This window comes from Strix uralensis, chromosome 8, assembly GCF_047716275.1.
Source record: "Strix uralensis isolate ZFMK-TIS-50842 chromosome 8, bStrUra1, whole genome shotgun sequence".
Lineage (NCBI taxonomy): Eukaryota > Metazoa > Chordata > Aves > Strigiformes > Strigidae > Strix > Strix uralensis.
In genome coordinates, this window is record NC_133979.1 from 25,774,904 (window position 1) to 25,898,982 (window position 124,079).

At 38.7% G+C, this 124,079-nt stretch overlaps 1 protein-coding gene across 4 annotated transcripts; it reads right to left on the bottom strand.

Annotated features, from left to right (window-relative positions):
- Window positions 1-613: 613 nt before the first annotated feature.
- Window positions 614-107,798, bottom strand: CRB1 (crumbs cell polarity complex component 1). 4 transcript variants are annotated; one of them, XM_074876753.1, is made up of 12 exons: window positions 107,571-107,798; window positions 76,618-77,202; window positions 70,472-70,667; window positions 66,897-67,036; window positions 65,466-65,648; window positions 40,650-41,603; window positions 36,595-37,145; window positions 36,024-36,189; window positions 32,404-33,310; window positions 30,652-30,780; window positions 27,525-27,651; window positions 614-1,922 (listed from the first exon to the last, which is right to left on the bottom strand). In XM_074876753.1, the coding sequence occupies exons 1-12, from the start codon at window positions 107,644-107,646 to the stop codon at window positions 1,836-1,838; spliced, it is 4,101 nt and encodes a 1,366-aa protein (XP_074732854.1). In that variant the 5' UTR covers window positions 107,647-107,798; the 3' UTR covers window positions 614-1,835. The 4 variants fall into 4 exon arrangements, 3 of the variants coding, with proteins under 3 accessions (XP_074732854.1, XP_074732851.1, XP_074732853.1); XM_074876750.1 differs by having other exon boundaries at window positions 614-2,004; XM_074876752.1 differs by lacking the exon at window positions 107,571-107,798 and adding an exon at window positions 98,489-98,569 and having other exon boundaries at window positions 614-2,004.
- Window positions 107,799-124,079: the final 16,281 nt, after the last annotated feature.

Sequence of the window (124,079 nt, forward strand, 5' to 3'; positions counted from 1 at the left end):
CCAAAGCTTCTGAAATTGGGCTAGAATAAAATCTGTTGTGCATTTTTGCTGTGACTACATTCTCCTCTTTTAACTCGGCTTGAATCTTACCATCCACTCACATTTTCTGCAGTGCCTTGTTTTGAAAGATATCAGTGAGGACTGAAAAAAAATCTAGAATGTGCTTATTTATCATAGTTACTGCTAATCATCTAATACAAAAATAAATGTGAGTGACATTGATCTTCTGTAATCCCTGAAGGGGTTCATTCAAAATGAATTAAGAATTGATCATTAATTAAAAAGATGAGTTAAACTCTTGTATACTGAGTGTCCATACTCTATTATGCAACTCCTGGAATAACCATCTGGGGTTTGATGCATATATCTGGGATGTTTCACAACACTGGGCATATATAAACTGAACTGCAGGAAGAAAGAAATGCCAGCATGGACTTTCCACTCTGTTGCCTCTTTATTGTGGGTTCAGTTTGTGTGGGAGTAATGTTTATGCTTTAATTCCTTGACTACATGTCTTCTAAAATTTTCCCCTATGTTTCAAAAACCCCCTTTGACCTGGGTGTATTTTTGGCACATCCTATTCTGCTACAAGAATGATCATTAAATCTCTTGAAGATTTTCAAATGTTTATTTCATGACAAGATTTCTTACAAACTTCTCCTGTTATTCCAGTACATTTTATGCGCTTGTTTCTTTTTCAACAAACAGTTGTGATTGTTTTGCTGCTGAGGTTTACAAGGTAGTTAAATAGGATTATCCCTGTTTTAAAAGAGGAAAATTAAGGCATAAAAATTTATTTGCCCATGATCATATGAGAAGTCTGAGCTCCAGGAGAAGCAACAAATCTGTCGTAATTATTTCCAAGCCAGTGCTTTACCTGTAGGCCACTTCTGCCTCTTTCCTGCTGTTTTCCATGAGCTCTGGGAGATGTTTTTTAGCATGCTTTTTGGCAGCCAATATATGTTGGCAATGTGAGAAACAATAGTTTTCTAAAATGGACCATCAGGTAATACTGTAATAAGAAAATGGCAGTAGTGTGGATGCACAGAATTTGTTTAGGATGTTTAGATTCCATATCTCCTAAGAGGCCAGATTGTGCCTGCCTGATATTTTAGGACACAGTCTTTTATACTCAGAGAAATATGTGTTATTGTGGAAACTGAAATTCTTTTCAGTGGAAGGTGGAGGGGCAGCAGGTAAAATGAGAGAACTGGAGGAAAGAACACCAATTAAATTTGAAGCACTTATTTTGGAGAGTTTTCACACAGCTTCCTTTTAATCCCTGATTAACAGATGAAAGTAGATATGCTGAGACACAGCTCTTGCACTAAACCCTTTGATAACAGAATTACAATGTCTTTATTGTACAGGCTTATTTGATTTGTCTGCATCATCTTCTGCAGCAGTGATTGGTAGGCAGTCTAAGGAAAGCACAAACGGGAAGCTCTTCCTTGTGTTGCATCTGAGACAGGCACTTACATGTATCCCAGGAGCCATTACTGTCTGTAACGCCTACTGCTGATTATCAAGGCTGGAGTTTCCAGTGCAAATAAAAATTGTCCTTGGACGAGTTGGTCCAAAACAATGATAAATGGCATTGGTTCACCTAAATGCTAAGAGAATTTTAATGTTATTGAACTTAAAAGGAAAATACTGAAAATATTGAAAGCCCAAAGTCATTGTAATATTTATAATGAGTATTCCTGGTATCAGAATGAAAATTAATATATCTAACATATGTACACTGTCCACTTTCAGCCATCTTCCAGCACAGAGGAGCGTTTTCTTCTAAATCAGTCTTTCCATTGGTGGTGGCTGCACCATGTTCCACATCTCTACCCGGGATCCCTCCTTCTCCTGCCGGCTGGGGCTGTAGGTCCCTTGAGTCGCCCGTTTATTGGCAGCGATGACTGAAACCACAACTGCCAAGAAGAGGATCAATAACAAGGCCAGTGTTACTGAGCCAATGGAGGTGAATATGTTCGAGATCAAGTCAGCTGTCAACTGGAAGGATTGAAATAATCGCAATATAATTTACATCAACAGAATACTGAGACACACTTGAGCTACCATGGAAGGAAAACAAAAACCATTCTATGAATAGGGCTTTGCAAGGACTAGCTACTGCAGAAGCACCGTTTATTGGTAGAGAAAGACATTAGCCCCTCCAGATTTTGTTCTTTGGACTCTTCAGAAAAGTACACACACAGTGCTGGATATTTAATATAGAAGGCAGAACTGGATGAATTTCATGTAATGACCCATTTCATGTGATGGCTTCCTTTCTGCTTGAAAATAACCTGTGAGTTAATATGTCTGCAGAGTGTAGTAGTAATTCAGCAATTATTTGTTTAATAACTTTAATAATAATTAATTATCCCTAGTTTAGTTGTGAACACATTATTTCTAGTCTTTGCTACTGCAAGTTAAACATGAGCTATTTTGACTGGATATATATTCAGTCACATTTTTGTTTCTCTTGCTGGAGGAGTCAAGTTTGTGTGAATACTTGTACTTATATATAGAAAATGTGCTTACTGTAAATATTTTTGTAAATGTACTATTTCTACAAGCATTCTTGCCAGTAAACTTTTCTACCAGCATGTTTGCATGAAGTAAGTGTATAGAGGCTGCACCAGAGTGCAATTAAAATCTATTCAGTGAGAAATTAATCAGAATATTTTCACAAATATGTTTTAAAATATTCATCCAGCTCTTCTTCTACATACAGGCTTTGTAGCTTCATCTACAGAAACACAAGCAGTACAGTACAGGATGAACGTATGGATGCTCTGATTTTTTTTTCTGTTTTCATGTGGCAGTGGAAAATGTGATAATGTCAGAAGGCACAGTGCGCATAAACAAATCTGCCAGTTGAAAAGCTTTAGACCAGAGAAATTTTATAGTTGTTAGATGAATGCTTTATACACATCTATGTGCTTTTGTGTGTAAAAATTGCTTATGGTGAGGTAAACCAATGAAGTGATGTAGTTAGTGTGGAAAAGTGGTCACTACGGACAGAATGACCCTAGCAGGAATTGAACTTCTGGGCAGATTCTGCCATCCATCATCTTTTGATTTGTATTACGAATGACAGTTGAACTGCCATAGATGAATGTGTGCTTGAGGCTGAACTTTCAAATCCCAAAATATTTAGAAACAGAAAACAGCAGGTCAAAGCCCATTTGCCAGTTAGATACTGCATGTTACAGAATATTTTAGTGACCTGCTTACTCGTCATTTCTAAGGAAGTGCAATTACAGTCCTGAGAATGATGATGATTTTGCATTCAGCGGTGGATGTACTGTAAATGGATGCTATTGCTGTGCATACATTGCTTGGACTCATGCCTTTGCAGGAGAACAACAATGCCAGAGGGAAAATGTTAAAACAATCCTTCCTCTTTTTTCTCTCTCCACTTCCACGCTGATGTAAAAGGTCCTACTATAATAATAAAAACAAGTTTGGCTCAGGGATTCTCTCTAGGGGGGTGCATGACTGGCTAGGATATTTTCTTCTGTCCTTGATGGCTACATATATGATTTTAAAAACATTTTTTTCCCATAGAAATAATCTAGTACAGGTAACAGACCACATGACTCTAACCCTAAAATAAGGTGGCATGAAACAGATTGGTCTATTAAATGGTATTGGATTGGGAAGGTCATTTCATCTTTAGATGGTGTTACAGATATATTTGAGACCTTAGGTTTTTTTCTGTATTGTGTTAGACTATATGACCCTTGTTCCTGTTGTCTCAGAGAGGCTGCAAATTTTTAATGGGATTTTTATTCTCAGAAGCCATCTTTTATTTTCATTGTCTGCTCTGGGAAACTGAGGACCAAGATAGTCTAAGTTAACTCTTATCCTAGGGTTGAACAGGACATTTGTGAAAGAAATTCACTACCATAGGTAAATGGGTGCTGTTGTGTGGTCTCTGGTATGTGAAATTTCTGAACTTATTCTCCTATTTTCCAGTCTATATTCTTTCCATTCCTATTGTAAGTATGTCTATATCTAGGGAGACATTTTCATCCTTCAAATTAATTTTATTTCCTAAAGAAAATTTTTATGCAAATGAATTGGGGAGAAAAAACCCCTTTAACTTGTTAAAATGCAGTTAATTTGTAAAATCAATTGGCTGATCTGGAAAAAAAAATTTGAAAAGTTCTTTCCCCCATGATCTCAGTCTGTTCATTGCAGTATTTAGGCATGATGACAGACTGAAATAATTGTAATTGGTGATCCTGAAAAGAAAAAGGACTGAGCAGCATTTTTAGAAACATAGTGCTGCTGAGACAGAGGAAAAAGTTTTTCTGTTACTGGCCCCTCTGTGTATTTTGCATAATAGTAGGGAGTGGGCTTTAAAAAAGCAGTTTGAACATAAAGGTCCTGTATCACTGCTTCAGGTTCTTCTGGTAGGTCCTTTTCTGTTGCTTCCACCATAGATGGATCTAGGCTATGAACCTCTCCTATGTTTCAAAGAGCAGAGCCCCTCTGACCGCTGTGGGACTGCTCATGCATGTAGCTGTTTATCTGGGTGTTCACAGCCGCATAGCAGCTCACCTGTGGCTGCGAGTCTGTGAGCATCCTAAGGCGCTGCGTGGTGAGCAATGCACACCTGACGTCTCCTTGATTAGACCACCACAAGACATCACTTTTCAGCTTCCTATCACACAGGCTGCTATTCACTTCCCCATGTTAGCTTGTTAAGATCTGGTTATGGAATTGACTGCTTTGGAGATGGTCACTTGCTATGAATATACAATTTTTTGGTGTGTTTATCATAGAGCCATGGCAGAGTCCCGAGCAAGAGGTATTCTGTGACCTAGAGCTTCAAAAGCAGAAGGCGGAAGCTCTGGAAAGGAAAGGGTAAAGTGAGGTAAATTTAATTTTGTCTCAGCACAAACAAAAAAACCACAAGACACCTGGAAATTTATGAAGAGAAACAAGGTACTGAATCTTATTGCCAAAGACCTTTGTTGTCAGAGAAGCCTATGAGACCCCCATATACTGTGATAGCCATTCAGAAATAATTTTTGCTAATAAATACCACATGCTATAATAAATATCACAAGCTGTTTCTGAATGTAACTTCAGCACTGCTTATGAATAACTAAATATATGTAGGGCATCTGAAGGAGGGTTAATTTACTCACTGGGCAATACCTTAGAGATTCTCATTACGCTTTGAGCAGGAGGTTGGACTGGGAGACCTCCTGAGGGCTCTTCCAACCTGAATTATCTTATGAGCCTGTTTAAAAGGTAGTCACTGACAGAATAGCTGTGAGAGTTCCCCTGCCCCTAATATACAGTAGCTGTCAGTAAAAGCTGTACCCTTAATGGTAATGGATGCTGATGGCAAGATGAAGTCTGCTGACATTAGAAGGCCAATTTTCTTGCTAAGATATTTTACGTAGCATCTTCTCTTTATATGTCTTTGGATGTCAACTAAAGCAAGATGAATTTATTTTGGCAAAATTAAAAAACAAAGGAAGAAAAAAATATTCTTGAATTTAGTTTTCATGTAGTGAATAGCTTCATCTGCAAAGACAGGAGGAAATGCAGGAAAAAAACTTCTTTTGCCTTTTTAAAAACAGAGTCTTTTGGTTTTTCACAAGTGATTTAATTTCAGAGCTGATTAATATATTTTTTAGGTTTTTTAAATTATTAAATAAAAATTATTTAAAATGTTTATATTAGATAAAATAAATCATTGGATAGAGCGAAACTTCATTGTAGGGCTGGGTTTTGCTTTTCATTTGGTTATTGGTATAGATTGATTGTTCTGCTTTGGTTCCTCAATTTGCTTTATAGATGAACAGTTTGGATAAGAAGGGCCCAGTTCCCAAGTCAAAGCTTAGTAGCATTTATCAATCCAGTAAATGTATGCTTATCTTTAAACAAGCCATCTTCCAGACTGTTATTTTATACGAGGGGAACATTAGGGATTTGCTATATACGCACATTTTCATGTGTGCCAAATGTCAAAGGCAAGTAGAATAGCACAAGGGAGCCAGCAAAATACACTGGGCCTCTTCCTCTTGTGTGTTTTACATCAGCATGATTTAGCTGATCTAATCCTGCTTTATGTCAATACAGGGCATGAGAATTATGGCCACAGACACCAAGGTCTGAGCCAGATCAGGGAGAGAGAAGAGCCAGCTGTGATGCCAGCAGAGAAATCACTGTAGGTGTGAGAGAAGTAGCATGAGGTTCCTCAGGGCACTGCTACCCGGGCACGAGCTTTGCGTGGAAAAGCGTGGCTTGGACCAAGGGTATGTGTCTTTGGTATGTGAAAGGCAGAACGCGCTCTGAAAGTAGAAGCATGCCTCTGTCACTGGGCATTAAGAATCAGTCAGCCTCCATTTCAGCACTCACATAGAAATGTGCCTGATTCTGGACGCTTGGCAAGACAGAGAAGTCAACACAAGCTTTAAAACACAGGAATTGCCAAACCCAGAGAATTCCCTTCTCTGCCACATGTGGGGCTTTCTGGGAATTCTGCAGCTGCTCATGTGTACTGGAGCTTTCACCAGTGAAGTCTCTGGATCCTGAGTCCTGACACGGCTCACAAGGTTATCACTTCATTTATGGTAAGAACATCTGATCCACGCCATCCAGATTTACTGCCCCCAAATCAAAACCATTTGCGATAGTAATGGGGGACGATTGGCTTGAGTGGTCCTAATCCATGTCAGAATTACTTTGAAAGGTTTGGGGGCATATAGGGACAAAACTGAGCAGCCAAGGAAAAGCCATTAACTTGATTAAAAAGCCCATAGATACACTGAGTTTATTTCACTGGGGATTTACAACCATCTTATCAGAATTTTTTTCTGTTAAAGGCTGAATTCAAATAAGAATCCCAGTACTTCAAGAAGAAATCCAGTCAGTCATACACAAATCTGTTATAGTGAGATACATTGATAACCCCAGCTTGTGGGACTACAGTTTATTTTCAACAGCAGTAAAGTGGCCATAAATCTATAGACTGAGTTTGTTCCAATAAAAGTATTTTAAATGTGTGGCACACAGAGTCCCTTTTTCTGTGATTTTTTTTTTTTTTTCACCTTCACAAGCAAGGACCTAGTGCTCTCGCTCACATCATCTGTAAAACGTAGCTGCTCTGCTTGTGCTAAACACCAGCCACCAGCTCCCAAGAGTTGTGTTGACCTAGATGTTGGGCTGCTGAGTTGAACCAATAGTCCATTTTGGACTCATTTAAAGAGAGCAGACTGATGTCCAGCTGAGCCAAACACTGCACAGGCCACCGGAAATGGGAAACTATTTTTAAGATTCTATATGCATCACCTATTTTCTTTAACTGCTTTATCCTCTTTATGCTTTATCCTGGTTTCCTACTTCATGCTGTTGTCCATGTGGGTACTCCTCTATGTTGAGTGTGCCTATACACAGTTATAATTCAGGTACTTGAATAATTTATTCCTTTCTACTTTGGTACCTGTGGCAACAAAGGAGGCAGCCCTTAGTGTCTGCACTGCACCTTAGCTGATTTTCCACTGTTTAGCACCAGTGAGGTCACCAATTCCTTTTCCTTCTGGACACCTTACAAATCTTCAGTTTATCTTGTGGGCTTCAAAAGTGCATTTTCTATGGCAGTCACATTGCATAGCCATTCTTCTTGTCTCTGTGTGTGAAGGAAGTCATTCCAGAAAGGCACTATATTTGCGGTACTTTAAACGTAATGAAAAAGTGTTTGAATTCTTTGAAATTGAGAAGCAGAAAGCAAGAGAACAAAACAGGCCTAGAAAGATTGCTGCAGGGTTTCTCTCTAGTTTTTCTTCCTTAATGAGTAAGACCAGTTTGTAGGAGGACCAGATTCAGACTTGGAGCCTTCAATACCTGATTAAGATCTCCATGGGCTGAAGATGTGATGGCTTCCCCCCGCAATCATCTAGCCTGTAGCTCCAGTTCAGGGCAGCCTGTGGTTGCCACATACTGGCTCTGGTGCCGGTCACAGGTAGCTTTCCCTCCTGTATACCAGGTAAGCATGACTACTTTTCTCTCCACATCTTGGGAACTTCTCTAGCTGACACCATGTCCACTGGGAGGAGGCTATTCTGTTGTCCCTCACTTGTCTCTGTAGTCCTCTGAAAATTTATCTATAGCACATATAGAGTTGTAGATAGTCTTGAATTTTCAGCATTGCTATTGTTGTTTCTGCCATCAGCCTCCGAGTTGTTTTCCTGGTATCTGCAGGAAAAGACAATCCCATTGCTGGAGAGCCTGAATGAAACCCCAAGTCCTTTACATACCTCTATGGACATTGCTGAAGACAAAACTTAGGTGATTACTTCTGATGTATGCAGAAGATCCGCAGTATAATATATACAAGCAGCTCACCTTGAAGAAGAATGTAAGTAATCTTTTTTTATTATTTTTTTATTTCTCTATTTTCTGGTGGGTATTGTTGTCTGATATTATTATGATTGTTCGTGGATAGTATTTCTTAAAATGTCTCTGAAGAAATTACATTCACTACTACCTCTATCTAGTATACCTTTTTTTCATAAAATGTAGTTTGAATAGTTTGTCTTAGTTGAAATGTGACAGTTTAAATAAATTCCTCTCTGGAAATTGTCAACTTTTAGTTGTCTAACAGTTCTTGAAATCAAAGCACAAATGTAGAGAGAATTAGTGCTAGCAGCCTCAATGATAAATTGATCATCTGGCAGACCAGTTATAGATCAGAAAAATGTAATCTTTACTATCAAGAAAGAATTACATCTCTGGTGTCCTGTGAGAAAATGATGGAGATGGTTGAAGTCTAGGATTTAGCTGGGCTTGCAAGGAAAGTGCCTCATTAAGAAATTCTGACAGCCTCCCTCCTGACACATGAAGTCACACTGTTGTGACACTAAAGAAGTTAACGAGAAAGTTTTTTCTAATTATAGTGGAGCAAGACATTGGAGATCGGAGATAGAACTCTCTAAAGTGTTGCAACTAAATTGTAAAGCAGACTTTGGTTAAACAAGGGTGTTATGCTCATTAGTCTTGATCTTCCAGTCAGATTGGCATACACAGACCTCCTCCCCACATTAAGCTGCAGGAGCGTTCCTGGATCACTTGGAAACAGTGCTGTGTTTAAATCAAAACAACTTCCTCCCTCTCAATGTTAGTACTTGCAGTGATGTTCAGCTCAGCTGGTCTTCTATTTACAATATTAGCCTTTTGGCCAAGTAGCTTGTCAAACTTGGAAGCTCACTTTTAGGAATTAATCTTTAAAGAACAGGCTACCTACAGTAACTATATTTTCTTTAACTACTTGCAGTATTGATGTCTGACTTTTATTAACTCTTTAATGGAAGTGGTCCAGCCATGAAAACAGTGGTGTTTAGTATGTCTGGGATAGTCTGTCTTAGGCAGAATAAATAATATTTCTGGTTTTGGCCACTGTATTTTATGTGAGCTCAGAGATGGACCCAAAAAGCCAGAAGTACATAAGTAGTGCCTTAAAATCTCCATCAGATATTTTCCTGGATCAGTATCTTATAGGACAGAGTATTAAATGCCTTTTCTGTTAGACAGCAGAGAGTTGGTTATACATAGAGAAGTGATTTGGCTGGCAGTTTGGGAGGTAAGCTCTCATTAAACTGTGGGCTTTGGGAAGACTCCTTGATAGCATTTCTGCAGCAACTGCCAGTGCTAATTTTGTAAGTTTATTCCAGGTCTTTTTAAGATCATCTTGGTGGTGCAGCACAGATTAAATGTGCAACTCCAATGTGCTGTTATGAGATGCCTTTTAAAATTCTATCGACAGCCTCTGGTGTAGGAACTTCACCATCTGCTGCAGTCTGAAAGGATAAGAGGGAAAATCTATAGCTGGTGCAAATCCAGGCAAACCATGCCGAGGAGGAATTTGTCCCATAGCTGCTAAATCACAGACTAGACAAATGTTTTAGTAAAGGTGTCAGTCTCTGGAGTGTAACATCCTTTTCCAGTTTGGGAAATGCTTTGGGGTATCATATAGAATTATTTTTGTACATGGACAACAGTGCAGTATATTAGGTGGTGTTTCTCCATAGGGGACAACTGCATTACAGCTTTGAGACAGCAGATTCTCTATGAATAAAACTTGGTGGTGGATAAAAGCCTTATCATTCAAGCATCTTGCAGGAAGGAATGGATGATATTCAAAACAAAAAGACTATGGCTGAAAATAATAACTTTCTGTCACTGCCCTGCATATAAGCTGGGTTCAGTTTATTGCATCCCTATAGTTGCCCCAGTAGAAATGACTCCTGAAGAGAAATTCAGAAGAACACACAGTTGTGGCTTTTTGAGGAAGTCCGCTCCTGTTGTTGTGGGAGAGTGAAGTGGGTGGGAGGGGGTCAGTAGGTTAAACCCAAAAGCAGGTAAATAGGAAAAGATGCTACAGTGCTGAAGATGAGGGCAGGACAGTTCCCAAGGAAAAGAGTTCAAGAGGGATTCAGTAGACAGAGTGAAATAGTTAAAATGATGAGAAAAAAGAGTTAATTTCAAAACTGCTTTCTTCATTGATTGCATAGGTGTTGAGCAGTCCAGCATGTGAAGGATGATAATGTTCAAGATGGGGCTGATGGGAACGACAGCATTTGGGCAAGAGAATGGGGCAGGAAATGATAATATAACCTATCAACAGCTATGTTAAGGGTGAAACTAAACCATTTCTAATGCAAACTTTTGATTTTCTGAATTTTGCACACATTTTATCTATCTGTCTCTCATTCTAGATTCCATTTTTTTGTGTATTAGGGGAAAAAAAAAAAAGATAAATTTTGCTGAGGTATTTACAATCTGGAAGCACAAATTCCATCTAAGTGAACACCTGCACATTCTTTCTCATCACTAATATGTTTGCATGTGCATTGTTTTCACCGGCATGATTCATCTGTCTTCTGCATTATCAGTTTCAATTAACTTTAATGAAGTTGCACAATCTGAATTGTGGGCACAGAACTGGTTGCTCAAAACTCCACTTTCTAGCACAGAACAGTTGAGGTTAAAGATCTCTTCCTTAATTATTGATGCTAGTGGTAGATGTTCTTTTATTTCTGTAATCAGGTCTTTGAGAACAGCACTAAGTACCCATCAAAGACTAGCATCACATACAGATGCAACCACTTTCTGTGGGCTCTGGTCCCTGACTGTGACAATGTGAAGCAGGATCATCTATGTGCCCCAGGTCCTGGTTCTCCATAAGAACTGGTACAACCTGTGCTGAAGCTGTCAGTCTTACCTCTTCCCGCTTTCTGTGGGAATAACAAACTGCTCTGTCCACTGGTGCATAATAGGTGGGCCAGCAGTGTACGGTATAGCAGAGAAAGAGTTATGATACCTGCTTTATTTTGTAATTGCCAGACATTTTCCAACCCTAGTTCTCTGCTAATAAGCTAAGCCTACAATCTCAAATCTGTTCCATGAAATTATTCTCCCTATTTGGGGCTAAGCTCCTGCAAAACAGCCATGTGTTGCTACCTAGCATTAATATTATGCTGTCAAGTGGTGATGAAGAAAGTAGCTATTTGACTGTCTCACACTGTCAGACAACAAGGTATCAAGTCAACAGCTAGCCTTTGCTGGGTGCAGCACTTCGATTGCAGCCATCTTGTGCTTCCAACTGTAAATATTAATGATATAAGATAGACCTTTATTGGCTACATAATACTTGCCTTAGTACACTACATGACACTGTTGCGTTACTTAGCTAATTACGCTACTTGATAAAAATTTTGAGTATGTTATTATCCTACTGGCTTTTTTTCTAGTAGAAAGTTGATTAGAGGAAGCAAACATCATTACATTTTAGCTTCAGGAAAGGCTTTGGAAGAGATACATACATGAGAAGAGTAAATGGAAAAAAAAATCTATAAACATCCATGTCAATAATTACTTCTTGAAACCCTGTTTTATTCTTGATTTAGACCTTTAATTTGTTGGTGGAGTTATTTTTTCTTGTGACTTTTTTTTTAATGTACTTCCATCTTGTTGATAGGAACATATGAGTGTGTCTCTACCTGTGAACCTTACCTCTGTCCTCAGGGATTCTTGGATCAAGTACTGCATACCTAATATCCAGTCATTGTATTAATATTGCTGGCATTCAACAGGTTTGCATCTGTATGTCATCTGAACTAAGCCAACTCTAATAATTGCTTTTTGGATATCTGCTGAAGACGCAAGTGGTTTATGAAGTCCCTTTCTATGTTATAGCCAGTACACTACATGAGAAAAAGGTCTCTAAAAATGCGTTAGAGATTTCTCTTAACTTTCTACTCCATGCTTTTACCTTACTGCCACCTAAAGATAACTATCAGAAAGTACATTGTATTTCAGATTAGAGATTTACTCTAACATGCCAGGAAGTAATGACAGCCTTGTCAGTGTCTTTCTTTTAAGAAGATTTCCTACACTTTCAGAAGATTTTCTTGAAGATCATACTTCTTAGAGATAGCAAAAAAATATGCTGGCTCAGCTCAGTGAATTTATCTCTGGTCCTCCAAGGCAAGGTTTATTGACTATGATTGCAACTCAACCCTGTTTCTAGACAGACGATTGATTTAGATCTGGAGGCTCCTCAATGCAGGCTGAAAATAACATTTTCTACAGTGCATGAAATCAGGTCAAAATCCACCTTTATCTGCAGGTGTAAGCTGTTTCTGATACAACCTCCCTTTTGATTCCACCTTTTTCAGATACCAGACTTTTCCTCTGTTGAACAGTCAGCCTAAGAGGTTCTTCCTTCTCAGCTCTATCCTTGATGCCTTATTTCTTCAATGGTAGCTTTCAGTTTGGACATCCCCTTTAAAGCAGGCCAACTGAATCATGAAATAGAGACACAATTAGTTTATCATCAGTTAGGCAACCCAGGGTGGAAACGGTAATTGAATTTAATCTCTTCATACTGCCTAAACACTGCCTGCACCAGTACCTGCGATCAGTCCCCAGTAGCCATATCAGGACAGTGCAGCCCTGCCCAGGCTCTAACACTCCCATTGAGAATGAGAACTAGCAAGGTCTAGTTTAGGATTTACCTGACAGTCTTCATCTCTGGCAGTCTGTCACTTGCTTGGTGTTTGTACAGTAGCTAATACACTGGGGCATGAAGCCCTGAGCAAGAAAACTTGAGTCTGATGGGTAGTCTTTTATGGAGCTGTTGCAATCAGGCATTTCTGCTGTACGAGATTTCCTTTCTGGAGTGAGGTATAGCATTCTCTTTTGTTTAAACTGCAAGAATATTGCACTTACACTGGTAATAAATTATTGATATGTACTTATTACAGGTTTACAGCCTGAACTTAGTCTAAACTTGCATTTCCACATGAACTGACCTGTTATCTATTGTCTGAGCACCAGCAGATGTTCTTCCCAGGCTGGCTGGTCTGTCACTTCTCTCAGGCAAATACCCTTGAGTGCAGTCTTCACTCCACTGTGCTGGTGCCTAAGGGCTCACTTCCATGCCCTGTGGGACTATCACCAATTAAAGACTGTTGAAGGGTCTTGCTTTGATTTTAAATAGTCTCAGATACTGAAAGGATTTGTCTCCATCACTCTCATTACCTGTAACTGCCTCGAACCAATGATGACCCATTTTGTTAAGCACCTGGCTGTGGTTGTGTTGCAATGTTTGGAGATAGTTCATCCTCTGCCAAAATCCCATTCTGAAGTCTCACAAACCTGACACTTTGCTTGTTTGCTGTCTTTACTTTTTATACCACAAATAAGCTATTTAATTCGGCCAATAAGTTAGTCAGTGATTTTCAAGATGCTTCTTTATGGGTCCAAGTAACTTTTCTGATTGATACTTCATAGAATCACAGAATCATTCAGGTTGGAAAAGACCCTTGGGATCATCGAGTCCAACCATCAGCCCTACTCTACAAGTTCTCCCCTACACCATATCCCCCAACATCTCATCTAAACAACCCTTAAACACATCCAGGGATGGTGACTCCACCACCTCCCTGGGCAGCCTATTCCACTGTCTGACCGCTCTTTCTGTGAAAAATGTTTTCCTAATATCCAGTCTAAACCTCCCCTGTTGCCGTTTAAAGACGTTCCTTCTTGTTCTGTCACTAATTACCTGTGAGAAGAGACCAGGACCAACCTCTCTACAATGTCCTTTCAGGTAGCTGTAGAGAGTGATGAGGTCTCCCCTCAGCCTTCTCCTCCTCAAACTGAACAGTCCCAGCTCCTTCAATCGCTCCTCATAGGATCTGTTCTCCAGGCCCTTCACCAGCTTCGTTGCCCTCCTCTGCACTCGCTCCAGCACCTCAATATCTCTCTTGTATTGAGGTGCCCAAAACTGGACACAATACTCCAGGTGTGGCCTCACCAGTGCAGAGCACAGGGGGACTATCACCTCCCTACTTCTGCTGTTCACACTATTTCTAATACAAGCCAGGATGCTGTTGGCTTTCTTGGCCACCCGGGCACACTGCTGGCTCATGTTCAGCTGCTTGTCAATTAGAACCCCCAGATCCTTTTCTTCCAGACAGCTCTCCAGCCACACCTCCCCAAGCCTATAGCCATGCATGGGGTTGTTGTGGCCCAAGTGCAGGACCTGGCACTTGGCCTTGTTGAAGCTCATCCCGCTAACGTTGGCCACCGATCCAACCTATCCAAGTCTCTCTGTAGAGCCACCCTATCCTCATGCAGATTTACACTCCCGCTTAACTTGGTGTCATCTGCGAATTTACTGATAATACACTTGCATGCTTCCTTAAAATATTCCCAATCTCATGCTTATTTCAACATCGGTAAGGTAACCACGAAATCAGGCAAGTTATATATAATTTTGGCACAAGTGTTATACATTAACGTTTTCTTCTGGAAGAATACTTCTGTTTCCTCTTTCATCTGTGGTTTTAGGAGAGGATGAAAATAGTGATCACGAGGTAGGAATTTTCTACTCCTTGAGGTGAAATATGTTGTTTTGGGGTTCTGGTGCCAAGCCAGTTACACTCCGACCAGCCTGTGCATCAAGCCTGAGTGCTTCTCCAGGGAGAGGGGGCAGCTGAGTACTGAAGGGAAATATCACTTCTATGCGAACACCATCTAGAGAACTTCACTGTTCTGGAGACTGTTGCTTATGAGCAGGTTATACCAATAATGCTTTATCTTTTTTAAGTGTCATGGTTAAAATATCCTGGGGTAGATTGTGCTCTCTCTCTCTCTGTTCAGTTCCTAGTAAAGGACAAGATGATAAAACTTCTGTACCTTACAGATGTTCCACAAGCATTCACTTAAAAGTCATTCTTACTGAGCTAAGATACAGCCCAGGTGTTCACGACTGTCCCTACCTGTATGATTTTTACAAATCCATTTTACTCACAATTTTCCTACTTGTGACGTTTTATTCCCCTCAGTATCACTTTGTGTCTCCAGCACCTCCTCCAAAACCACATTCTGATGGCTTCCAGGAATGATAGGCAATTTGAAAGGGTTTTTTTGGGACCCATCTCTGCTCTGGCTTCTCCAGAGAGATCCTCAGCAATCACTGAGTTTCCCTGACAATATCACATACAGAAAGGATGAGGAAAAGTTTATATGGGGATAATAACTTCCAAACTGTAGAAAGTGACAGAAGACAGCACCTTTTACTAGTGGATTTAGGTCTACCATGAAGGATGTATTGCATTTTAATATGTGTAGAAATCAAGCATTTCCTTTTGGCCTGAATGAGTTTTGTATTTGACTAATGGAAACAGCAAAATAAGAAAGGACCAAATGGAATTTTCCATGAGTCAGCACAGTGTGTTACGTGACTCTTGTGTGCAATATGCTGCATCAGTTCACAAAATAGTATGCTTTGGGATAAAAATGACAACAGTTACATAACGATATAAATTCTGTGGAGGAGATCTATGCCTACACTGCCATTTCACTGAGGGATTTGAGTCAGCCCAGGTAAAGGACCAAACATTAGACTTTAGCATTTGTGAATACAAACTGAAATTAGCCATGCAGAAGATGTGATGTTGCCAGGCCCTCCCAATGCCTACTTTCTGTTTCCTCATTGATCGTAATTGTGAACAGGTCTCTCTTTTTTTTTTTTTTTTTGGGGGGGGGGGGGGGGGGGGTGTTTTTTGGGTTTTTTGGGGTTTTTTTGTTCCAGGATTAGCAGCTCCTAGGTGTCAGCCAGGTTTACTGTGTTCAGACCACACATCCTTTTTCTGGATAACTGGCACAAAGCCAACGGGGAAGAAAGTCTTGTCTCTTCAGGAAAGCAGCTACACCTTTAATTTCACCCACAAACGATTACTGCTTGGAGAAGAGGGAACAGAGGGTCCTGTCCCTTGGGAGATAAGAGTGCAGCATATGAGTGTTACCAGTGCTGCTCTAGACAGGAACAGAAATATTTCCATTTATTTCAGTAACGGATAAATTAGACCCCAAACTATTTATGTGCTTGAGAATCTTCAAAATCCCTACCCTAGAATTTCACAGGGTCCACCAACAACAACAGTTGTCTGCTGTGGTGCAAAATCTGCTCACGGTAAATAATTACAAAGGTTTGTAAAGCTGCTGATTCTCCTGTCCTTTCCACTGAATCACAGTAGTATCACTTTTTTTTTTTTTTTTTTTTTAATTTCAGTGCTCTTAATCTTCTTGAAAAGTGAATAATTTGTTCTACCAAATACTATTTGAATAAATTTAAGGGCTGTTGTATTTGCTGGACAGTTATTTTGGTACAAAGCTCAGATATTTGTGTAACAAGATTTGCCTCTCATTTAAGTGGCTTTCTGTAACAAAACAGGTAAGTGTTCCCAATTTTTTTGAATCAAAATATTTTTTAGATCCTCAGGAACAGGAACTCTTTTTATTGCTTTTTAGTGGAAAAATATTCTATAAGACTAATAAAGTGTGCAATTTTTTTCAGATGTTATTAGGAATGGAATTTCACAACAAGAACTGAAAAATACACTGCACAAGAATGTACTTTGCAAGCAGAGTTCATCAAGACATACATAGGCAGATTAACATGCCAGCCTTTCATCTGGAAACATGATTTCATAGACCTTTGATAGTAACCTTGAGCATATGGTTAGTTTCCAAGGCATTAACACTAGCCTACAGGATGCATTTGTTATGCTGAGCTAATATGTCAATACTATTAAAGAGCTACAGCACTATCACAGTCCAAATAAAGTAGTGGTTGTAATTAAGGACCATTGTTCCCATCCAGGCACCTTAATAAATGTGGGTAGATTTTTCTGAAGTGCTTAATCTGTAGTACCTGGGGAATCTCCATATTTACCCTTTATCTGGCATACTTAATATATAAATATATCTAAGGTGTGGGTAACTTTTGGTCTTTCTAATTGTAATGGTGGTGAATGAGCTTCTTTTGAAGACACCTTGGTCCTAATTTGTCAATAAATTCCATGTAAAACCTCACACCCATGTTTCAGTTCTGTCAGTGTTAGTGAAGACAAACATTGAATCCCAGGAGACTGCTGCCACCATGCACTCAGTAGAATGAGTAAGTTATCATTCCCATCATAACTCTACAACTTCTACTCAGTTCCTTTTTCTTTTCATAAGTACTCAGGTGCAAGCCCAGACTACATTTTTCAGCTTGAAAGTGAGGTTGGAATTTTCTTTTCTTTAGAAGCTTCTGGTTAATTAAGCTATTTGGGATTTATGGAATTAAAACAGTTTTACAGTTTCATTTCAGTCCATGTTTGGCCAAGTTGCCCACCAAATAAAAAAGCATCTTACTGTGTAAAAGTGGAAACTTATAAGTGACTAATGCCAGCTGTTGGGGTATCACTGCTGCTTCGCTATTTTCTAGAAAAATACCCATATTTAAAAAAAAAAAAAATTGAAAAATTTACCACTGAACATAGCTTAATTTTCATTTTTGGTGGAAACAGACACCAAAAAGCAAACAAAAGACTTCTCAATACTTGCAGCAAAATAATTTTTTCATCAATTGCATTTTAAGAAGCAAAATAAATGGAAACATGCGAAGTTTCGGCATTAATCATAGCAATATCCAGAAATACAAGAATTACCAAAATGTTCATTCGTGTTTGGGTAGTGCTCACAATGAGACCAGAGTTACACTTTTTATCTACAGTGATAACTAGAAGACAGCAGTATTTTCTGCTATCTGCTATAAAAGAAGAGTAATATTCTTATATTTATGACTTAATTGTGCTAAAGGAACTTTCAGAATACCTTTCCTCAGTGCTAAGCCTGCTGTATTGTTTGAAGATAGGAAAAATAGATAAAAGAGAAAAGAACAAGAAAAAAGATGTAAAATTTAGTATCTGAACAATGCAGGCATGGAGTGCATGAATGTGTTAGAAAGTGAGCAATGACTGAAGTAAATGCCCATGTGATATGAATGTGAGTCTACAGGGAAAACATTGGAAGGTGAGAAAAAGGAAAACAATGCTATTGCAACATAAAGGATGGTGTACAGACAAAATGTGTTAGTCTGAATACTAAATGTGTTATGTGAATACCATACTTGAGCTGATTCCTATACTGCAGAGTGTTATGCTGTCATATGTCATCTGGGCTCCCTTTTCTGCTTATATTTACCATGCACATTAAATATTCAACTGCTTTTCACTGATGCGTGCAGTAATGCTGGCCTGTGAGGAGCCTTCTTGTCTCTCCCAGCTAAGACACATCGGATAACCTTATTGTCTTTGCACCCCAATGTTTTTGTACCTTATGTTATGACACATATTAAATGTGTTTCTTGCAATATTCTTTTAGAAGTTTTAGTTAAATCCTGTGTTTTGAATACAGACTAATAGAAAATAGCAAAGGATATTAAGGGGCTCTGAAAAACAACTGTAAAAATGGCATTGTGACATTTCCAATGACTTCCAGAGCAGAGCTGCTCATTTTACAAATCTAAAGATGTTTCTTCTTACCCCACATTTGACCTGGCACAGGAATAAAGCTGGGGTCTCTCTGGCTCCTACCATCAATGCTAACAATTCTGCCATGATCGCTGATCTACAACCATGCGAATGATGTGAAAACAAATAAATTCCAGCTTTTCCCCACTCAGTTATGCTGACTCTGCTAGGCTAATAAAAATAGTAAAAACTTACTTCCATTGATGAAATAATATTCTTTCAATAATTTATCGTCAGACTGTAGTAAGTTTACCTGTGCTGTACAGTCCTTTTCTCCAAATTGTTGACACGATGAGGGTTTTCTCAAAGTAGGGTACTACTGAGAATAAATCAGAAGTACCATGGAATACTCTTTATGTTTCCAGCAGCAGCCTTACAGAATGTAGATTATATAGACCGGACTGCTTATTTCCTTCCCACAGTCTGCTTCCTGCACAGATCTGAGGAGCATCAGGAAAACTGATAGGTGAGAGTCAGCTTCTCCCAGCTAAGACACATCAGATAACCTTATTGTCTTTGCATCCTAATGTTTTTGTACCTTATGTTATGACACATATTAAATGTGTTTATTGCAATATCCTTTCAGAAGTTTTAGTTAAATCCTGTGTTTTGAATACAGACTAATAGAAAATAGCAAAGGATATTAAGGGGCTCCTGTTGATAGGTCTGCTAACCCACAGCTTACTCCCTGCTTGGGAAAGCAAGCCAGCAGGAATGTGTCATGGGCTGGCTACGCTGGCCACGGTTGCTGGAGGATGAGTGCATTGGTTTTGAACAGCAGTTCAGTCCTCTCCTTTGGTCCTCAAGTAACGCTGGCTTCAGTATGATTGCAGAGCATGTAAATGAGTGGTTTTAAATATCTGTGATTTCATGAGGTTATATTATTGCAAGGCAAGGGCCTCAAACAGAGTGGAGTTAGCTACACAGGACAGGGAATTTCAGAAAAATGGTTTAATTTTGAAAATACTCTACTGTACATATTAGTCTTTCTCAACAGTATGCAAGAGCACTGGAGAAGACAAAAGTCATAGTAGATACAAACGTGCTCACTTACTAAGACATCAGTCTGATGCTCCCCAAGGGCTTGACCTGATCTTGCTGCCTGGAGCAACGGGCTGTTCAGCCACACCATACGAGGCGAACCTGGAGCTGACCTCCATGTATGGTGAGACCCTCTGCTCTGTCTCTGCAGGTTACAACAGCTGAGATAAGATTTTCAGTGACCCGGGGCACCCACAGCTCCTCAGTTGGTGCTGTGGAGGAGCAGTAGGTGAGTGGCTTGTCTGAAAATCAGCGTGGTAGCACTTCTCAGTTTCAGTTGACTTCCCCAGATTTACTTCTTCATTTTATCACAGTCCTGAGGCTGGAAGCTGAATATTATTGTCTTAGTGTTGTCAACATTGAACATTTAAACTTAAGCTAAGAAGAAGAATTATTACATTGCTTTAAAATAACTATATTTGAATATGAAAAACGTTTTTAAAAAATTCTGTCTTGTATTTTTGCCCTTCTATGTCTCTTACAGTCTTCTCCATGCTTGGGAGGGCCAGCAACTTATCTGCTTTCATGGAGGCTGGAATCTGTGCGTTGAAGCATAAATACCAGTCATCTAGGGCAGAATCGTTTGTTTAGATTGAAGGTGTTGACAATATTGCTATCCTAGATTCACAAATGAACAAACTCTGAGGTATAGAGGTGTCCTAACCATCTGCAGTAGGAAAGACTGTAAATTCAGGACAAGAACAAATCTATACTGATGACAAACAGACCAAAGTTCTTTCACTAAATACTCTCCCTTACAAGTATGTAAATCTTTACTTTGGGATTTTTTGTTCCTGTTTTTTGCATTTGAAGAAGCAGAATGCTAATGCTGCTTTTGCACTCCACCTCCTAATATTTGAGAAGTTTTCTGATGGAAAGAGGTGGTGAAACATTGGTTTTTTTCTTTTCAAATAATATCCTAAAACTCTTCTAAATTGTTTTGCGATCTCAAGACATAAACTGATGAGAGCAGTGGCTCAGAGCTAGTGCAGTGTAAAAACTAACCTGCATGGCTGTATTTGCCATGATATATTGTTCTAGGTCTTGAAAATAAAATATTGTTTATATTTCTGTGTATAATGGCAAGATAGAAGTATACAAGATGAAGACAAACAGGTAAAGCCACAATGAGATGGGGGGAAAATGATGTAGTTATTACATTCCTGATGTCCACATCTTTTAGTCAAATGGTAATTATCCATTAATATCCTCATAAGTATAAATATGTAAATAGCTATGGAATGCATTATTCATGAATCACCAGGCATTAATTATTGTAATTAAGTATCATTTGTTATGTTCATATTACTAACCCTAGCAGTTAATGAATACATTAACTAATCACTGTAGAGCAGAGTCAATCAAAATTCTGTGTGTCTGTGCTATGGAAGCCTGAGAGAGTTTTATTGAACTTAGATTCAATATTGAACATATCTTACATGTCTATCAGTGTATTTTTAATGATATTAAATGCGAATCATAACCTCCAGTGCATGATGCTTGTCCTTGCGCCCAGGAGGATGGAATGGTACCAACTGGAAGAGGATATGAAAGAAGTGGTGGTGCACATCAGAGCACATAGCAGTAGCTACCTTAAGCAGAACTTTAATTCTGGGACATGAAATTCACCACCACTTTCAAGTTTCATGTATATTCACATGTACAATAGGAGAGGGTGTGCTTTGTGAGGAAGTGATGTCCCAAAGGTGCAGCTGATAATAGTGTTCAAGAAACAATTTCAAAGTACAGACTGAGCTGTTCGCCAGTTGGTGCAGGGACACGGCTGCCTTGTGCCATCACAAACAGAACACAGCACCAGCAGGATGTGCTCCTGAGTCTAATGGGGCCTCAGGGCACTCCTGAAACGCAAAGTAAAATGAACAACCAAACTCTGCTATTTTTTTACTCTCTGGATATCTATTTTGGGTAATACTAATCTAAATAAGACAGAATGAAGATTTGCTGGAGTCTTTTTTGTTGCTTTTTTAGACTATAGTTCTTAGAACCAGGCTTTGTGGTTCTTGAAGTAGAAATTTTGAAGGATTTTTTATTGCAAACAAAATTTTCTTTATTTTTAGGGAGAATCACTAACTTGAGATACAAAAATTTAGTACTTGAACTTACAAGTAAATGGATTCACAGAATCATCTAGGTTGGAAAAGACCTTGAAGATCATCTAGTCCAACCATCAACCTAACATTGACAGTTCCCAACTACACCATATCACTAAGCGCTATGTCAACCTGACTCTTAAACACCTCCAGGGATGGGGACTCCACCACCTCCCTGGGCAGCCCATTCCAACGCCTAACAACCTGTTCGGTAAAGAAATGCTTCCTAATATCCAGTCTAAACCTTCCCTGGCACAACTTGAGGCCGTTCCCTCTTGTCCTATCACTTGTTACTTGGTTAAAGAGGCTCATCCCCAGCTCTCTGCAACCTCCTTTCAGGTAGCTGTAGAGGGCGATGAGGTCTCCCCTCAGCCTCCTCTTCTCCAGACCAAACACTCCCAGTTCCCTCAGCCGCTCCTCATACGACATGTGCTCCAGACCCTTCACCAGCTTCGTTGCCCTTCTTTGGACACGCTCAAGTAATTTAATGCCCTTTTTGTAGTGAGGGGCAATAGAAGTGCCCTCTCAACTGAACTTTTGGCTGTCAGGCCAGGAAAAATATTTGCAATGAAAGACGAAACCTAAATTCATCACTTCCAAACTGAAGCAGTTTTTTTTCTATTTTTAGTTTCACCAACATACTGTAGTTACATGCACCAAGTAAATCAAGTATTGGATCTAGTTTCTTAAAAATTAAATGTATTGGGAATAAGAGAATCCAAATAAGCATGCAACATCAAAGATATTTTCAAATTCACAAGTACATGGCTCTCTGTAGTTAAAATTGTGATAGGATACTGCTGGCAGAGTCCAGTTTGTATTAGAGAACCTGCAGAAGAGGGTCAGTCAGAGCCTGTGTTTTAAGGGTCAGAAGTAGGAACTATGGTCAACAAAGCAAATCCATCATTCCCTGTGTATACTTCCTCGGTGAAATACCTCTCATGTATTTTCCAAACACATTAAAAAAACACTTTCATTCATCCCACAGCTGATGCAAATCCCTTTACTCTGCCTTCCAGTACCCCCATAACTGCTGTCTTTTCCCTCTTTTCAGAAATCTTAATTCTGTCTTAAGCCCTAACACTGTTACTTCTCATTACCCATATTTCTGAATGACAGTCACTGGCATCTGAAAAACAATTTGAATCTCAGTATCAAAATATAGAGTGATCTATTACAGATAATATCAGTATTCAGCATCACAAGCCATACCTCCAGAAATCATGACCTTGCTTGTTTGCTTTCTTTCATTTGCATGTCTGGTATTCCTCCTCTAATTCTGAGCATATTGAGATGATGGTTTTTCAAGTTCTTTTCAACAACCAAAGTGGTATGATGCTTTTTTCTTGACTTCTTTTTTTTTTTTTTTTTAATGAATACTGAGATTTTCACAAAAGCATGAACTTGTCTGGGAGTTTGTGTTCTAAATAAAAAATCAAATATCAAAAAATTTGCAATAAAATTGTAACACTGGAGGTGTATGAAGATCTTGCTGTTTCACCTTAATCTTAAAGCCTTTTCAACCCCTTGAATTCTAAAAAATCTTAGCAGTTGGATCTATTTACATAATGCTTAGTGTCAGTATTCATCCAGCTGTTCAGCTGTTTTTTCATGTTTGCTTCTGTAGCTGTTTCCCTTTAAATGTCTTACATCTGCATTTCTTTTAAAAAACATATATTCAAGGAAGTTATTTTAATTAATCTGGCATTTGTTTATTTTTTTTAACCTTTTAAACTAGAAATATCTCTTAAACTAGAAATGTCTGTTCTTCACTGGGTGTGTTGGAAGACCTGTGTGTGGGATACATCCAGCCTATGGGCTATGATAGCTCAATGGAAAGGGATGACCCATCAAAATGTCAACAGAGACCTTGTAACGCTCAACAATTTTCTAGGTATTGACAGTACGTAAGGAGGAACCAAGTAATAAGAGTCACTTTAAGCCATACAGATAAAATCCCTTCCTCTCTGAATTGCTGGTCTGGGGGCTTGTTTATTTGTTGTGCTCTTAAGGTACCAAGGGCTGCCCGGCAGAAGCAGTCACCCTTGGTGGGTAACACAGTATTGTGGCTGAGGTGGTGGGAGTGGTTGAACTGCTTCGTTGGCAAGCACCCGCCTGGCCCTGCGCTGCCAGCGCTCCTGGAGAGCGTTTGTGGGGTGTACCTGTAAAGTGCAAATGTTCAGAAAACGTGGCACACTTAAAGCAAATGAATAGTCATTAGCAGAAAATGAGGAGCAGACATAAAGAGACAAAGGCAGAAGGTTTATTTTGTGTATAAAGGTAGGAAAGTTATGTACACGTGCACAATGTAGTTGAGAATACAGAAGTACAAAGAGGAAAGGAGCAGCATTTCGGAAGTCAGGGGATGTTTCATGATGACAAGGCATTAGCGGAAGGAGAGAATTCAATTACAGGTGTGTATTCAGTAAAAGAAAGAATGAACTCATGCTCTGCTAATATATTCTAGATGAGTAACTTACTGCTGTAAATCCATATAAAACCTCTATTTAATATTGTATGCACACTCATATCAAGTTTCTAGTATTGAAGAGAAAGTTTTGGAATCTCTATACAGATATATTCTTTGTTTCCATATTATGCATATAGATATAGTATGTCGGACATGCTGTTTTTACATATATTGCTTTCTAGCTTTCTTCAACATTAATACCAGGATGAAATTTTTGCTTATTGTAGTGTATCCTGTAGTCTATATTCTATAATGTACATAACAGTACAATTTACTTACGTGGGAGCTGAACTAAACCCAGTATGAAAAAGAACCCCAAACTTCATTGTGATTTTTTAAACTTTAAAAGAAACAAACTTAGTTTTAACAGCTTTGGTTAGTAGCATTAGTTTTTTCATTTGAATTTTCAAAATTTCTTATTTCTTTGCTTTTAGTTAACATTCTGAAATTATATGATAGTTTTCATTTCAAGTTATTTGTATTCAAATTTTTCATTTTTCATTTCAATAATATTGAACCAAGTAACATTTTTAGCTATGATTAAATGAAAGATACAGTTTGGAATAAAATTTCCAACATAATATGTTGTTTATTATTTTAAACTTCTTCCTATGAAAGAAAATTGACATTTTAACTCAAAACAAGGTGAATGTTTTAATTTTACTTTGTCTTTGATATTTTAAACCAAAATGCAAACCTTTCACATAGAAATATTGATTTCATTAAAAAAAAAACCCTCTTTTTCTCTGACATTGTAGGTTTGATCATTTTATCTGGAGTAAAAAACAGTTTTCCAAAACTATATTTTCATTGAAAAAAAATCCAAAATGGTTTTGGTTTGTTGTCTTTGCCTGTGTTATATAATTCACAATACTACATGTGATTCCCAGGAAGTAAGATAACTAAGCCCTACCTCTGACAGAATACATAGTTTTGTTTCTGACACTGCTACATTAATTTCAACCCCAGTGCTGGAACATGCATTCCCACCTTGTGTTTACTGATTGTTTGCAAAGAGGAAAGGATGTTTTATCTGAATGATTTTTTTTTTTTAAAAAAAGTAAAATAAGACATTAACAAGAAAATTACCCAAATCTCTTTTCTAGTATGATAAAGACAGCAAAGAATTTATCCTTGTGTACTATAATTATTATAAGTAAATACGTTGTGCTTAAGTTTTCATACTAAGGCAGGTGCTTGAGACAGGAATATGTGGCATATCACAGACATGAATCATGGGTTTTTTTCCACAAATGTGCAAAAAGTGTGGGATTTTTTGTGTTTGTTTTTTTTTTTTTCCCCTGAAAATAGGAGTAGACTTTTTAATAACATGAGTGTTGCTGCAATTATGCATAAAAATAACAGACTTTTGGACATTCATGAAAGGTGGGAAATAAAAAATAGAGGCTTGATCTTCAGGCAATTATTTCTGCTATATCCTGCCATGGCAAAACAGTAACCTTAACATCTCACTTATACACATTTTAAGGTGTCTTAATGCAGCCGTAGAATTAAAGGTGGGATTTGCTCTTCATGAACACTCCAAGTCCAATCCACAGCAGTTTGGATAGGACTGAAGAAACAGAGTCAGGTTTGAAGTGGGGGAAACTAATATCAGTGAGCTCAAGGACTTCTGCAATAGATCAGCTGTTCTCTCTGGAGTCATAAAACCTTATTGTATAGTGTTAGTCTTTTCTATAACTCTGCTACATGCCATATCACTTAATAATAAAACACCACCTTATACACACTTATTCTTTTGAATCATCACTCAAGGACACTATTTAAATGACTAAGAGGAGTACAGAATCTATACAGGTATGATCATGAATGCCCAGAGAAATGGGTGCACCTTTCACAAATGGTTTTTGCCTTAAAGAATTGTTCAGAAAAACAAAAACCTACTTTTCACTACTGTTTTGTATTTAACAATGTATTTCAGTTGTGTCTACACTCTCAAAGGCAGCTACACAGGTATTTTGCTATAGTATTTTTTGCTAAACCTCCTGGTATTCATAATTTTCAGGCCCCTTATTTTCATTCTTTAAAGAATCCATGGACAACCAACCTTGATTGTTTCCTAAGAAGGAAAATTCCCATATTTCTGTCTGATGACACTCGTATCTATTGATGAATAAATAACATAGATTTACTTAAAGTTGTAGAAATCTTTGAATAAACAACAAATCTATGATTTTAAAGTCTGATGGACTTAATGGGCCTTTCTTGAAAGAATAATCATGATGAAGATTAAGACGGCTGTATTTTATCTCCATATAATATATTGGAGGTGTACAGGCTACCAGAGCAGAGATACAGGAATAGTGATATCAGTGCAGGACTGCCACTAACTCAAATGGATGTGAGTGTCCTCAGTACATTGCCAATTGTTAATCCAAACCATTACCTAATCATTAAAAAATATCCTACATGATTTCACACATGTGAGACCTAACTGCCAAAGAAACAGCAATGAACATGGTATGTGATGCAAAGATAGTGACCATCTGTAAGATTTAATGGTAAAATTAACCTTTTTGAAGGCAGTGGGTCTTTGTTACTCATTGCAGTAGGGTTTGAATGCCACCATCAATAAATCTTATAGTTCTTGTTAATATGTATTGCCTGTTGGTGTGTCCCCCTGTTGCCCACTGGCCGAGTGTATGCAGTGAAACTCTTAGGTGGAGGTGGGATGAAACACCTTTTAAGACCTGCTAGCATTTGTTCTAAAATCAAGCGAAAGAACTAAACCAGATCCAAAGTGAGTCATAGAAAATTGTTCAAAGAATTATAAAACAAGTTTTAAAACTCTGATGTTTATATTGCTTTGCTAAGCTGTTTGGTCAAGGCATCTTTTGCTGCATTAAAATACAAAGATTTAAAGACTTCTTAATAGTCTTCCTGTTCACCCCACTCCACTGCTGGATCATCATCCATCCGTAGAATAAGATAGGAGAGAAGCTGAAAGAGATTCTGCCACAACAGTAAAGAGACAAAAAAGGAGAGGTCGCTTACATCTATTTCACAGCGGTCTCCAGCATAGTTCACGTCACAGAGGCAGTGGAACTTGTTGAGTAGGTTCTGGCAGAGGCCCCCATTCAGACACGGGTCAGAGCTGCACTCGTCGATGTCCTTTTCACACCTAGGGGAAAGACTGCAGATAGTGAGCATCTGAAATCACAAATCAAATGCATCGAACAGGCACATTTTTAATTCAGAAACTTTAGGAGAAGGGAGAAGAGGAGGCTATATTTGAAATCTGTGGTATATTTCTACACGTGTTTATGATTTTATTAACTACCTGATTAGTCACACTCAAATCCTGAACTTCCTGTATTATTTTCAAACACAGATAGTTAAGCTGGAAATTTCATCTCTGTAAAGCATTTCATAGTTAATGGTGCTTAGCAATGTGAAATTAAAGTTTTTGTATGATTTTAGAACTAGACTGTTGCAAGTCCTGCTGACAGCTTGCTTATCCATTTTCATTGTTCCAGGGAGCTGAGGGCACATTTTCCTTCTCAGTAGTCTGGATGTAAGTCAAATGCGTGTTTTTCCCAGCTGACTGCTCCTGGGAATATTCACCTGCTTTTTTATTTTTCCCCTCAATTTGAAATGCCAATAGATCCTAGCAGAATGTCCTATCCATTCTCTTGACATGGGCCCTGAGAATGGTAAGAATGATGCAGAACAGGGCTTTACAAGCCTAAATATGTATTGTTAAATGTTTTTGAGTTAATTCTGATGATAAAGAAAATTTGAGTTCTCATAATTTCTCAAGGTAACCAGACGAACATTAATGAGGAATGTGTGAGATTGTCAGAAAACTAGTCATTATTTGGTGATTTTTCTGCTCTGACAATGTTCCCTTTTAATTCCCTCCTCCTTTATTTCAAATAACGCTTACAGTTAATCCTAATTTTTCTAGATAAAAAAACAGGTTTATTCTTGAAGAAGAATGTAAGAAACTTCCTCTGAATTATAAGGAATTGCTTTATTGAATCATATTCATAACCATGCAATAAATTGTTCATGTTACATTAGAGAAGAGCAGTTCTTTATATTAAACACTTCTATCTGATTTTCTTTATTAATCTCTAAAAATGTTTCAGCAGTTTCCCTCAGTGGTAAATTATAGTTATATACTTTAAAAAGCTAAATGAAAGTATTTATCCAATGTGTAAAGATTGTATAGATATGAATTTATCTATGAAAATAAAAAAAAACCACCCCCCCAAATCTTCCAGGCAATTAGGCACTGGAATCCAACTGAGTTTCAGGAACACTTAAAAACCTAACTCCCTTAGGTAATTTTGAAAATCCTAGCCTGAACTGAATAAAAATTTGTTTTCAAGAGACAGCTATATGTTCTTTTATGAAGAACAATCTTTTCACATTTCCCTTTCCACCTATTATTAAGTTCATTGGGCTTTTTTTGTGATCCCAGGTCAATTGATTGACATGGAAAGATACTATTTTCTCTATACTGTGCTCCAATGGCTTTCTGAGGGATGAAATATTGTCTTAAAGGAAAATGCCTGCTTTATCAATCTAATGCATAAATACACAGAAGGTTTTGGGTTTAATTTTCTTATTAACTGATATATTTGAATTTGTTCTGAAAAAAAGGAGTGAAATTTTCTCATTTGGTATATTAAGATCTACAAGCATGGAAGTACTACTGGTTTATGGTTTGAGAGCCTGGAGGAAAAGAGGACAAATAGTCAATTTTAGATATTGGAGAGGAATGCCTTGCTGTGATAGTCAGTTAAAGCGCAGCATGCTTGGTACAAGGCTGCTGTTCAATACGAGAATCATGGGAACCATAAAATAGAGATTACTGCCAGCCAGTGGGATGGATGTAAGGAAGGCTCATTCCCAAAGCTGTAGTTAGCAAGTTGCCTGGCAGGAGAAGAAAGAAGGAAAAAGTACTTTCCTTCTACCTTGAAGTCCCAAGAAATATACACACCAAAGAAGTGTCTAAGAATACGTTTTTACTTTTTTATATTTTATTTTATTTTTTCACCTTTTTTTTTAATATTGTGAGGTCCGGCTGAGTTAAACAGTACAATGCAAACATGTCTGCCAACTATACTGTGCATTGAGTGGGTGGAAATTTTCATTTCATCTATCTTTTATAGCTTACTGTACTATTTCCACAAAATCAAGGGGTTAATAAGTTTTTTGAAAGAATTAAAACCTTTTGTTGAAAACTTGGTGTTTGCAGAGCCAGCATGTTCATCTTTTGGGTATTGTACTCTGATGTAATGCTAATTTCACTAAGAGCACATATGGTATTTCCTTTCTCACTACCCAGAAAGATGCTCTTACCTGTTCAGATTATATTATGGCTGGGACAATGTCTTCCTACATTTCTACAACACCTAATACCCTGAGGCTGTCAGGCCTCCCCTGCTCCAGAGCTGTTTGTAGAACATTATCAAATGGTAAGTGTGAATTGCTACATAACAATAACAATATGCTACAAGATACAAATTTCACTGTGAGGAAGGCCACTCTGTTTCAGACTAAACTATAACATGTAAAAAGTATTTCTTAACTTCTTTTTAAAATAATAATTCTGTTTTCATACTTCAACATTTAGTAAGAAAGTAACAAGCTGCAATACCACCAGGTATTTCATCTCATACCATCCCTGTGAAAGAATAGATTGCATAATCTCAACACATACATGTGAAAATTAAACAGCTTTGCATATTCATGTGTCCATGTATTGTAGCTGATTTTCATATATATGAGCAGGATATATGTGTTTATGTGTCCCCACCAATGGAAAGATAACATTCTAGCTTGTCACATATAAAATTGGCATGCAAGCCAAAAAACAGGCACATAGAAGCAAGTGTACAATGTTGTCTAAGAAATAATATCTTGCACTGGAGTTAGTGGTGCTATATTGGATTGAATCTTGCTGCATTAATTTGTCAATTTTGTCTAAGTAAAACTGCTATACTTTCAGAACCTCAGAGTCACTCAAGCAAGGAACTGCTGAACTTAAACAGCTGCTTTGTCTGTATTTTTGCAGGAGGCCAAAACCCTTGTGGCTGTTACCCTCTGGACCCTTCTGGAACACTTTTTGGAAGAATTGTTCCACAAAGATCTGCTGGGCAAAGCATCTCACCGTTCTCCAGCAAAGCCCGGCAGGCAAACACATGTCAACTCGCCGTTGAGATTGGTACAGTTGCCATAGTTGAAACATGTGAGGTTTCTCTCTTCATTCCCACAAACTGTATGTGGTAATCTTCTGTACCTAGGTAAGTAAGAAGGCAATGGCAGTTATTCTCACTTTCCTTGTTTCTGGATGTCTCATGCTCTCTCAGCTTTTCGTTTGACTCTAGTTCACTGCTTTATTGGAAAATAGATCTACCTTGCAAATTTGTTATTTGAATCAGAATCTAGTACTGTTAGTCTCCAAATAGAGGGAGCAGTGCTCCTGCTCACAAATACTATTCAATACCAATGGGAAAGGCATTACATTTTACCTGAAAATGAACACACAGTTTCAGGGGCTGCACATACTTAGTGTCTCCTTGGTTTCCTCTTTGGAAGGGAAACCCCACATCTGTGTGCATTGACATGCCTGGTGCCTGGGATACTCGGGGTGCTCAGGGTAAGTGGTAGGCAGCAACTGAACTGGGGGGGCAATGCTGTTACTGGCTAGGGTATCATCCAAAGGAAAGACAGCAGCAACTGTCAGACTCACAAAACATGTTTTGCTTAACTTTTTTAATTTGCTGAATTTGGTTTTCCTTTTCCAAATATTTACTGGCAAGTTAATGATTCATTTCTTAGGAAAAAAACAAAAAAAAACAAAAAAACCCCCAAAAAACCCAAACAAAACAACACTGTACCTACATTATTGACATGGCTCTATTTGATACCAGCTTGGTAGAAGAGTTCAAAAAAGTGACTTACCATACATGATAGACCATATTGGGCCAATATAAGGAATCTTCAAACCTCAAGATGTCCTCACTACTCAGAAAAAGTCAACAGAAATTGACAGTTGTGTAATTATAGCCTAAAAGACTGTGGTCGGGCAGCATGAAGATGATTGTCTATTTGCATCCTTCGGGATGCAGCAGACTGAGTTTGCTGGAGTCCTCTAGAAGAAGGAGAAGGATTTTGCCTTCTCTGAAAGCAACAGGACATGCTCAGAAGGGAGAAGTTTATGGTGTGCAGAGAAGGGCAATTAAAGGAGGGGAGGAGCCTGCAGCCTTTACAGGGGAGTGTCTGAGAAGAGTAGGAAAGAGGCATGTGAGGAGTCTCAGAAGTGATGGGAAGAGTGGGCTGTGTGGTGTCTGCAGCCACCAGGACTGCTGGGCTGAGAGAACAAGCCTGGAGGAAAAGATTGACCTAGCAAATATGATATCGTGGGGAGAAAAACTTCTTTATAAGCCCTTACAAGCCCTCCTGTTGTTATTTTCTCTTACCCACCAACTCTGAATTTCTGTACTTATAGTTCTAGAGGTCTATTACTCTAATAAAATATAGTTTTAGATATTCAAAACCTTTAAAATAATTTTTTCTGAAAAAGAATGTAACTTATCTATCTCTGAGCTCTGGCAGACTTGCAATCCTCTCATCAGAGAGTTCATAGGACCCAGGCTGGCAGCAGAGAGGGTAGCAGAGCTGTGCCTTGTTCCCTGTCTCCTTTCCTCATCAGTCTTTGCCTGAGCTACCAGCTCTACACTGCCTCGGTCCACATCTAATTGGTCTGTGCAGCTTTCTGTACTGCAGACTCTTTATACATTAATTCTACAGCCATGATTGATATATAGATAGATGCATAACATCTGTGTTTAAAATGGAGAAAAGAGTGATGTAAGAAGACACCTGACAAAATCATATGGATCTGCCTTGTTTATAGTACCTGCAAAATTTTCCTGTGAAGTTACCAGCACACAGGCAAGAATATCCATTAATACCATCAACGCAAGTGGCCCCATTTGCACACTGGTGGCCACGGCAGTTGTCTATGTCCTCTTCACAATTTACCCCTGTATAACCAGGTTCACAACTGCACTCATAAGAGGTGATCCCATCAGTGCAGTTTCCATGAATGCAGGGGTTTGAAGAGCATTCATCGATGTTGACTTCGCAATGGGTGCCAGTCCATCCTTTGGGACATATGCAATGGTAGGAAGTATAGGAGTCTTCACATATCCCCTCATGCAAACAGGGATCTGAGCTGCAGACATCTACCTGCAAACAGCCAGTACGAGCAGGGTTTGCGGATATTTTGAGAAATTGCTCCTCTTGAGGTTTTTTAGTAGGAATGTCAGCATTTTCAAAGTATGAGAGATAAATGCCACTGATTTCTATGGTGCTCATACATCCTCGCAGGCCATCCAGACTGTCAAAAGCCTTGTCAGCCACATAGATGTCTGTCTCTTCTCTTAAAAAGTTGAGGCTTCCTGCGGCAGTTGTGCTAGTTGCAATGTCTTTCTTGTTATCTATATCAATGTGCCATCTAGAGAATGTGGAGAGGGGCTCTACCATAGAGACCGTCACTTGATGCCATTTCCCATCGCTCACAGGCAGTGAACTAGCAAGGGTCAGTTTATAAAAGCTGTTGCCACTTTGTAACTGAAAGAGTAATTTGGAGTTGTGAATACTGATGGTAACAAACTCTGGCTCCTTCTCAGCGTACAGCAGTATCACGTCAGTGTCCCTAGTTCGAAAGCCAAATACGATATTGGTGAGGTCTCTGCTGATTTTTCCATTGCTTCTGTAAAATATCGCACTGCTTCGTCCACTAAACGCTGCGTTAGCAAGACCTGTGCAAAGATAATAATTGAGAAACCAGGGCAACTTTAAACCGATACATGTGGAAAAATATCTCTTTGGTGCCCCATGCTCCCTGTCATGTAAATCCTTTTGAGTTTGCTGAAAAACAGTCAAATTCCACCAGTGTTTCAGTTATCCTTGCCTGCCCCTTATGGATACAGAAATTGAAGGGCAGTGCCAGCACCAGCTATACTGACATCAAAAGTGTGTTGCTTTGTATCATCTCAAGTTATTGTTCTAAAGATACAGTTCTACATTAGTCTTATCTCTCTTTATCTTCTTTAGACAAAGAGAAGGAGGTGGTCGTAATTATATACAACTCAAACCTGAGGCTGAGAGGGTACTTCAAAAGAAGATATATATACAATTTTATGCTCATTCCTTAAGTATGGGCAGCTAGTTATTCCCCATGACAGGTCCGGATGGACTGAACCTTTGTTCTCAATTTCTCTTTTCTTGGGTACAGCACTAAAGAAGTTTTAGAACGTATTTGATTGGACCCTAATTTACTTTCACTGATGCAAAAAGGATGAAATTAATTGAAGTCAGTTGGCAAAACTGCCCCTTCAAAATCAATGTGAGGAGAGTTGTGCCTGTCACGTTTAAAGCCAGCTTCTCCTGCTGTGTATGCCCTGCCACAGCCCTACTGACAGCACTGAGCCTGTGCTTGTAGGACTGGGAGAGCAGCAGAGTACTCAGTTTGCACTGCTGTGAGTGAAAATTGATGGGCAACATTGTGGCAGTTTTATGGACATCTTCACAAAGGTATTTGACATCTTTCATTAGCATGATTTCTACTAAAATGCACTCACTTGCTGGGCTGTAAATTTGCACGTTCTGAGATTTATGAGGATTATAGACAGGAAGGAGGGAGAGGAAGGAATGTCTTCTGTCTGTACTTCAGACAAATTTAGCTTTGCAAGATCCTAGCACTGAGATAAAGTAGGTTTCTGAACTATCTCTGGGCTCAGTAAATCTTGATAAAAAGAACCCCTGGGAGTCCCAGTATGAAATTATTGACTGTATATCCTGATACGAAGGCAGCAGAGGTGTAACAACGTTGCCTGGCACATCAAATGTGGTGTCTTTCTCACAGGAAAAGTTTCCTCAGAGGAAACCATACTAAAAATGAAAGTCAGAGCTTTTCAAAATTATTTGTGATTTTTTTAAATGTCTCATAAAACTGAGTTTTTTAAGCTCATAAAGCTAAAATACTCCTGTAGAACTCTTACTAAGTCCTGAGCACAGCAAACCATCTGGATGTGCTTTCATTCTCATCTGTGACACTGCGCATACAGTTTTGCTGTTACTTGATGTTCCCCACATCAGTGTCCTATATTGGCTTTTTCTCTTATTTTGGAGAGCATGTTTTACTAAAGGGCTTGCTAATCATAGCCATCTAGGTGGAACTATAGCCACAGCCCCTGGCAAACAGCTCTTTTTCTGCCTTGGCTTAAAATGGTACCCAGAGCGTAAGACCAGGTTGGCAGAGAACTCCCTGGCCAGTAAAACTCGTATTTCTCATTACCATGTGTTGAACAATAAGAAGTCTATGCTGTAGCTAAGAAAACAACTAGTTAAAAATACAGTTCTGTTGTGCAGGAATTTTTGAATATCCTTTAAGGAAACTCCCTACTATTGCCACATAAACAAGCACAGAAATCTAACAGTGTAAATGACCTTGAGTTTAACAAAAGGAAACAGTTCAGATACTTTTTACTTCTCTGTCTGTGTGTGTTTATATTCTACCATAATATGCAATAGTAAAGTTTATGAGAGAAAGTATTTTGATGTTATCATTAAAGATGTCTATTAGAGAAAGTGCAATTATTTTAATTTCAGTTATAAATTTTAACAAGCGCTGCAATGCTGATTCTAACAATCTCAACAAAAATAGCACCATATTTGTCTGTCAGCAAATTGTCTATGATAGAAATCTTTTGTTGACCAACCTTCTCATTCCTAAGAGTCAGCCATTCTAACAGCTTCCATCAGACTCTGTGTGTATTTATCTTCCTTCACAGCATTGTTAGGGCTTTCTTTAATAGCAAACATAAAAAATATTGCTTAAAAATCCTTACTTGTTTTTTTAAATTCCACTCCAGGGTGGGAAGGAGAAGGAAAGAGATATGCAGGGTGGCTAATGTTCTTAAGATGGCTAATGATCATCAGTTTTCAAATAGACTGATTGGCATGCAGGTGCTTGTTATGAAGATACTAGTTGAATAACTGTACTGCTGGTATTAAGGTGACTTTCTTAAAAGATATTTAACATTTAAGAAAATCAAATGATGCAATGTATGTCATGTATCTTGTCTTTTCAAGAGGATGGAGAACATCCTAAGGTTAATCCAACACTGGATATCCTCTTATCTCTTTGCAGTAGAGTATGAAGGGTACACTCACACTCTGTCAATGTACTATTCTGTTGTACAACCTCAACAAGTTGTGTTGAATAAGTCAAAAGCAAAGGTCCTGTAAACGTCGGTGTCTGTGTCAAGGGCTCTGCTTAAAAATTTCCGGGTTTGGTAGGGCAGACTCTTCCTGTTAATGTTACTTACAATTGACATAATTATTTTAATACAGAAATAACATTAGAATGAACTTTAAAGGCAGTGAATATTGAGTTTTAAGGAAATGCTGATGAAATTTTCTATTTTTTCTAATATCCAGAGATGATAGGAATAACTGAAATGTACCTACATTCAAATCCTTGGTGCACCAGCTGGCATTGTGCTTCATGAGGACAGGGCCCAAGTTCACACCACTTAACTTCCTCACATGCCTTCCCTGCTGTGTTAGGGGGGCACGTGCAAGTGAAGTCATCCCAGATTGAATAGCACACACCACTGTTGTGACAAGGGTTGGACTGTGGGGAAAGAGAAGAGACAACCTAAGTATGAATAAAAGCTGGTGGACTCCCAACTCTAAGGATAGGGGACTGTTTGGCAAAAAAGCTTTCTGTTTATTTCAGATGGAAAGTTATAAAGACCAGTACTATGACATCACAGCATGTTCAATAATTGGTGAAAAACAGTATTTCAACCTTAAAATATTTTAATTCTCCCTGATGCAAATACATTTTGCAGCTGATATTCATCATATAGAGCATAACTCAACAAAATCTGCTCTTTCTAGCATTTTTACATGTTTTCCTAAGATGTCATTATCATCAAATAATGTATGGGAACATATGAAAAATTAAAAAGAATTAAATTAAAAGAAATTTCCCATTATAAACATGTGAAAGTCCTCTGAAAAATGTCATTCTTACCTTGCAGAGGTTGTCACCAGTGCAGCCTTGGGTGACATTGATCAGAGTTCGGTTGATAAGTGAATTCAGTGGATTGGTGATGGGGAAGAATTCCAGTGGCTGGTTATTCAGTCTTACATCTTGGATGCAGCCTTTGAAATACCTGCCATTTCTATCAGTTTCTTTGTTATCTGGTAAGCCTCCGATGTAAAGAATATCCTTACTTTGGATGGTTAGTACTGGAGTAGAAATAAAGCCCAGGTATTGAGAGGACTGGAACAATTCCATCTTATTTGGTTCTATTTTTACTGTTATTAAGTAAAAGTTTCCATCATTCATGGAGTGTTTCCCTAATAACTTCATGGAATTTAGAACTAACATTTTGAGTTTCCCACCTTCCAAGTAGACTCTTACATAGAGGTAAGTACTGTTTCTCAAAGCCAGTAACAAACCAGAAGATTTGCGTGTTCGGACAAACATTGATATGTTCAAATTTTCATTCTGAGTGGCATCAACAGGAAAAGCAGCATAGCCTGGGGAGTCCTCAGATCCAAACCGGCCTGGAATGTACTCTTGAGGTTAGCAATATGGGAAAAGATAAAAAAGAAAGAGAAGGGAGAAAGATAAAATAGTTAGGGCTAAATGACAGGGGAACCAATGTAATGATCAAATAGCTACTTCTGGTAATATTTACGTATGGTAGTAAGATGTGCTGGTATTTATGGATGAATAAAGACTTGATCCAGCTGTAAATATCTTCTATTTCAAAATTCCTGTTGGCTTCCATGGCTGTAGCATTAAACTCTGGTACAGGACCAGATGTTATATTATTGGGCATATTTTTCCCCTTTATCATGCTCTGTGTAATGCTGTGTTTTCAAATGGTTAAACAAGGACAGATTTCTACAGTTTCCTGGATTGGTCCTCAGAAAGATCATTTTGAAAAGAACCTAGGTGCTTTGATCCTCTGATGACCATGGAAGTTACTGTAATTCTGGGACTTTGTGATATTTTTTGTACTGATTCCAATCCTAGAAATAGACGAAAGCTGCTCAGCAAACCCCTCGTGTAAAACCTCCATTTGATGGTGCATGGCCTCCCCAGTTCTCTGACAGACTTTCTGTTGCTGGGGCTCAATACATGCTCATATGCATCAACTTGTATCCAGTTATGAATCTTGCTCAGTCCTGTGAGTGCCCATAATGCTATGGTGTCATGGGGGAAAAATGATTCAGGATTGAGTAAGACTTTTTCTTTTTTTTTTTTTTTTTTGTGCTTATCAATTAAAATGATTAAACCAAAACCATCTGTCTCTCTCCCTTACTCTTTATTTTCAGTAATGATTTTCAGACTTGTAAGGATACCAAATATGTAGCCCAAACCGTATTTTATTCTGATGAATCATCTCGTTAAAGCACAACAAAGTGTTTCTATTTTTACACTTTTAAGTTTCGTGATCTTGTCCTCAATATTATAGACTTCCTGCCTAAACACTTTCAAGAGCTATTTTTAATATATTAGATTCATAGAAAGAATAAACCAACTTTTTAAAAAATGCTCACATAGCTAAAGAGACATTCCTCTTTTGTGCAGTAAAACTCCTAGAGCAAGACCTCATAGGCCAAGTTTCTGCCTGCAGCACTACTTTTTTTTATGACTACATTAAAAAACCCAATGAAAATAGGGACTGACTGTGAAGCCCCAATAGACCCTTAATAACCACACTGCACTACTATGTGGCATGGTAATATTGTTTAGCAACAGGAATAAATCCCTTACTTATTCCTAAACAGACAATTTCAGAAATAAAGTATATTTGAAATATTTTAATTCTATTAATAATATTACCTATATATCTACATCTGCTTCTTAAAACTATGGTATGTAGAGATAAATACTTGTTGAAATGGGTGTTTTGAGGCATTAAATCTCTTTAAGTTATATCTTCTCTGTAAGTTGGTACTAGAGAATGAGACATTTTTTCATGAGGGTAAAAAAATTTCTGCTGGAATGAGGATTACACATTTGCAGTATTAGAAGGAAGCAATCTTCAAAAAGGTATTTAATGTTTACAACTACTTTGTTACATTTCTCTATTTATAAATATACATATATATATATCATCTATCTGATCTTCTGTTTGATGAGATGACTAGCATCACCTTGGTCAATATTAACCTCCTGAGTCACAACATCTGGATGTTGATCAAAATGAGTCAACATCTGTTTGTTATTTTGTATATGTAGAGAAAATATTGCCTCTTGTCAATTAAATACTTGGCAGCAACTTTTCTTCAAAAAGACACTAGCTTTTCTTAAGTTATCCTTTACCGCAAGTCTCCCCCACTCTGCCTTTTAAGAAACCTGCCACAGTCTTTTAAATATGGCATATATCTAGAACCTATGTATCAAAATGGCATGGTGCCATGATTTGCAGGGAATATTGTGGTCAGCAGGAAAAAAAAAAAGCATGCTTTCTAATCATTCTCAACGGTTCTAATGCCAGTATAAGCCTCTCCTGGCCCTGACTGGTTTTAATTTTGCTTCATATAAGGAGGCAAACATATTTACCAGATGTTGTCCTATACTCCAAAGTTGCTTTCCAAATCTTTGGATAAATTACAGCGAGACTTCAAAGAAGTCTGTTACAATTACCTCTCAGACTTTGTCATTTTGCAATAAAACCAAAAAGAAAAACTATTGAAAAGTATTGATAACTATTAAGTAAAGCATACAAAATGAAATTGTATTTAAACATTTTGAAATGCATTTCAAGCTACAGCTTTCTGCAGCAATGCATTCATCAAAACCCCTGGGGCCAGTTGTTCAGCTGATGTAAATCAATGTAGCTTCACTGGCAGCAGTGCAACCATGCCAGTTTACACCAGTTTAGGATCTGTCCATTCCAATCTGACCATGGCTCTGCTGTTGCACTTCATTTTTTCCAGTCTACTTGGCAAATACATATACATAAATGTATGTATGTATATGTGTGTATGTATGTATTTCTTTCTCCCTAAATATTACTATGATTGAGTGTGTGTGAATAGTTAGTAAGGGAGCAGAGAGGGAAGCAGGGGCAAGGGCACTACATGGAAGACTCAGTCCTGTAAAATTTTCTTAAACAAAACTGCTTGTTTGAAATCCCTAAAACTTTTGCTGAGAAAGGATGGCAGAGTCCACCCCAAAATGTTCCTGAGTGTTGCTCCATTTACAGCTCCAGAGGGTTTCACACACCGGATGGTATAGCATTGAGCTGGGCAAGGACCTCCCATTCTCCTACTTTGCCTCAGCCTGCTCATGGAAAGATCATTTGTAGCAGGGAAAGTGCTACGAGCATCTGCAGCTTTTGCATGCCTGCTCGTCACTGCCAAAGAGGCTGTTTGCTGAGATGTGCTCTTTTGTTTGCTGAAATATGGACAAGTTTCCCTCTGGTCACCAACCAGCTCTCTGGTAATGCAGTGGTTCTCCAGAGCTGCCCTGGGACCAGCAGAGAGATGAATGGGCCCTGTTTCGAGCCTCTGAAGCCCTGCCTTCCCCCTTGGGCTAATCAGATTAAGTTAATAGTATAATCTTGTTCATTTTTTAAAATTGGAATCTGTCTTTTTTTAACTTGCAGTACTTTTGCTTGCCTTTCATTGCCTTAAATGAGTTCCGTTATAAAAGCCTAGAGAGCTTGAGGATAAACCTTTCAAAGAACGCTTTGAAAGTAAGACTTAAACTCCAAGTGACTTGGTTGCTTTCTAAATTCTACTTAGGGTGCATAACCTTCAGTGAACTACAGTTTTCCAGATTTTATGGTGTGCTAAGAGCACTAAGAAGATTTTAAAACTGGATGAGTGGAATTCACCAGTTTAGCCTGACTTTTTTTGTCAGGCTGAAAAGTAGCCTTCCTGAGAAAGTAACTAGAAAATAAAACGTGTGCTATTACTAACCTCTTGCACTTTCTTACCAGATGACATTAAGCTCCAGAGATCCTAAGGGTCATGCCATTTCATCACCAGGTAAACAAGATTGTTTATGATCTTGTTTTCTTCAACCACTTATAAACATGAATGCCAACAGCATTCCCTTACCTGTTGTGCAGCTTGGTCCTGTGTATGGCCGGTAGCAATCGCAGTGGTAGCTCAGCCACAGGTTGGTACAGCGTCCCCTGTTCTGACAAGGGTGGGTTTCACACCAGTCCTCTTTAGTACATCCTGTCCTGACATTTAAAGATGATTCAGGTGACACATTCTCTGGAGTAATAACATTCAAGTCTATTTCAATGTCCCGAAGACAGCCTACAAATGAAGGTGCAGAATGTATATTATAGACGTTAAGTAGAGAGTTGCTGTTAATGTTCCCCACTGGTAAGCCGCCCAAAAACGTGCTCTGAAATGCAAGCATCACGTGATCGTTATCCATCATAACAGACGTTTTATTGAGACATGATTCTACACAAGAGCTGTCAAGCAAATTAAGAGTAACAGCTCTTCCCAAGGTTACCTCCACTGAATGCCATTCTCCATCACTGACATTATGTGAAATATGCAAAAGAGCCTGTGGCTGGTTATTGACTTGCATGGATAAGTGTAAGTAGCCATTCAGTAACTCCAGCTTCGCAAATGTATTTTTCTCCCCTCGGTAAAACAGCAAAGCTGTAGGTTGCACAGTTTGAAACTTCAGGTTTATATTATAGAAAAATTCCTTTTTAGGGGTCAGGTGATTCTTCAACAGAAGGAAACTGTTTCCTTGAAAAGAAAACGTGGTTATGGTTTCACAGTGTATTCCAGTATACCCAGGTGAACATATGCATCTGAATCCATGTTGGCCATTTTTTAAATGTGGGATACATATTCCATTGTTTTGGCATTGTTGATCAGTACAGCCACGGAGAACTTCTGTACAGTTCCAGCCACCGTAATAAATCCCTTCTTTGTCTGCAGGTGGGCAATGGCAAGTGTAATTCCCAGGAAAATTCTCACAGATTCCACCATTTTGGCAAGGGTTTGTGTAACATTCATTGATGTCTTCATCACAGTGAGTACCTGAAGAATAAACAAAGAATGAGACATTCTTTATTGGATAACTGGAGTCCAAAATGACATTTTTAATAACATGTGTTTCATTAAATTATCTTTAATTAGAGGGGAATGTCTTCATAAATAGATGATTGACTCACAAGTCTAAAATACGTTAAATATAAAAATACCATTCACATGCTATGATTATTCTTGTGCAAAGTATTATATAAACACCTCAGCACTAATCACATTTTGGACAAATGAACCAAACAAATTGACAGTTTTGATGTGGATAATGTGATGAAATTGAGATAAACATCACCTCCAAAACATGTGATCAAGTTATTGTTTCCCACCTATTCTGTGGTAGAAATCTAGAATGTTTTGCGAGGAACTCATTTATCACATATAAAAAGCCAAGAATTGTTGCTTAATTCATATTCATAATACAGCATGTTCATGAGCTGGAGTACGGTCTGCTGGTCTTTCCTCTCTTTCACATTCAAACAGTAGAAGAATTACAGACTAGTATTCCTGTTCCCATATGAAACATCTTGGAGCAACAATCTTCAAGTCAGAGCCACAGGACTTATAAGTACTATACAATATAGTGAGACAGACTGACAAGTAGGTGAACATCCCTGCAAAATGTATGTACAACGAGCTGGCTTATCTGAAGAATAAAATTCATAGAGTGAGCAGGGAGCTGCACAGTGTGACAGTAAGAAATCCAAAGAATACATTAAACCTGCATCCTACTGGTGGTCTGGGCAAGATGCAGTGAGATGCACCCCGTCTGTAACAAGTGGGCAGTTGCCACATTTCAGGGTTAGGTGCGTACTGGAGTTATTCACAGATAAACTATGGATCTCAGTTCTTCCAAAAACAAGGCAGCAGTGACTTGTGGTCCATCAGCTATGGTCATATGGTGAGGAGAGTTCACTTGGGATGTGAGGATCTGAGAGAAGCTGTTGGAGGGATTTGAACCTGGATGTCCCAGTAGAATATTCCTGGTACCATGTATCTACAGTGGATCTTTCTTTATGTCTCCTATATATAATATATAAAGCAAGAAAAGATGAAAGGAATATTTTCTCAAACATCTCAAAGCGTGGTGTTGAGAGCACTTCCATAGAAGATGGGCAATACAGACTCATATTTACTCTTCTTCCATATAATGCTTGGCTTCTGGTATATTGGGTAAAAGAAGAGCTCCTCATCTCAATTTCACTGTGATCTGATAGATGTGAACTAACTACGTCTACTGGATCAGACTTCACAATGAAAAACAAATCTGTTCCTCTTGTAAAACTAATCTGTTTATCCCTCTGCACTGTTGTTCATCTATAAAGTGATAATTATAGTAACTTCTCCCTTGAGCAATAAAGTGACTGATACGTATGCAATGGATCAGGGAAAATTTGTTTCTTATGTCCCTTGGAAGCAGTCAAAATATCCAAATACATTTTTGAAAAGTCAGGCTAAGTGCAAGTCCTAATATTTCCACTTCATAGTTATTCTAGAGAAAAATACTTTGCAGTTAGTTTTCAAACTAGTATCATCAGCACAAAGTGGTTAGAGATATTTATGCCTGTCCCCACAGCAAAACTGGTGCCTGTAAATTAGATAATGAGGTATGCTGAGACTCACAGAGTTGCAGCTAGGTACCAGGCACTACACATAGCTTTACATACAAATTCACACCGAGCTTTGTTTTTACAGCAAAATGCAGCCATTTTTCATGGAAAATTACAGAGCAGCATTCAGCCACAATGAATTGGTTCAAATAGCAGCAGATAAATGTAGCAACTCAGGCTAATTCCTTGCCTGTCCACTTTATTCAATCACAGTTGTAACTAGATGCATCTCAGAGAGCGGTAAATTACAGGAGAGCCAGAAGGGAACTGAGAATTGGTTGAGATTTGTTTGAAAGAGTAGCCAGAGTGAAGTGGTCATAGAATGTATATAAAAAGCTCTCTCTGCAGTGATCCTCCTCACTCATCAGTCTTCAATTATAGCATATAGTTTTCACTTGAAGCTTCAGATTATCAAACACAGCTAGTGTTATCTCCCTGGTCTGGCAGTGTGATTTTACAGCAGCAGCCTCTCTCTGTTTCCCAGCCAGGCTCATATTTATTCCAGTGTGAGATGTCTATGTATACCTTAATGTGTAGTGGCATCTGGCAGAAATATGACTCATTGGGAGTGACTTTCTCAAAGTGAAGTGTACCTCCCAAACCATTACTGACTGGGGGCCAGAACAATGTCTGCTTTGCCCAGTTTGTGGCAATTTCTGTGTTAGCCACTTGTCCTGCTTTCGCTATTCTAGTATATGAAAAGTGAAGTTACCGTGAGCTGTTTCCTCTTTTGGTCAATGTTTTAGTACATCTCCTGCCTGATATTGCTCCCTTCCCTGCTTTGACATTGAGAACAATGTGTCCGCATGTCTTGTATATAACTCAGTCTTAATGTGACAGCTGTAGAAATGCAGGTCTCTCTGGGTTTTTGTGTCAGAGATAAAAATTAGTGCAGCCTAGAAGCAGTAGGATCAGGAATGTACTTAGCTTTGTCATAGGGCTTCAGAGCGGTCAGAGCATGCTTAAGGATTTATAGACTGGAAGCCCCTATAAAACCTTTCGTAGAAAAAAATCAGCACAGTGAATGGCTAGATACTTAGTTGCTGCATTTTCAGTATTGTGTGATGACTCTGTGTATATTAGTTTATTATCCCACAGCACCTGTGAGGCCTTTGCCATGTAGCTTGTGCTCTGAGTCACACCTAGAAATAGTGACTTGTCTCTGGAAAGGATGAAACAGATGCAAAAACTGAACCCACCTTTACAATAATGTTCTCTACATCATCAAATTAATGAAATGATTTCATGAGAATGCTAAACTACTTTGGAAACCATGTATGTTTCTACCTTTAAATTTAGATAACACATTTAATAACAAAACCATCAATGGTTAACAAAGAAATAAAATTAGTTTTATGAGGAGCTACACATATTATTGTTAGAGTATTTCTTGCCTATATAAAATTAACGTCAGTTATTAAATGCAAAGTGACTATCATAGAGCCACTTAAATACATGTAATTTCATAAGCATTTCAGTGTCTGAACACAATGCTTATTCAATGCTTATTTTTTAAGTAATGATGTTAATATGTTGCAAAATAATTATATTGCAGAATTGTGTATATATATATACATACACGTATATGCTTACATCTCTATGCCTACTATTTCATAATAAGATTAGTGCAAACATAAATATAGGGCACACCAAATGACAAATAATAAGCCATTTTATAAAAAATAAATAAACCAGTTGTTCTTACAAGCATTGTGGATATTGGCTGTTATCTGCCAATTGCTATACAAGCAGCAACCACTGTCACTCAAGATAAAAGCACTCTAGATAAAAGGATTAGTCAATATTTATAGAACTGTATAAGCAGTTCAAATAGCTCAGATTGGAGGAGAAGTTTAACATGTAATAAAAAGGTATTCTTAAAAAATGTAAGACCATACCAAAAGAAAGTGCAGGGGGAACTATTATTTTCTTTTCAGTGGTTACATGCATTAGCTCAGCTAAACATTTTTGTTGTTTTAGCATAAAAAGTAAAGTAAAATCATTCAGCATTTTCTCTTCTAAATATATTACACACCTTCCTAAAATTTCAGATAATGCAAATATTTTTATTATATTTCTGTAGATAATTACTTTTTCCTCCTGTGAAGTTTTACTCAAAACAGAGATGAAACAGCGCCTTTGACTCAGTTTGATAACACTACTCATATCTGTCTCCTTCGTTCACTTACACATTATTACTATAGGGTAGCTATTTTCTAACCATAAACCTCCTAATAAAACTATCTGTTTCAAATTTAGCAGCAAAGGTTTTCTGCAGAAGCAGGATGACAAAAGCAATTATTCAAGCGTAATTCTGCTGAATGCCACTAATTTTAATTTTGATTAAACAGTTATAAAAGTTTTATCCAAGTTACACTTTTGATACACACCTTTGGTTAGAAATCTGTTTACAGTCTTCTGCATTTCCTTGACACTATATAAATATCAAGCAAGCAGTCTGGGTAGTTATTACATGTTCAATACAGTCTAAGTGCACATACAATTTCACAAAAAGAAAATATTTACCTGTAAACATTGTCATTAAAATGATGTAAACCTGTATCCTAGTTGCAACCATCTTTTTCCTTTGGAAAAAGATCGTTTAGCACTTAAGCAGTCCACAAAGTAAGTTTCTGTAAAATTCAAACCAGTTCTTAGTATAAAGGCTTCCTTTCCAGGATTAGCATGCTCCACTTCTGTACCTGATGATATAGTCTGATGGTGTATTTTGCCCAAGCCAGATCAACAAGGCTTAAAGTAAGACTCATTAAACTGCTTACGCAGTAGATACGTATTCTACTTAAATTCTTTTTCAGCACATTCTGTCCAAGTGTGTTCACACCAAATTTATGTTTCACAGAAAGACATATTTTTAGGATCCGTTCAAAATTTATTTGTCACTTTTTGTTGTTTTACAAGATGTTGTTTTTTAAGACTTCATTTTCTTTCATTTTCACAATGTTTGTTAATGCAGATCAACTCTTTCATGGTCACTGTCATTCAGAGAAACTGTACATCTCAATAAGCAGATAGAAAAGACATAAAATCGTATCTCATTTCTTTATTTTATAAAGTATTTTTGTTCCATTTGCCCTCATTGTAGTAAGTACTGGAAATGTATGTCTGTAGATTTTTGAGTGTAATAAAAGACAGGAAAAATTTGCTAAAATATTTCTTTCTTCAGCTCTTGAACAAGACCTTTTGATTTGGACCTAATTTAATGGGAGGAAAACAGACTTGAGGAGATTGAACTACTTATTTCTGTAATAATTTAAGCAGCAGACTTTTTTATTTTATTATACATTATTTACATGATGAATTGCTTAAAATATTGCTAGAGCAATATCTATTTGTGTAATTAGTGAAATAATTATAAAGCAAGAGAGTCTTTCCCCAGGTTGGTATTTATAACATCCAGCCGGCATATGGCAAAGTGTGGATTCAGATTTTTGTTTTGGCAGTTTCCCATTTTAAAACTTCAACAATGCATCCTGAAGTCTGTCTCAGCATGTACCCAAGAAAATGTTGATTTTTGGCAAATGTGTTTTTCCATTCCTTCTTCTCTCTCAATGCACTTATTTATTAATTAGAAAATTCCTGACCTTGTGTCAAATTCTTTTCTAGGTTCACCAAAAGACTTGTATGCAGGATCCAATTCTGGATTCATTTAATCTACAGTTCACAATTTTTTTACGGTGATGCTCAGAAAACTGCTTCTTCTTCCAGCCTCTGATACAGGCATTGAGTGATTTTTCCTATAATAAATTCAAATACCATGGGATAAGAACGTCATCCAGACTCTTTGAAAGGTAAGTAAATAAGCTTTAAACAAAATAAAGTTCTTGTTGATGTTAGTATGCATGTACTTTAATAGTAGTGTTTATCAGATGTCTCGTGCTACATCTTGAAGTTTAATATACATTTTAATTTTGAAAATAACAAGAAAAAGTTGGAGGTACTTGATAATTGTCAGTCCTCTTGCACTATGATCCTGTTAAATGTTCTGAAGTAAGATTATGAATATATACACCGTCAATGAGTTGGGATAGGCATACGCTATTACAGTTCAGTGAAAACATGGAGCTGATGACGCTCTGCGACAGAGGAACTTCATACCAGGATATTTAGCAAACTTCCTGAAGCTGTGTCAGAACCACTAGTGAGTGTTTTGAACAAACCTGTCAAGAACAAGTGGGTTACTGAAGGTGGTAGCTACCCTAATTACATTAAGGGTTTGATAATGTCTTTCATAACATTTTCGTATATAAACCAAGGATAAAAATCTACATGAAACCACCATAAAGTGGGTATAAAACTTGTGTAATCCTGTCCAGAAAGTAATTTGTCAGATGTTCCCTGTCACACTGGGAGGCTCTATTGATTATGGTTTGGGATTGTCCTGGGTTTGCTATGGTTGGTGTTTTCATAACAGATGTGGATGATGGTATAGAAAGTTTGCTTATTAAGTTGTCTGATAAAGCAGGGTTAAGTGAAACTTTTGAGTGTAATTTTACATTTATAGGTAAACATAAGAAATTGGAGAAATGGTCTGGAAAATATTAGATTCAATTCTGGAAGGACTTATTCAGTCTCTATAGTTTCAGGCCAGAATAACCAGCAATCAGGTGGAACAATAGTTCCAGTTTACAAAACCTTGGTCATGCCTTAGCAGGAATACTGAGTCTCCTTTTAGTTCTGCACTGCAAGAAAGATTTGGATCAATTGGGAAGAATTCAGAGGAGAGCAGTGAGAATAATCACAGGTCTAGAAGGAGTGAGGAAAGACTAAAAAAGTAGGGCTGTTTAGTTGAAAGACAAGGAGAGGAAATGAGACGTGACAACAGTCTTTTAGTACAAAAAAGAATGCACACTGTTCCCTGAGACCATAGTAAACAAATGAAGAAGTCATGGGTTTGACCTGCACCAAGAAAGATCCAAGCCACACTTCAGAAAAATATTTCTAAAGATAATAAGGCATAAGATTCCCACTGGGTGCCATAAGGTCTGCTTTGGGTCCTTAAAAATAGGTTAGAGACAAAAGTGCAGCATGACACCAGTCAGCTGATCCTATCTTAGACGCATAGATAGCCCAAAAGATACCTGCACGTCTGTCCCTTCCAATTTTATTTTTTCTGTGTTTCTGGGACTTCCTTTAATAAAATAATTCCCAGCAACTGAGCTGTAGATGTGTCAAACTATACATGCACATATATGTATCCATACACATATAGGTATAAAATGCAAGTGGGAGTAAACCTTGGAGAAACTCAAATTGTAGCATACCCTTTAGAATACGCTTTATGGAAGACAAAGACAAAGAGTTTGCAATAATGCTTCCTCTACCTGTACTTTACAGTTTTGGAAATGTCTCTTACAAAATCCTACCTCAGGCAGAAACAACTTTTTTCAAGGGACTCATTAATCCTGAGGCCAGCGGAAAGATCTGGCAGAGCATATATTCTTCGGGGCTCCAGGTTTTAGCAGACAATCATGAAAATTCTAACTTTGCCACATCTGTGCTGATAATTGCAAAGAGATAATTACTCTTTGCTGGAAGGAGGAAATGCACGTTCATGAGTGAGTAAGCGCAAGGAAATAAATTGACCATCTCTATGTCATCGTAATTAAAACTCATGCTTCTGGGCATAAATCAGTTGTCATGGAGGTCAGGAAGGAGGTTTTACTCTTATGTACATCAGTGTAGAGCAAGTGAGGAGTATTTAAATGGATTTTTTTTTTCTCCTATTTTTCTTCAGTAACAAAATGGCTTATATTGGATACTGAAATTAATGTGACCAGTGATCTGATCTAATATGGCAATTTTTATTGAATTCTTAGCAGGAAAAGCTCATGTAAAATGAAGGCAGAATACAGGGCAGAGGTGGAGCACATGGAAAATTGGATACTTTAAAATAGTAGGATAATAAGCATTTGCTAACACTGGGCTAATTTGCACGATACCTTTCACAAAGAACTCTAATTTTGTAAAGTTGTAAGACCTTGCTAGTTATTCCTTTATTGCAGATGAATTCACTATTCTGTTATTTTTCCTCTTGCTATTTGAAATGTACTTATAAAGTTAATACTGGCTAGGGAAAAAAAAAATTAAAATAGAAATACAGTTGAGTGACTTGGCTTAATCATTAAATATGTCACTCTAGCTGAGGGATATGGAATTCATAATGTGCTACATTCAGAATGGCATGCTGTAACTCAATCTTTTTAAATGTTGCTGGCCTGAAGCTTCATAGACTAGTTTGAATTTTCAGTAAAAATTGATTTTTTTAAAGTAGTAAAACCCCCAGTCCCTTAATCTCTTCAATCATTAAATGTTTTCTGAGAGCAAAAATACTTGGAAATGTTTTTTCCACTTGTTTCACATGTTTTGTCACACCTAAAATAGTTTTCATTTGAAAAAAAAAAAAAAAAAAAAGAAAATCATGTACATGCTGTAGGTGATTAGTTGTTTAGTGAGATCTGGTGTGTTTATTTTATTTTATAAATATTGGAAACAGCTGACTGAGTTAAGCATTGGCTTCAGCTTCCGGATAGATCAGCCAGCCTTTTTCATGAGCCTGCTCTGCAGACTGTGAGTGCTCCTTAGGCAAAGTTGTGTGAGCAGCGCAGCCAGAGGTCAGACCCATATAGCCTGAAAATGGCAAAGGGCCATGTCCTAGAAGGGCAGCATGGCAAAACTGTTGCTTGTAGCCTACACCTTCATCCCATATTTCGATTAACACAGCCAGCCATGTGGATCCAATTGTAGGATTAGGGTCTGAATCTGGAGTAAAGAAAAACTTGGTGAAGAAATATGTCCCTGCATGGCACTCATTTTCCTTTCATTTCCCTACTTCTACAGTCAGCTTTATATATAGGTAAAAGAGGCAGCTGCTGTTGCATTTGACCGATGGAGGTAAGAAAGAAAATCAAATAGTGGCAGCCCAATTTTCCGAGGCAGCATCCTTCTTGAGTGGGTTTTCTGGCTGCATGAACTTGTCTGTAGCTATGGCCACATCGCTGATATGAGCTAGGAAGTGTTGATGAGAGGAGGGAGAGCAAAATTACAGATTGTGACAGGTTAAAGTGGAGAAGGGTGATTTATGAAGGATAACATTAACAAAGAAGTGAAAATAGCAGGTAAGATTTTGGAGATTAAACAGATGAAAAAGCAGAGAAAAATGTGAATGGGAAAAAGAAAATGGAAATACAGGAATCAACAGTATGCCCAAAGATACTTGTGTTGGCATTTGAGAGAGCGTTCTTGTCAGACACACAGGCATTTATGGGTAGTAAGACGAGTGAGTGTGTACGTGTATGACCATTAATCTATATAGGAAACATGAGGGATGCTTAGAAAGACTTCAGGCTAGACATAAGGTCTACACAAAGGTCTGAGCTAAAATTGAGAGCGGAGGAAGGAGACCACAGGAGCAATATCAAAGTCAAAAGACTGAAAAAAAGATAGAAAAAAAAGTCATAGATATTTTGTAGTTAAACAAAGATAGTCATGTGCACTGGAGCAGAGAAATCAATTCAGAAATTCTAGAGAATTAAGATAGAATAATAGAAAAATTTAGATTGAAAGGGACCTTTGAAGGTTATCATCTGGTCCAATGCTCCACTCAGAGGGTCAGGACATCATCCAGAGACTAAATTGGAATAGTAGGTTTCAGAGAATTTGATTAGTTTATACGTGATTATGGACCAGATGTTTGGAAATCAAAGGAAGATATTTGGTGCTCTCCTTCCAGTGTGTTTTTTGTGTGTACTTTAAGTTGTAAAAAGATTATATATAATTCAGGAATTTTTCATGTTTTACCTTTTAGAAAACTGTGGTAAAACTGTCAAATTCAAAGCACTAATGATCTGATTTGCATTTTTTGTAGATTTATGAGCTTGTACATACAGATGATGTGTGTGCATTTGAACTGAAGCATATCCAGAGGGATCTTAAAACAACCAATACCTTTGAGTTGTTTAATTAGATCATACAAGGTCATGTTTCATTGACTTGAAAATCTGTTTGGAGCATATGATTCACTTTGGAATTGGAAAACAAATTAATTTTCAGTCCTACGAACACTTAAGGGCTTTAAAAGAGTGCTTGCTGTTGATGAACACATCCATTGAGAAATGTATGCTATGTCTAGTCTCCCCTAAAAGGGATTTTCTACCTTGTCTCTTGTTGGCTGCTTCCTATTTGTTGTAACTGAGGTAGGCAAGCACAGCCACTGTGCTGTCTAGTGTGAAACGCCTTCTGCCCTGAAAACGGTGCTTCGAAAAATTTCAGTCATTTGCAAGATTTTCTCATTTTGTTAAAACCAACGTGAATCTCCACAACATACAAAAGTGGCTGTATTTACTTAACTTCATTGTCAGTCCATCTTGAAACAAACTGAAAAAGCCAGTAGATTAGAAAATCATAGTTTTAATAGGGCCTACAGAGCTTAACTGAGAATGGAGACCTGAGAATAGAAAAATATAAAATGTGAATGTGTGAACATACATGTTTATGCTGTGTGTATTTTGAGCTGTGCATAGCATAGCTGTATGAATAGCATGAAATATGATCTGTATTTATGCTGTGTGTAATTACACTTCTCTATTCCTACAGTACATATTTCTACCTAAATTACTATCACTTAAAATCCAGAAAACCAAGTCTTTTACCCTGAACTATCCACTTCTATAATTTTTTTGTAAGGCAGTTACTCTACCTGATGTATGTTTTCTTTCCTGTGTAAATAGCTGTGACTTGCCATAGAGCAAGTAGAGAAGACCTTAGACTTTGGACTGGGATCTTTCAGTCCAGTTCCGTGTCCATGGGAATGGCAGAAGATCATACCTCTTTTCACTTCAGCAGCAGTGTTCATTTCTCTCATTCCCTGCAATGTTAGCTCTTTTGCAGTGTGAAAAGTCATCTAAGTGATGGCTTTGTTCATCTAAAGTTTCATATGTTTAATGCATCTTTGAAGCTGGGAAGCATGAGACCCAAACTGGCTTCACTTTTGCTAGGTCACCCAACAATCCCAACAGCAATGGGATAGCATGGACTTCAGCTGAGATTGTGCATGCTTGCCACGGTCCGTTGGTGTCTTCTTGGGGGATTTCCTGGGTCATACTACGTTATGTGATTTAGCTAGACTAAATCTAGTTTTTGTATGTCTTTATGTGCTACAGTTAACTTCTGTAGCTGAGTAGACACGTTCACAGTACAGCATTTAAATAGTTTTCTTATTTGTTACTATAGGTAGTGATTTACCATGACATTCTGGCCTCACAAACAGGCCTAATAACAGATTCTGAACTCTCTTTCTTAAGAAAAAATAGTGCTCATAGGACAGTGACTACAGCCATAATTGTATTGATCATTATGATTCTCTGTAATAGTGTCATGTTGTTAACACAGCCAGACATGAAGAATTAGAGTGGTGGGAGAGCAATCTGTATCATATTCACCAAATCTATTTCTAGCAGTTAATTATCAGCAAAAATTATCTGTCTATACTAGGCTTTTTTTTTTTTTTCTTCTCTTTGAGGCTGTTTATTGAAAGTGCAAATTTCATTGTCAGCCAGAGAAAGACTGTGCTTTCCTTAATCTGATTCTTCCTACACAATCAGCAGAAGTTTTTTTCTAAATTAACTCAGATATTTTTTTTAAAAGGCATCAGCACCCAGGTGATCAGTCAAAGGCTAGCTTAACTTCTTTGAAATTCTCCTTGTACCTGAAAAAATCAGTCCGGGTGCCTACACAGAAACAGGTTGTGCCTTACTATAGTCACCTCAGAGTTTATTTCAAACAGTGCAAATGAGCTGACATAAAAATACTAGGCTTTATCTATCACTTGTTCCTCCTATTAGCAAACACTGAATAATTAAGAGCTAGATGCTACAGGGAACAATTAATGTAAGAGCTTTTATGTAGTATATCACATAAAATTAATTTTGGTGCTCACTCTACCAGCTTATTTTTATTACTCAGTGTCCAAACATAGTCTTCATGTCCTTGAGAAGACCTTAGACCTAGGACTCATCAGTGATAAATAATTGCCAGCAAACTATACAACTCTTGAGTCCAATCCAATGAAAGCATTAAAGTGATTTTTATATTTATTAACACTTTAAACTGAAATTGTATATATGTGTACATGCATGTATACAAAATTGGGAAGAGTTCTGAGTTCTTTATACCCCAGAATGTTGTGGTGCCATTCAGAAGGACCTCAACAGGCTGGAGAAATAGGCGATCTTCAGGAACCTCATGAAGTTCTACAAGAGGATTTGCAAAGCCCTACACCTGGGGACAAATAACCCCATGCACCAGTTCATGCTGGGGGCCAGCCAGCTGGAAAGCCACTTTGCCGTGCTGGTGAATGACTTGGAAATGAGCCTGCAGTGTGCCCTTGCAGCAAAGAGGGCCAACAGCCTCCTGGGCTGTATTAGGAAGCATGTTGCCAGCAGGTCAAGGAAGGTGACTCTTCACCTCTACTCAGCACTGATGAGGCCACATCTTCATGGATGGCCCCAGTCCAGGTCTGGGCTCCCCAGGTATGAAAAAGAAGCAGACATATGGGAGCAGGTCCAGCAAAGGGCCGTGAAGATGATTAAGGGATTGGAAAATCTATTGTGAGGAGAGGCTGACAGAGCTGGGGCTGCTCAGAAGTTGAAATGAATGTAAATTTTAAAGGCAGGAGACAACATTTCAAAGAAAAAAACCACATTTAAACTCCCCAATTCAACTGTTCCTTTGCCTTGAAGAACTATATATTGCCTGATCTTATGAACATGATGGCTCTCATGAATGCAATTCTTCATGAGACCTGATCACATAAGTGTGAGTCTCAGCTATATAGATATCCTGCTTTGAAATTTAAAATGCTGTATGTTGTTAAATAATCCTTTATAAGAAATACAGGTGGGAAATCTGAGACATACTTGTACTGTAAAAGTTAAGAATATTTGATTCTTTACTCCATTCCCCCTGTATATAGGCTTGGCAGCGTTAATTCAGGAAGGTTTAGAAGATTATGTGTACATGACAGCCCTGAGGATTTCCATCGTTGTGATTTTCCTTCCAACTCTTTTTTTTTTTTTTTTTGAAGAACATAATGACCTATGACAACTAAGCTTTATCCTTTGTGGAGTCTGACATTGCTTCTGTTTAATGGATCAGACAGTTTGTGGTACATCAGTACAAGACACTTTCTTCCCCACATCAACCTAGGGTACCTCTTCAATATTTCCCATCAGTGCTGACCTGTGTGATCAAGAGGTCATGTCCTGAAGTCAAACCCAGAATTGAAACACTCACTTCTACCACGGGCCAGACTATTAATGTAACCCATTTAATTTACATCAAGTTAGAACTTGACATTCAATTTCTCAGTCCAGAAGCAATTATTTTTAAAGGAACATGCCAACAATATTGCTTGGCTTAGAATAGCGAAAGTTCAAAAGGGTAAGAAATATTTCACACCATAAATAAAGAATTGATTATACTTTAAAACAAAGTTTGTAATTACTACTGACATTTCTGAGCCTAGATGAGGTGCCTTTTATGTTTTAAAAACTGATGTCATTTATGCCAGTGGCATTATGGGAACCTTATGTAAGGGTCTGAAATAATCCTTTGCTGGTATTTTAAGGATCAAGAGGAAAACATGAATATGTTGCACAATTCTTGGGTCAAACACATATTTTTTGTCAAACGAGGGTGCAAAATTCATTGTGGGTGCTTAGCCTTTAGCAGGACTCTGCCTCCTTTCACCCCAATAGCTCCATCAGCAGTATCACTGGCATAATCAGTAAAACCCAATACTTCGGGATGGAAAATTATGTTGTTATTCTTGTGTGAAAGCCAAGTCTCCAAGGTGCTAACAGATTTTAACTAGGAATAGCCCTGATCTGGGTCATCAAATTACTCTTCTGTACTTGAAACCATAGTTCTTGTTTTTACCATAGCTCTTAAAGCCCTGAGTGGACTTTGCATGACTGGCCGAAAACCAGTTTTCCTGAACTCCATGTGGAAGATTCTGCTAATCAAACTGTGTGGTGCAAAAACTAAAAATTGATGTTAATAATCTGGAGGAGAAAACAGTGTCCATCACAAAGTCTTTGAGAAATAGCACCTTCCAGATGGGGTTCTAAAGACTGCATTGAAATATCAGCTAAAACTAGATTTCGTTAATGTGCTGCAGATGCCACACATAAACAGTATTTCATGCTCCCTCTACTGGCTAACACGTACAGAAGGAGTACAGAGAACAGTTCTCTAAGAGCTCTTAGATATCTCAGAGCTCTGCTGGTACCAAAATGCTGATGCTAGTTCAAACAAGTTGCATATTTTCACAAATTAGGGCAGCTTATACTTTTTTTGGGGGGTAATATAAATAGCAGTTTACCAAGTAAAGCCCTTTACCAAGGGTGAACAAGAATGCCATCCCACTGCTGTGGGTTATTTGGGGATGTTTATATGTGAGAAATGGTATTTCAAAGGCATGTAAAAGTCTGTGAGCATGAAAACAGAGTAGCTAAGCTACATAAAAACCATAACCTCTACAAGAATGAAGTGATGAATGGCATTATACCATTTATATTTGATAGCAAAATAACAGCAGCCTGCATACTTTAATCTTAAATAAGTTTACTCATGCATCTTGACTTTATATCTGATTACAGGCCAATATTAATTTCAAAACAAATATATACAGGTTTGGCATGCAAACATCACACATTTCCCACTGTCAGAAGCCATGCAATTAAAATAATCAACTAGTAATGAAGCCCAACATAAACTCTGCTTATTAACAAGCATATGCATGGCATGCTGCAAATCTTGCAGAAAGGAGTGAAGACAAATCATAGAATGGTTTGGGTTGGAAGGGACCTTAAAGATCATCTAGTTCCAACGCCCCTGCCATGGTGGTGGGGCGGTAGGAATCTATCATTCTTACCACAAAACAATCCAGCCAGAAAACTGCACTTAAAAATAGAAATGTTGAAAGTTGTGGACCTTTTTAATTAGTGGTCAAAGAAAGACTTTCGATAAGCAGAGCAATAAAGTACTCTGAAGCAGCTATTATGTATATGTTTACATATATATGTATATATATGTGTATTAGCGCATGTGTGTGTGTACACACACATTTATAAATACATCCATATGGTTCAGAATTACTTGTCCCCATGCTATTTCTGACTGAACTCCTTCAGCTTTTCCAATGTCATTCCTGAGTTCCTCCATTATGGGGGGAAAAGAGAAGTAATGCCGCTTAAATGTTTGGTTGTATAATTTACTGTATTTCCAATAAACTGGATTTTAATGGGGTTCACAATAGTGAGATTATTAAGGCCGTTTTCAAAATCATCCGTTGAGTAAAACATTGAACTATTAAATTGGGTCATTTTGTTTATCACTTGACATTTGACCTTAAATGTTCCATAAATTAGAATGTATTGAGGAAGTAAAGTATATTAGTCCCATAATACAGGTCTTCTCTTTACTGTCTACTTGTTAAACACTTTCTCCAGATTAGTGAAAACTGTGTGATGTGTAGATTTAAAGAAAGTTCATTTCTGTTTGGGAAAAAGTTGTACATCTGCTTGACTTTGCAATTTGACTGTAATTCAACCAGAACAATGCAGGCTTATACAATACAATGCTAAAAAGCCTATGCTGTAAAGTAGCTCCTGACATGGACAATCATATTCTTAAGAAGATGAGCAAAGTTCTGCTGTGCAATACCTTTGATTTGACCAGGGTTTGTGCATGGTTATCACTTAGACCACACTTTATTTTTGTTAATGGTTGTCTTTGTCATTGGATGTATGTGTATATGCAAGAAATGCATCTCTTTAGGAAACGTACAGGATTATCTGTAATGCCAGGGTGTGCTAGACACACAGAACTAGCACTGCGATGTGAATCAGGAGATACACAGCAGTTTCTGTTCATATTATGGAAATGAAGATTACTGGTTTTTCAACAACAGGAAGAGTTGGGGAAAATGAGTCCCAAATCTGATTCCAGGCTGCATTGCATGTTGCTGGGAGGGGGCAAAGCAAGTAAGTAATGAAAAGGCCAGAGAGATTGTTCAATAGGGAAAGATGGAACTGAGCGGGTTCATAAACTCAGCCAAGAGCTGGCAAAACTGGATTGCAGGAGACTATAAATATCCGAGATATGCCAATTAAAAAGGCTAGGAAAGTTTATTCACAGTATTAAGAAAGAAATCAAAAAGGTAAGTAGGCATAGCCTGAAGAAGGGCCCAGAAGGAAAACTCTTATTGGATATTTAGCCTATTTTTAACAAGTAGTCAATCATATGACGGAATGACCCACCAGGAATGAGTGTCAGAAAAATAACAGGTGCTTGAAAAGCATTATTCCTGCTGCCAAATAATATACAACTGCCTTTTTTCCCCATTTTTTTTCCTTTTATTTTTTTAAAGAACTTTCTGCCAGGTACCTGACACACAGATTCCTTAAATCTAAGGACATTCTTTGTCCATGTGTTGCAAGATCTGGGAGCTTATGGATTAAAAACCATTCATCCCCTCCTCCTTCGCTTCAAGGAAAAATCTTTTAATGCTAAAAAGTGTTTATGTGCAACACTGTTTAACACAGAGAGATGTGCCAGATTCAAAATATCCACTGCTTGCAGGCTCTGTCAATCACGTCGGACTACATTATACAACTTAACATATCAGTGTAACTAGAGAAAATAGATCACAGTAATGATGGGTCAGCTGTCAAATTTTAAAGCATAAAACTCTATACATGTTCTGAAAATAATATTGGTAGATGCTTCCTAGTGTTTTATATTTCATATATTTCTAACTCAAAAAGCCCCCCAAAACGTCTTGACATTTGCGCATTCTTTTGGTGCTGAATAATGCAGAAGTGATGTTTGTGATCTCTTTGCATTTCCAGTGCAACAAGAGGAGAGGTATTTCTCATGTAATACGTATTTCTCATGAAAAAATATACATAGGTATATCAGGGCCCTAAATATCATTCTCAGAGTGCAAACAAATTGTCAGGTCCGGGGGCTAATTCTGTAAAGTGTTGTCATGAAAAGCTTAAGGCTTCTTTCCTAATGATCATGGTTGAGCTTTTACAAAATTTTAACATAGATTGTCATTGGCAACAAAAATACTCTTCTGTCAAAAGGTTCCATTGTACAATAGGAATAATAGGGACAAGCTAAAGTTTTCAATAAAGGTGGATTTTATTCCATTAAAAGGAGTGCTCTGCATAGTTAGCACCCATGCTAGGTTCATATTTTGTACCTAGGATCTGAAACCATTTCAGTTCTTTACTTGGAGCACATTAAATATGATAACTGGGTCTTATAATGATGTACAAATCCATGGGCTGTTGTGAGACTCCACTGTTCATAAGGTAATGTCATACCTTATGATCATATTGGACCTTAGTCTTTTTTTCTGTTTTTCTGAAGTGGGGATAATACTTATGTACTTCACAGTAACGATATATGAATGAATTTGTTTGTATTCATGAAATGCTCAGATTTTAGTGAGGCAAAACCCAAGCTGCAGAATATTGTTGTAAATACAGAAAGATTATCTTAGAGATACATGCTGCTGTTTTCTGAAGTGTCTCTCACTAAATCAGAATTCTTTAACCAGTGATAAACACTAGGTAACCATTACAACTAGAGCTGGTGCATTTAAACAGTCACTCTCACAGTCCACTGCCATGCAGGGAGGCAAGGTAAGTCATAAGAAGATTAATTCTTGCAAATAATGCTATTAGGCTTTCACAAAGTATCTCAAGGTATAGTCTGTTAAGGAAAGAGCTGTCATGAATAACACAAGTCAGTCTTAGCTGCTGTGGTAATTTATATGGATGAAGAATGTAAAACTTACACTTGCAGTAAATGGTATCTCTTACAGTTGTTGAAGAGGAGCACTATGTGCAGTAGAATTGAAATAGAAATGTCCCATGAGTTCTGTAATGGAAACTGATAAAGAAATAGCAAATTCCTAAATTCCTCCAGATAGAGCCTAATTTCAGTGCTGCCATGAATGTTCTGAGGTATGCTCCCTTCGTATGGCCATTATGGCCCAGAGTGTGTGAATTGTGAGTTCAACCTCAGCTTTCCTTCTGGGGGACTATCCAGAGAAAGACTGACCTAACAATGAGTTTGGTGTGGGAGCTAAACATGTGAGAAATGATTAGTGCTTACTGTGAAGAAAACAGTTTGAACAATAGTGAATAAAGAGAAAAGTAAGAAACTAGTGAGCATGCTGTATTCTCAGAGTCTGAAACCATTTGAAAAGCTGTCTGCCTCCTTCCCTGGAGTAGTCCGCGGGCCAGGGAAAACGGTTATACTCTGTCATTCAAAGAGAATATCCTGACCAGTTCCAAAAATCAAGAAAAAAGAGGAGAAGTAAGAACTCTGTGACAAAATTAGAGGAGGAAGGGAAAACTGAGAAGGAACCAATTCTGATGACTATTGGAACATCTCCTTACCAGGATGCTACCGACTGAAGAAATGTTAAATATTATTAGTGGATAGAGTTATTAAACGTGTGTCCAAATGTTCTTTCAAGATCAGAGGTTTTAGTAGAGATGGAAAAAATACTTTAAAGTGCTAATTTCTTTTTTTGTGTGTCGGATTTTTACAGGCAGCAAGTGCCTGAGGGCATCCTGTGCTGGTACAGCCCTTGCCTACATTGGTCTTGTAATGCTGGAGCTGCTAGAGACTGGCAGGGAGCAGTGAGAGAAGGTCCTCCTCTTCCTTTTTCCCCCCTGTACTTTTGAACACAGGAATATATGGAGATCACAGAGTCTGAAATGGAGATAGGGCAGCACTGTAGAAATATCTCTAGAAAAGCAGTAACTTCTTTCCCATGCTTAGAATATAGCAACACTTTTTTGGTTTGCTGCAAAAGTGCCCAGCATCACAAAGTTGATTTTGTAAGGGAAACTTCCACAGCAGTCTAACAGTGTAAAAGGCATCCTGTACTGATCATGAATAGAATTTAGGCAGAAAAGATGTATGTCTGCATCCCCATTACAGCCCTTCTACAATTCCAGAGTGGTAAGAAGCCTATATATACATCAAGCCCTAATTCTGTTTTTCAGCAATTCACATGTGTAGTATTTGTATATGTATTTGGAATTTCTCCTTAAACCAGCTAACTTTGAATGGGTCCTTGATAGTAGCAGCATTTTCCTTCTTGAACCTTTGCTTGTAAGGGAATAATAATTAGCTAATGGTACCTCCAGACCTTTCCATTTTGAACTTGAGTGCCTGCCTTGCCTATGGGAGAAGCCTGAGTCCCACTGAAAAGATGAGCAGTGCCCTTGAAACCTCCTTAAATTAAAAGTTGTCTTTTTTCTCTGTATCTCCTCTTTTTTTATGCTCATTCTTTCCTTGAACAGTCTTGTCTTCTTCTAAGGTCTCAGAATCAAGAGAAAATGACCTTTTAAACTGTGATGACAGGCCATGAAATAAAGTGGATTAACTTCATGTAATGGAGGAGTCATGGACTACTGTGATGTGAACAGCTGAAGGACAGACAAGGAAATAAAGCAGAAATTAAAATTTGGAGTTTGGGGACAAGATGAGAACTCTGCTATTCATCTGCTTGATTTCATTTTTGTAAGACTCACATCACTTTAGATATCTAAGAAAGATGGCAGCTCTGTGATCATTGTACTGATGGTTAAGAAGGGGATTTGAAAAATGAAGAAACCAAAAATATATATATATATGTCTTTTTAGCTTCCCAAGTTAGTGATAATGTGCCTACTATCCTACCTATTACTCATAAATAATATTTATGTCTGTATAATACTGTCACAGGCCAGGAGGGTGCAGTATGGCAGGCTAAGACATAGTCTATCCTGTCATCTGCTAGGTGGTCTACCTATAGCAGCATGTAAAGATGTTTAGGGAAATAGAAGTGTGATGCCCTGTGTGCTTTCACCCTGGCTTAAGTGCAGAATAAGAGTCCAGATGATTCAGTTTTTAAGCACCGGCCTCATGATATTTACAGTTCAGTATCTGGGTTGAGGTTTTCCTTAGTTTGTTGAATGTTCAGTACTCTCCCACATTGGCCATTTATCTGCCTCATCTTCTGGCTCCAGGAGACAGTTTCTTTCCCCCATGCATTTGCCAGGAATTCGATATGCATATGACACCAGTCTGATCATATCATTTTCTCTTCCAGCAGTCCAACAGACTGGGAAAAGGGCCAAGGAAATTTAAAACAGAAAAACAGAAAACAAGACAAATAAACGAAAAGGCCAAAAACCACTTAGGAATTCATGATGCCAAAGCAAGCAGTGGTGCTGGTGGCACAGCTGGCACAGAGCGGATAACAAGACACCAGAAGTGGTAATGTTGTCAGCAGCCAGCGCTCGTCTGCATGTCAGCAGGCAGCAGACACCCTGCCTACAAATGGGTCAGTGGGCTCTGCTCCTCTTACACTCATCCTGCTGAAGCAGCAAAATGGATGGTCTTCATCCCTGCTCGCAGCACTGTCCCACCCACCTGGGGACCAGGGGCAGCATGGTGTTCAAGGCTTGCGGAGCAGGACCCACCTGCCTTGCACACTCACTGCTCCTTGGGCTCAGTTCAACACTGGAATGTGTCACTTGATAGACCTTGCAAGTTCAGAAGCTCTTTAATTTTGACGTGGTGTTAAGTTTATTACAACCTGGTGAAATGAGTCACTACCAAATCCATAGCTCTGCCCTCCTCCTTTTCCATATGTTTTCATGAGCAAAGTGAAAAGTTTAACCTTTCAAATAACAGTCTTTTTAAAAAATGTGCAGGGCTAGAGCATACAATATATCCACGGTATGAAAGGACACAGCTCTAGGGTAACTATTCCCTCTAGCTAGAAGTAACAAATCACAAGCCCTTTAAACGAAAGCCCAATCTATTAAAAGTACTGTTGTGCTAGGGGGCCAGCAGACCAAGGTAATATAAAAAATCTAGGGTTTGCTACTGCAGGAAATCTGAGCATCTCTGAACCCTTTGATTTAAAAGGGAGCTGGAGAAGTTTAACCCTTCGTAGAACCTGCGCAGAAATTTTCCATCTTGAATCTGGGATAAGGCATATATCCAATGGCCTCAAAGAGTTTCTAGCTGGGATAAAGTCTCCAGACTGGGATTTTTATGTCTTATTTTTAAGAATCAAATTGTGAAATAATTTTGTTTGCAGATTTGTTCCAAGAATTTTAGTAGGACTACTGACTATTTTCAAGTCACCTAACAATCACTATCTATAACAAGATCCTGCCAGATAATATTTATTACTTTCTCCCAGCTGGGTAGGGAAATACTTTATCCTGACATAGGCATGTGTTTAGGCTCCATTATCTCCTGCCCTTGGGGCTAAAATTGTAGTCCAAAAGGTAGGTATTCTCAGTTTTTCAGTTGAATTACAGTATTTTGTTTGCAATCTTATCCACTAAGTTCAAAGACACCATTTTCTGCTTGTTACAAAATTGACAACCATCCTCAATTTAATGACATCTTTCCATTGATTTCAATGGCTTTTGGATCAGGCCCTCCCAATGCAGGGTATGCAGATTATTATTTCTTCATATTAGTCTGAACAGTGAAGTGTGATTATAATGTTCTGTGAGTGCTTTACTGAGGAAAGAGCCATAATAAAATACTGAATGTGATTTATTAAAGAAAATCTTTGTCCTCTTTCAATAGGAATCTGGGGTTTTATATCTAAAGAACACACAATTATTCAAGCGTTAAGGCTGGAAGAACTCCTGACCCACAGCCACAGAAATGTAGGACTTTGGCTGTCAGTGAAATGTACTGATACCCAGATGAGAGGATCTGACCTCTTGTCCAGTTGACTGTTAGTTCATATACATTAGATAAGCACCCATATACTAGAGTGATCCTGATCAGCAATTCGTCTGCTACCTTGAATCATACTACTGCTATCAACTCTAATCCTAAATCTTCTTTAATTCCTAGTAAAACACATGATTTATTTATTATGAATTTGGCTATAATTGGAGAAACTACTTATCATCATCAGAAGTGAATGTTTCCACTCTACCCTATAGGCTTTTCTCTCAACACTTCTGACATACAAGGAGGCTGAGGTTCATTTTGAACACTTTCTACTTCCAGATTACCTGGGGGAAGGAGAAGGGCCAGAGAGACCTGCACAGTGCTACTGGGGGGACTGGGGAGGTTAGCTGCATTGTACCTAAGGGCTGTTAGAACAAAGCCTGGGAACCTAGGGTGCTAGGTGCCAGTTAGAGCAATCCTGCTGTTTTCTCGATAAATATGTAAATTGCTCGGCAATGTTGTATCTCACACAGGCCAGTAAAATAAAAAAAGAGTTTAAAATTTAAGCCCTGCTGAAAAACACAGGCAGGGAAGGATGTGACAAGAGTAGCAAGATTAATCTTGTTTTGCCACTATTTTGCAGCATGTTACTGAATGACATTTCACATGCAGCTTTTACAACCATCCCTTGTTAAAGATTATGTTCTTCTTGCCTCCAGATGTCTGGGTACACTGTTTGGTAAGGATAACTATTTTGGGTTTTTTTTCTAATGAAAGTTAGATATAGTACCCAACAGGTACATGGATAACTAAACTTACATAAGATTTAAAAAAAAGAAATGTAATTTGCATATGAAGTCAGTAGAAATTTCAGGGTCTCCAAGACTTCTCTCAGTCATGCTTTGGAGAGTTCTACATTGTGAATGAGTAGTTTATCTATTGAAAAAAAATGAATTAATAGATTTAAATAGATTCTGACACTTTTTTTTTCAGACCAGTTAAGAGTCTACCTGTACTCCCTGGGAAGTAGGGAGTGAAACCAGCAGAATCATGACCCAGATCAGGCAAACAAGCCAGGTGAAGGCAATTGATAAGGAAATGAGAGGATAAAGGATGATGATTAAACAAGGAAACGCCTTCTGCATTGCCTCACAGAGCATAGAAGTTTTTTAATTAGAGTGGGGAGGAAAAGAAACTTGAGAGCTGGACATCACTGGAAGGAAGCAAAGAGAAAGAAGTGGTATGTGAAGAGGTAAGGGTGTTTAGGACAGCCTGAGGGATATCAAAAGCCTTAGTAGAAGCCTCATAATATACTCTCTTTGGCAGAACAAAAGAACAACAGCAACACTTAGTGACAGGATGGGGAAGGACAGTTAAGGGGAAGGGAAGGAACAAAAGCAAACACATCTCAATGCCACTTTGAAGAAAATACATGGGGAATTCAGAGTGAAAGTTGTGCTCTCTATATACTTTTGTACCTGCCTTGTTGGAGACAGCAGTCATGCAACTCACTGGGAGGCATAAGAAAGTCTGTAAAATGCTTAGGACATAAATGGAATGAGGGATTGAAAACTGGTTAACTTAATACAGCTATTGATTATTCTTTCCTTCAGAAGAAACAAGAGAATGGAGTTGACAGAAAAATACTGTAGACCCATAAGTGTACAATCCAAACCCAACTTGTTTGTGGCTGTGCTAAATTGTGCAGGCTGTGTTAAATGCAAATCTTAACACATCTTTTATAGGATTATGGTTACCTGTAATTTTGATAAGGGTTTTTTTTTCCTTAAGGACACAGCTATGCACACAACTTGGTTATTTTTCATTCAAGCTGTAGAATATCACCAACACACTACACTGCCAAATCTATACAAAACCTTGCCTTGTGCTCAGATGAAGAAGTGTTCCTGCCAGTCCCCAGTGCCGCTATGTAGAATTATGCAAGGAGTGTACAGACAGAAACAGCGAAAGCTTGGGAGTGTTGTTTCATGGTTGTTTTATGAACACACTCTCTCATTTTTTATTCATAGTTTTCATTCGTGTACTATATTACCTGTGCACAGTGAATTTCAACCTCATGATACAACACCCGCTAACTGAAGCTTAGGGCCTAGTTCGAGCGAGTGCGGCTCTGGACGGTGAAGCTTTGCAGACAAGGCAGTGGAGGAGACGGCGTTGCTGCTGCTGCCTGGGCTGCCTTAGGGGCCTCCACACCTGGACCCCGCTGCTCTCTTCCTATAAATTGTTCAGGCTCACAACTCGTGCAACCACCTCCCTTCATTCCATACCAATCCCTACAGAAACACGAGTGTGGTGACCGCCAGAGGGACCCTTTGCACTATGGCACCTTCAAACGTGTAACTTAATTTAAACATTTATTTACAGCCAGGCCTAAACATCAGAATACTTCAGTGCATCATTTCCTAGGCTTTCACCAAGGGAATCTTACCGGTAAAGCCAGGCTTACAGCTACAGATATAGCCCTCAGCTGAGTCGTAGCGGAAGGCCGGCGGCAGGCCTGGGACGCTCCCGTAGCGGCTGGCCCAGGAGCGCTCGACACAGACCCCCCCGGAGAGGCAGGGGCTGCTGCTGCACTCCTCGATGTCCTCCTCGCAGCGGGAGCCCGCATAGCCTGCAGAGAGCCCAGAGGAGAAGGCATTTAACTGATGTGCATTCCTTCATTCCAGACCCGAAAATACTATTATGAATATATACTGTGACTACTAGATGCACTTGGCTTCAGACTCTGTCATGTGCTAAAAGATTCCCTCTGTTTCTCGAAGGTGTGAACGTTTCCTTGCAGCTCTATGTCAGGGCTCAGCAGCAGGATATTGCTGTGGCTGTTCTGCATTAGCTAGCTGAGATTTGCTGGGCTGTACAGACTTTGGGGTTTTTTAGGAAGTAATGTGGAGATCCGTGTGGATAACAAGGCACGCCGCCTTGTGTTGTAGATATGCTCTCAGGCTGTGTGAAGTTTTCCATCTCTTTTACACCACCTCCCTATGACGGAGGAGGGCAGGGAGTGTAAATTATTTTGTGTTTGTGAAGTGCTTTATCTGGAATTTGAAGTGCCACAAAACTCCCCAATTTCTGGATAATGCTAAGGGTTCTGCCTAATTTTTTGATTTCTAATGCACCAAGAACCATGTAGTCCAACAACACTGTGGCATTTACTCCTCACAGTGCTCCTGCAACCTCAGTAAGGACACAGACATTAAACTTTCTAGAGAGACTTCTTGTAGTTAGTCCATGTGCTGAAAGATTCACCGTGTCTCTCAAGAACACAGGGTCTGTATCCCCAGTGGGAGTGTGGGAGCCTTTTTACAAATGGCTGGATATGCAAGCATTGGTGGTGGAGAACACAGCCCAGTGTGTTCCACCCTACGCTGCCAGTCAGAAGAACTTGCACTAGCAACGTGAAGGAGACCAGTTTCCTGATGTAACACCTAGTTTAATTTTTATTCATAAACAGACAAATATTTTGCATTGAAAAGTAAGTTTTTAGGTGGTTTAAAGGTCATGTTAATGAAGGGTCAGCTGCAGCAGTGATTCATTTATTACAAGGGTTGAAGGATTAAGCAACTGGGAGTTGGAAGCTGGATCCCAACTTTGACTTATCTCCTGTCTTGACATCATAACACTGGAACTTTTGGTTTTGCCCACCTTGGCTGTGCAGGGAAATCAGTCCTTAGCTGGGAAAGGAGAGCAACTCACCCATAAGGCTCTGACTCATGGTGAGTGAAGCCTGTCTAAACACAAGCCTATAGAGTATTTTTAAGGTTCAACCTGTAGCTTCAGCCTGTTATTGTATCAGCAAAAAAATGAGGACACCTCTACTACACAAGGAAAGAGAGTGCTTATAGGAGAACTTAGAACTTACCTGGCCAACAGTGGCATATGTAATTGTCAGCATTGTCCTCACAAGTGCCGTTATTGTAGCATGGTTGTGACCAACATAAGGGAGCTAGGGTCTCACAGTGTAGGCCCATAAATCCAGTACCAGTACAGTTGCAGCTGTACCTGTAACACAGAATGCAATGCTCACTCTAGCTGGAAGTCAGGAGATCTGGGCTTTGCTCCCAAACCTGAGCAGGCTTCTTGTGTAGCCTTGGCTAGTAGCTTGCACAGTTGAGTCCAGGCTTAAGACCACCATCTGGTGCTCCAGGAGAAACCGCAGAAATTGGGAACCAACAATGAGATTTTTCCTGAAATATGTGGGGTTTGTCTGGGGAAAAAACCTGCTTGTGAATTTAAAATGGTTTTGACAGATCATTTCTTCTAAGAATTATTAAACTCTTTTTATTATTATTTTATTTTTGGGAAAGAAGTTTCTGTCATTTCCAATGCAATTTTTGTAGGCTTAACATTATTCACAAAATGAAAAGGGAAGAGGCACTAAGTGTGTTAGTATCCCTTTCTCTTGAAATGGTAGAAATTGAATTGGAAAAAAGTAAGGCAATTTCTGTTCCTCAACTAAGTGATATTTTCTCTTTGATGAAAAACAGTATTTTATTTTCAGGTTAGAACAAAAATGTCAATTGTTTTAATAGTTCCAATAATAATAGTAATACAGGTTTCCTTTTGACAGCAATGTTACTATTATGGGTTTAGAAGTAAACAAATTAGTATGTATAAATGAACAGTGTGCAGGTAATCAGTAACATCTGGGGTTTTTTCTTTATGTTTTTTTTTTTTCAGGTGAGCTAATTATTATAAGATACATAACTGTTAAGCTTAGGTCATAAGGTATAAGGTCAACTTGTACATGTCATAAATACAGACAGGTCTTTATAAGATAACTATGTTAAATGTGCATACTTGAATGATCTTTGTCTAATAATTATCAGAAACAAAAATTTATTCTTATATTGCTTCACTATATTAAAATGATATGCTGCTTATTGTACAATTGAAATCATGGGGAATCTTGATGAATAAGACATAAGTATACATATTTGATAATTTCTGTGCTTAATATCTAAGTCTTAGACTTGGAGTAAATATATGGAGAGAAAGTGAAATTGTTGAACGTAGGGGAACATCAGAGAAAAACTGGCTCCTGCAGTCTAACAGACCAAAAAGCGTAAACTTTTTACTACACTATTTAAGTGTTCATAAGCAGAAACTTCTGGCAGACCAGTTTATTACTAGTGTATGGATTATTCTTAAATCAAAATCAGAGGTGACTTAGACCAGGTGGCATTTGAATTTAGGATATAAAAAGTAATGAGGAAGATGTGAATTAGAAAAATAATTTTCATTCTGAGGTATGTTTTCAAAACAGAAGTCTCTTTCTTCTGCTGTATTTTTTGCACATTTCCTCCAAGTCCCTTCAGTTTGGTGCTGTTCAGCTTTGTGGTAAGAGATTTTTTTCTGCTTTAGTCCATCCTCTTTTTACCCTTTGGTCCAGAATCATGGAGCAGTGAGGAATATTCACAACTCACTGCTTAATGTGAAGCCCTACCTCTGTGTCTTTTTTTCTCGGATACCTTTAAGTGTTTGGCATTGCTGTTGACCTTCAGAGATTCTGGAGGATGCCCTGCTTGTGGGCAGTCTATGACTAAGCTGGCAGATGGCTTTTTCTATTAAGAGTGATACTCTTAGATACTCTACCTAACATTATTTTGGGGCTTCTTGTTTGATGGTCTCCCAATATGCAAAAAGCAATATGTGCAGATGTTCTTTCCTATGCAATCAGAAGAGCATTGGAGGTCCTGGGAATATTTCCTATGGAAAAAAGGCTTGGAGCATGCAGAGGTATCCTCTGTGCCTGCACACAGCAGGTTTTGCAGGTCCTACTAAGGAACCTCTGTAAATTGTTGAGTTTAAATAAGAAATGTTTGATAATGTGAAACTTTTTTTTTTAAGACATCAAGTTCTACTTTGTTGCATTCATGAAACATCACTGGAAGATCAGTCTGAAATTTGGGCAAGAATTTGGTTTGGTGTTTGTATTTACGGCTTTTAATGCTAAATCTGTCATCTTGCACATTGCTGTGAGAGCTGGTGACACACACAAAAGCCTCAGCTATACTGTAGCATTAGTCAGAAACAGAAAACTACTTTTTAAAGACTACAATTCTTCATTTAACCCCAAAAATACACAAAAGAGAGGAAATTGCTAGACACCCTTCTGTTTTGAATTGCTTTGTTGTCCAACCCTTTTCATCATGTAACAAATGTGGTAAGAGCTCCAATCGGTCTCCAGATATCCTGCTGTATTACAAGCCAATTAAAATTGCTCTTACATGTACCTCAGCTTTAAAAGCTAGAAGAAAAATGAGTAGGATTAAGTCTGGCCTGAATGAGCATCCCAGTTTCTCACCTCATGCATGTATCCTGAAAAGGCTTGCAGGTTACTAAGTGGGTCTGCTGTGAACTAGTCAGGTGCAAGGTGACCTCCCTCTCCCTGCTGTCATGCTTTAGCTACACTGGAAAATAGTAAATTGCTTTGTCCTATTCAGAGTCATTTGGCACTGCTGAAAAGGAGCTCCACAAGGTAGGTGCCATGTCACCACCTGTACAAAAGCTCATTCCCAGAACATGATCTCTTCCTCCTCTCATTCAAGGCAAGCATGCCTTTCACTGACGTGACTTTTGGACTGATTTTTGGGCACTAAAATCTTCAAAACTGCTTTATAAAAACTGGAAAATATACAATAGAGGACAAATCTTATATTGGCGAGAGGAGCGTCTACATGAATACACTTATGAACTTTCAGACTGAGCTTATGCACATGTATTTTCAGTTTGGGAATCTCATGCTGAGTGTGCAAAGCCAGTGTCAGTGAATGAATGTCAGAGCTCTGGCTGCCTGGGATGAACCTCTGCGTAGGGCTATTAACAGCAGGTGGAGAAGCTCACTTTTCTGTTGCTTTGTATACTCTTTATTTTTTAATTATTGCCCATGGACTGCAGGCTGTTTTGAATAAGGAGCTGTTATCCTATATGCCTGTAAAGTTTCTGACACATTTCCTAATGATATCTATTACTATGGTTACTATTATTACAGTTTTCCTCTGCCTCTTCTAATTCTGTCTGTTGGTGTGGGCAGCCACTGCTGGCAAATTCAATTTTATACACTCTCACATCTCTCTTGGAAACTGAAGTCTGATGAGTGTTAGAAACAGAATTCATCTCTAAATGACAATCCTCAGGGCCAGACAAACAACATGTTGTAAACATTTAAAGTAAAACTGTGAAAAATGTGAAAAATGTACTTCTTGGTCAGTCTTTGCCATAAATATTTTGTTGTCCTATTGGCTCTGACACCAGACTTGCTTTCTTTAATCCTTTTCAAATTTAAACTGAAATCAGTGCAGGATCAAGAAGTGATGTCCACAATTGGAAATTAAATCAGCTACCTGGCAGTGCAGGCTCTCGTCGAATTCCCTTTTGCAAACAGAGGAGCTACTAGCACCTTCCATTAGCGTTACCTAGCTGTACAAGACCTACCCGTTGTCACTGTCTGTGCACTGTCCCCTGTTGAGGCACGGCCGGCTGGCACACTCGTCGATGTTGGTTTCGCAGAGGTGGCCAAGGAAGCCGGGTGTGCAGGAGCAGGTGAAGCTCCCCAGGGAGTCACGGCAGGTCGCCCCATTCAGGCACGGCTGTGACCAGCACTCATCTATTTCCAGCTCACAGTTTGTACCTTCAAAAGCAAAGAAAACAAGCAAATCCCAAACTTAGGAGATAGTTTTGGACATCTCAGCCAGGACTGTTTTAAGTACAATATTCGCATGATTGGTTGTTTTTATTTAAACAATTGCCTATTTTTAAAAGTCATTTCCTCCTCAATGTGCATTGCAAGACTAGTTTTTTCAAGGCTTGGGAGAACTTACAAAAGAACAAACCAGCTGTTATTCACAAGAATAGGTAGAATAGCAACTTTTTATGTTAGCTTGAACATAGAAACAGAATGAACTAATTTTCAGATTATTCAAACCATGCTACTATCCTATTTATATAATACAGAAGTGACTAGTAATTTAATGACCTCAGAAGAGTCCATTTAAAGCGGCACAGTTAATTGAATTCATTGGGAAACTGTCTGTTTGCCTATGTTTTATTGCTTTTTTTTTTAAGATTTAGCAATGTGTAAATAAATCCATGATGCCATGTTTGCACAGGTCAGAATCTTGGAGCTGCTCTTCAGAGTTAACTGATGGAACTAAATGAGTTCTAATATTAGTTTACAGCTATTTATGATAGTTGGCAGGTTAAATATACACTCCTTTTTCTTATCTCTAGCACAGTCCAGGAAACACTAAGAAGATTTCATAATTAATGCCTTACAGCTCCTGCTTTGATTATTTCAGCGGTTTGTATGCTTATGCACTTATTTAGTATTTTGAGTAATAGAGTGATATTTTTTTAAACAATTTTCACCCGCCAAGTCAATTTGTTTTAACAGCTACAGTATCAGCCACAAAACAGATGCAAAATGGCAAATTATAATGAAGAAGCTGCTTTTAAGTGGACTTCCCTATCTCTTATTTGGCTTACCAAAGTAGCAGTAGTATTGTAAATAGTTTTCAGGGGAATTTCCTACTTGAAAGAGAATGTGAAGCCCTGAGAATGGGTTCCATTTCGTTGGAGAGGTGAAGTTTTCAGTACAAGATGATGGGGCGGGCTTTCAAAAGATGGGAACAGACATGTTTTGATGATGGGTATTATCTTAGCAATTTATTTAGGAGCTCACCTATAATTCTTTCTTTGTGCTGTTTTTGCCAGCTCTGTCCTGCTATGGAATTTGTATGTTTAACTCAGAACACCTTTCTCAAAACATTGAGATTACTAATATTTAGCACTGTTATTTGATTATTAATTTACTTTGACCCTTTTGAATGTAGCATCTTTGTTTAAAAAAAAAAATCCATTTTATGGATAAATACCTGGAAATATCTTAAAATGCCAAAACAAAATTTGAGGGTGTTAGCTCATAACTATTTTAAATTGTATTTAAACATTAAAGTGCAAGTTCATCTTTCCAGTAGTTAAGAAATATTACTGCTGTAATTTGAGAGAATATATTTTTATAGTTCCTTGAGACCACATATAGAACATTGGATGGGTGAAGTTGCCGGTCCCGTGCTCCCAGTTTAAGATTCACTGCTCAGCTAGCCACTACTTTCAGCAGGAGCCTGTCGCGAGACCCTAGCACAGGAACGCTCTCTTATGGCTTTATGGTAATGTACATTACATCCAGATATAGTGAGCAATCCCTCTGTGGTCATTGCCCTGTGAATTCACTGTAATTGTAAACAATGTGTTTGCAGAAGTATGTCTAGTGACCGTAAATCTGCCAGAGCTTGTTAACAGCTTACTGCGAACACTAAAAATCATGTGACAAAACAAGCCCTGTGCAACTGATCCTCAGTTCAGCCAAATTTAAAACTACAGGCCTGAGAACAGCCTGACGATTAACATGAGAACATAGCGTTGTTGTTTTGGTTCATGTCTTTAATCTATCAAGCCCAGTAACCTGCCTTCGGCAATGTTGCCTCAGAAGAAAACTTCTCTCTGTATAATGCATCCAGCCAATGCGATATGCCATGCAAACGGGGGGAATTCCTTCCCAGCCTCTACTGAATCTGCTGTCAGGCTTTCTTATATGTGAAGAAGAGAGATGAAAAGATTAGATCTGCATTTGCACCTCAGTCTAACATTCTGTCATAAATATGCTGTATGCCAAATATCATATGCCAGAAAGGAAAAAGAACACCAACAAGCCTTGCTGCAGTTATTGCATGGGGCTACACCATCAAAAGCAAAGGCATCCCATCCTAGAGCAGGCAGGGTATTGCAGCAGATACCAAACCGCACAAGTGGTTTGAATTGAGAGACTGGGAAGGTTGATATAAGTGATATTTATAACTTTTGCAGTTTCTTTGAAGAACTAAGATTATTTCTTACACTGCTTGCTTTTCAAATGAGTCCTACTGTGCACTTCTTTGTACAGCCCCAGTCAATAAAAAGCAAATGCAGGCAAGGATGAAAGAAATACAGCAAACATCTTCAAACTTGCCTGCCTACAGGTATATTGTAAAATCACCTTCTGGTCAAAGATACTAGGGGTTTGCAGGCTCAGTGTAGTTCCAGGAGGACCTGCAAGTTCTTAGTACAGCTGGAAATTGGTATCCAGGTCACCCCTTCCATTCTGTGCTGTAGTGCTGTGCTCGGGCACGGCAGGTACAAAGGACTGTTCCCAAATTCCTCCATCTGTGTATAGTAATCTTAAGTGCTGTTATCTGGATGGATAGTGTCAGACAGCTATTTTCTAGGCACCAGCTTTGAAGGGACAGAAAGAGTGTTCATCAAAAATTAGGCAGAGGGAAGAGTTCAGTTTCTTGGAGTGAGGCTTGTCCTTTTTTGCTCACAGGTCTGTGCTAACCACCAGTTACCTGGATGTGTGCACAGATGTAAGTTGTTATAGGTCTTGCAACACTGCACTACGCAGACACAATTGGAGGAGAATAGCAGGGCTAAATCCAATCAAAGGTTTCAGCGCCATGAAGTTATGAACTGCGACAAGCACACTTTGGATGTATGTGCCCTCTGCTAATCTTTGTTTTGAAAACCCTTTGACAGGTGACCAGTACTGCTGGGCTCCTCTCACATCAGTCTTGTGCTTAGAAATCTCAGCAGAGCTGAGAACCTGGGCTGAATCTTCTGCTCAGGCTGGCTAGGCCGCAAGGTTGGAAGTGCTGGTTTGCAACTTGAAAGCTGAGGAAGGAAACAGGCTTTCCACTTTGGTAATTGCTGTTGGATGGACAGTGTTTTTTGCTATTGATATCCACAATGATACTGCCATGAGCTTGTTGGGACGTGAGATCCGTACTTGAGGTGCTTCATCCCATGGTAGAGGCTGCTGTGCCTCTGCTTGCTTTTAAGTGCCTAACTTATGATCCTCTAAATACTCTAAATATTTCCATGGTGTATACGTTATTGATAAGAATACAGCATGAGAACTTAAAGATCTGTCAGGAATCATTTCTTCATATTGCACAGAGTTCATTCCAGCTATGGTTACATCATAATAAAAGGTGTTGCACAAAGAATGAATCTAGCCCATTGCACCCATTTCGTCTGTCACTAAAACACTTTCTCCTGCTGTTGTCTTGGGCTAAGACTGGCTTTTGGAACTGCCATGCACCCCTGATAGTTCACACTAAAATGTTCACTGGCAATGGAGGACTGGCTTCAGCTGTGTCCAGCAAGGTAATTAACATACCTAGCTGTGGCTAATAACAGGCCTTTGCACCATGCTCTGTTGGGGTGAATTAAAAGCAAGCACAATTAGTGCAATGAAGGAAAAAATGCATTTGATTTAGGTAGCCAGCAAAACTTCAACAAACCGATTGAGCTTCATTATTTAACAGCTGCGTGACACATGTCTTGTAAATAATTTCACACATGCAGAACATTATCATAGAAACTGCAGATTTCATGCTAAATTTTCCAGTCTTTGGCTCTTGGTGCGTTCTAACCTCTTCCATTTGTGTAAGAATTATGTGTGACATTTCTCAGCTATTTTAAGAAGTGCTGCAGCATACCAATCATACAAAATAGCAGTCATAGTCCATGAAACAAGTAGCAACTGCAGCCAGTAACTCAAGCATTTGGTTAACATTACTGCTGTAGATTTACTGTACGTTCTCTACCTACATATCAAGAGATATAACCTTTTTAACATCTTAGGGAAATGAGATGAGGCTGGATGACTTCCCACAGTAATTCATGGTGTCAGGCCAGGATAATAATGGTTGGCAAGATCCCCTGACAGGGTAAATGAGGGTTTTTATTACCAGTGGGTACACCTCAGGGCTTTTATCCAGTAATCCCTCTGGCTTGTGCATTTAGCACAACTCACAGCAAGGTGCAGAAAACAACAAAAAAGAATGCTTCTGATAAATCATTTTGTTAAGTAGCCTTTAAAAGCTGGTGTTTTACTGCTGAAGGAATAGTGCTACTCCTCTACAGAATTATTATGATTAGTCTCTTTGCTGCTGGAAGCAGTGTTGGAGCTGTATGTCAAAACACAGCAGCCTCTTCTGCTTTGTATTTTAGACCTCTTCTCCTTCCTTGGTTCTCTCCTCATTTCTTAACTCTGCTTGTGCTGAATGTGGAGCACTTGGACATAGTTTGATTTTTAGTGAGAGCAGAGGGCATCAGCCTGGGAAACAGCAGAATTTCTTGATGAAAGTGGAGTGACTCCAGCAGAGTGAGTTTCCCCCAGCAGTTTGTGTTGATCTAAATCTTCATTACTTTTTGTTTGGGCTTTACTATTTTATTTTTTTTTTTCTCTCTTTGTCTCTAAGATGTATATTCTCTGTCTTTCAAATTGAGTTCCTGGGCTATGGATCCTGGCCTGGGCCTGACTAACAGTGCCAGTTAAACAAATACAGCTTCCTGAATACAACAGGAGGTCTGGGCTGAGTCTGATCATTGCAGGGTAACCATGCTGGCTGTTAATAGGTTTTTCCTTCCTTCTGCTCTTTGGCTTTCCCCTGGTTGTGTAGTTTTCTCCTCAGCTGGCCTGGGCTTAGACACCCGCTGGCAGCAGCAGGGTGGCGGGAAGGTAACAAGCTTCCTTCAAATAACATTCTCCGTGCTCATGAGGGATATTAACCAAGGGCTGGCTTCCAACAAGTGCTGTGTCAGACACAGGAAAGCTGCTTTTTACCTCTAACTTCCTCTCCTGCATGGGGATTTGGGGATGGAGCTGTAAACCACATCTCTTATTTCTTATTCATTTGAATCACTTGAAGCAATAGCTGTTTTTTTACCCCCTTTTGCTGTATGACTTTTTTTTTTTTTTTTTTTTTTTTCCCCTTCACTTACCTTGCTGGCAATCTATCACTGAAATGCCTCCCCTTTTCTTCTTTTAATGATTCAGTGTGCTACCTCTTGCAGTCCTACCCCTGAATACAGCTTTGAAGTTCGAAGGGAGCTGTCTCCCGCAAGGATTATATGCTCTCCAGTAGAGGAAGTAGGCAGGAAAAATCACACCCGTACCTTAAAAATGGAGCCACATAAAATAGGATTATCAAAAAATGGGCAGTTTGGGAACCTGATAGTACTTTTCTATTTAATTTACATAATGTTCTAGTTGCAAATGAGTCCTCTGTTTCTGGGAAGGGCAGAGGAGAGGAAGTTAACGTGAAATGTCTAGGTTTAAGAGTACAGTTTGTCGTGATTAGCAAATCAAGCCAGTTTAATGAGATCTAATTTTTAACCCTGTCAAACAGGTTTTGTCTGAGGATGAAAAACTATGTATAGCACTCTGAGGACATGCATTTTGAGAATGTTTCTTTTAAAAGAAAGGAAAGTTAACCTAGCCCTGTGACATAGCTTGATGTTCACAAAACTGCCCTGTAGTTTTAGGTAAACGTGAGATTTCTGTAATCCTTCTCTATCTGATATCAGTAGTTCACAGTGATAAGGTAACCCATAATGCACCAACAGTCACTGGTGCCGAAGCAGAAGGCAAGGTGGTAATACAGATATAACTAAGTGTGTGGGTGGGGGAGTTGAACTTGGAACATGAATTATGATGGTTCTCCATGTCACAAAGAAAAAGTTGGTTTAATAGTGCTTACCTGTGTACCCAAGTGGACAGATGCAGCCATATTGTCCTATCTGGTTGAGACACGTTGCCCCATTCAAGCATGGATCTGACACACATTCATTCACTTCCAGGTCACAGTGCTTGCCTTGGTAGCCTGGGACGCAGTAGCAGGAGTATTCATCAACCCCATCCTTGCACACCGCTCCATTGTGGCATGGTTCAGAAATGCATTCATCGAAATCCATTTCACAGAGTGTACCTGTGTAGCCTGCGCTACAAAGGCAGGTGGGCCCAGCCAGGCCATTTTGGCAGGTGCCTCCATGCTCGCAAGGGTTTGTGTCACACACACTGACAGCTATTTCACAGGTAGGTCCATTATACCCAGCAGGGCACTCACAAGTAAAGCTGAGGTTTCCAGCAGAGCTTAAACAGGTAGCGTTTTGAAGACAAGGGTTTGAAGAGCAAGGATCAGAGGTTTTATTGCAGAGTTCCTCCATACTGTCCACTGATGCATCTGCACAAAGGCAAGTATCGTCTTTATGACCAGCAATGCATGTAGAGTTCTTTTGGCAAGAGTTTGACAGGCATCTGGAATCATTCCTCATGCAAAGTGACTCTAGAAAGGAAACACAAAAAATCCTGAGGACTTCCCAGCACTGGGAGTAACCAAGAATGAAAGTGCAACTCATAACACAACTGTGCTTCAAAACCAACAGCTCCAGTTGTTGGCTGTTGAGAAGAAAACAGGGCTGGTAACTGTGTGACAGGTATTAGTAGACTAATAAATGTAAAATGAAAACAATTATGAAAATATGAGTAGGTTATAATTTCCTGTTCTTGCCTCTTCCAACAACCATGGCCTGGAGTGTCAGGATTGGTTAACACTCTATTAAGAGTACAGTTGCAACAACATTGGTGGTTGTCAACAGATATCCAAAAATATGGAATGCATTTAGATATATTTAAGACAAATTTTTGGTTTTTTTACTAGAGAAAGGTGTTGAACCACATTTTTCAGTTCAATACCACTTTGTATTCTTTTGTGGAGGAAATTTTTTGTATTACATTTCAACAAAGCTAAATGACTGAGATGCAATTATAGCTCAAGTAAGTGGTTCAAACCATCATGCACTTTGATTTTGACTTCTTGATTATAAAAAGTAATTTGACAGCTGTATGGTATTTCCACCACACAGAATCTCCCAAACACCTGAGATTCAAAATAGCCCTCTGAGAGCCTTCCAGCCTCTGAGGCTGGGAGGACATGGTGAACATGGTGTAAACGTGTTCTTTACCCTCCAGGAACTGAGCTCCTGGCAGTAATTAAAGGCCACTTGGAGTTGCCTTGCTGCTGTAAAGACTGGCTGACAATAACAGTAGCTACTTCTGATTTTCTAGTCAAGGAGGAGCGAGCTGTTACCAGCATTGATCATAACCCACAACTGAGAAATAGTGATAGAGTAAAAGCAGTGAAGGATGTTCTTTCTAGTAAAAGAAAACAGGAGTTTTGCCATGAAACTGTAACATTTTTAAAATCATGATTGTCTCTATAAAAAAATAAATGGCCGTATTCAGATAAGCATAGCAAACATATGTAGGTATATACCTGCTGCCTTAAATTCAGTGTTAGGCATACTAAGCAACAGCAACAATGTGCCAGATACTGAGTGCATGAGGTAGGTGTGTTGACCTGGGCTGAATCCTCTGCAATTACAGCTTCACAGTCAACAATATCAAGAGAGCGAGACTGAAGCTTGTGTACTTTTATGTCTGCTATAATCAGGTCTCCCACATGCAGCACAGACCTGGGTGGAGAGTGCAATGGGGTTCTACTGATCACTAAATTAATCTCATAATATCATGTTGCTTCTGTCATGACTTGCCATTGTTTTGTTATTGATCGGTGGAAACAGTGTTAATCATCAGCACACGTTCTGCAGCATTTGGGAATTTTGTTATTCACACATAAACTGAGTCAAGGATGTAGAGATGGTAAGACCCAAAAGGATGATTGTAAATGGGATGTTTGCTCTAGACCTCTATCTTGGTCTAAAAAGGTCAAGCTTTTGAATGCTGAGAGGCTAGTAGAAGAAATCCTGGAGTTGACTCCAAACTCTGCTAGTGAAATGAAACAATGGCAGATCAAACCTTATCATGATTAATGGAGAGAAGAAAGGCAAGTATTTACTGACATAAACCACCTAGAAGACAGGAACCATATAAATACTGACCTAAAAAAGCCAAATTCACATATAGTATTTTAATTCCTACTGATCAAATTGGAAAATGTGATATGGAGTTCAATAAGAAGAGTTCTATCCAGTACATTTTTTTCCTTTGCAACTGATTTTCACCATGTTATAAGAAATCCTCTACTGTATAGTGAACATCTGAATATCATCAGACTTCTAATGTGATTACGATGCGACATTCCTCAAAATATGAGGGTAAAACTGTAAACAAGTATTTTGCATATTACTAGAAAGAAAAAAATATTTGTATCACTGGAGGGGAAAAAAAGCAGTCATATCTTGGCCAAGAATTTATGAAATAAAGCTGCATGTTTATGTGATTCAGAAGGTAAAGACTAGTGGGCTAGAAAATGAAAGTTGCATTAAACGATCTAGATGAGAATCCTGTAAATATCCTCTTTTCTTCTTTCAGTTTATACTTTTATTCTGGAGTCTTGTTTGGAAATACAAAGGGTATATGTCTTCTACAGCAGTTACTTGAAAATGAATGGCAGAACAGTGTATGTTTGTGCAAACAGGGTGTTGTGGATGAGCTGAACTTCTCGAAGGAATTCAGACCCATCTACCATCAGTCTCTGATTTCTTCCTGGTTCTTGGAATGGAGATTCAGGAGGGTGGACACAATAGATAAGGGGATGGGGCACTGAAAGCAAAGCAACATGTAGAGATGCTTATCAATAACTGGGACTACAATAATGCTGATGAAGTCCTGGGACAGGTCCCTGGCTGGCTAGGAAAGTGAGAGACTAGGGCTGGTTACCGGAGTATAACAACCAACCACCAGTGATTGTCAGAGAATACAAACTGACTGATGAGGGTGTATTTTCATAATGGGTATTTTAATGCTTAATATAATTTAATCTGTTTTTTTCCCCAGGAAAGGGAAGTGGAGGAAGAAAGCCTCAGAAGGCTTTACTAGCTTAGGAAATACAGTTTATGTAGATATGACACTATGATAATAAATAGGGAGATTGGAAAAGTTTATCTGTGTTTCACTGTTGTGCCTTCTGACTTGAGGTGTACACGGGAGCAGCAGTGCCTCTGGGAATAAAAAACACCAATCTGAATAAACTTGATGTTCATAAATAGGGACATTTACTGAGTCAAATATCTAATTAATACTTATTTGAACAAGCAGAGTAGAGATCTATGTGGTACCATCAATAGTAACACTGGCATCATGACTTAAAATAAACTAACAGTGGTCTTAAGGTTTACATGGAAATAGTTTTTTTATTGTTTCTTTTGGGGTGTTGCATGTATAAGTAAAACTGAGAAATGTTTTTCTTTGAACTGTTTCTAGCTGTTGTCATGCTCATATACACCAGAGATGCAAAGGAGAAGTGTCTAGAAAAGGTATAGTCTTTTCTTGGTAAAGATTATCTTTATTTAATGCTGGCTAAGATAGACCTGATTAAGAAAGCAAGTTAAACACTGATTAGCAGGAGGAGAACTGGAGATTTAGCTCCTGTTCTTTGAAAGAAAACATGACAAAAATAGTGCTTCTGATGTAGCCTGCCTTTAAAATGGCCATCCCCAAACCTATTAGCATTGTTTTGCACTGGGAGCAGATATTTCATGCTAATATGGTATCAATTATACTTCCCACAGCTCACAGCTCTCACTGAATGCAAAATTCAAGACATTGGTCGTGGTGTATGACTTGCTCTGCAGTCAACAGTATCACAGACCTTTCTCCTTCTCAGCAGGCCCTCATTTATGTTCTGATGTCCTAGTTTACATAATTTTGTGTATTACCCATGTATTTAGTTTCTCTTCTTTAGTATGGATAATAAAAAGGTTACTGCAATCTATTAATTACAGTTAAAATGAGCAAAACTGCATTCCTTAGGAACTTTTCCATCCCACATTTTTCTTGGGATTGCACACCTTGAACGAGCTTTCCTTTCAATCTGTCTACCTACTTAAAGTTAATTAAAAGTGCATATTTGAAGCAACATTGCAAATTTGAAGACATTAACTATGATTAAATTATAACATTATCTAACTATTGTACTGTCTAAACTACAAGAGGTGAGGTCAATCATTCAAGTGCTTCTTAAGTAGGACCACTGTGACAGGAGAAGCAATTTAGTTAATTATTACTGCTTTTCCAGATATAATTTGCATGCAACAATTCAATTTGTTGAAATGACTGTGTGTGAGGGAAACAGAAGTATTTGCCAGTCTGCAGTTTTGATAGCAACATACTAGCTTTGAGCACTGGTTAAAAAGCTTCATAGCTCTCCGAGGCACTAATACTGGATGGAAAATGAGAAGAGAGGAAAGGAAACCCTAAAAGCACAGTCTGTAGTGAAGGCAACAAATTTGTCTCCAAGGTGACACCACAATGGGAAAAACATGAAACAGGAAAACTTTCCTGGATTTTTTAAACTAGTATCTTAATTTCAACTCCTCTGGCTTTTATAAAACAAATTTCTTATGCAGAAATTGCCAACAGACAATTCAATAAATCCAATACTACTTCGAGGATGCTTTTGTCCGATTTGTACTACAAGTTTACAGCGAAGCAATAAAGTTTTTTGAGTTTTATCTTCATTCTAATGTGCTGTGCCATGTTTTTTATTATTTATATAGTTCTTGAGGAACACAAGAGTTCCGAAGGTCTTAGCAGATATGTAATCACTGCTGAGTTTTAGCTTACTTGTGATTTAAAGGCTAGGAGCAAGAGTTTTTGTTAGAGGTACTATACAGTAGTTTTGCCCCAGCAGCAAAACTGAATCTCAAAAAGGTGGTCATCAAAGGGTATGCAACTACTGTACTGTAGTTATTAAATGGTATGCAGTTCACCAGGACATTCCCATGATTTTTTGAGAAAAATCATGTTCTTAAATGATGTGAGTGCTTCAGAAAATCCTTGGATCCCAGGCAGCTAGTTAGAGCACCATTTTCCACCTATTTGAGACAAGTTATTTACACTACCTCCCTCCCTGCTCCATGGAAACTCAGTTTCCCTGCTGTTCTGGAGTGATGTGGAAGGACAGATTTGGGAACCTATTGAGCTGTTGAGAGCTACGTGAAAATGAGAGAGGATGTGGAAGCTGAACTCCCCCATGCTCTGCGATGTGATGTGACAGAGTATGATGGGGTCTGATCCAAAGGCTGGCTCAGTTTGAGCTGATGGCTAAGGAATATTCTCTACTACATTTGCAGAAAGAGCTCTAAGGGACGGAAATGTTTCAGTGTTTTGGAGAGCTTGGTTTTTGGTAAGGCTACAGAGGGATAAACTAAAAAGGCCTCATGTTCTAGTTCAGATATGCAGAGGAGTCATCTTCATTCTTAAGCAATTAAGATCACTTCAGCTGCTACCTGTTCTGACAGTCTTAAAACTTGTATGTAACATTAGAAAAATGGAAACAAAATGCTGATCACTTTGGATTTACACTGACTGACACTTGAGGTAATTATCAGTCTCTTTATAAACATTGGTACATTAATCTAATTACGAGAGGAATTAGTGCCAAGCATTTTACCCCATGGTTAAATCCTATTGATGCAGATGAGGTGTTTGGCAGTAAAATTCTTTGCGGTAAAGCTTGCCATCTACTGGCAAATTATCAGTACTACCAGAAACACGCATTTTACAAGAACTGGTACAAACAATTAAATATAAGAAATGCCAAGAAAAAGATAGTATTTTTTTTTTCCTCTTGGATAAGTTTATTTAAATTCATTAAAGTGATCTTGTTAGCATATGAATAATTGAGCTTATATAGCTAATCAGCAGTAAAAATGCATGATTTTGACTGGTAAAGTCTTCTTAGTGATCAGAAACCACTGTAGTGAAACAAAACAATTTTTAGGATGTTGGAAATGCATGACAATGAGCATAGGAGGGAAAAATTAAATTAGCGAGAAAGTTAAGATAAACAGGGCAAGGGTTTTGAAAGGGCCAAAGCAATTTGGCATTGAGCTTCTGACTCCTGACAAGGAAACGAGTGTTCCTCAGTAAAGCAGGTAATTTTGAAGAGCTCATTCTGTATATTTTTCCTGACAATTTGGAGGTTTTTTTTCCTAGATCCCGTTTGAATTGGAGACCTAGAGAGTTTATGTGTGCTTTTCAAAATATTCTGCTGTCTTAAGTTGATAAAATCAAAAGGAAAGTGAATTGATGATCCCAAATTCTGAGAATCTGATTGGCAAGCCCAATGAAAAAAAAGTAGCAAACTGTATTGTGTTGTTTCTGTCAGAAATGTCTTTCAGCAAAGACTTGTTCTTTCAGGACACGACTCTTCCTACACATTGGTGAAATATCATGATCAGCAGCAGAATTTAAAAACAAATTTCAATCACTGCTAATCACATTGTTATGAACCGGAGTTCACTTGACTGTGGTCATGCCTGCACTTTGCTAATCACCTTATCGTGCCTGGAGGCTGCTTGCAATTTGCAATGCTGTTCTTCAAATGTGCCTAGTTCCCCTGAAGGAGGACTCAGCTTCACAGAAGCTCTCAACACTAACAGCTTTAGAGTCTTACATATGCTGCAGAGGCTTTCTGACTTTCTTAACAGAGCCAGTCTATTTTCTAGAAAAAAACTCAAAAACCTATGAGAAGATGGAGAACTTCTTGATACCCATATAGTCATCAATGTTGATGATTTTACTGTGCTTTGAGGAGGAGTTCTTTTTTTCTTTACTTTTTTTTTTTTTTTAACAAAGAGTTATTACTTCACATGTTTGAATTAAAACTAGGAAGCTACACCAGCTAATGCCAATAAAGCAGTTCACAGCAAAATCTGACTTTTTATTAACTCATACATTTTGGAAAGAAATGGATAGCAAAAAACCAATATGCTGGTCTATGAGTGGAGAAATGAAACTTTAAAAATACTCCTAAGTAAAAAGTGATTGAATTACAATAGCAAAAAAATGTGGTTTTTTTTTTAAAAAAACAAAACAAAACCCAGATCATGTGTGTTGGTTCTGTTATTTTAGTTTGTTTTTAATTTGCTAAAATAGCTCATATAATTGACAGCTTGGTTGTGGTCAGTCACTAGAAAGATAAAATTTCATTGGGATGAAGCAACCATTGCTTCTCTTAGAGCTGTTCCTTCAATCTGTCTTGTCTTGAATCAAAACCAACATACAGCATTTGTTCACAACTGAAGGCTTACCTGATGATCAAATAAGCTCACTAAAGAAGTCATGGGATAACATGACGGTAGCAAGCGTTTAGATAGCCCAGTGTCTGAAGTTAAAAATGAGAACCTTCAATGCTTGCGTTCATTTCTTGTTTAAAACTTGCCCCTGGGATTTTAAAACAAGTGTGTGAATCTGTGTCACTGAAATATCAAGCTCTGTGACTTTAGTGAGATTTTTTGCAATAATTAGCATTTAACTGGAAATATTAAAATATTGCCCAAGGCATTTAGTGCTTCACTGAAGAGTGCTTGGCTTTGGTATAACTAAGCATATCTCCGTTTATCTGCACTGCACCATGACATAGAAAATAAAGTTCATCACTATGACAATAACTTCTTTGCAAAGACAGCCCTAGAAAGTTATGGGTGTGCTTATATATTCAATCTTGATGTATCTTGAAGAACTAGGGAAGGGATGAGCACAGCTGCATAATCAACAGTGACAGAGACTGGGATCAGATACTGTCATCAGGGACTGAAAGGCAGAGGTGCCATTCATGGATCAGCATTTGGCAGATGGGGGAAAAAAAGGACATGAAACCATGTCGTTCTGGATAAAACAGAGCCAGGTAAGGGGCTATCTTAGCCCTCAGAATAGCTTTTCCATCGAGATTCTCTGTGAATAGATCATTGGTTTTTCCACACAGTTCTGATTTCCAGAATAAAGTCTCAAACTTCTTCAACATTGTACTAATGCTGTTTTACCCCTTCCCTTCCCATCTCCCAATACACTTGTATACCATCTTAACTATTTAATGTAATGAGAGGCTTGTAGTTACTGTGGTGCCATTTCTCCTTTGCAAGCTTCACCTGGTAGGAAAGTGCCCGCCCCAGGGCCTGACCTGCTCTGTCCAGAGCTGGAAGTATTACTCAGTCTGCTCAGTGAAAAAGCATACCTTGGAAAGGTATGAACAAACTTTTGCCAAACAAGCAAGCACTTGTTGTGTCTACAAATGTTGTGGTCATAAAGGGTTAATCCTGAATCGTTAACTTCAGTTGTGTGTCCAAAACATCCTAGCATGTTGTTATAGAAACCACTTTCAGGCTTTAAATCTTGAATCATGATTATTACCATAGTAACCACCACCACACACAGGCAGAAAAGAAAAAAAAGTGGTTACACAAATATTCCACTTCTATCAAAAAAGCCAATTTTGTTTTCAAGTACATTTGCATCAGCAAAACCAAGAAAAGTAAATTAACAACTTATTTTCTCAAGCAGAAGTGTTGTATATTAGCATAAGAGTAACAACTGAATAGCTTTGACATTTTAAAATGTTGTTTAGGAAACACTTTAATACTATCTGTGATTCAAATTACAGAACTGGTTATTAAATAAATGTCTCCATTTCGCTCTTCTCCAAACATTTCTTCAAGCTCACGCTAATTTGCTGCTGCTCCCCAAGAATGAAGGCTGTTACTGTTGGCTGTCGTTTTCCTTTGCTGTCTTTTTAACTGTGTGCCATCCCAGACTTCCTTACCACATGAGCACTTCAACAGCAGCACTCCTTACAGCTGCGCCAACTGATTATACTAAACACAGCAACAGTTTGACAGGCTTTCCTACAAAGCAGCCACGCAATGACTGTTTTATCACGCTGCAGTGAGGTGTGCTAGTTCAAAGGCACTCGCCTGGTGTGGCACACACACGGCTGCTTTCCAGTTAGTGCAAGAGTGCTGGAGAAAAGGGGGAGTGGGTGCAGCTCATTAGCTTGTGAGTTGTGCTGTCAGCAGTGAAGGAATAAAACAAACATCTCAAAAATGAGGTAAATACTTCTAAAAGCAAATATTTTTGGGCTCTCACTTTATTTTGCATCATATCCTAGTGTCTGTGCTGGTAACAGGAGGAGAATCAGGCCCAGGAGCTCAACAGGTCCCCTACAGATTGAATTTGGGGGGTTTTTGGTTCAACTGGACATCAAGTCATGGTACTACTAGCAATGCAAACAGACTGGTTTCTAACATGAATAAAAGAGTTTATCTTCTTTACCTTTACATTTAGCTTCTTTACCTTTACATTTAGCACTAGTTTACTTGTGGTTTACCTTGATAGTGCATAGTGATCATTGTGCTTTTACTATGCACAGATATTTTTGTTTGTATAATATGCAGGACAGTGGCTGATCAGGACCAGAAGATAGCTGATATCCATTACAGTAAATTATGCAGACACTGATGTAGAAACTGACCTGATTTCTGTTCTGCAATACCCGCTACTATATACACTCTATCTGTATATAACTTCCCTCTTTAATAGTTTCACAATATGTCTCCACATTCTTACCTCCTAAGTCCACAGAATAGTAAAGACAAGACTGTAATGAGGTGTTCCTTCTTCCTTTAGAAATTTGTTTTTAGTTGAATTCACACAGCAGAATTTATTCTTAATACTACAAACAGGATTCCTCCACACAGGGACGTGGGAGATAAACAGGCAGGTGAGCAACAACTATGATACATGGTGGTGGGAACCTGGGGGCCAGCTTCAAGTCTGCCTTTCTATCAGCTCTTCAGAGGCAAAGGACATGGAAAATTTATTGTGCTCAAAATCTGAAACAATTTTATTTAGGTAATAAACTTGATTTCTTATAAGAAAGGTTTTGTGATTCTGCAGGTTAAATGTCTTTGTCCCAAGGATTCAAGCAATACCTTTCCTGCCTGCACTGCTCTTAGGGCTTCGTTAAAGCTGGGGACATCCTCAGCATATAACTCAGGATACAGAGCCACGTGTGTAAATATCTCTCCTGTGAGATGAAAGGTTTTGCAGAAATAAAGAGAGAAATAAGGAAAGAAAACCTAGGTGGTTTAGTTAGGGGTGTGAATTATGTCTTATACTTTAAAATGTTATCCTGTATTGCTTGCCCTTAGTGAGGTTTCTCAGCACGTCTAGATGAACTTGTTTGGATGGGTAGATCTCTAATACTTTTGTGAAAGGTATTGCTCCTGCCTTGCTCTAAAGTGGTACAAACATGCCAGCATCAAGCCTTTTAAAATTAATGGAAGCGTAACCTGGTGTTTCCAAACCAGATATCAGAACTCACTGAGGGGTGAAAGTGGTGCTGGGAAATGGAAAAATTAAAGCAATGCTTGCAGTTGGAAAGACACCACCTGTATTCACAGCTATGCTAGGGAGGAAGGCTAAAACATACACCTTGGAAGCAGATACATGGCATAATAACAAGGGAAATAGTGCCAGAGCTGAAAAGAGTTGCAGAAAGACCAAAGCATGGTCTCACTTCTTCTCTGCATCAATTGGGGGATTTTCAGGAACACAGAGGGAGTAACACAGCATAAAACTGTCAGTTTGTGAATTTGGGTGATATCCAGTTGCTCCTGGTTCTGTTTGAATTCCAAACAGTGGAAAATAGGGAGCAAAGGAGCTGTTGCCTGTTGAAGAGGCCAGATCTCACCTTGAGAGACACAAGGTCTCACAGCTTCTCTGGAGTCTGAAAAGAGTTTATGGCACTTAGCCTTTGTGTAAGGCAGGCTCATGGCTCCCACTGAATTTGGCCTCAGCAAGAAGCTGGGAACTTGGCTGAGCTGGGAGATGCTGCCCCTCACGCAGACCAGCCACCGCTGACTTGCAGTGCTGAGATTTCATTTAGGTCAGAACATGCAAGCAGCAGTGCTGCCACTGTGCTCAACTACTAACAAGGGAAAGGAAAAGCAGTCAGAAACATTGCCAGTTGCTGCTGAATCTTTGATCTATTGAGCTTGGAGTAGAGGGGCTAAAAACTGAGTACAAAATTGACTTCAAGTCCAAATTCTGTGTCCATGTGTTGTTTGCTTCTGAAAGCTGTTAGAAGGCATCTTCTTCAGTCTCCTTTACCTGTGGTCTGTCCTCCACTTCATTACGTTTTTCCTTTTCCTAATAGGAAAACCGCATACAGCAGTAATGCTGATGTACAGTAGCACATGAAGGTGCTGTGATTTTAAAACATAGCTTCAAATGTCTGTAACATTGACCCCGACTTAAAGCCCTAATTGTTAGAAATGTATCATACCAACCTGTAACATGGAACAAGAATTTCTCTTCTGGTGAATGTTATTTTAACCTCCATTTTGCAAGTCAAAGACTTTAGAAAATGAGATTTTCCCCTCTATAAGTCATGCTTAAATTTTGTATATGCTCATTGATCAAATGTACTACATTACTAGAGAATAATAGGGAAAATGTTATTGTCAGGCCTATCACACAAGCATATGTTCACAGCTAGGTTTTGATGACTCCCAATTCAACATAGTCTCCATGAGCACTTGTTTTTATGGCATTCGGATAACCAGAAGATCCCATCAAGGCACATCTTATCAGATGCACTATATCCCTTCTGCACAGACAAATCTCTAGCAACAAAATGCACATTCAGAAAAGTATGGGTTTTGACATACTAGAACAGGGGCAAAAACCATGACAAGACACATAATGTTTTTTATAGATCTATTCCTTTTCCCAGTTGGCTTACTATGATCTGCATTGAAGTCTGTAAGGAAATTAATGCTTTAAAGTTTCTAAGTGCGAAGCTGTGTACTGATGTGTGCAGGTGTTGAGATTGCCTCCAGTAGGTTCTCACTAACACAGCTGAGAACTAAATGTTGCTGAAGCCAACAAAATGCAGCAGAACAGCAAGATCAGCTCCAACTTTAGACTAGCATCACACCGATACCCACAGCCAACGCAGTGCATGCTGTCCCTCCAGGCTTGCTGAATGCATAGCCTTTTTCTCGCACAATTTCAGTTTCATGCTATGTAACAGTACTCATATCAAAATCATGATGCTGCTTCTCCCGCCTCCCCAGACTTTAAAAAAGTAATCAGACCTGTGGCAGATTAGCATTAAGTTGCTGGAAATACAGTGCACTGTGATTTAAATGCTGCAGGAATCAGAAGAAAGCTTCAGTGCAGCTACGATGCACAGTGAGTATAGAGAGAGCAAGGTCATTCTTTTCCAGCAAGAACTTTGTAGAGGAGTTCACATTCCAGCCCTTTCTGTTATTTACTAAATTCTTTTCAATAGAAATTACCTACGGTTAGCTCTGCATGAGCTAATTACCAATTGGGATCTAGAGACTGCTCAGGAAAAGTCCCAGCTCCTGTATTTTGGGACAGGCTAGACTCTAATGGGGGAACTGGTGCAACCAGAGTTTCCGTCTGCTCTCCTGCTGAGCTCCTGTGCTGAGAGTGGCTACCAATGGGCCAAGGTCATAACATTGAGATTGGTGAAGAACAATGATGTGACCATGATCTGCACAAGTTGCCCTCACTGACCTCATACAGACAAAAATCAGTCACAGGACCAATAGAAGATGCTGTAATGTGAACTTTTGCAGAAGGCTAGTCTTTTGAACTCTAGTTTCATTTAACAGTGAAGCTCCACCATGATCATGGCTCTGACACAACACCTGTGGTAGCTTTCCTGACCTGCAAACAGACTGTATTGTAGCATCCTAAAAAATCTACTGACTTGTAACAGAGGATGAATTAATTTATTTCATGGTTTTACAACATTTTATTTACAGTGTAAGTTCAGAAGCAGATCCTAATAAGACTCTAAGCTACATGATATGAAATTACTAGTCTTAGTCCACAGACCACCATGATTTCCTCTCCCTTGATTTCAAGAACTGTTTGCTGATTAATGGCAAAAGTCTATGTCCACCTGCAACACACTATACAACCTGCAGAGGTGTTCTGCCAGCTCCACCTTTCCCTGAGAGCCACTACCCTCTCCTTGTCCATACTGCAATCTTAGAGAGGACTGGCCAAGCTCTCACTTGATGGTGCCCCAGAACTCGATTGCACCTGACAGCAATGTGGTGTAATTAAACAAAATAATGAAAGTTAAATAAAAGGCAAGAGAATAGCAGCTGCAGATCACATTGTCTTCTCTGTCATATGAGAACTTGGACTGAACTGAGTTTGTGGGACAACAGAAACTATTTCTATGAGAGGTATTCACAAATTTTTGGAGGTTGCTAGGAAAATCAGAATTTTTACTCTACTGGTATCTACAAAGCAAGTCCTCAGTTTGACATTTACTGTTCTGTTCAGATAAGGAGCTGGCTCTATCACATGGTTGTTTACACAGCTCATTTGGCTGCCTTTCACTTTGCAGCAGAACACGATGACTAGTCTGGGTAGTGGTGATCACAGCAAAGTGCACTGAGCCTGTGACACTGCCAGGCACGCAGGGCTGGTAGACCTCCTGCTCTCATCAGACCTGGCATATTTTTATGTCATAGCATTTGTCTGGCTGAGTCACTTGATGACTTTCTCAGAGGCTTCAAGGCTGTATGTGTCACACTAGTCCAGATGCTCTACTGAGGTGACAATTTTCCTTCCTTGTCTCCTACATAACAATAACAGAAAAAACCCTTTGAGCTATCATTTATTCACAAACACCTTTTTATGCCTGATTTTTGGAAACTTTAGCAAATGGCTAATGCTGACTGCCATCACCTGCTCTGCCTGCCTTGCTCAGGTCCAGTAGGACTGATCTCTTCAAGGTATGGCCACTGCCTTGACTGCTCTGCTGACATCCCCAGCTCCCAGCTTCCCTTCCCTTGCAGAGCAGCCTGCACTTGCTACTCCCTGGACATGCCTTTCAGGTTGAACTGGTTTTCTTAGTTTAAAATAAGAAGATCTCAAGCTACAAACCTACATGTGCCAGACATGGAGGAGGAGGACAAAGTTTGAGGTTTTTTTTAAATGTTACACTGAAGTGTTAGTGCTTTCAAAGCACTTTCCGTTCTCAAAGCACTGTGCAAACACCCTATAGTTCAGGCGAATTACACCAACTGTACTACCATGAGCCATGCAGAGTCAGAGATATCACAGGGAATCTCTTGGTCTCGCAGCACTGATCCCAGTTTCCTATGCGTGTGTATCCTTTGAGGAGGAGAGACTGACCCAAAGGAAGAGTAAGAGTAGGTACTGAAAACCCACTCTATAATTAGGGATGTCTTTCTCTGAAACCTTTGTAAGATGCTTCATTGTAGAAGTAAAGCAAAACCAGAATATCCACCAGCATCAGGGTATGCCCAGGAGCCTTCCTTGGGGACCATGTTAAGTAATAAGCCCCTCATATTAGAGGAATATCACTAAAAGTCAAATTGTTTCTATAAGCCTAATGTGGTGGTGTGTTTTATAATAAGGGTTTATTTATAATAATGAGGGCACTAAATATCTGCTATAAATCAAGAGGTATCCAGCAAGCCTTCATCAAAATTAGATCAGTAAGATTTTTGCCAGTAAAATGATACAAAATTTAAAACCATGAATAAATAAACACTATGCAGTAGCAATCAGTATAGTGGTGTCATTTCTTGGAGGTTTTTTAAGTTGTTTTATTTCCCGGTTAGGAGATCTGACTCCTTGTCTCTCCTTCCTTTCCCGCCTCAGATTTTTTCCATGCATTCTTCTTTTCTTCCTCTGAGGCCTGGTCCAAAGCAGACTTGGATTTACAGAGCAGCAATGGGAAGTTACAGTAACTTTGTGTGGCTGGTGAGCCTGCAGTAATTGTAGCCCCAGGACACAAGGTCACTCGTGGCACCAGCTCGAAGGGGTAAGACAGTTGCCTCCAGAGCTGTGTTGAAGTTCTCACACTCCACAGAATGATCCAGAGGACAATAAAAAAATCAGCTCTTAAGACACAGGGTGAGCTTGGGATGTTGGTGGTGTAGTGGCTGGGGAGTGGAAGATAAGATTAGCAAGCAGGGGGAAGCAACTAAAGCCTCCACAGCTTGACATCGAGAAGCTTTCTCTGAAGAAGCTTTGGTGCCATATGATGATGAAAAAACAGAACGAATACACTATTTTGGGGTTAGGGACCTTCCTTACAATGATACCAGTCCAGACTTACCAGTACAGAGTACATTATAGGGCAACATCTTGACCCTGCTTTGTATTAAATTATGTTATATATATATAAATGAGATCTGTGCAATAGTAAAGGTCTGGCCAGGAAAAAATTAAGATTTGACAGCAATAATGAATATGTGATAAATACCTAGTCACTAGCTCGCTGGGAGCATTTTTGCAGAGAGCTCTATGACAGGGCTTGTTTTATGATCCCGAAGGGCATCATACAACATACTGTGCTGAGAGGCTGCAGAACAGATTGGGAAGTAATTCTCAGTACTTAATACCTGGGGATTCTCAAAAGCAATTTTCTCTTAGGATCACATTTCCTTTGATCGTTGGGATTATTAATTATAGATAGCCTTGAACAGAACAAGGCACTGTTACTGTACTCCTCAAACAGTGTCTCATTTAAAGGAACAAAATATCTTACTTAATTAGAGGTTCAGCTGCAGTGTCTTTTCAAGACACTTTGGTATTGATTTGACTGTGGTAGCCTACTGTAACAAATATTATTCCATTAATAATCAAGGGAGCTTATAGGCATAACAGTGTAGGAAGGAAGTGCCAAAATGTTTGTCATTCAACTTGCCAGGACAGTTGGAGTATCACCATCCGATATAGCATTTAGACTATGGATTATGTCTATAGTTCAAAAGTGGTTGCACTTACATGGAGCCCTCTCCTTTGTGTCATTTGTCTTAATTGGATCCAGCCCATGCTTTATCAAGTGATATCAGGCAGATGCATTTAAAGCTTAATTTTCTCTTTGGATAAATGGAAGCATATTGTTTATGCTAATAATTCTTCAGGCTAATTTTGTTCTGGTTTTGTCTTACCTGTGCTTTAGTCATCATGATTGAACATATGAAATTAGCCACAAAATTAACCAGATGAGCATCAGTTTGTTTATGTACATGCTCAGTTTACTCTTAGCATCATGTGTTATTAAGTATGTTGATTCATTCTTTTCATCAACAAATTACATTCATTGACTGGGAGAGGTTTATTGCTGTAAGTTCTGATGTCCCAAGAAGCTTTTACTAACATTCTCTTCACCGTGCAATCCTAAATATATGTGTTAGAGATATGTGCAGGAAGTACTGCATTTTCCATGTATTACATTCATGGATTACATCTGAGAAGGCAAAAAAATTCAGTTCCCCAGCAAGCTGGGTCAGATTCCTGTTGGGGTGGATACACAGAGCCAGGTGCAGGTCTATCAGCAGATTACAAATTAGCACCTCCAGCCCCTTGCCTCTCCCTGGGGAGCTAATGGGGGTGGAGGGCAGATGAGCTAAGGCTTCTTATAGCTCTGGAGTTCAAATTTGTGCCACATTATTTGGGTATCTCTTTCTAGGCTACTCCTGCAGTTTGGGAGATATTGGTGAAGAGCTGATATTCTGTGAGGAGAGGCTCAGTGCCCAGCCACAAGTCCTGGGGTTTCTGAGAAAGGCCTGGGGATCTGTAGCAAAGGGAACAAGCTTCAGACTGCCTTTGCTCCCTAATTCACTTAAGGAGAAAAAAGCAAGCTGCAGTAACAGGGCAGGAGAGGGACAACTATGTTCCTTCTGAAGAACTAGGGCTTGTCTGATCTACAGGGAACGCTACATGTCATCTACAGAGCAACATAGTCTGCCCTGCTCATGAGCTCCATTCTGCTTTGTAATGGATGCACTTTCATTATGCTTTTCAGGTAAGGTGTGGATTGTATGCATGCATGGAAATGTAATATAAAGTAGTTTTTAAAAATAATTGTTGTATTACCTAGGTATTCTTGTAAGTACCAAGAATTTGGATTAGTATCAAAACTGTATATATGCAGGGATTTCTTTTGTGAAAAAAACCCCCACAAAACCACAGAAAACCCAAACCCCCCATATGGTTCCTGATGGTTAAAGTTCCTGCTTAAATCAGTAGTAATTTCATCAAATTGCTAAATCTCAAAGCTTATCTTGTCAAGTATATGCACGGTCTTTAACCACTTCAGTGTGTCCCCTCTATCCCAAAACAGTTAAGAAGTTGCTTGGAAGTTTAATTCAACAAGAGGAACACTTAACAGTTGCTAAAATTACCCCACTCAAGCTGGGGGTTTTGCCTGTTACCACAATACTCGGCATTTGTTAGATTGATTGCTAGGGAGCGATGCTTTCTTTCTAGGCTACTCTTCTAAGCTGTGAACCAAGAAAACTAAATTCTATTTTATTATTAGCAAAGGGAAGTAATGCTCCAGCTAACCTGTTGCAATATTCTTCCTCCTCTGCCACCTTTCTTTTCTGGCTGCCCCCAAAAGGAATCTGTTTGAATGGAATGCTTAGGAGAAAGTGCAGCTGGAGAGTTCCTGGAGTCAGCATTTCACAGTAATCCAGCATGCCCCACTCCCCAGGAGGTGGGCTGAAGTAGCTCTTGTAAAAGACCTGAATTCATGGCAGTAAGAGGCATTGTCATTTAGGAACATCTGAATTTCAGGTACGGAATCCATAGCTGCCAGCTGACTTTTTTGAGATTACTTTTGCCAGCCTTTGCTTTATAAAGTTTTTATGAAGTAGTTTTTATTAAAAACTCACTAGTAATATGGTTTTGAAAAAGTGAGATCTTGTTTTCACTAGTCTGTAATTCTTCACAGTTCCTTAACAATTTTCATAACACTTTCTTTTTTTGTCTCTGCATTGTCATGGCTTTTGCTTCAGTGATTGAGTCTTCATAAGTCAGAACAATGTCAAGACAATGTGAAGACAGTGTCAAGGCAAATATAGAAGGTGACAGTGTGAAGGAGGGAAAGAAAAAAGAGCTGTCACTATTCAGCGTGCTCCATAGAGAAAATTTTTCAGTGATAAAACTACTGTCACCATGCACTGAGAAAGAAAGAGAATAAAGTGGAGATATTTAAGTTACTGCACTATGAACACGTCTGAATGACGACTTGGAGTTAAAGGAGGACTTAAAGCAATTTGCAAGGGTTCATTTTCTCCCTAACTCTTGTCTCATGTTATCTTCTAGACCATGTTCTAGTCCCTAATACCCTATCAATAGGGCACCATTCTGATTTAAGCTTCTGACATATTAATTTGTAACAAACACAATTTGGAGAAAGTTAAAGAACAGTGATTCAAAAAAGAGGGTTTTTTTCCTCTTTCTAAACAGTATAACTCAGCATGGAAAGATATTCCATTGCCCACCTACAGGAAGGTGTAGGGTTTTCTGGCTTGACACAATTCCAAGATACTTTCTTGGGTGTCATGAGCCATGACCTCTGCTTGTGGCACACTGTGATTGTGGTAGCAGTCTAGAGCATGATCTAATTGCACTCAGAGTTCAACACTGCAAGATGCATACTTAATTCATCCCCACAGTGTGTTTTTTTTCTGAAACATCCTTGGAAAGGAAGCACATTCTCATAAGGGACAGATGTACAGATCATATGTGGCTAAGTTTTGGCATCAAAGCCCTGTATGGCAGTACTTCTGCTCTATTGGAGGCTGGTGCAGAGTGAGGTGCTACTCACCTTTAGAGCAGTTTTCAGGATTTAAAATTAAGTAATGGTCTTGCAGGGAGTCTGTGAAGTTGCTCTTTGTGCATCTGTGCTGTGCTTTCCTCCTCAACCTTGGAGATGGGGAGAATGAAAGCTTTTCTTTCTACTTCTGTCCTGCTTCTGAACATCAGGATAATCAGATGTAAGAGGGTTTAGATGGACATTTGTCAATATCACTGAAATATTACAAAAATAAAACCCCCACTGTTAGTGACTTCTAAATGATTTTTTTCTTAAATCTCTTCAGTGGTATTTATAATGAACTCCTAAATACTTTCCAGGGAATAATGTACCATAGAATCCTCAAAATACTTCAGGTGTAGTATTTTCAGATATAAGAATCAGGTGTTAACTATTTGAAATTGAAAAGGCTAAGTATTTTCTATGGATTGCATTTACATATGTATTTCATTTTAATGAAGTAGGTTGGCTAGCTAACAGATTTTTCATACTTGTTGCCTTTGAAATAACTGAAAATAACCATAGAAATGCTTGCTACTCTATCATTATCCTATTCCTATATTAGGTCTATTTGCAATTCATGGCAGCATTAAATCTAAAAGCATCAAACCAATGTGACTTCTTTTTTAGATGAACTGTAAATGTTATCCATAGTTGCAGCAGCAATGCTCCAAGTAAGCTGTTTAAACTGACTGTAGTCTAAGTTATATATTGCTGAAGGTTGACTTTTCCCCCTTGACCAGTTAAGTTTTGTTAACCTGAAAATAGCCTGCCATTTTGAATTGAGCAGCAGCTGGAGAAGAGTGTGTTTCTTGCCTGGGGCTCAGATGCCTCCTCCCATTAGCGTTCACACCTCAGCCATCATGTGCCTCTAGTAATCACTGAATCTCACCAATCCTCACAAAGAAAAGTCTATAGGATGACAAATTGGTGTCTACAAAGAGTGTATTGATCCCTTCATAAAAGGCAGCTAAGAGTTATCAAATAAAAGAAGTTATACACAAAGAAAATCCTTACTGTTAGCAATGGAAATCACAGATGCCAGGACTGCCTGCATTTGTTGTAAGAATGAATAACCACTTAATCATTTTATCTGCTTAAAAAAAAAAAAGGAATACTTGCCATATTACGGATCTCTTGGGCTCAACAAAAATCTGGAAAAGTGTGTGTCTCCTCTCGCCCTATATATATATTTATATATGTGTATAACATATGAAGTGAGAAACATAAGATCTAAACTTAGTGGTTTGAAGCGAGGTATTCACCTTGCCCTTCTCCAGCTCAGCATTCTCACTTGTAAAATTGAGATGCTGCCTACTTGCAGGCTACAAGGGCCAATCTGCTTATGTTTTGTAAAACATGCAATACACCTCACGAGGAAAAAGCTGAAAGTATTCTTATGGAAAAAAAAAATTCTCTGCACATTTGCAAGGAAAAGAAGGAATTTAAAAGAAGCCTGTTCCTCAACGCTTGCATAACTCTTTTGGCTTTGGGCACAATCTCACTTTTAACAATAATTTTGGTCAGTAAAAGTTTTTGAGAATCTAAACTGATGTCTAAAACTCAATATACAAGTGCAAGTACTAGGAGAACAAATGAGTCTTACAAGCTGCAATGCTGGACTGACCTTGAACATGAAAGTAAAGCCGTTACTACTAGCACAGAAAAATCTTAAGATTCTAAGACTCCACTTGAGAAGCAGAACTAATTAGAGAAGATTAACAGAAACGAGGCATGTAATAGCTAGAATGGGGCATGACTGCAGTATGAAAGGCTGAATCACTGGACTTCTCATTGAGGTCAGGATCTTAAAAACACTAGAATTTTTTTAAAGACAAGTGACAAGTTTTGCAGATGTTCCTGTGGCAGCTGAACATTCATTATAACATTCAAGTTCTGTTCTGCACATAGGAGTTTTCTCTGTGTTAAGACTGTTTTCAGCCTTGATGTCAGGATACATTTCTGAGCATGGGGTCTTATTTGGGACCATGTTCACATTCCTACTACTCTGTAGGGGGTCCTGAAGAGGTAGTCACCAAGTCTGCACTAGAGTGCTAATACAGTGGAGATATTAGATATTTTTTTGTGAAGATGGTAATTCTTTTCTGTTCTTTTTTTTTTCAGATGGAGTCTGAAATATACTTTGCAGTTTTTCTCCTCATACTTTCCACTTTTCCTCCCACAAACTCTAATGATCTTTTGATTACTGAATGGTAATATATGTTCCAGAATTGTCTGGACAGCACTTCCCCGAAATGACTGCTTTACCAGCACTGCAGTAATGGGCTCAGCTAAACTGAAAATGGTTTATGGGGAATAGATGATGTTGGAAGGGGTTTCTGGAGACCATCTAGTCCAACCCACTTGCTCAAAACTGCATCAGCTAGAGCAGAAAACTCAGCATCTATTACCTATTGTATTTCTACTTCTCAGAACTTTCCATAATGATTTCATAAAAATTCCTTATTTTTGGGAAGCCAGCTTTACTGTAAGCATGCGTAACCACATGCCTGTGGTTAATGGAAGTGTTGGTGCTCATCAGTGATTGCAGAAAAGAAGCAGTCACCCACGAAGACCTGAAATTCTTCAGGCTGATTCAGAGCCATGGCATAAAAGATGTGCAGGTTTAAAAGACAACAGGAAAATCAGTCTCTCAGCTCTCTGGATGTTTGCAGTTATGTTAATAAAAGTAAGAAAAGGGTTCTTTCTGTCTGTAGAAAAGGTCTGCAACTGAGGCACAATTAAATAGCATTGGCAAGTTGTTGTGTGTGTTTCCTCTAGAACAACAATGATGCAATTCAGGATGCAAACACATTCCTGATTGCTGCTTATCTGTTACACAAAAATCTCTGTAAAGTGTAATAACAGTCTCCATTTGATTGTAGTAGTAATGAATGGGTTGTTAGGCGTTGGAATGGGCTGCCAAGGGAAGTGGTGGAGTCCCCATCCCTGGAGGTGTTTAAGAGTCGGGTTGACATAGCGCTGAGGGGTATGGTGGAGTTGGGAATGGTGAGTGTTAGGTTACTGGTTGGACTAGGTGATCTTCAAAGTCTTTTCCAACCTTGGTGATTCTGTGAAGAATGCAGTTGCCTCGGAGTTTAAGAGCTGGGATATAACAAGCAGAGGTCATTCTTACCAGCCAACCAAATTCTTTAAGGTTAAAGAATGTAGTCCTACTTCTGATGCATCTCAAGTATCTCAAAAGACATCATTCTCCATCTGCTTGAAAAGAAACACTCTTGATTACAACCACAAACTTCCTGGTTACATAAAGCAAAGCCATGTTGGCTCTAACTAGACATAGCACAGCAGCATCTTCCCTGAAATGAGTGGACTTACAGAGTTAAACCAGAATAAATAAAACTGAAATCAACTCTACTGAATGCTACTCATGGAATATCAGAAGTACCTACAACGTATGTATCTCTTACTGCAGCAAAACATCATCATCTTGGAGAGTAGGTCCACTCTAAGCTATTTTCCTCAGTCATTTGGCAGTGAGAATGCTTACAGAGATCTGTGGGAACTGAAAGTGCCCGTATGAATCTATGAACTGGTGGGCAGTTCCCCAAACAAAACGCAGTATCTGAAGGAGTGTTTATGGATTTTAGGCTATATTAGAAGTCATGCAGTAGAAATAGATCTGGTTTTGTCCTGCTGTGTGCACAGAACTCAACCTTCTTCCTTTCTTCTTTCTGTTACTTGTCAGATCATTAGGTTGGTCTGTTTGCTGGAAAGATTTTGATTCAGATTCTTCAAAGGTTTTCAGTGCCAACCCTTTCTTCTCCTGTTTAATCCCATGGAAGTTTTGCTCCAAACACCCCTCAGTCTTGTCACTTCACTACCATGGACAGTGGTGGAAGTTCTGAGTTGCTTACTTGTTCTTCAGGAAATCAAATGATCTTTGGAAACAGCCTTTTGAGTGTGAAAATGGCAATTGATCTTAGTCACTTTATTCTTCTTGCACTTTTCCATGAGCTCCAAAGTGGGTACATGTTAGACTAAATTGAATCAGGCATTTAAGATATACTCAAGAGAGAACAGAACAGCTAGTTCTTGTTATATCAAGCAGAGGGTGTTTTTACATAGACTGAGGCTTTCAAAATGTTCAGTACCATTAGTAGTGACTAAAGAATTATGAATGTCAGTTGTGTTGTGTGAGAGAAGGGATGGGTTTTGCTAGAAAGTCTGAATTGGTGGGTCCTATAAAATGTTGGCCAGATATCTTCTTTTTGCAGTTGCGTTGTAGAGGCACCTATTTGCATTTTGTTCTCATGATATATACTGCTCCTAATACATATACAGATTGTGATCAAAGAGGCTTGGATTATCATTCCCATAAAGGCATTTTTCATATATTCCTATGTTTTAAGGTAGAAATCAAAGTGGAGCTTTACTTCCAACATTCTTTTAACCTCTGCTTTTTATATTGAACAGGGACAGGAAAAACCCCATAACGGCCTTATACATTTTCATTCCTTTTCAATAGCTCTTGTGTAATCACTGATATATCAGTGTCATTCTTTGGCTGCTTCTCTCAGTGTCATTGCATATTTATTTTGTTATGCAGCCTCTGTTTGCTTATCTTACAAGATTGATGCCTCCTCTCTCTGTACCTTATCCATGAGGCTATCAAAGAAAGGTAAGGTGCTGCTGGAGAATGCAGGAACAGTTAGGACTTCTTTACACTGTGTCAGACCTCAGCAGTGTTTTTGCCCTTCTTGCAGTTCTTGGAGTCAGCAGACTCAAAGATGAACTACATACCATGTGGCCATACCTTGGCCATTGCAATTGAATTGCATCTCATGTGGCCCATGATTAACACTTCCAGAACTCTGTATATAATTCTCAGCTCCAGTTCACTCTTCCACCCCACCAAGATAGGACCACCAGCAGATTGCTGTGGTATATTTAGCATTACCTGCTTGCATTTGAGAGAGACCCTGGAAAGATGCCTGTATAAATAACAAGGTATAGGGAGATGGGTGCAGACAGAACTCTTTTGTGCGTGCTTTGAGCCAGCTCTAATCCAGGGGCCATTTAGCTGTATTAGCATGGCACAGTGCCTGATCTAACATGCTCTGCCTCTCAGCATGAGCTTGGATTCAGCACGGTGCTAACAGAACTACACCTTTTCTGCACCAGAGGTGGCTTATGTCCAAGCAGCAGCAAGGCAACATGTATTAGTCCAGACACACTCTCAGAAGCAATCTTTCCAGGCTCATAACAGAGCCTGATAATATTCTTTCAGCTGTGTGGGCACTTGACTATGTTCAGATTCATGGATGGTTAGCCACAGTGGGAGCAGTACCACAGCTGCTTTTTAAGTACCTACAAATTGCCACAAAGCTTAGCAAAACACATCTGAAGCTACTGCTGTATACAGATGTCTCTTCAAGGCTACATTCTTACAGTGAGAGTTTTGGATTCCCTGCTGTGAGTAATCCATCAGTGCAGGTTACTTAAATTGCAGTTGCTTGGATCCTTGCAGACTGATGACTGTCTATCTTTCTAAGTCCTTGCTTTGGCTTCCTGTCAAATTATGTTGTTTTCAAAGTCCTCTAGCTCACATTCAAAGAAAGGAAGAAATGTGTCTCTCACAGTCAAATTCAGAGCTAGGACCCTGCTTGTGGAACAAGGAGATAATGAAGTGCTCTGTACCATCCCTGTTAGAAACCCCCAAAAGGGAGAACAGGAACTGTCAAGAGAAGAGTGTGACCAATGTATGCTGCCTTTCATCTACTCCTACAGCTCCCCTGGCAGTCTGAATGTGAATTGGAGCAGCTCTGGGCTTAACTGCTTTAGAGGGCAGTCAGCCTTTGGTAGTCCCACAATATAGGAACATAGTAGTACCTCTCAGAAACTGTCAGCAAAGGAAATGTCAGGCCATCGTGTCCATGGCTGAGTTCTTAGGTTGGGGTATGCAGGTTAGTTTGTTTACCCACAATATTGATCTCAGTCACTGTGATTGAAGGCACTTTGAAGGAATGCATCCTGTCTGCAGACTCCCCGACTAATACAATTAAAGATGCTTTGATTGTCTCATTATTCAAGGAAGGGTTAAGGAAACAGGATTCCAGTTATGCTCAGCCTTGGGCAGGCAAGCAAAAGCAGAAAAAGAAGCAAGGAGTTTTTTCCCCTGAGCATTGCCCAGGCCACAATTATTCAGGCACAGTGCTTCCCAGCACAAAAGGATGCACGAGGCAAGTGCCCTGATTCTTAGCTGCTGCAGCGGGGACACTGTATGTAATGGGTTAGCAGTCCGTGCCCTTTTCTACCCACAGAAATATTTAGCCCTAGAAATATTTTAATTTCTGTCCCTGCTGAGAAGATTTCAGGCAGGCAGAAGCTGCCCTAACCCTGAAGTTGCAGCAGCAACTGCAGCCTTGCTTTGTTGATGCCTGGAGAGGAATGTGTTTTGCTCAGCCTGGAGGAGTCCTTTAGAGCTCCAGTGGCAGCTGTGTGGTGTGTGTCACCATGTGTCAGGCTGCCCGTGGAGAAGTGTTGTCAATTGGAGTATTTGTCAAAAGACAAGCAATTTTCTCTTGACCCATTTTATGGGTGAATAAAATATAATCAATATAAAGTAAACACAAGAATCTCATTGGAAAAAGGTTTATTAGAGTTGAGATTTTTTTTGTGATTTGCTGGTATGAGAGGACTTTCATATGTTATGGCACTGTGAATGGCTGAGGAAACAGAAAAGTACAGTGAGAACTGATCAAACATGTCAGTCTCTAAAACCAACAGATTAGTCTTTAATATCAGTCTAGAAAATTATTTGTATCATTTATCTACTTGCTGCTTACTGTCTGTGACTCTAGATGAGTCAATTAGGTTTAAAGGCTTCCCTTAGAAAATGTAAATATCAGGACCTTTTTTCCTTTTTGGGCCACCACAAAGAGCAAAGGGAATGATCAATGTTGTCTAGAGATTGAGGCATTGTCTAAATGGTTTTCTTAATGCTGAGATGTGAATTATAAAAAAACAAATAGTAGAATTATCCTTGAGAGGTCTTTGGCTGCAAACCCCCGTAGGCAGGATCAAGGGCACTTAGATTGCTATTTCTCTAACTTATTTATTAGAGAGAATGCACTGGGTATCAGGAGTTAGGGAAAATGAACTAATGCATATCTTTTTATTTCTTGGTAGCTGTCAGGATATATACATGTATTTTTTAAACCTTAATGTTTTATAAATAAGTGATTTTTATTGTCATAAAAATAAAATGTTAAAGTTCTCTTAGATGAAGCATCAGAGTGAAGACTCCTAGAGCAATCTTAATTTGTTGTAGCATGTCCAGAAAGGCCACTTAAAAGAGTTTCCTAGGAATTTCCTGATACTTGTTTTGGTGCAGTAGGTTCCAGTCTTGCTTCACCTTTTTATATGGAGTAAGAAGCTGGCTGTAAAATTTAGGTTCATGTTTTCCATTCCTTTTCAGGTTTTTTGACCATAAAAATTATACTATTAATAATCCATTCATTAGTATTTTCTTGCATTGTACTGCCAATATATCAAGTAAACTCAAATTCCAAATAAAAAGTTAAGTGATTTGACTCCAAAATCTGGAAATCAAACTACATGATCTCTAGCATGGGGGTACTATCTATCCCCATTGTAATGAGTGCCTTCAATCACCAAAATGCTTATTTAAAGCCTAGGGTACAAAAATTAAGAGTAGGTACTTGATGTCTCAAAGAATGAGAGTAAACTATTTTCTAACTGAAATTTAGTCAGCAATGTTGTTGTTAATCCAACAAACAAGGCTGGGTTAAGGGCTGCCTTTGTTTTGAACAGCAAATACCCAGTTGCGGTGCAGGAGGGGAGTCATCTGCTTCCCCAGCCCAGGAGCTGCCCTGGAGCCTCAGTGCCACCATAGCCCTCGGGGCAAGTAGGGACCCTGAGCTGCCCTGGAACCTCAGTACCACCACAGTCCTTGGGACAAGTAGGGACCTATGCTTCTCTGGGGCTCCATCACCTGAGATCTTCACAGCTCACCCCCAAGGTGGTGCTTACTGCCCTTCATCTATATAACACCAACTGTGAAACAGCAGTCTAGACAATCTCTGGCAGGTATTTATCTAATCTGTTCATTAAAAAGTTCTGATATGGAGATTTAATCATCCTTGAATTGGGAAAGTTCACTCAAATCTTCCCTGCTGCATGTGGAATCTATTATTTTGCCGAGCCTGCCCTTCTAAAGGTCACAGGGAGCAACCGATCTCATCATCTTTCTTGATTGCTATTCTCTTTTGTGTAGGTAAGACTGTAATCACGCCTTCCTTTAGGCTTCTCTTCCTGTGACCCTTTCTCACAGGGCACATCTTTTTAAATGTCTTCCTATTTTTGCAGTCCCTTTCCAGCATTTTCCTAATTGCCTCTCTCTCACTCACAGCAGCCCTCAAAACTGGATACAGCCAGCACTGAATAGCAGATTGATTACTCTACCATGTCTTGCATATCATTTTCCTGTCAACACATAACAGCAAAATACTTGCCTGTCCATATAGCTTTTCAATAGGGAAGTACTCAATTTGGCCATCAAGACTTGAGCATTCTCTAAACAGCATTACATTTTTTTTCCTGAGTTTCCTCCTCTAGAGAGGAAAGATGTAGAGTTGCACTGGGACAGGACTCCCTAGGTGTCCTATCTTCATCAAAAGTAACAGGGGAAAAAAAACCTGTGGATAGATATAAATGTAAACCTTGGGTGGAGATACCTTTGAAAGGTTCATGTATATATATAAAAACATTTATGTCCTGTGCTTGTATGACATGCTTCAATGTTTCAGCATTCCAGCATTGGTTTCTCCAGTACATTATCACTGATGCTACACAATATTTCAGTGTTTCAAGATCCATGCAAGGTCTGTGCTGCTGCTTGAGCATGAGTGATAAAAAACCCTTTTGTCCAACCTCCTTTCTTTCTCATCAGATTCTTTCCTAATAGGTCATTAGTCACAAACACCCACTTATAGAGATTGATCAGTGTCCTTGCAACAGAATTCCCTTTCTGTTCCTTGAATGTGAATACATCATTCAGTGCTTTATCCTGTATTGCCAAAATCAATGTCATTTGGGGGCTAAATTTTCAAAGATGCTGATTTCTTGCATTGTAATTTCTGGATGACTAATACAGGATGTGGGGAAATGTTTAACCTCTAAAGGTTCTGCCTGCCAGCAGAAAAATCCTGCCCCTGAGTGGGTGTACAGTCTCCACACCTTCACCAGCAGCACCTCTTCACCTCAGCAGCAAACATCAGAGCAACCTGATGGATGCTCTTGCCCCAAGGCAGGCCAGTGTACAACCAAGGAGGCATCAAGGACTCTCCAACAGGCTCCTCTTCATTGTGTTGAGAGCCCACAATCTTTTTGGAAATGTAACTTTGCAAGATGAAACTATAACAGTTCTTTTTTTATCAAGTGCATGTATTTTTGAGCATCTGTATTTGTACAGGTGTTGCACCTGACAGCATCACATATCAGTTGGGGCTCTGATAGACTAAATTAATTACAAATGGTCTTTCCAAAAGCTTTTTATATAATTGAAATTATAAATAATATCTAATTTTTTTTAGGAAGGATGTGATTTACAGGTTGAAATTCCTGTTGCTGTACAGTTTGATGTTAAGTGTTGTTACTAGTGATAATAAAGGTAAAATACCATTTTTACTTACCCTGGGGATTCAAGAGGAACCACAAATAACAGGACTACATTCTTTAATACCTTAGCCATCAGCTTTATAGAAGATTTCTGTGCAGTCAGAAGACTTTAATAAAAGTTTAACATCTATTCAACACTTAGCGTTGTACAGGAATTAAAGAACAGTATCTCATAATATATTCCATTAGCTATTTTACAAATAAGAGAGCACAAACCTATTTTAATAATGTTGAACAACTTTGTATTTTCTTTTAGTTCAGCATATTAATTTTATGCTATATTAGAATATTTTGTTTTCATGTAGCAACACTCCTGAAAAATGCTTTAATTTCACCACAACTGTTACTAAAAGACCTACTGTCTGTATGGGACACTTCTTAATGTATGCATACCTCTATTCACCTCAGGAAAAGGGATAAACTGAAAAAAGTTATATGCACATATGATTTTAGGAAGACATGGCTTCTAAATACTATTTATTTGCCAAGTTGTTTAAAATAAATAATTATATGGAAGACTTCAAGCAGGACCTAAGATTAGAATCCTTTAGGGGAAGACAAGTCCAGCAAATTGATTTAAAAAAATATAATGGCTGACATAACTTTTATAAATATCAGCAATCATCTCTGTTCTGTTTTATCCTCAGCTTTTCTATCTTGGTCTTTCTCATCCTTAATGTTTAAGTAAGGAAGTAATTGTAGTCATTTCTTCTGCTTCTATTTCTATCTGTTCATAGTTATGTTTTTATTAACAGCAATTGTTAGCAGTTTCAAATGGCGTACAAATGTTCTTGAGAGAAAATACTTACAGAGATCGTGAAATACATTGCATCTATAGATACAGATGTGGCCCTGAGCCTGATTCTGGCTCCTGCTGTGGCTGCTCTATTCTGGTATATCAATTTGTATCATGTTACTTTGCAGCAGCCACAAATCTACCTGAGATAGAGACTTCCAAGGCTGAGAAGCCTCTGTCTTGAGACTGGACATGTGGCCCTACCCCAAAGAAAACTCATGCCACATGTCAAATGTCATCCCAGACAACTATGTTAAGGAAAAGGCACAGAATGACATACAACTACTGTTCCCTCCTTTGGCATCCTGCATCGAGCAGAGCTCACCCAAGGTCAAAGCCCAAATTTGTGTTTATCTTTTTTTTTCTAACAGATTCTTGGGGGGCTTTCTTTGTGTATGATGTTTTTGCTGTGACCTTTTTAATTTTATAAGCACTTTTAATTCCCTTTCCCAAAACTTTAATATTTTGTTCTAATTTGCCTGCCTCGTGAATAAATGAAATTTTCTTAACTAACACCATTCCTGTTACTTTCCTTTAATTAGGTAGCAGGCTTTCTCTCAGACACTTTCTGGTTGTTCATCCTACAGTATACAGACTCTAAAAATTGCTTTTTGAAATTGGAAGATCCAGTCTCTCTTTTTTTCAGGGTATGTCCTGTTGTGAGTTAATTTAAAAGAACATTTTGGCTTCCCTGATTCACATCAGTACAGACCAAGGAAGAAAACTACTAGGATAAAACAATGTTTCTATGACATTCTCTATTTTTTTCCTGTATCTTAGTCTGGTTTTGTTGTTGGTTTGGGGGTTTTTTCCAATTGCATCTGTTTGCTTTTCAGTCTTTAATTTATGTTGGGCTGTAAACTGTCCAAGTAACAATTTGAGTGATGCAGTAACAGAAGGTGACCCAGATTACACAACACTGTACGCTAATGCCAAGTCTTCTTGTTTAATGGCAGCTGCTCAAAGCTTTGTCTTATTGTGATTCACATTCAACAGACACAAATCAAAGAGCCTCCTCAGACAGACACACATCCTGCCTGTCTTCATTTTAAACATGTTCAAGAGCTACTGCTTTTCATACACATATATCAGCCTCACCAGCTGAGGCCATTTAGCCTCCTTGGCTTGTATTTACTCTCAACCATCTGACACAATTATCAAGGAAACCCATTGTGACTTCCAATATTTTGCATACTTCTGTTTATGTGGAAGTTTGCTGAGAATATTTTCTCTATAAAAATAGTTGGACTTTTATACTCCTTCATAATGGAGATTTTTAGAACACTAAATACATTGCAGTTGTTTAATAACTGATTTCTCTAGAGATTGTAATTTAAAAAGCCTATATAATAAAGCAATGAGTGCTACTAAAATACATAACATGAACAGCTTTAGCAAAGGATAAATAAGTCTAGATTTTAATCAGATAGGTTTAAATTTACTGGATGAATGGTATCAAAATGCAGACTTTAAAGTATAGGTACAGTTTTAAAAGAACATTTTATTTCTGTACTTTCAATATGTGAAGCAAGGTATTAAAAATGCTTTCATTCCTCATTTTAAAAAAAGTTTTAGCATGAAGAGCAGGAAAGCTATCATGCAACGAGTTCATACAACTTAGTTTCATGGACCAAATGTTTTTGGCATCTCCATCAAATTTTTAAAGCCTTCTGACAACACAAGCTTCCTGCTAGAAGTGCATGTCTAGCCATCTACCCAGAGGACATGTCAGAACAACAAGAAAAAGTGCAAATCTTACTTTTTAAATGGATGAGCAGCAAAAAACTGAGGTAGAAGATGAGTAGAGAGTTAATTGTTGAATGAGCCATATTCATCTTGATAGGACATTCTCTGCCGAGTTGTTTGTTGTCCAAAGGGCTGGTGCTGATCCTCACTGCTTTCTCCTCATCTCTGAAACTAAGGTAATACCCAAGGCACCCAGTCCTCTACAAGCCATCTTTGCCTGAGTCCCTCATCAGCCTGTTCACTGCAAACCTACAGACTTTGATTCAGAAAGCAGTTGTGCTTGTTAAGGTTTTACTTCAGCAGGTCCGAGTGATTTTTCAAACCTGGTGCAGATTTGTCTGTGAGCTGGACTGGAGTCTTTCCCTGGCTTTCTGCTGCAGAACTGTGTGGTGCACGGTGCACTCTGCCTGGCTGACACTGCACAGCAGATAAGGCACAGTGGTCTTATCACTCATTGTTTTCTACTAAACCTCCATTACATCACACTCCTGATTCATAGTATAAACACTTCGTGCTTTCTTGCATAAAGTCAGCTAACAAACACCTTCTGCTTTCTGCACTTTTTCTGTATTTTACCTCATTAGCACATGAAGTAAAAAGATGAAACATCCCCATTCTCAATCTTTTTTGCAGTTAGATATTAGCCTGTTCCCTTCCACAATCTCTTTTTTGTTTGTTTTTGTTGTTATTGTTTATTTACACTGGATTTAAATGCTTCTGCCATCATGCAAAAGCATAATAACTGAGAGCTGGCACAGGTCCTCTGAGCTTCATCAGGTTGTGTTGTAATTTTGAACGGCTCATGGAGGAACCAGTCACAGATTCAGGAGTTAACATAATAAGATCAATAAGAGAAGGGGATGGGGGCAGGGGATGGACTCCATTTCTTTTCAGCCAGAGCTGGCCTTAGACAACTGTGGCTGGTGCAAGAGCAATGAGTCTGCCCGTACTCCTTTGAGTACTCCTGCCTCTTCACTGCTGCGTGGCACAGGCAATGCCCTGTTTCTGCCCAAAGTTCTCTTGGTGTCTAATGTCTCATCCGTTGATTACAACTTTGTTCACTGCCTTCACCTGGGCTAGCAGAAGAGGGAGAGAAGAAAGACAGCAACAGCCCCAGCAGCCATGTTCAGATACTACAATCCCAGTACAAACTTTGGCCTTCTGGCACCTTACAAGCCCAGGCATTAAGTTTGTATTCTTACTATGGGTAAGCTATACCACAACAATTATTGCTGTAGCATGATTTAGGCTCTGAGGCCAAGAAAGAGATGAGCTGCTTGTTTGGCAGTGAATCTCCTCTTTCCACCATCTTCACTTCTACCAGCCTGTCTGGCCCTTGGCCCTCAGTGCTTCACACTTGCTCTTCTTGCCACAGTACAGAGACCAGGTGTTCCTAAGTCCAGTAACAACCCTGAAAAATCTGCTTGGCCATTCCTATGCTATGCCACTGTAAAAACTGATAGCACTCGGTAAATTTGATATTGTCTTTTGTCTTTCCATTTCAGTGGAATTTTAATCCCCAGTTCAGGAAGCCTTTGATAATGCATTTAACTTTACATGGACACTTAACTGAACTAAGCACAGACTAAAGCATATGTATAAGGCCTCAGCTGAGTAGGGAGCAGACTGTTGATGTCAACATGAATTTAAGAAAGTTGTTTATAATGGGTAGGTACTTTCACATCTTTCAGATCTTTCAGCTCAGTGAACTGAATAAATTAAAAATTTCTCCTGCTGCAAGGCCCTTCCTTCTTTCCCACCTCATTCATGTGCAGCTTCACCCACCCACCTTGTGGCACGTCTTTTCAGACCCTCTTTTGCTTCTCCTGGCACCAGCAGCTCTATAGCCTCTGCTTCTCAGCAGACCTCCACCCTCTCACAGCCCGAGCCTCCAGCTCCTCTGAGCCTCCCCACTCCACCCACTGTTCTTCAGGGGGCTTCAAAGAGCTCTGGTCTCTCCGATGGCAACCCAGGCTGGTCAAATGTCATGAGCGATGAACTTTATGGTGAACTGGGTTCCTAGTGGAAAGTACTTCAAGAACTACAAAGTTAAATATAACTAAAAGGCTAATTGTATTTTTCAGCTCTTTCTCTTTTAGCAATCCCCTTTGTTTTATATGTACATTTATAGTTGTTTGTATGTTTTCCTCTCCTTGCCATCTGTCTACTTAGTTTCGGTTTGAAATTATCTGGTAAAATATATGAGCATTACAACATGAACATGAAAATACTATTCTGCCATCTGGGAATTCTTCTGCTAGGCTAAATTATGCAGTTGAGCTCAGTGCTGATAGCCTGTTTTAAGTGCATTATTATTTGTTTGTCACTATATGACTGACTTAGAAGAACAGCATTTTCCATTATACTTTTGAATGATTTTTAAATTGTTTTTGTGGAAATAGTCTCTATTAACAGGAATTTGATGCATCATCTTATGGTGGTTATAACTGCTGATTAAATTAGTTTCACCTTTACTAGGGAAACACTGTATACCAATCTAGAAGTTTAAAGAAGGTGGCATACTTCCAATAATTGTTAGAATATATTTGGTCTGAAGGCCAACAGATTCAATATACCAGTCAATCTAAAAAAGGAAATCCTTTGAATATTCAGAAATAAAGAGATCAAAATTCTTGATAAGAAAAGATGAGGTTTTCAGTTCTGAGGAATATATGGTTAAGTACTCAAGGAAGCAGTCACATCTATTAAATCTGGATGTTTTTCTGAAAGTTACACAAGTATATGTAAAATCTGTGCTCTAAGCAAGCTTATCAGTCCTCAGACATGAAGATATGCCACTGATCTGGGAACATACCTATAGTGTGTAAGAGCATGTGTTGACATTTGAATTAAATAATCTGCCAAGTAACTTTGTGGTTATTACAAGCCATATAGCAAGTATATGAACAAATCCTAGGTCTTTTGAAAGTAATTGCTTTCAGGATAGCCAAAAGAGCTGCGTTTTCACCCTTTCTGAAACTTAGCTCTGCATTCAAATGTTTCTTCTTCTTCATGAGCTATTCATATCCTAGAATTTAATGGGGAGCAAAATAAATTAGCTTATCACTGCCCCAATTCCTTGAAGCTGCCTACGGAAGAGTTCAAATTTCTGCAGTGCTGGTACTTCATGAACATCATTTGTACACAGTGAAATGTAACATCTGAATATAATTTCCATACTTTCTCAGTACAACTTAGCTTTGATGAGATTCTGCAGTCATGTAAGTCAGAGGCTATGCCATTTTCTCAGAGAAATAAGGTTTGTGTTGCCAATTTCTTTCACTTAGGTGCTGCCCTTTTCCATTCTGATTGCTTCTTTGCAATAATTACAGTGCGATGTGGTATCAGACTATACCAGTCAGTGTCATGTCTTCTAAAATATTTTACTGCAACTCTGGCCAGCAAACTTCATTATCGAACATTTTCTGTTGCCTGGTATAAGCACTGTTTTCAACTTTCTGATGACAGCAGTATTAATTAATTGTGTACCTTCTGCCTCTCACTGCTAGGTGTGTTGTTTTCTGATTATTCAATGTTGCTCCAATTTAAAGTGCAATTTTTATTGACGTCATCCTGTGCCTTCTAGGTCAAATACATTTATAGGTGATTTTCTCAAGTAATTGGTACTTCTTTTCCAGTCTGAAAAATGTTATGGTAGTTTTAATCTAAACTACAAAATGAACGGAAATTAGAACAATTAAATATTTTACATAAAGTGTAAAATTCCCTTGCAAGTAGATGTGAGTTTACAAAATGCTTGTTGCTGACTAATCCAAAGCTTTTATTAAATCCTTTTTTGTGGCAATTAAAACACTGGTAATTAGTCAGAACCAGGTGGGTGATTTCATGGAAGAGTAGAAGAGTGACTGAGCTAAAGATAATATTGCCTAGAGAGGTTTTGGATATGCAAAACTCAGCTGGACAAGGTCCTGGGCAACCTCCTGAAACTCGACCTGCTTTGAGCAGGTGGTTGGACTACAGACGTCTGGAGGTCCCTTCCCAGATGATCCTGTGATTCTCTGAATATGGCATTAGATTTTCTGCACAAGCTCCAGCCTATATAGGCTCAGTCCCCAGTTTTGAATACTTAATGCAGAAAGCTTCTGCTTTATAAAAGCGTTGTTTTTTCCTAGGGTCTTTGGCTTTTCTTGCTGGTATTCAGCAGTGCTCTTTGTTTATACCTTCTTTCAAGTTCTTGCCCAATTTCATCATGGATATGTGCCACTGTTCACCATTAGGAGAATTTCGTTTAATGAAAAACTATGGGGCATGAGAGCATGAAGTCACTCTGGTCTGACATCTCGGTTTGGGCATTAAAATACATTCTGAAGTATTTCTTGAAAACTCAGGATGATGGAGTTTGCTAGAACAATGGACCTGACCAGATCATCTTCCTGTACTTGTATCCTCTCTAGGGAACAGCTCATAGATTGCATATTTTTTTTAGCTTGTAGCTCTTTGGGTAATTATAAATGGACAAACCGACAGACAACAGACAAACCAATGTGAGTAAGCGCTGGCTAAAAGGTCTTGTGGATAGAGAGTTGTAACAGGACGTTGTTTACCTCATTAACAAAATTGCTATAGATGTATTTGTATTTTAATTAGGCACTTTGCAACAAGAAAACTATGTGCATTGATTTCCCACAACACTTGCAAAGTTAACTCCTTTGGCCCATGCTTTTCAACAGATAAATATTTTATGACTACATTTAACTTCTTATATTAGTCTGCAAATATTACTTCTTTCGAGCTTTTTTCTCATGGCTATTAGGGTGTTCAAAATTATTTTTTCCCCTTGAACTCTTGCTTTACTTTTTTATTCCTTCCTCAGCCTGAGTAGCACTTCAAAGCAGAGCATTCTCTTCCAGAATACCCAGCAAAGCAAAAGTTTCCAGTTCTGCTAATTTTCAGATTATAAATGTTTTTATGAAACTGAAGGGCTTTATCTGAAAATGTAAAATTATTTTTCAAAATCTGCCAAGTCCATTGCTTCCTTAAATGTAATACATTTTTTGAAATTATGATAACTTTTTTTGCTTCTCCATGTAGCCATTTTCCTACTAAGTAATGAGAGATTTCTACCTGCTAACCTAAAATATAAATTTAACCAAAGATTACAGAAGTGTCAAGTTGATTCACTCAGATATATTTAATTTTGGACATGGTAGACATGGTGGGAGCAATAACCCAGCCTCTGCTTCCAACTGTATTTCAGCTCCATGAATTTCAAACAGTGTTTGCTAGCACCTTGTAGGTGCTCATGGTCAGGTACCAGTTAAGGTGCATGCTGTTCAAATTATTGCATTCCTGGCAAGGAGTTTAAGCTGTTTGTTTTTTTCATATGAAGTCTCTCCTGAGTATTTTAAACTTAGGTAGGCAAAACAAAGTGACTCTGTAAGGTATGACAGGATTCCCCTGGGACCTGCAGAACTCAATAGCGTGTGATTCACTTATCCTCATCTTTGATGAATTCTTGCAAAATAACATGTTTTTATTGTATTGTGTGTGGCTGATATCACCAGGGAAGCAATTCCACTGTCAGATGAATGCTAGGTCAGGCCTTGTCAATGCAGATGAAAATTTGTAATTAGTATTCTGTACCTTGCTGCTAATGAACCATCTAATCAGGAAGTTTCTGTCTGTACCAATAATCTTCCTGTGAGTGTCAAGGTTACAGGAGTGCTTGGCAAAATGAGGCAAATAATGTTTTTACTAAAGCACTGATATATTAAGTGCTAAATGGGTTGTAAATTTACTTTTTACCTCTATGCTTTTCACTTCAGCAGAGTACATGTTAACAGACTTGTAAATCCTCTTCTAATTCTCTTTTTTTTCTTTCCTTCAGAGTGAGGTAACTCATACAACAAACCAGAAAGTCCTAGAACTGTAAGGATTGGAATTAAATTGAAATATCTATCTGTTTCTGAGGAGATAGTTGTACAGCCAAGCAACAGTTTCAAAGGTATCTGGAAAAGATTTAAGTCAGTATAATTTCACCTGATCAATGCTAAGTGGTTTCAGAAGGAATTCAGACCCAACAACTCCAGCAGGCAACACTGTAGAGGAGGGGAAAGAGCAAGAATCAGGAAGACAGAATTAGTAACCAAGGTTGCTTGATTTTAACACACACTATATATGTAAACATTTTACTTTTGTTAAATACTGTAATTTTCCTAGAGACATGGCAGGATGATAATTACAGCCATATGGAGAGGCTGGGAAGGAGGAGATGGTTCTAAAACTGTTGTTTGAATTTTCATCTTAGCAAACAGAGAAAGCTGACAAATAACTTGGTTTCACAGGCCGCGCACTGGGCTAGGGGCCAGGAAACCAATTGTTTTCCCAGTTTTGCCTCACTGTGCTCACAGGTGATGCAAGCGACATTTGTTTTCAGTGATAAATCATGTTGAGTTATTGCAATTTGCAATGGAAATGCAAAACACAGTACTCATCAAAAAGTAATATTTGCAACAGGCAAACAGAGAAGCTTCTTAATTATTCCTGGTTTCTAATATCCCTTATTTCTGTTCTTTTTCTTTCTTCAGTCATTGTATTGACTGTGACAAGGTTTTGAAAAGCATCTGATGATTTGGAGCTCTTTGATTTGCAGATTTCCAGTTGAAGGACATGACTTCCATAAAATACAAAGCAAAATTTCCCTGCAGGCATCTCTGTGTCTCAGTGTGGGTCCTGGCAAGTACTAAATTCCTCCTGGAAATCTTGGCCTCTGTGTTAAAGTATTAGATAATATTATGGGAACAACAGGTAACAGTAAGTGACCCAAAGGGATATCAAGTTCCCACTACGTATTGGTTAAGACAGCATTCATCTTAATGCCAGTGCATTTCTCAAAGGCTGCAGTTTTATACCAAATTAAATCCTGAAAGTTTGTCAATTTGAATTACATTGTTCACAAGGTAAAATGAAAAATTCTGGCTTCCAAACTTGTGTTGATTCAGAATATTTCACACCTATTTTAATCACTGGTGGTGAATCTGACCTCAGGGAAGATGACATACATGATGTCATCATGTTCCCATGCCAGTGAAAGGAAAATGTCCCATGGACAGAGATGGCACAGCTTGATCTCTAAGCATCATGTTGGATATGAGAGGGCGAAAGAGTGGACTTTACTATTGTAATTGGTTTATATTCTGTTGGTATCCAGGGGGCCCCTTATATCACCATGTGGATTGGTGACGAATTCAGTTGCTGAACTGCATCTTAAATTTTGTGTGGGCATGCTGAGATCTTTGCATAGACTGAATTTCACACAACACTTTCCATTTTCCTCAGTATCAAGACTTTTTGACTTTATTTTTAGTAAAATATGGTATTTTTACAGTAACTTCCTCCAGTACAGTGAAAGCCTGGGCAAATACGATTGTTATGTATAGGCAGCTGCTGAGAGGTCTGGTCTTAGCACAGAGATTTGGACTTTAGCACCAACATTCACCAAACATAGTTTTGTGGCACTCAGACTTCTAAATCTGAGACCCTGAGCTGCTGGAGTAGAAGAATTTCTAAGCCAGCACTTCTAAGGTAGTTACCACAATGAGAGAAATATCATTTTGCTATCAGAAACCGCATCTTCAATACCTTGACTATAAGCAGGCCATTTTGTCCCATACAGAAGCATCTAAGAGAAAAGATGTGCTCACAGTAGCAAACAAGAAGTCCTCAGAGCAGCCACCATCTGAAGGCCTGTATGTGTTGCAGGAGCTCCTCATGCCAGCTGGGTAAGATTTCCTCTTAGCTTTCAGCTGTACTCAGAATTGAGGACATTAACCACTGGTGTGACAGAGTGAGGAGAAAGTCCACATCCCCACAGGACTTTTGAAAGACTTCTGCTTCAGGTTCTCAGCTAACCGATGGGAACAGCCCACATGCCTGAAGAATAGCAAACGCTGAGCTCTTTCAAAAATGTAGCCCTGAATGTTGTTAAATGGTAGAAATGAACTGTAGTATAAAGACACAGCTCATACTTTCTTAAATAAAATTAACTGAAGTGAATTAAACAGTCTCTGGCATCATCTGACTACTGAAAAATGGATAAAACACGGGTCACCTTGACCCCCTCCACTCCTGCAGCAGCAGCCAGGCTTCAGTATTAATTTAATGAAGTAGACTAATATAACATGTCCTTATATAACACTGTCTTTAAATAAGGTGGGAAACCAGTAACTCCAAAGTAAGTAATTACACTAAATTTCATTATGACATGGTAATCACAATTAGCTAATTGGTCAAGAAATGGAACTAACTTTTTGAAGGCTAGCCATGCAGAACTTACTGTATTTTCTGTTTGGTACATTAGAAACTATGGAAATAACTGGTCTAGTAGGCTGCACTCTTTGCGGCCACTTAACATGACTGTCTAACAACTTGGCATTTCTTTAGGACCATATCCTTCTATGTGTCAGAAGCCACACTGATTCTGAAAACAGGTGTTGCACTTGTAATTCAAGACAGGAAGAAAAATTTTTGTATCTGACCCAACTTGATACAAATCTGGCATGTTCTCTAGCAATAATGAGACACAAATTTATCCACTCACATTTATCACGAGCAAAAGTCAGCACAATTATTTTGGACTGTGTGCCACTGTAAATGTGAGAGCTGTTTTCCAAAAAATGAGAGGAATATGAAGTGAGATGGTGTTCTCTTTTAACCACTTACTCTTTGAAGTGGAGCTGGTGAGGAATTTTTGGAGCCTTTTAGAAGGAAGAAGGTGAAGTTTTGTGGTTAGTTTTTTTGTGTGTGTTTTGTTGTGGGTTTTTTATTTTTATTTAAAAATTGCTGGGGAAAAAAATGTTTTGACAAGTTTAAAATGTATAACTTCCTTGCCTCTTTTTTTCCTTTGGACAAGTAATATAATTTTAAAGTGTTTTCAAAAGTTTGACACATAAATAGAGATTCCTTCAACCAAACCTTTCAACTAATCCAAGCCACTTCTTATATAAAATATTTTCAAGGTAATAAACAAATATTAAAGATTTCAATCTGTGGTTTAGTTTGTCAAAAGGAAAATATTTTCAGAGGAGAGGAAAGCATTCTCACTCCCAGATTTACTTTGAAGTCTCTTCTTCCTATCTTGATTCAAATAAAAAGCACTAGTGTAAGCAGAATTTAAAAAACACTCATAAAAGGAAAAGCAATAGTGGATCTTTAGCATGTAAAAGCACCCGAGGATCTCTCAGCCCTTTCACTACCGAACCCAACAGTTCTTGGAGCACCCATGGTCATTGTGGCCAAGATCGGCAAAGCTGCTCTACTATTAGCAAATGGATGTGTGGCACAAAACTCAACTATAGAAAAGGGTATGAGCAAGCGTAACTCTTCCAGAAGAAAAGCTGCTAGCCTTTTGTTTAGAAGTGTTACTGTGCTCTATCAATTTTGCCCAATAAAGGAAAATTAATTTAAGAACTGGTTCTCCCCTTCAGCTATTTTTACTAGAAAAGCATGTTTCTTTCTAAAATTAAGTAATGTTAATCTTGGGATAACAACTAATCACACCGAGACATGTACAACTGATCATAATGTTGTACTGAAATGGGTTTAACTCCAGTGACACTCCAGGCAGCAAGTTGATTTTGTTCATTTTTTTCATTCAGGAAGGTCATTGTTACAAGGTGATTGTTACAGGATTATTTCATAGTGTTACACTTACTTTGGAATGACTACAGGATGACCTTATCCTGCTATTGTGTTTATATAGACATTTTACTAGGTTGTCATTTAATTTTTGTTATGTTTTTTATTTTGGTTAGTATCATTTTTTTAAATAACTTTCCTGTAGAGATTTCTTGAACAAGCTTCTTTGCTGGCTGTTTATGTGTATTGGATCACTAACAAAGCAGAATTAATTCTGTATTTTGGGTTTTATTTAAACATTTTTCTTCTGTGCTTGCACAGTGCATATTATAACTACTGCTTTTTTGACTGGAAGCAAGCCTGTCTTGCTCCAGCTTTTTAATAGTGGTCTCAAAGCACAATTAATTTACTTCTAATCTGCCTCTCGATATCAGAATCCAGTTATATTTTCTTGAGAAAATGTTGTAATTACTATTCAAACATAATTAAGAAATCAAATAATGAATGTCACCTAAAATAAAAGATGGTCCTGAAATTCTCACTTACACTATAGTAATGCTTCAGAAACAGATACAATGCTTTCATTATGTAGTGTTTCTTTTTAGTGAGCAGCGTTATACAAGATGTAAGCTTTGTAACTGCAGCCTTTCATCCTGACTGTAAGTGTACTGGCAATACATCATAGAATATATATAGAATAACTGACAGATAAAAATGCTCATATAAGCCTAAAACATCCTTCAGTTTTTAGAATCATATGTCTTTGGGAAAAAGTGTGTTGTAGATTATATACACCTTTAACTTTATAATTAAAAATAAATAGCATCTACAAATTACATGGACAGTGATTAAGGAGAGTACAGAATAGCATTTTAATCTCCTCCTACACCTTGAAGCACCCTGCCTCTCAGAGAGAGATGAATTTTGATTGCCTGACAACTGTAACCATGTGAAGGTTCATCACAAAGGGAAGGAGAAAAGCTCTGGAAAGCCTTCATAAACACTGAGCTGGTAGGTCTAGCTGACTGCTTCTAGCTGCCCTTATAATTAGCAGATATTGTTTGAGGACACCAAGGTTTAAAAGCTGCTGGTAATTTTTCAGCTTCATGCACTAACCTTCCTACAAAATATACCACTGTTGGCCTTCTAATTTTTGACCCCATTGAGAAACTTATTATACTTTATTTCTGAAAATGTCTTCAGTAGCAAATGTTTTTCTTCTCTTAAATAAAAATTACTGAGCACATTGTACACAAATGTTTTAGTATGTATATATAACTGTATCTTAACCTGTGCACCAAATTCTACTTTCCACTGGGCAATGTAAGTGTTCTGTAAGCATGTGGCTGTATGTGGCTTAAATGCAACAGTGTCTGTCACACCCAACTCAAGCAGCCGTAAGTTGGCTCTGACAGTGTGAATGGGGGTGCTGTAAGTGTAGCAGAGGTCTTTTCTAAATTGGCAAAGGAATTGCGGGTCAGTGGGATGGACAGGCATGTGACAGAGTTGCATTTGTGGAAAGATGCAGGAGGTGGCTCTCCCTGGCAATACACCTTCTTGAATTACGTATGAAACAGAACTGTTTATGTCCAGGCATAAATAATCTGGTTGCATTGTGCCATACTCGAAATGAATTAGGCTGGATAACAGATGCAGGGCATTTAGCTCCTGTGGAACTTCGTGTTAACATAGCTGGAGTGCTTATAATATTAAAGAAGCTTTTAAACTTGGTAATTTAAATGAGCTGACTAGTTCAGTACCTCTTCCTTGTGTCATTGCAAGCAATGCTTTCCTTAAGACCTTGGAGGGCCACAACTAAGTGCTAACCTGAACAAGAATGGACCTTGGCACTCAGTGCCTTCTTTCTTCAGCTCCAAACAATCCATGCAGTAAACTAGGCATCTCCTCAGTACATCAGTCTAATACTATGTCAAACATGCTCTCAAGTTTCAAAGTAGTATAAATTGAAAACTTTCTATAACCTTGCAAGAGTACTAGATAAAAGACCTGGGATCTTAAGTATAAATCAGTACAAAGCCTTCAACTTAAGCCTTTCATGGCAGAATTTCTAACTTCACGTTCTCTATAAACTGGGAGAGGTAGAACGGCCTTCAGGTTCCTACTATTACAGAGAATAAGCATTAAAAGATTAACGTTTTTTAAGTAAAATGCAACTACTTTTCTTAGGGGAAAAGAAACATGAATGCCTATGGAAAAGATGGAGAGAGAGAGACCAGAACGGCTCTTACTCCTATCGTGTGGCCCAACAAACAGCACCAGGTCTGACCGTAATAAAGCCCCAATTACCTAACTCTAGGGGAGGATAGCTGGCATTTCCCTCTACCCAATGATTTAATTGGGCCTGTCAGTCAGGGATAATTGGTTTCTGGTTGACTGAAAAATGTGACAGTGACATCAGCTCTCTGCTACCCTTCATTATTGAAATTCTTGTTGTCTCATAATAGGGCCTCAGCACACAGAGCGCTCCGGCAGCTTTTACAGGTCTCTCATCGTGCAGTGCAATAGAAATGCAGCAATGTAAGACACAGAGAAACCTTTTCAAGCTGTTTACCCCATATGTTTTCATAATACATTTTTGAGAACCAAGAATATTTCTGTACAGGAAGGTCTGGTTTTGCTTGTTTTACTGGAAATTTGATAATATTGTTGCAGTCATGATGATCTAATGCTATAAACAAGGCAAGGTTTATTGGGAGAGGCAATACCTTTTACTAATCAGGCTGATATGGCTGGAAAAATAAAGATGATTTGGGGCACATGAAGCCTTCTTGAGGTCATGTGCCCAAAGCTGGTCCGTTTTTAGTTCAGAGGGTCACATACACCATCTGAACTAATAAAAGATATTGCATTTCTCCCCAGTTCTCGCCTTGCTTATAGAAAAACACCTCTTTGATGCTAGTGGTGCATTATTGCAAAATGTTTAATTTGTTCTGTTGAAAGCATGGCCCAAAACTACAGGAAAAAAAAAAAAAGTAAATCCTTGTTTCTTCTTTACACTGCTTCAGGCAGGGGGTACAGCTTTAATTTACAGTGATTTTGTATCACTGCTTGAGACTTACATCAGTGGAGGGGCAAACCAGGTATTTCCTCCACCATTATTTTCTTTCAGCTTTCCTCTTACTCTCCCTCCTTTCCCCTGGGCAGCTGAGCACTAGTGGATCGGATGGAGCAGGCACGGATGACAGCACCACAAGCACTGGCAGGAATGTACGTGGGCAGTTTCTCTCTACTCAAGGATTTCTCCGGCTGCTGTATTTTTCAAAGTGAAAAGGGAATGTAGAGCACCTATGTATCTATCTGTAGAGCAAGCCTAGTACTGAGTTCGGACTTAACAAAACTCCTGCATTATTGTGACAGCAGTGAGTGTCCTGTTCCTAGGACCTGTTAATTTCACCTTGGGGCTTCACTGCAATAGTGTTCCAGAAGGAAACTGCTCTGTGAGTCTGTAGCTGTACAGCTCTCTAACTTCCACGATGCATTAATTCCCCAGAAAAAAAGACGGCAATGGCCAAGATCATTGTTATTCAATCCATACCTGCTGCTAGAACACTTGAGAGAACAGCCCAAGCAGAGGCACAGTGCCCACCCTTCCCCACGTTAAGCTTCTCAGATGGAGTGAGGCAGATTGATACAGTAGGAGTGGATCTGACCTTCTCTACACATTACACTTGCTGCGCTTTAGAGAGGGGACAAGAGGAGAAGCCTGATCAACAGGATTCACATGTCAAACATCCATAACAGTACAACAAGCCTCCAGTTGATTAGTGCCCCAGAGAGACCTGAATTGAGAGACTGGGGTGGTCTTTTCATGGCCTGTTTGAAAGAATTTCTTGGCAATGCTTCCAGCAACGGACTTCATTCAGCACTGTTGGCTAGAAAACTTGTTGGAGTCTCTAGACAATCTTATAACCCATTCACTTCACAGCCTAATTTAAAACATTTGTGTGCATGTGGTGGCTGGCAGTAAAATACAGAAAAGTCTCAGACCAGAGGAAGTATAGACTTTGTGAGTTCCTCCCTAGGTCCCACCCATCATTGACACATCTGGGATACAAAAAGAATGAATGACAGCATGGGTCATGTTTTAGTGTCATACACTGTGAACCCATAGCACATTAGCTCTAAAATTCCTAGACGGATAGACATTTACCTTAAATAAATGTTGTGGCCAAAGTGAAGGTGGCTGTTTAGAAAGGGATGTGAATGTTTATGCCACTAGATTTACAACTGGGTACTTACAGTGAACACCTGTTAAAGAATATATTGGGAATAAACTGAAATTGCTCAGCCAGGTCTTAAAACTTGCATGCTATTTTTATGTAATTTTATTTTTGGTTGGTTGGCAGCTAAGTGTTTAACATCAGAGTTGATTCCCTATCTGCTTATTGTTTACATTGTATTTGATTCAAATATCTGTCATTTCTAGTTTCACTGTATCTCAGAAGTGAAGATTTTGAGCTGGAGAACAAGTATTTCAGGATGAAACTGCCTCCTCCAACACCAAACCCTCTTGCACAAAGCTACTTCTTAATTTCCATCAATTCAAGAATATTTATTTGATAAATATACTATTTTCTTGGACAAAGCTAAACAGTTCCATTTGCAAATTATGTACAGTCTCACATAGGTGACCAAGTGGCTATTCTTGCATTGATGTTGTCTCTCTTTGATTAACATAAAAGTCAGCTTTTTTATCTATGTAAGATATTCTATTAATTGGCCAGAAAACTTAGCATAAATAAGCACTGCAACAAAAGCAATTAATATAGTTAATTTTTGCCTGTACCTCTTTAACTATAATTACCTGAGAGTTCAAGTACATTCTGTTTCCAGACCATAATTATTGGAGCAATGCCAGCCATGGTAATGGATCACTTTGCATTGTATAATTTTTCTTTAAACTAAATCCTTCATGTAACATAAAACAGCAAAAAACAACAACTGTTACCTAGGCCTGTGCTAAGTCAAAACGCCTGCTGAACTTGTAGACTTTGGCAATTAGGACAGATGCAGATGCTTTGTAGACTGCCAAGAAACAAAATAGTACTCAACACACAGAGTAAGTTATATCAGCAACAAATAAACAGAAAAACAGGTAGTTATCCAGAAAAATAACCCAAACAACCAAAGCCCAGGAAGAAGAAACAAATGGCATGGTCAAAGACACTGAATTTACTTCTTAAAGTGCAATGGGAAACAAAATACTAGTGGACCAAAGTCCATGCTGTAATGCAGAGTTGCAACTTCAACTCTCTTTGTGGGGAGACTGGATGCCAACTCTGGATTCTGCTGATGGAAGTAATTATGCCCAAAATATTTTTGTTTGGCCATAATTCTTCAGTTATTTACATCTGAGGAGAGGCACTATGTTTTCAAATGAGAATAAATGGCTTCTACTCGCAATTCAGCTTTCCGCATTTAAAGCATCTCCCAGGTATATGCAGAAATACAAAGTATCAGAAAAACATTTGGTATGTGGAATATCTGTGTTAATTTTTCCATGCCAGGGAACAGGTATGGAAATTCTGGTCCATGGCAATCTAGTAGTTACATACTGAAAAACACCCAAATCCCACTACAGTACAGTGACAACCAGGCAGATCTCAGGCCTGTTCCATGGATTGGTTTTGCAGCTTGGCTATGCCTGCTGGCAAAATAGTTCTCATCAAGGTTGTACTTTCCTTATGTATTGCACTCATGAAGCACATATTTGTACTTCCAAACTGATGATACTTACTATGGAAACAGTAAGACCCAAGAAGCCAGTTTACCTGCTAAATGATGTTTTCATGTACTTGCTATTCAGATTAGAGCAAAATGTAAGGCTCAGCATAAAACAGTGCCTTGCTCTCAAAACTTCCTTTTTCCATGCAAAATCAAAATAGACAAACTTATTTTAACTTATGTACAGTTTAACTATGACTATAGAAGTGAAAGTCAGACAAGCACAAGCAACGTTCTAAAAGAGCAGTTGCCCCGAAGATAATTTTTGCCTTCACTGCAAGACAGAGTAATATTGATTGCTCTATTATTGATGCCACCGTTTCACCTCAGAAGTAATGACTGAAAGAACTGATACTATTTAAAATATTATTTGAAATAATTGAGTATTAAAATATAATTTTATTTTAATGTACTATTACGGTGAAAAAATGAAGCCAAATACTTGTAGACTTCAATTAAAATACATGAGGGCTGTGAGTACAAACAGAGCAACAATCAGGAAGTAAGAAATGTTTTGAGAAATTTCAGTTTTTATTGAAAAATGCAAAAATGAAAGTCATGCAGTGTTTATTATGCTAAGTGAGAACCAGTATCGATTTACGAATCATATAAATATGGAACACATGCCATGGAATAAAGTTTAATCCTGCATTAACATCATAGTTCTTCAAACAGAAGAACTTCAATCAGAAAAACAAACTCATTTTTGGTGTCATATTGTCACTATTAATCAGTTATCTTCGGAAAAGTATAATAGAAGGATGAGTGTCTTCTGATATGCTGATGAACTGCACCCCCAAGTGGATACTCGCCCGAGCCGTGGGGCACTCGTGGGGCTGTTTTTTGCCATCCGGGAAGCATGAAAATTGGAAATTTCACAAGTACGTGTGTGAAATGCTTCAAAATACTGAGGTGAAGGCAAAAGCAAAAGAGTGTTACCGAGGAAAACTGTCGGCAGCTTGGAAATTCCGAGTTACTTGTCATGGGCTGCTGTTTAAGCACCACGCTCCTCGCTTTTACACGGCATTTTTAAGCTCCGGGTTGCGTTTAGGCGCGCGGCTGTTTGGCAGGGCTGCAGGGCCCTGGGCGCGGTCCGCCGCTAACGGCTGCCCCGTCCCTAACGGCTGCCCCGCCGCGCCCACACCAACAGAGCTTGTCCCGCTGCCCGCCCTGCACCTCC

Bases quoted from the DNA above. Each gene is read 5' to 3' on its own strand.
- CRB1 (XM_074876750.1), bottom strand. From the start codon at position 107,646: ATGAATATGGCTCATTCAACAATTAACTCTCTACTCATCTTCTACCTC. The intron at 27,652-30,651 runs GTGAGATGCTTT...TCTTTCCCCTAG, and splicing joins CCGGGCTTTGCTGGAGAACG to GTGTGAAAAGGACATCGACG. The intron at 2,005-27,524 runs GTAAGCGACCTC...CAATCCTTCCAG, and splicing joins GAGACCGCTGTGAAATAGAT to TTGACAGCTGACTTGATCTC.